This window comes from Stegodyphus dumicola, chromosome 2 (assembly GCF_044657685.1).
Source record: "Stegodyphus dumicola isolate Sdum_Otavi_A_Nest chromosome 2, ASM4465768v1".
NCBI lineage: Eukaryota > Metazoa > Arthropoda > Arachnida > Araneae > Eresidae > Stegodyphus > Stegodyphus dumicola.
This window is the reverse complement of record NC_140769.1, coordinates 35,915,992-36,037,887: the sequence shown is the minus strand read 5'-3', so window position 1 is coordinate 36,037,887 and position 121,896 is coordinate 35,915,992. Positions and strand designations below refer to the sequence as shown.

The window sequence follows — 121,896 nt, the reverse complement described above, 5'->3', positions numbered from 1 at the left end:
CAAAAGGTCTTTTATGTAACATTTAAAGAAATTTAGGTTTAAGTCAAAGAAGAATGAGTTTCGTACAATTTGTTCTTGAGTTCTGAAATAATTCTGACTTATAAACAATCATTTAAAGCTAAAGAAGGCTAAAAATTTAAGATTTGGCTTTTTTATTTCTGTCAAAAATATAAATATTTTATCTTTAGCCAATCATGAGTCAGTTTTTAGGCGAATTTTCACTTGAACAGTTCGTAATATATTTTTTTATTTCACATAGCATCTATTAAAATAAACGTTCTTTTGATATTTGAATTATTAATTGCTTTTCTAGTATTTACGTTGACAATAATAAAGCTGAATACTATATAATAGCGTTAAAGCTTTGCTATTGTTTGAGTCGATAGAAATAGCATTGAGTCACGCAAAACCTTCAAATATTCATAACTAATAAAATAAAGTGACCTTAAAGGGAAATGATGGCGTGAATTTACACATAATTATGCAAGACATCTTTTTTAAAGCAAAATAAAAAATTCCATTTCTGAAGTTCCTGTGTCTTTAAAATATCAAATGGAAAGTATTACCTATAAAAATGATTAAAAAAAAAAAAGAGCTGAGAAAGAAATTTATTTTGCATTAAGGTTCTTTAGCCAGCTATAGTTCTGCTTTGTAAAGTTCCAAAATTGCTCTATTAAAGTATGCATGCAATAAACTCGATAGCGATGAAAAAAAAAAAAAAACTGATGTGGACACCACATAACTTCCCTGTACGGTCTATTAAATTAAACGCATTTTTTCCTGCACTTCATTTAAACTTATTTCATTAGAGATATATTTCTCCTTTAATTAATTTAGTTATCACTCCGCAGCAAGGTAAAAATGCATAAAAAATCAAAATATCTTCATTAAAAACTGTAAAAGGGGGGGGAACGAAAAACGAATGCAGTTAAAAACAACAAAAAATGCAATGTTTGCAATCAAAATTAGAATTTCTACTTAAAAACAAATTATTCGGCCATTGGGGAGACAAAAGTTTTCGTGCATAACGTTGAAAGCCTCACTGGGTAAAAAGATACTGAATCTGGTGCACCAACTTACTTCACTTTTCTACTAAGAGTTTCAAATGTGAACAAATGTTGGTCTCATTAGGCCTAACGCCCTTTAAACTTTTAAACTGCTGATAATTTTACGACTATTGCATGCAAATCAATTAAAGGCATAAAAACCTTAACTGGAATATAAGAACAACATAACTCAATCACTTTTAAGGCAAAAACACACAATTTGCCAACATATAAGAATAAAAATGCAGAGTTCACTAAACCGGCTAAGGGGGTAGGTATATATATATATATAAAGTATATACAGGGTGATTCTATAGTATATACAGGGTGATTCTAAATTGCTTTTACAAATTATGAGGAGTGATAACACTCATTCATATGAGCAATAATTACGATAGAACATACGGTTGCATTCCACTCTGAGAGGCAGAAAACAGGAATATTAGAGTTCCAACCTGGACTTAAACAGTATTGGAAGAGCGAATGAACTGGCAATCTGTTTAGTGTAAAAATCACAGGGAGGGCACAAAACCGAAAACTTGGCGTTCAAGTGTTAATTCGAGCTCAGACTTTGACGGCAAACACTCAAATGCACATCTTTGGTTCGCAAGCTCTCAATCTCGCAAACGATTGCAAAAAGTTAATTATCTAATGAAAGGCTGAATATTATCAACTAACTCCAACTGAATGTAGGTTTGATTACACGCATTTTTTCAAGGTAGCAGTTTTTTCCTCTTCACCATTTTCTATCCTATTCTGTTAGTTACTGTGCTGCGTTCATTCTACTTGAAGCGCCCTTCTATGGGACACGAAGTTTTGACTAAAGAATGGTACTGACAGTTGGAATACAGCATGAACTTTTCTTTCTAATCTCGGCATACAGCGGAATTTGGAGTTAGTTGATAATATTCAGCCCTTGATTGGATAATTAACTTGTTGCAATCGCTTGTGAGATTGAGACCTTGTGAACCAAAGATGTGAATTTGAGTGTTTGCCATCAAAGTCTTAGCTCGAATTAACACTCGAACGCTAAATTTTCTGTTTTATCCGTTTTGTGCACTCTCTGTGAGTTTTTCACTAAACTCATTGCGCAACTTTTGGTCTCGTTCATTCGCTTTCCCAACACTGTTGTAAGTTCAGGTTGGAATTCTACTATTCCTCTTTTCTGCCTCTCAGAGTGGAATGCGACCTTATTTTCTATGGTCATTATTGCTCATATGGTTGAGTACTATCATCCCTTTTAATTTGTAAAAACAGTTTAGAATCACCCTGTATATTTCACTGTGAATTTAGAATGTGTGTGTACGTTTGGTGCAGAAAGTTGCACAATAGTGGGGAGCTGCACAACTAAGTGTTACAGCAATCCATATATAAAATTTCAACGGTCCATACATAGCTAATCTTTTTTCAGTTATGCGAGATGTACGTATAGACGTCAAGGAAAAAATCTCTTCTTCTGAATCCAGTTTAATATCCTTTTTGGCAAGAAACAGTCCTTTGTTCTGTCCGTACATAGAGATGTCACGCAAAAACATCGTTCAAATGGTTTCAAGAGCGACTGAAATGGATATTTTCGTTGAAATATTATATATGAAGTTTTTCATGATTACAGTATTTCCTTACTTCGTACAAGGGAGTAGAAAAGTACTGAAGAATTTTGAGGCTTTTCATCTTTTCACTGTATTTTGCTTGCACCTCGTTGAATATTTGGAGTCGTATAGATTTCTTTTCAGGAATAAAGTATTGGCCAGAAATGTCTTTCTTATTAAAATATTGTGCTTGTACCATTTAATTACTTTGAAAAATATCTAAACAAAGTCTCATTATTTCTGCTAGTTGTCCCATTCATCTGAGGTGTGACAGGACAACATTAGAATGTGCTATTTCAAAACAGCGAAATTTTGATTTAAAGATTGTCTTCGGACTTAAAATGTAGTTCGTAGTAAACGTAATTGGCAGAAAATATTTTATAGGTACAGGAATTTGGGATGCAACTGTAAAATATTTTCATTCCAGAGGGTTGAGAATCGTAACTAGTTGATTAAATGTAGCTTAAAATTTTTTCACATATGGTTTTACCACAAACATTTAGATATAAGGTTGCTTAATAGCTTTTTCAAGTACATTAAATATTTATTTCTTAAATCAGTGGTCTCAAACTCACATTGTATACAGGCCGAATTCACAATCTGAAAACTCTGAGGGGCCAGTTATCTCTTTCTTGTTTTTTTCAGTAAAATGAAAAAAATTTCTAACAAAGTACAAAAAATATCTTAAATAAATTTAAAATTTAGTTTGCTAAATATTTATCATAGCATACCAATAATAACGCAAAAAATAATACAAATTTATCTTTATTTTGCATCTGAAATCTGAAGTATGGTATTGTAAAAAATTTTTGTTGGTCACAATTTGTAATTCAGGTATACTGATAGCTAAATATTGTTACGTTTCTTTAAAAATTTCTTTGTATTTTCGGTACGGGGTTCGTGGATTTGGAGTGAATAACGACGACACTTAATAAAGTAACAAAACACACTTTATTGGCCAGTACTATTCAAGACAGCTCCAAAAACATTTTTCCATGCGTCAAAAAACTACTATAAACACGCTGGAACAATCAGCGACATAGCCTTCAGGCTATCAGGCTACGGAACTCCACGTACTCTCGAGACTCTCCACGCTACACCTCGCGATGCACTTGACGATACACTAGAGTACAGCTCCCGACTCCTTGGTTCAATCGTTCTTCAACACACTCTAAGATAAAACTCGATGCATTAACTCGCGATACACTAAAAGGCTCTCTCGATGCACTCGACGACCAACTCGGCACTAGACTTCGAGACACTCGCTCACTGACCAAATACCAACTTGTTAGACGAGACGCTAACTCCGCAAGGACTGACTCTCCACGCATCAGCAGGGTTTATATAGCTTTTGGCTTGTGTTCGAGAACAATCTGTGCTAAACCAGTAAGAATTCGTTCCAGAAGGTTCTCCATCCGTCCATAGTATATCGCCAATTTTGTCGCCAAATGTGGCAACCCTGCCTTCCCTTGCCTTTTTATGGCAACCGTAAACCTGCTTTGCGGGCAAGCTATCTTACCGCACCTGGACATTTCATAACAATATTAAATTTTTAGACTAATTTTTTGATAATACTAACATGTTTAATTAATCACTAAATAATTTAATTTAATTTAAACTAAAAATATACACATAATGAAAACTTTAGAAACAAGTTTTTAGACAAAATTTACGAAGTAAAACAAAACTTCAGAATAAATAATAACAACATAGTTTCTTTCTCTTAATTCATAAATTTTTATTGGACGCATGAGTACAAACACATATTTACATGTAAATAAGCCTCTTTATTTCTAACTATAGTTTGGCACGTGATGACGTTTCGATTTTCTGATAAAGTTTGTAACTTTGTAGAGAAATTACTAGAAATTATCATCATGACGGATTACATATGTTCACCGGCCAATCGAGGTCTTTTCTTATTAATTTTAAACTATGTAAAGAATCTGTTCACATACAAAAGTATTCCCATACAAAGTAATTATTTTTACAGCAAAAAATCGTGACTGATTTATTTTTTGACAGTGCAGTTAAAAGTTAATCAAATCCGTATCTTCTCATATTTGAGTAAGACTTCTATCACACTAGAAATTAATTAGCTCCATTTATACATTTCTGCTTCTTTATTCATGTTCATTTTTAATGAAAAGGGAAATAATACAAACTCGTATAATTAAAATCTTGAAATCTCTGCCACACCTTTGTTCCGGTTTGAATAGACAGTTCTCTTTGATGCAACTGAAATGTTGCTGATGAAGTATTAAAAGTAGATTCAAGATTAGATTAACTTGTTTAGTAGTATTCTAATAAATTCCATTTCAAACTAGACCTAATGCTAATTTACATATAAATACTGCTGAACCACACGTGTAGAAATTTAGATGCGGCATTTAGATTTATTGTAGAACTTTGTTAGATACGCCACGCCATTATTGTCTGTTGAAACATTTTGGTACATCCTTGTAAGCGAAGAAGGAGTATTAAGAACAAAATGATTATTCAACGAGTATTTCGAAGGAAAAATAAGTATCAAGATTTTGATTTTATTGAATAGCTGGATATACATCTGTAAAGGTAAAAATATTTATTTTCTCTATTTCCAATGGAGCTAGAAAAGCTGAAAAAATTAAGGGTTAGTTAAAAAAGCCCAGTTACAAAGCTTATCAGTAAAATAGATAAGAATATGCAAGAAAAAAAAGTCAGTAAGTAATTTAAAGACATTATTAAATCAGTTGAACTCTAAAATTGAATATGTGAAATTAACTGATAATTTTATACTGAAGGAAACAGATTTAAAGAATTTTGATGCGGAAATTAATTCCTTAAAAGAGTATCATGATAACCTATTAGAATACAAGAGTAATCTAATTGTTAAAATAAACGAATTATCAGAAAGTACTAGAGATAGTAGAAAATGTGTTTTGTTCGAAGTACAAAAACTTCACCTACGAAATTATCTAAGTTGACTATAAATATAATTTTTGGTCATTCAAGCAACTGGAAAAAATTTTCAAGTCAGTAGGAAGCAGCTATCCATAAAAAATAACTTATAATCGAAAGTAAAATAAATGCAATTATTTAAAGTCATTATTAGGCGGGGTAGCGTATTATGCTGTTTCCGGACTTCCGCTTACAAAATAAGAATTACGATTCAGCTATAGAATTATTAACTAACAGGTTTGGAAGAAAAGATTTGGTAATAAATGCTCACATGAATAAACTATTAAATATTTCCCCTGTTATAAATGTACGGAATATAGAGAATCTTAGGAAACTATATGATGAGTGTGAAATTCAAATTAGATGCTTATAGTCAAGAATGTGATATCAGAAACTCACGAGAGCTTACTTTGTCCAATACTACAAACTTGGAATGTTAAAGAATGAATGCAATTTATTCGTAAAGAAATCGAAAGGTAATTTTGCTTTTCATTTCCTCTTGACCCATTTCAATCTTCTCTTGAACAGCATTCTCTCTTCTTTAACGGAATCTTGACCAGTTTCCATTTTCTTTAATAGTTTTCATCACTTTTTTAATGTATTCTTGGGCTTCTTTCATCTGTTTTTTTAATAAAATTTTGGTTCGCTTTAATCTCTTGGCCCCTTCTATTTTTTTCTTGGAATTCAGAAAAAACAGTCATTGCTCTTGTCACCGGCATTCAACCTCCCCTTTCTGACATCCACAATTGTTGCTTACGTACTTGTTCGTAATAGATTGAATGCACACAGAGCCGATGACAGCAAGTAAAAATTAATTTTAGCAGAAGAAACACTTCACAGTTCTAGAACTTTCTACAAAAATAGTCGTACAGCTCTTCACAGTATTACAGAGTGCAATTAGTAGCTACACTTCAAATTTCTAAAAGCGTTAAGCACAACGCAATGCAAAGCACATCTAAACGATGAAGCTGTCACTGATATCTCAATACTTCGAACTAACAAAGTGATTCCAATTTCGGTCTTATAGAGTTTTCTCCTGGCCGCCATGAAATATCTACTACTTCTCGAAGATAAGAGGGCTAGATATGGTTACAGTTACACAGAAGGTCATTAAAGTTATTCAATTACAATACCCATTGCATTTGCACAGGGACCGGACCAAAGTGTTACCAAATGGTCGCCAAATATGGCAATTTTTCGCCATTTATCGACAAATCTTTGGCAAAAATTAATCACCCCAAACCATCGGCAGCCTGGCGATATCTAGCCGCTTTAGCGAGGTGCCATTTGCTCAATGTTAAATAGACTTGCATCTTTTTCTTACTTTTTCGCTAAAGTTTCGCTTCTTTAGGTTTTTCATGTTAGATTATACGAAAAAAGTACTACAGTTTTACATATAATTTCACTAATATTATTTACAGATATAAAATTCGTAGCAATATTTTAACAAACTAAACGGTTCTGAGTATTATGAAATAAAAACCGTGGATGAGAAAAAATATTAAAAAATATTAACGTGTAAAAACAACGTTTTTATGACCTAAACTTCAGCATAGAATAGAGGCATGATATAAAGTATTTCTCCCGCCTTGCTAACGTGCCTTCTTGGTGTAGTAGTTCTGCACGCTGGGCAGGTATTCCAGAGGTCCGTGGTTCGATTCCCGGCCAAGGCAGTTGCTAATTTTTCATCTTGCCTGCTTTAAAAAATACCTAATGTCTCTACAATATAAAGGAAGAAAAATTTGTGAAATATGTAATAAAAACAGTAGATCTATTTCTTTACAACTCGAAACAAGTCTGATAAAAGTAAAGCTGTGTTGGCAAATTTTCCGTTTAATGGAGATATTCAGATTAGTTAATTAAGAAACGAAATTTTCCGCAATACATTGCTTCAAACCTGTAATGATATGCCCATTCTTTGATAAGGGTAATTTAGAAGCAGTTTGGATTCTATAAGACAATGGTTCGATGAGAAGTTTTATAATTTGGGACATATCAGAAGGATATAAATTACCTGTTATTCGAAAAGAGACCTTGACGATTTAGTTTAGTTTACGAGTATGCTGCAACCCTCCCGGCCGATAATAATCGGCCTCGTGGTTAACGCAGCACACCCGACGCAGACAAACAAAAATAGAGTTAAAAGATAAAACAAAAGATTAAAACAAAGATTGTGTATCTTTAAAAATACACTCATGCAATACAAAATAAGGAAAATCATAAGCATAATCGGTTAGAAAACAAAAAATAGTAAGACGACACATAGCTCATTCACCCAACACATGAACTCGTAAACAAAAGAAAAACTAAGATATTTAATGTCCTAGTCCTATGATGGTCTTGTTTTCACTCACAATTCTCATAATTTCTGTTGCATAGTTATTCGAGAATCTTCTTTTTTCAATTACATTCTGTTCATTTATTTTTCCAAATCTCGTCCTCACACTTTCGGTCAGTTTACATTCTTCCATAAAATGAGCTGCATTTCCGTACTTCCCACAAGCCAAGCATTGATCATTTCCCTGGAGATTAAAACGTTTTAAATAGGCCGGGAATCTACCATGATCCGTGATAACTTGAATAGTATCTATATTATTAAATAGATCCATTTTTCTTTTTATGGTCAAAATCCTCAAGTAAACCATTCCATTCAAGAGCCCATTTCTCAATTATGCTTGCTTTCATTTATCTCAAGGTAATTCTTCTGGAATCATTAATATTGTCATAAATATCACCCTCTGCCAGGACTGCCTCTTTAAGTAGCATATCCGACCTCTCATTCCCGGTAACACTAATATGTGCCTTGACCCAATGAAAAAATATACCATTTTTCTCTCTTATTTTTTTATAAATGATTTTTATATCCAAAAGAAGTCTATTGCTTGGTTCCGGATTCGCCAAGCCTTGTAGGGCCTAGAGGGCATCAGAATAAATATGTATTGTAAAATAATGTTTCAAATTTTTATAACTCCCCCGCAGTGCCTCTCTAACTGCAACCGCTTTAGCTTGATACACTGATTTATTTCCTTCTAATCGTATTTTTCTATTATAGTTTTTGATTCTGTAATAAAATATAACAAAAGCACAATCAGTTCCATCTTCATATCCGGAGGCATCAGTGTATATATATGAATCATGCCAGTGTTCATATAATCTTTATCGTACGGTATACACTTAAAATCGTTTGGATGTATATGAATAAAATCTTTAAAATTAAAAGATATTTTATTAAAATTTAAAACATCACTATTTTCACATGTTAAAATCTTTTTAAAACCATAGCTGAGTAAAAAGTTTTCGTAATAAAAGTTATAAAAATTTGAGAGTGGCGGAATGCCAGAAAGTAAGCAAATAACTTCTGTAGAAACAGTACGGAAAGCTCTTGTGTTTGCAAGAGGCCAGCTCCTTTGCAATGAATCCAGTTTAGTTCTCAGTCTAATCAATTCCTCTGCCCGGCAGCCCCACAGGCCAATACCATGTAAAATTTTCGGCCTAATAACATTTAAATAAATATCTCAAAGGGTGATGCTTTTTAGTTTTAAAGTTTGTGAATCAAAGGTACTTCTATAATATTTAAAAATTTTCTCTATATCTCTGTGAATCGCCTTAAAATGTGCAGTAAAAGTCAGCTTTTCATCAAAATCACTCCAAGATATTTAGACTTTTAAAATTAATCTTTATACAATTAAATTTCAACTTTGGTTTTCTAGTAGCCTTACCCTCCGCTAGGAAAAAAAATAGCATTTATTTTTTCATTGTTAAACTCTATATTTTTTTCTCTACTCCAGTTCATAAAATTTTCCTCTAAAAAGGTTTTTCGGGTTTCTCTAAAGAGTCATCATAGACAATAGCCAAAATATCATGTGCAAAGCAGAATAATTCAACACCGGCCATATTAATAAGAATTTTATTGACAATGAGGCTCCAAAACAGGGGTGCGCTGCAGGAGTCTTAAGGACATCCTCTTTCAATATCATAAACAAGATGAACAGAATCATTTTTATTTTTGAAAACAATCTTCCTATTTTTTTAGATAATTTTTAATAATTTCAAATAGTTGTTTTGTGATCCCTATTTTCTTCAGTTTAAATAGCAGGGACGGCCAAATAATTGAGTGAAACGCCCCACGGATATCGAAAGAGATCAGGGCAACATGATGTCTTTGCTTCTTATCTTTCAAATGAAATAAAACGTTATATCCCCTCAAGACCTGTAGGCTGCCTCAACGTGGCGAGGGGGTGGCACTGAGTGGAATAGGCGAAGTACGTCGGGAGTGTATACTCCTGGTAGGGCCACCCAAGGCGTGAAGGCTATTCCACTGTACCCAGCTAAAGCCTACAGGCATCTGAGCTCAGTCCTCTACCATTGGTGCTCAAGTCTCACGACTAACAGAGGCTGCCCTTTTCCTCCACCATGAAGCTTTCTAACGTAATCCATACTGCATCGCTCGTCACGCAGGTTCAAAAGGGGGGCGTTCGAGGTTTAGGAAGAGGACCTCGTCCTAAAAATAATCTACAGTCTCCTAGACTACGAGCTCTTAAAATAATCCAAAGTAATGTTAATGGTATTTCAACATTGGCAGCGAAATCTAAACTTGACCAAATATTGGAGTTGGCTGAAGACCAGGGAGCTCAAATTATCGCTCTACAGGAAACTAAATTGATAGAGAATTCTCAACTAAACGTTAAGAGATACAACATCATCCGTTTAGACAGACATGAGAAAGGAGGCGGTGGCCTCGTTTTCCTTATTAGAGATATTAAATATATTTCCAAAAGCTATAATGCACCCACTGGTTCAGATTTAGAGTTGCAAGGCATCACTGTTATGTGGAGAGGTGACCCACTAGACATCTTCAATTTATATCACCCTCCCAAAATTGGTAATCTGCCTGGAGTCTTTGATAATCTTTTATCTGGAAATACTCTACTTCTGGATGACTTAAATGCTAAGCATGCAGCGTGGGGATGTTCTTCCCGAAATTAGAGAGGAATTGATCTTCTTCATTCTATAGATGACTCAGGTTTCATGATATCCTTCATGATGGTACTCCAACGCACTCTTCATACATCTATAACACGTCTGAAGCTCTTGATTTTTCCATAGTAAGTCCCACTATCTTTCCAATTTGCACCTGGACAATTATTAAGAACATTGGAGTAACCATTCTCCAATTTTAATTGAAATAAAGAAGAAAAAGTGTACTTTCCTCAATCGTAAAAAATATTGGAATTTTGTTAAGGCAGACTGGAAGGCCTTTGGTGATCTCTTTGACACACTGGCTGAACCTGGCATTCACTCAAGTGACCTTGATACTAACTGGATTACTTTCAAACACATGCTCTTCAAGGCAGCTAAAAGAACTATATCTAGAGGGAAGGTAAAGCTCTTTAATCCCTACTTTACTCATAATTCGCCGGCATTGCTGCCTTTGATCCGGAAGAGAGAGAACCTGCGACTCGAATTGAAAAACAATAATACAGAGCAAAACAGAGCAGAGATGAACAAAGTCAATGCAGAAATAAAACGAATCTATGTGCTGCTCAAGAGCAAAAAGTGAATGGATACACGTGAGGGACTTGATGCTAGATCATCTGACACGAAAGTGTGGAAATTGATAAAAAATATTAGCAGTGAACAACCTCAGATAAAGAGATGTAATACTATTTTAGATACGGATGGCAACATCCCTATAGATGACAAAGCTGCGGCTGGTCTTCTCGGGGCACATTACCAGCAGATAAGTGAGCTGGCATTTACAGAGGTTGATAAGAAAGTGGCAAAAAGGTCTAGAGATCTTGCACATGGATATCGTAGTGCTGTCTATGGCAATCCCCTTTTCTTTAAATCCTTCTCCATGCATGAATTGGAGATGGCACTCGAGGATCTTGACTTGACCAAAACTCTTGGACCTGATGGCATCCATGGCCAGATGATTGGGCATCTTGGCATTCATGCAAGAAAGAAATTTCTGAATATAGTGAATCAATCTTGAGTTTGGACGCTTTCCTAAAGAGTGGAAAAGAGCCACAATCATACCTGTTGAGAAACGTGGCCAAACCGATGGATCTCCTGGGAGCTTCAGACCCATGGCTCTAACCAGCATTGCATGTACAGTCATGGAAAAAATTATTATGGGGCCGTTGCTCTTCCACTTGGATACACATGACCTCCTACCAAAAGCACAATACGGTTTCAGAAGAGGCCATAGCACCACTGATCAACTGGTTTATCTCAGCCAGAAGATTAGAGATGCCCAAAACAAGCGACGTACCAATCATACTGTGGCTGCTTTTCTAGATTTATCAAAGGCATTTGACCGTGTCTGGAAACATAAACTAATTATTAAACTTTACGAAGATTTTGACATCAGGGGTAAAGCCTTAACCTGTATCGCAGATTTGAGAAATAGACTGATAAAAGTAAAGATTAATTCCACTATGTCAAACACCTTTAAACTGAGCCAAGGCGTCCCCAGGGTTCTGTGTTGAGCCCAATTCTTTTCTGTCTGTCGAGAGGCTGGTATTGAGAAGATTATATCAAGGAGATGTGAGGTTGGGCTATTTGCGGATGATATCACCCTTTGGAGCTCTGGCCCAGATGTGAGTTCAACTGAGACGAATATAAATCTTATCCTTGAAGAAGTGTGGAAATTCTCGAAAGACCAAAAATTGAGTTTTAATCCAACTAATTCTATTGTTAGTTTTTTACCACCAATAGGAAGTTTTATAATTATCATCCAAATGTTTTTATGAATAACTTGTCTCTTACGTATGACAAACATCCCAAATATTTGGCTTCGTTCTCGATCCAGAGATAGAGATTCTATCTCGATCCAGAGATTCTAGTAACAAACATGTGGATGCACTGGCTTTAGGGGCAGAAAATTTTAAAGTATATATCGGGACATTTTAAAGTATATATCGGGACGTGATTGGAGCCGATGCTTGCACTTTGAGAACTACTTATTCAGCTATCATATGACCTATTTTGGAATACGGTTTCCCCGTTTACTGTTGTGCCTCTTCTACCAAATTGGAAAGAGTCCAATATAGTGCTTCTCGTATTATAACTGGCTTACACAACAGTTGCCCGAATAAAATTGCGTTATATGAAACAGACCTTCAACCCCTTAGCCTAAGAAGAAATGCTGGCCTTGCAAAATATTATAATAAACTTTCCTGCAACACTGGAGTAATAACCAAAGACTTCAGAAAAATAGCCCACTTAGTCAAATTGAGTATGCTGGTATAATTGACAATAATGTTGAGCAGCATTTCTTGAAACAATGTTTGGATCCGTCTGAGGGACTCGCTAGAGTCGAGTTTCGAGATATTTCGGCTCTGTTCCGACAATCTGCCTTAGAAACTATACACGCAATTCCCGCTGATGCTACCCTTATTTATACTGATGGGAGTAAAAGTGAGGACTCTCGTTCTGGTAATGGAGTTGTCATTAAATGCACAAATGGAAATATTATTAAAATAAAGAAAAGAAATTCTGACTGTAGTTTGTTTTTTAAGAGTGAGCTTATAGCCATCGAAGAGGGACTAATCGCTGTTTCGTCCTTTACAGATCTTAAGGCAGTATGACTTTTGTCTGACAGTCGTAGCGCCATCCAATATCTTTCAAACTGGCGAAGAGTTGGTGATAGGGCCGGAATTGCAATTCTTAGCAAGCTTAAGCAGGTCGTGTCACTCCGTGAAGTCCACATTCAATGGGTTCCTTCCCATGTTAACATATGGGGGAATGAAATGGCAGACATTCTGGCGAAGGAGGGATCTGAAGAACCATTACCAGTTATCAATTCATTGACATATCTTGAACTGTATTCCGTTAGAAGATATGCAGACAGGCAAATTTGGCTCGTTCCTCCGAATCATCCACGGTATCAAACTGATTGTCCTGGAAGATTTCTTGCTATTGATTGCGATAACTGTGTTCAGACAACACTATCCCGATTCTTCAGTGGACACATTCTTCAGTGGACAGTTATTTTGAGAGAGGTCTCAAGATGCATCCAATTTGTTCTAAATGTCACAAAGCACCGACATCACCGCCACATATCCTTGAGTGCCTGGAGTTGTCTCTTGAGGACCTTTACAAGTCTCCTAAGCTTGTTTTTGATTTTATGAAGGTGAATGGACTCGTGGACCTTGTCCAGTATATTCCTAGACATGGAGATTAGTAACTACAACAAAACGTTATATAAGACCAAATCCGTAGACTTGCCTCGTTGAAAGCCATATTGCTTGTAACTAATAGAGTTTATTTCTCTCAATTTGTATTGAATTCCATTTTTAATTAGTTTGTCATAAATTTTTGCATACGTCTTTAAGAGGCAAATAGGTCTATATTCTCCATTACCTTTTGGAATGAGTATCATTTGACCAATTTTCCAAGCATCTGGAAAAATACGCAAATAAAGACATCTATGATATAAAATAAAATGAAATGAAGGAAACTCCTCAAATAATTTCTTAATAAGCCAAACCCCGTCCTTTCCAATCTGGAGGCAGAATGGACTCTTAAACACTTAATCGTATAAGAAATTTCTTTATAGGTGAAAGCATCTTTAATTTTGTCATCATCTTCCATATTGACCTCCCCGCGATATTTAAATCACTATCCTGCTTTCCATATAGAATGACTTCTTCCACAAGTTTCCTATAAATTTCCTCCACAGAGGCGACTCCCACTTTCTGTGACTATTTCAAAATCATTTGACTTCTTAACCTTCCTTTTGTAATCCGATAATAATTATCACAATACTCTTTATTTAGTAGAAAGATCATATTTCTATAACTTCTTTTAGTGTTTTTAATTTTCTTTTTTCTTTTTCTTTTTTTTTTCTTTTTTTTATAGGGCCAAATTTCTTTAGTATTCAATTTTTCTCTTCAATCTAACATTATCATTGATCTTGCTAACCTGGGAACTCTTCCTTAGTGCACAAATAATCCTCCTTTGCTTCTTAAGTCTTGAGTCCCCCAACTAGTAATTTGTCATTGTGTTTTCTTACATTTTACTTTTAGATACTTATCCATATTATCGATTAATAATTCTTCCAGTCGAGAAACACACTCATTAATTTCCATTGATGTCTCACACTTAATACACAATACTATTTTCATAGTATTCAATGCTTTTACCAATATTACGAAGCATATGTTTGACTTTTTTTAACGGTATTTGCCTTTGGGGTTAACCAGGGAACATGACGAACTTAGAATATTGTGAAAGTTAAAATTGAAAATAGAAATGAACCCTCCCTAAACGTAGAAATGAAGACTTTGACCTTATTTGCCTTTGGGGTTAACCAGGAAACTGGACGAACTGAGAATGTTGTGAAAGTTAAAATCGAAAACAGAAATGAACCCTCCCTAAAGATAGAAATTTAAGCTTTAGAAACTAACCAAATATGCGCAACTAATTTACTCTTTCCTAATATATCATCTTCCAAAATTAACAAAGAATTAAGAGGATTATAAGTAACTGATTCTTCTAAATGCAATGACAAAAATATTGCTATTCTGATCGCTGCAGATTACTATCATGAAGCAATAATAGGTAGAAATAAACGTTTTAAAACCAAACTTAAGCTTCCGAAACAATATTTGGATTGTTTCGATGTGGAAATTTCAAAAACGACTATCAATATACTCTATTATCTATTAAAAAATACTCTATTATAAAGGATTATTTTACAGAACGCCATTACATTTGAGAATATTACGAAGTTAACTGACAAAGGCTGCCCGCAAGTGTCATAAAGCGCTCCTGTGTATTGGAACCTCATCGCAAATAATTTGTTAAAAAAGAATTTAAATGAAAATATAAAGCGTTTGGCCTATGCCGGTGATTTCCTGTTTCTAATTAAAGGAAAATCCTATGCCGATGATTTTCTGGTTTTCATTAAAGGAAAATATTTGGAAACTATAAAAAAACTCTTTATGGAACTGTACCCAAAATTGGAGGGCTGGGAGACCAATGAAGGTTTGAGACGTAATATAAATACAACTAAAACGATTATTTATCAATACAAATACAAGGTCACACTACAAGAAATCTTCAGTTAAAATTCAAATATTTAGGCGGTATAATCGACAACCATTTCAATTTTATATCACATTTTAAGAAAATTAATTGGAAGACTGAAAGAATTTTGTCTAGCTAGAGAAAGGTATTTGAAGACACATGTTGTCGATTAGATATACCGCCCTAAGGATTATGTATGAAACTGTCTTCATTCCAGTAATTATGTAGTGTATAGGTGGTATATGAAATTTTCAAGCCATACAGGTCGGGAAAAAACTTCAAAATTATAGTATTAGAACCATAAACAATCTTAAAAAAATCTAATAAAATTATTTCTTCTTGAGCAGACCGACCTAAAAACAAAACAAACAGATACAATCCAACATATGAAACAATAATAACAAATGAAACTTTGATACCAAAAATAAAAAATAATAAGATAAAAAGCAGACTTTGTTCTTAAATCTGTAACACTAGAATAACAACTTAAAATTAAAACTATTTTAATTTGATATCCCCGGTAGCATAAGATTGGTGGTAACATAACATGTGCTGAGTAATGAAATTAGATCAATAACGAATTTTAAACTGACTTATAATATAAAAATAATTAGAAAAGGCTTCTAATTTGGGCATTTAGCATGGTTTAGTAACAATAATAATTTGAAAAGGGAAAACATCGGATTACCTGGATTATAAATCCAAATGGAATTAAAATCGTTAACCGCCAAAAAACTGAGCTCAAGGTATGTTTCAGTTAGTTTGAGTTCAAGAAACGGGAAAATCTAATGTGCTTAGTATTAAAATTAATTCAATTTTAAATTTCAGTGGTCACAATGCAAAAATATTTTTGAAGGAATTATAATAAATTTTGTAAGAATAAATAAATTCTAAGAAGTTAAAAAATAATCGTAGTGATTAAAAGAAGTGTGCTGTATTAAAAATATGATGAAGGTAGGCCAGTGCCTAGTAATCGTGAGCTAGAGGTAACCTGAAAGATAAAAAAAAGGCAGAAAACGAAATAAGTTGTGAAATATTACAGAATATAGAATTCACTCAAAAGAGTTTTCTTGAAGTTTGGAACTTGAGGTAGGTCCATTTGATTAATAAAAGAGATAAATAATTATTAGACATTCAAATCAAAATTAAACTAATGTTAGAATTTTGACAAGAATGCCTAATTCAACTGTGATAACAACATCCAGACTCTGTCGCCGTAATAGTTTAGGTGTAGTCTATGATGAGAAACTGCAGTTGGAGGGTGAAAGTAATTTTTAGATTTATAACTGTAGCTTAACCAGTTGTGTTTTGATGAAATTATGTGGGATTTTGTTATCTTTTAACAGTTTAATTAGCAAACTAAGCTGTTTTGTAAAATTATTGCTATTATTATAAATAGTTTTCATTTTTTTGTTTCATTAGTAGGAGTATCAGCAAAAAATTTTTTCTCGATATATTGGATTTGCAACTAATTAGTTTGTTTTGAAACTGAAAAGTCTTCTTTTATCAAGTAAGGAGACTGCTGTGATTGTAAATTTGTAGATCAAGATTTGTTGGTGCTTCGGTGACACGTTTATTAATTTTATTAAGTTTGTAAGGATTATGTTAATTTTATTAACAGTTAAATTTTAAGTTAAAGTTCCTTTCCTGTCAGATTCTTAACTTCAACTTACTACTTCCGGCCAGAACGTAGTTTTAGAAGCACTCTGAATACATAATGAGGAAGAGCGGTATTTAACCGCGAAGTTCTACTTGCTGAGTGAGAGAGAATCATAGTTTCTGATTTGTGCGCGTCTGCATTTTTGCTACTCTCTCTCAAAGCTGTTATTACGCTCGGCCTTACTAAGGCCCTTTATAGCTTCGCAGTCATCTCGTGTTTAAGGGGTCAACTGGATTAAAACTTTGATAGCTTCGGCTATATCTCTTTCCTAATATATCCTTCCTTTAGTTTCCTTTAGTTTAAATTAGTTTTAAACTAATTTAACCCTTCCTTTAGTTTAAATTAGTTTTAGTTTACTTCTTAGCCTCTTAAGTTCAAGAGCAGGTGTCGGCTTTTATTGTACACTTCATGTCGGAATTCTGTTAAATCTTATTTGAATAATAAAGGGTTATTTACCCTTTCATCTTGTTGTTTCTTGTCACACGAACTTCAGCGATTATTCGCTTAGTGTTCTTAAGATTCTTCACGTTCCACAATAACTTAGCATTTACAAAGTGAGGAACATTACAAGTTAAAGCAAAAGAGGGAAGTAAAAATCAAACGATCACTGGCTCTTCGCTTGCTTACCAAGAACTTTACTCCAACAAAAGATCTAAACAGAATATAATATAGCGTATTCCACCTACGCACCAATGGTACACAGGAACATCCCCTGGCTCCCTGCCGTAAATCAAATGTGACCGTGTCTCCCAGACTGCTCTGGCTAGACTAACAAGTGACCACTATAAATGTCTTTCCTTTGATAGTGGCAGAAAAACCCCCGCTTGTAAGAAATGCTGTGAGCATTCAGCTTCACCGGATCACATACTGGGTTGTATCGGACTTTCTAAGGGGGACTTAACATCCGATCCCGTCACTGTTATTGATTTTTTGGTGGTCAACAACCTTCTGGAATTGATCTGACATATGAGAGATCTTTCGAGGATAAGCAACAACATTAAGTTAAAGACATTTTATTAAGGCATATGCAAATATATGTTCATCTGACTAAATTTGAAAGTATTTGCCCAAGTCTTTAGTACTCCAGAAAACTATGCAAATTTCATCGTTAGTAAAAGTAGCTTCCAGAGAATGTTTAAAATTCAGACAAGCAACATGTTGTTCAAGTTAAAACAAAGTAACTGATAATGGTAGTTGCGTGTTTAGCGTCATTTTAGCGTCATCAACAGGTCATCAACATGTTTATGTTAATCTTTTCGTTTCAAGTCTTTTGTTACAATTACTGTAATTGATGTACATCATGTGTGGTTGCATCAACTCCTCGTCCTAAAACCATAAAATTCCCCACTTGGGGGAATTCTCTAGTTCAAGATCTTTGTTTCAGTTCATAAATCCTTAACTGTTAAATAGTATTTTGCTTAATTTTCCCCCTTTTCTTAAGATATAACGTAAATATGCTTAAAGCGATAGTGGCTTAAAGCGTTTAAGTTCATGAGTGCGTGTTCAAGTCTTTGGCATGCTAACGCCTTGTTAACGGAAAATACTGAATATAATTTGGCCTTGACGTAGAAGAAGGAAATATTAAAAAATATCACTGAGCTAAAATTCATTTTTCAAATAATTACAGTATTTAAATGTAGGGGGGTTGATTTGTTTAGGATTTTCCTTTTGTTAATTTAATTGTTGTGGCAATGATTGCTATCTCCACAATATGTTTGTTACGAAGTCACTTTAGAATACGAGGAAGAAGGATGAGCTTTGATTTAATACTTTAACGTCATATTTTATGAGAAACGTCAGAAATTACTAATTATAAAATTTTTGTGCGTACTGGAATTTGAAAACCAGTTTATGTTAATACTTTAAAAAGGCTCTGTAATGCTTCCATTTTTCACCAGCAACCATGTTTGAATCATTCGTTTTATTCGCAGTAATCATCATCGCATTGTGTTATTTGTACAGATGTTTCAAAAACTTATTTTATTTTCCGAAAGAATTAGAGAAGATTCCAACACAATATATCTCGTTGCTGTCGTACCTAAAACACATAAAGCAGTTCAATTTAGCAGGCACTCATCCTTTGTCCGGTAAGTAATATTTTTAGATAATGATAACGAAAGATTCAGTAGTAATTGTTCTTGCCTGAATTTACAGACTGACTTTTTTTAATGCTTAATTAAAATAGATGCTTATTGAATATTCTGTATTAGATCGTCTTGTAGTAAATATTATGCTGCGCTAAACTTATTTTTGTTTATATGTTCAATGTTATTATACATACTGTAAACTCAGTTTTTTTTTCACATCTTTCTCAAATTGCAATTACGATTTCAGTGAGAAAATGAATGTTATTCATGTTTTTTTATGTTAGCTATGCTAAATTGTTCCCAAATAAACGCGTTGGGCATTCTCTAGTACGAAAGAATTAACAAAAATGTAAACACCAATTAAATTATCAGCTCATAACTAAATAACGGCAATTGCTTTGCGGAATGTTTTACTACGTATGTAATGTATGTAAAGTTTTACTACGATTTGCTTCCACCTTACTGACAATTTTAAACGTTTCCATGAGGTAATCCAAAGTTGTTTAAGCTTGACCATCATTTACATCAAGCTTAAAAATCTAATATTTAAATAAAAAAAATTATCAAGGCATAAACATTCAAACTTAGTCCATTTATGTAGGTTCTGTGCAAATGTTATAGCTGATAAAATGTCGATGATTTTCCCCACCATATATTTTCTCTTGTTAGATATCATTAGCTGACTATCGTATAAATTACTACTTTACCAATAGGCACACGTACCCTTGCTTCCATTCACATGAAAACTATCGTATGCCATACAGGGTGGTCATAAATTATTTAAAATATTGCAGTGGTAAATAATAAGAGCGCATCCACATACCTGGAAATTTCCAGTCAACATCTAGCCGGCCCACCAGCGGCCGAGCGGTAAAGTCGCTGAACACTGGTAGTTCGGTCCGAGGTTCGAATCCCACGAACGAGCTGGCTGCATGGGCATTTTCATGGTTTTCCCCATTTGTGTATACGAGCCAGTTTTCCTTAGAAAGTCCTCCATGAAGGCATTCCTCCCCTTAGGTAGATAGGCATCGAGGCTTTGCCGTAATCACACACACACAATATCCAGTCTCTCATCATATGTAAGTGAGCCTACTGAGCGTTATAGTTCTAATGATTTCCGTAACCAATTATCAAGTTCATCAGTGTGTAATTACTTTATACACTGATGAATTATATATGCTGATGATATATACTATATACACTTTTATACACTATTGATTTAATTATAATGTCTGAAATGCTGAAGAACACATGATGAAGGACTGGATACCGACTGGAATGTTGTACATGTGAAAATAAGAGCTCCAACTACGGTGTTCTGAAATTTGGTATAAATATGCATACGTAATAAATTCTGTTGATAATTTAAGATTCTTTATTGCATGTATAGGATGACTCAGATGCGTAGATATATAAGACGCATAACGAAAAAGAAAAACTTAAGAGATGGCCGTAGGTTCAATACATACTATTATTTCTTGATGACTAATTTTTGGGACACATACTCTTCTTTATCATCGCCAAAAATTATAACTAGTTACATATTTAGACAATAAATGAGCAGCAAGTGTTAGCACAGCAAAAGGAAAGCGGGAAAGTAAGTGCGAATTTTGGCAAAGCTATAAAGTTGGTCTTTGTTGAAATTTTGATATGTTTTTGAATAAAAAATATCTAAAATGCTATTTTTACATAATGGTACAATGCGAATTAATGCAGAGCAGTCGTAATAGTGTAAGACCATATTTCTTTTATTGTAGTTAAACAATTTGTGCATTAAATGGCATATTAATTGTGCCTGTACCAGTACGTAATATTTACATTTTTGTGTTAGGAAGAAAGCAACAAGCAGGAGTGTAGCTAGGCCGTGGTATAGAAAGCAAATGCATAGTTATTCAATATGGTAGCTCAGTTTAAAAGAAAGGTTTCGCTTCTCGAAATTTTTAATTCCGTATTAGCTACGTCATCATCGTTATGTAAAAGTCATTTGATATTGATTAATTTAGAAATAGTCCAGCAGTTACTATTTTTAAAACAGAGAGGCCAAACACCTTACCCATACATAAATACGTAAGATATAACAAAATACGATGACTGCTTTAAGAAACGATTGGCGAACTCAAAATTAACTATTCTAAATTTTGTGTTCTCCCCCTAAATTCATCTGTTCTCCCAAATTTGAGACCTTTCCATGTTACATAACGCTGCTTGAAATATGAAACTAAAACCCAAAATTAACCAATCACAGATTAGCTGTATTATGCATCTAGCTACTAACTGCGTAGTCTTCCTCTTTTTCGCCTGCCTGCTTCGTTCAGCCTCTGCTAGCTAATCGCCATTATTTGAAATGTTATTGCATATTTAAAATTATGGGGTGCGTTAAGCACCCCTAATCTTTTACCGGTTAGGAAGATATGTGCTAAGAAATTCGTCATCATAAATAAGTGATGTTTAACTATCAAGCTGGCTCTGCTTCTTCTAAAATTCCATCGGGTCATCCCACTACGCCGCAATTTCCAATCATGTATGCAGTTAAAATACTACATATATATAGCATCACAATTTTTTTTTATTAAAAGCTTAATTATTCGAAGTATTTTCCCGCAATATACTGCTGAAAATTGATTAATATAGACAAAAAATAAGAAATTTAGAACCTATTTTACACAGAGACCACACAAAACGTGTGTGTATATATGTATATATATATTTATATAAATACAATCGAAATAGAAATTTAAAAGCTAATAAGTAATGTGACGTAAGACCTATTTGGTCTTAAAAAGTTTTTGCGCAAAATGCTGCAAAAATATGAAATAATAGGAAGAAATATTGTAGCGAACTTGCTATAAAGTTACCAGGAGCTGTAGCTCCATGAAATAGTTCAACGCAGTATTACTAAAATATTAACAAAGAAGAAATTTAAAAAAAAAATATTAACATGGAAAAAAGAAAAAACAGCTTACACGCGAAATAAAACTGTTTAAAATCAATGTTGGAAAACATGTGAATGCACGAAAAAACTAATCTGATCGTTGTGACACGTGAAAAGTTAATACATATAAAAATAGATCGACGGAACATGTTAAAACAAAATAAAATTAAAAAATAATTAAAACATAAATTGCAAAAATTATAATTAAAACACAAATTGCAAAATTACAAAAATTATAAAAATTACAAAGCGGAAAATGGTAAATTAGCCCAATCGGACCCTGAACTAGGCTTTTCAAGGGGAAAATAGTTGAATGTCGAACTAGGCCAAATACCATTACGCGTTTCGCCGAAACAGACCATTGAAGCTCTTGTTTGACGAAAAACATTTAAAAAAAAAATATGAATTGTCCTGAAAAAATCTTTTTGGAGCTTCAATCTCTGTTCCTTTTCCCGACGCGTCCGCAGAAAAACACATTAAGGTGTAAGAAATGCAACTCCGAGCAATACAAAATTAAAATCAAAATAAAATAAATAGCGGTCTGCTATTAGTCAAAAATTCCAATAACGTACGGGCTGGTCCTGCTAGCTTAAAGAAGAATAAAACCTTTATAAAGATTATGGTACTGAAATCAAATTAATATGAAATTAAACACTCAAGAAAACAAACGTCGTGGGTCTTACTAGGACCATGAAAAAGATTTTAAGAAACACATAAAACAAAAGAAACTAAAAAAACAGACATGGGGCGGTGCCGACCTCTGGATCGCGAAACAGATTTGAAAAAGGCGCAAATCCCCTCCGTGTCCTACCAACCATCCCTCTCGTCGTGTGACGTAAGTGGGTGAAACAATGCCATTCCGTATCGGCCAATGCGCTTAGATTGTAATTTTGGCGGGAACTCTTATCCCCCTTTTGCTAGAGAGGGTTTGAGAGACACGAAAAGACATGGAAAGAACTCAAAATGGCGTCAGTCAAGTTGTTAGAAGAACAAAACTGCTTCAAAAAAGTGAAAATGGCAAAGTCAGCTAAGATTACTTATCTTGGACACTAAAGAAAGAGTAAAATGGAAAAAAGTCATTGGTTAATAAAAGTCGTCATTCTTCAAGCTAGAGGGCGATCAAGCTATTATGAAAAATGAAAAGGCCCGATTTGTTAATTATAGTAGAATTTGGCCATCTAAGTAATTCAAAACTATTAAAACAATAGTATTAAAGTATAGTGCCAAAATCTTTGGAGGAAAGAAAATGTAGTGACAAGAATAATCTGTACATTTTTACAATTTTTACATTAGATTATCTGAATCAGCCATCCACTTTATACCGTTCCATTGGGCTTTAAGTATAAAATTTCATTATCCAAAACAAATTATCTAAAAATTGGTAAGGCTAATGCCAGCTTTTTTTAAAGTATTTTTAATTATTTAATGAGGAATCTGATTATTTTTCAAAATTGCGACGAAGTAAAGTATTTCTTCTTGTAAGTGTTCTGTAGCATTACATATTCTTTTTATTCTAAGTAGCTGTGAAAAAATTGTGTTAATGATGATTCTTTTGAAAATATTAGAATTCCAGTTGGTTAACTTTAGTGTAGAAAAAGTGAATTCTCTCCTCTTATCGTAAACTTTAATAAAATTGTAATCAATAATATTTAGGTCAAGGTAGACTACATTATTTTGCACCGTATTTGTATTATTGAGTTTTAAGCAAGTTGGGTATATATTAAACTGGAATAAATATATGTATATGTATAAGATATCAAAATGCGATGAAAAATCTATTACCAAACTAAACTTAAACGGTCCTTTAAATTCTTAGTTTTAATTGTACATATCCCCTCTTCACAGATTTCCGCAATCATGTCCTGCTATATTCGCTTCTGTGGCAATAATATCAAAACCGTAAATGTTTTTTAATAGGCACGAGTAGAGTGCCAAGTGAATTGTGGTCACAAAATGGGAATTTAAATAAATAAAAGGAATTTAATCCTGCTCGACTGCATCTTCAAAAATGGATGAATGCTTTAAGCATCTAGTATCTACGCAATTAGTATTTCTACGCATCTACGTCTCAGTGTTCTTATTTCAATGCCTCCAAAAGTGTTCTGTGATTACAATCTTCAGGCAGTGCTAATTATGAAAAATTCTCACGAGTTTGTTAAGCTATGTTCACAGTGAATCCCGGGAAAAGTCCTGTTTCATCGGAAATTTTAGTGCAAGTTTGTACCGCATTCACGATCAAATCATTCATGTCGTTTCATCCAACCACAGTTTCATTACATATATATACATTATATATAATTTAATTACTAAGGGATTATTTAGTACATTATCTCTTATGATAAAAGTAATTAAAATTCTATTGAAATAAACTAACTTATAAGCTTATTTAAAATATGAATCTTGAAAAATCTTTAAATGGAAGCATCAAAAATGAAATAAGAATAAATGAAAATGGAAACTAATTTTAACTATACCTTTTTAAAACTTTGGTTTTTCAATTTTTTCTTAATTCATTTTTGATGTTTCCATTTTTAATTTTTTCAAGATTCCTTATTACTTCCTTGTACGAAGTAAAGGAAGTATTGTAATCACGAAAAATTCGGAGTACCATATTTGAACCGCTATCGAATGCAATTTAAAGATGTTTTTACGATACATCTGTACGCAAGGACATAATAAAGGACTCCAAACGAATTATAAAAAGAAAACGAATTATAAAATTGACTTAAAATGGATTCAGAAGAGATTTTTTTTTCGTGGCGTCTGTGCGTACTTATGTATCTCGCATAACTCAAAAACGAATATCCTCAGAACGTTGAAATTTTGTATATAGGACTGCTATAGCATGCAGTTCTGCAACTCCCTTTTTAGTAGCAGTTGGTGGTCCCAAAAGTATATATATATACATATATAGCCACTCTGTTACTCGGCTCCGTCAACTCAGTATTGATATTTATATATTGGTAAATTGGGCATTTTTTGCTTTAAAAAATGATTACATTATGTTGTTCTTATCTTGCGGTTAAGGTTTTTATGCCTTTAGTTAACCTGCATGTTACAGTTGTAAAATTATCAACAATTTAAAAGCTGTTTAAGTGCGGGTAAGCCTAATTTTTTTAATATTGCAGCCATGTTTGTTTACATTTGAAACTTACCAGAATACACACACTTGATTGCGGAAAGACGTCTGGCCAAGAGGAAATCACAAGCAAAAGTGGCGCATCAGTTCATAGAAAGAAGGGCAGGAGACAAAAGTTTCAGCTTTTTAGTTTTAGTTTACAATTTGGTGGTTGTTCAAGAGGAATCTGCGTTAAGGGTTACGTAAGATCGCATGATTAATTTGAATGACGCAGTTTAGACTTAAGTGCTATTTTTAGGGCAGATAAATGAAGTTCCCAAATAAGATAAAAAATACAAGAGGTTATAGCGAATTAAATTTAGAAATTTGCTTTCATATTTTTTATTTTACATGTATAAATGTATTTATATTAAATATATATTATATACATATATAAATGTATATATATATATTGTATTTATGTATTGTGTATATATATATATATATACGAGGGCTGTTCAGAAAGTATCGAGAATGAATTTATTATGCAAATTATGCTCATGACGAACAATTCCATCTGAATCGAAAAACACAAGCAACATGACTTTGATCTGGCTTCGCACTTGCCGTGCTTTCTTTGGCCAAGGAGACCCGGGGCTTTTCCATTGTGACGATTGCTGCTTTGTTTCGGGATCGTATCCGTAAATCCACGACTCATCACCATTGATGATGAGCTTTATGAACTCCGGATCGTTGCTTGTACTTTGAAACAAATCAGATGAGATTGCCAGTCGTTGGAATTGCTGATCCTCAGTGAGGAGACGCGGCACAAGCTTTGCAGACACTCGGCGCATGTTCAAGTCCTTTCTCAAAATTTCATCACATGATCCTATGGAAACGCCACACTCCTGTGCAATTTCTCGGACTGTTAAACGACGATCAGAGCGCACCACAGCCTGCACTTGTGCAATCTTGTCCTCATTGCGAGAGGTGGATGGGGGTCCAGAACGGGGATCACTGTGATACAGATTTGCTGCTCCGTGTTTTCAGACATTTTCTGTTTTCGACGAACGTATGCAAACACTGTGCATGATGCGCACAGTCCCACCGCTAGGGGTTTTCTGGAATAAATAGAATAAATTCAGCCTCGATACTTTCTGAACAGCCCTCGTTTATATATGTACACACACACACACACACATATATATATATATATGTGTGTGTGTGTGGGATATTTACCAAATTATATATATCTGTTAAAACAACTTTGAGCTGCTACGTAATTAGATTTAAAATATAATTAACTTCATACTTTAAACTTTACTATTTATTTATTTATGAGAACTTTTAACTCGCTGCTTATAAATGAATAAAATTATCATTACAGTAATTTAATAATAATACTTTGAAGATGACATAGCTAATTATTTTATTATTTTCGGTTTGTATACAATTTGTGATCTAATCATGTTTCATTGTCTTTTAAGATATTACTAACTGCACGTCATTTTTACTTTCATTTACAGCTTCTGTGTATGATGTTTTAGTTTTATCATAGTTGGAGGAAAAAAATCTTGAAAGCTCAAAAAATTTATTGATTTAAATTCTCAAGGTTATTACCAATATGGTGCTTGATTTCGAATTAGAGTGCATATAATTATTTTTCAAAATTTCTGCCCTGTTTTCTGCTCTTTCAGCTTATGGTTAAATTATTATACTGGAAATAAAATGTTTTGTAAATTTCGCAGAAACAGTTGCAGATGAAGCAATGAATGAAAGATGAAGAGTTGCAGATAAAACAATGAGTTTCGCAGATGAAACAATGCAATATTACATAACATTTTATCGAACAAATGCAATGTAATATTGCATAACATTTATGGAACTCAGTTAATGCGTTAAGTGTTATGCAACATTTCATTTTTTAGCAAGCAGGTCAGTGAACGTTAGAAAAATATAGTCATTAGAATCTACGTATCTTTAAACTGCTGGACACTGAAATATGTATTAGTATGCCCGACTTTCTGAACTTTGTTTACAATGGCTGTTGCATTTAAATGAAGCACTGTCTTTCCCGGACTTAGTACAGTAACGGCTAAGATATTCATGATTTTGATTTTGTTACATCGTCGATTGATTTTGTAAAGCTTCTTTTAGTTAGTGCTAATTGGAAGCTATATGATATTCATAGAAAAACGGAAGAATTCATTTAACGTTTTTAGTTTTCAATTTAGATGCAAGAAAAATTGTAATTCTTGACATGTTACAGAAAACTTAATTTCGAATTTTAAAATACTCGTTTTTCAAATAATCTAGGTGTTCTTTGTTTTTTCTATTCTATGTTGGCCGAGAAGGAAGGAATTAAATGCATATGGTTCGGGTTCAAACCTATGATCTTCGTCTTCAAAGCGGAATACGTTAAAGCAAGTTGTTTTTATTACTATATTTTTTTTGCTTGAGTTTAAAGAAAAAGATTATTTTGAGAGATTCTCTTGTACAAAATTAATATAATTAAGACACACATATATATGGTGTATTGAAAGTAACGATTAAATGTGATTCAAACATGTAAGAATTTGATTCTAAACGGTTTTCTACGAATATATACTTCACAGGATATGTTAAATAATCCTGAAGATAATGTACCGCCTTGGGAAAAGTATTTTCTACTGAAGCCGCAAATGGGAGATGGACTTCTTCTAAGGTATGTTTAGCAAAATTTTATAATAAAAATATTTTGGAAAATTAATCACCTCCTTTTCAAGGATTCTAAGTAGTAAGTTTAGAATTTCCGATACACAGTTCCGCGTCCGCTGGAGATAAAAATGCTTTTTCCCCCGCCGTAGAGAGTTGCCATTGCTCGCTTTTAAGTCTACTCAAAAATTCGTTAAAGTTTTACAAAATATGAAATCGATAATAAAACAAATTCCAAATTTCAAATTTAGTGTTCCACATGCCCATATTCGTAGGAGGATTACGTCATTCAAAATTCGATGCCTCTATGTACCGTTGTTTTATCACAATGCGAGAAATAGACATACATTTATGCAGAGTTTTCATTATTTAATTTCTTCAAATATAATGCAAGACTCTAACATTTGGTGGCAACAGTTTGAAAAGTGAAATGGACATTTATAGCGATTCAACGCTAAAATCGCAAAACGAAAACAATAGTCCTTCAGGGACAAAGCCCCTTTGGACTAAAAAAAATATATATATATATATAATATATATATATGTTAGTGATTTATTGCCAATTATTTTACCAATATGAGAAGAAAAGCAGATTTTAGCTTATTCCAATTTAAAATAATAATAACAAACTGAATTAGCATGGTACTATTAACAATACAGTATTAACTACACTATTAACAATACAGTTTATATATATATATATATGAAAGGGTCAGAAAATAAAAGTATATATGACTATAAACTTTTGCTAAGTGTAAAAAAAATCTCTTATTGAAAAAACAGAGTATGTGGTTAACTATGCACTGTAATCTTAATATAGTTCCTACGTAGATAATTAAAAATTTCTAGAGAAAAAGAAATGCTTAAAGTCAAGACAGGATATGCCTGATTAAAAATGCTCCATGAAGATCAATAAAAATATCTTAAATAGAATTGAATTTTGAGAACTCTTAGGCAAAACGAATAGAACTCTGCGAGTGCCAGAAAGCTAAATCAGCATAAAATGTAAAATGTAAATGCAGCAGTACGCCAAATGCCATAAAATGAATACAAAGCCAAATATTCATAAACAATTAACATTAGTAAACTATTGAAATTGTACAAATATTCAAATAGAGTAAGTAGCAAATAATTTTCACCTGAAACTCACTGAAATGTATAATAAAGTTTATATTTGAAATATATAGAATAATTTGCTGTTACATAAATATACTCTTTGAAATTTATGTTGGCAATAAACACAAATATGTAGAAAAAGTTCTAAGACATTAAAATAATGATTATCTCACTGTATAAACTAGCCTTTCATGCAGTCTTATATAAATAAAACCTACAATATCGAAATATCATATCATTCCAATATCTCAACGCAAAAAAATTTAATTCTTAACTCCCTTGGTTATGCACGGAATTCCAACTTAATGAATGAGTATTGTCACACTCGTATAAAAGCATTTATAAAAATTTTTTGACCGAAGTGTTAAATCCTAAAGAATCTGCAAGAGAAAAGACACCTTTAAACAACACTTGGAATATTGTCTCTATAGCATCAAACAAAATTCACATGATGCAATAATCCATTCATATAATGCATTATGTATAAAACTTAAACGCTATCCTGTATGAAAGTGTACGATATAGTGCCAGCAGTAACATATTATATCTGTATTCAATAATAAAAGTCTAATTTTTAACTCCTGTCTTTAAGCAATTTTTGTATAAAAGTTATCTCCTTAAGTATATATGGATAAAGTTTCATTAATGTACGAGGAATCATAAGTAATTTTCAAATATTAATTAACAGTACGTACATGAGAAGATCAAATTCTCATAGAAAACTATAACTATTATTCCCACAGTTGCGTTTAATGCAATTATGATGTTAAAATACTAATTTTATCACATACTATACTTATCACATAATTTATGAATTAAATAGGTTAAAAAATTTCGATTGGCTTCTAAAGATTTCGATTTCTTTCGAAAATTTATACATATTTAAACAATTGCTGTACTCAGATGAACTGTAATGTAATGAAATTCTTCAAAGGCCATCAAATAACCGTGATACCAGAGTAATTTTGTCTTATGTGTAGGAAATAGTCTTAGAATCGTTACTGTCGATTGCATGCAGCCGAAAACGTCCAGCATGGTTATTTAATCATGTTACAGAACCTACTGGATAATTTCATAATCAGTTTGAAGAGTGGTCAGCATGGTGATCGCCGCAAACACTGCAGCAAAAAAATTGCTCAAGAACACCTTGCGGAGAAAACAACATAAGGCAAAAACGTTGTCGTAAAAAACATCGTGGGAGAAGAAAAAGCAAGGGAAAAATATCGCAGCCTTAAAACTTCGTAATATAGTACTTCGTTATTGAAAATAAAGAGGTTAAAAACATCCCAGTTTTGAAACATCGTTGTCGAAAATATTGTGATAAAAAAATAAAGCACCTACAAATCATCGCATGACGATAACTTAGTAGAAATGTGCTTTTCAGGGTTTGAAAGCTCTAAATGTATATTCGCATAATGATTTGTGAGCCCAAGAAAGAATAAGGAATATTTTTATCTCTATATTTCCTGTTTTTGAGGTAATTAGCAATCTTTTGCTAAAAAAGCAAAAAGGAAGCTTAAGGATTAAAAAAGAGAAAATGAAAAGGAATTTAAGGCTACGTGAAGCAGTTAATAAAGTTTTAAATTTATGCACTTACTATTAAAGGTTACAGAGTCTCGAATTCTACTGTACATCAACAATGAGCTCTAAAAGATTGTATGAGGAATTATCACTCGGTGTTAAGTACAACAGAAAGTCAGAAGGAGGTAAAGAGCCATTTATTCCCTCAATATGATTTCACAGATGGCTCCACTTGGGATGACATAAAGCCAGTACTTCTGGCTTAACTCACAACACGTAACAATGCACTTAAACCATAATAAATTTAGCCTAATGTCTTACAGGGTAACTTAACGAGTAGGAAGGCTGTGACTCGTAAAAGTCGGCGGACACAAGCTTATTGGTTAGAAACACTCAACGCCACAGCAATATAATCGCTAATAATTCAAACCAGTAATGTGGTCTTCCAGCAGCCAGCCATAACACGTCCTCTCTAACTGAACTCACCTACCGAAACCTCCCCTTAAATAGCACTTCTTTCTACCTCATTTGAATGCACGCGCGCTAGCTTATTAATATTCTGGCAAGAAAACGATAATGAAAACGAGACTGAAAGGAAATTAGCTAAAATAAATCTCCACACCTTTCCCTGCGAGAATTTAATAGGCCCTTGACGATCCCTTTAAAAAAGTTAAATTCTCACTATCTAAAATTTTCAGAGCAAATGTCTTACAATAACATGAGGTTTTAAGTATAAAAAAGTGTGTTTACAAAGGAGCTGGATTCTTCTTTACATGGTACAACTATTCAGGAGTTCACATCCTTGCAGAAAAGACTTCAGAAAAAAATATTCTAGAACCATGAAACATTCCATTTAAATTTATCTAGATTTTTCATTCCACACATTTATATTTATTCCACAATTTAAATCGCTTCCCCTATTCATCGCCAGAAAAATTGGAGTGTAATACCGAGACAGTGTCTTTTGAATGCGTGCCGAAAACATTACCAGCTGACCGACAATCTACTTATTAGCAGTATTTGACTTACTAGACCTCAAAGACACCCTATTTTTAAAACTACACCTAATGTGCTGCTAACAAGATCGTGATTTAAAATTGAGCGATAACTGGAGAGCCTAACTTAACTCATGGAAACAGCTAGCTTTTCTTTTAGCTTATTTTTTCTCAGTTTTGCTAGCTTGTTTATAAACATATCACTCATACAATACAATTGAATTCTTATAGCTATGCAAATCTTACTTTAGTTAAATATATATATTTGCGGATACTTTTCACGTGACAAACATAAGATACAATACACTGAGTAAAATATTTACAATAGAATTCAGCTTGCTTTTACATCGAGATTCACGAGTTGCTTTGAAATTTTTAGCATTTTCATTCACGTTTCCTGGTAACTGTCCTTAAGACCAAAATCGCATTCTTGTTTTTGAAGTAGCTTGTAGACACATTAGGTATTTTGGAAGCAGGAATAATGAAAAATGACCAACGCCATCGCTGGGAATCGAACAGCGACAGCGAGCGTCTAGAATACGTGCCCAGCGCGCAGACCACTACACCACGAAGGCACGCTAAGAAGCCGGAAGAACCTTATATACTCCCCCTTTTAAAGGGCGACTGGGGTTTTAGGGGACCCAATCGCCAAATCCTGGGGTGTGGAGAATCATCATCCACCATTCTTTTAGTTAGGGCGTCACTGTAGAGACATTATGTATTTTGGAAGTAGGACATGTGAAATAGGAGCAATGCCTTCGCCGGGACTCGAATTCCGAATCTCTGGAATACACGTCCAGCGTGCAGACCACTACACCACGAAGGCACGCTAAGAAGGCGGGAGAAATGCCTTATAAGCTTTAAAATGAACACAGATAATTACAATTTTAATACCCGAGGCTTTTTGCTCTTTAAATGAACTAAAATAACCTCACTTCAGGTTAAACTCAAAAGAATTTATTATCTAGTCCTTTTGGATATAAAATAAAACTGAACCTTACTAAAGTAAAAATAAAATTGCAATTATCTCTTTGATCTTTCAAACTTTCTCATTCTTCTTGTCATGAAGTCAATTCAGGTAGGGTAGGACTTTATTTGTATAACTCGAAACCATTGGCAGCGCTGGTTCTCCCCTTCCTCCGGAGACTTTTGGCTTCTTGGGACGTTTCCGGAATCTCGGCATTTCTTTAATGATGTTGAGAGCTTTCAGACGGCTCAGCTGGTAGCTTCACTGGCGTAGTTTAAACACTCCAGAACGTTGGAATTTCCTTGGACTTGAGATGTTTTCGGGCTGGCCGCTTTCTCCTTATCCGTCTCGACGTCGGTTCTTTCCATGCGTCAGGTCCACTGCTGAAATTTTCTTTAGTTTTCGCGTAATTTGGCTCTCCTTTGGTAGTTCGCGTTGCCCCCCTGGATTCATTGCGTCTTTGCTTTTGGCTTTTCTTCTTCCTGTTTGCTTCCTAGGTTTCTTTACCTGTTCCTCTATATTCGCAGTTGCCTTTCTTTTTGTAGAAGGCAATTTTACTTCTGTTCGCCGTCGCTGCTCCTCGTGGCATTCGCGTTACCCATTTGAGTTTTTTATAAATCTTAAAACTTTCCATTTTAGTTCAATCATAATGTGGTTTAATTTGGTCCGCAATTGCCACATAATATGGTCCATTACTCGTTCTTCGCCTGCTGATGATAGACAATACTTGATTTTAAGAACTTGATCTCCCACTTTATTATATACTTTAATTCCCTTAATGAATTTTTAACTACTTCATCTGTTAAATTTTGGATGTCTTTTATCTGGAATTCCAGAGCTCTCTTTCGTACAAAAAATGATTTGTCCAACGGGGTAATTAACCTTCTGCTTGAAAATAGCTCGGCTGGAGTTTTCCTCGTTCTATCATTCTTCGCTGTTCGTAATGCATACGCTTAGTCATTGATCCCGCTATCCCAGTGCTTGCGGTAGTTTTTCACATAGCAATATATGATTTTTACTATGTTCTTGTTCTCTCACTCCGCTATGTTTGATTGCCGCCGATACCGTACCACTTTGAGGTGGCATATGCCAAGTCCTGCGCATTTCTCTTCAAATACTTGACTAACCAATTGCTTTCCATTATCGGAAACTAATTTTAACGGAATTCCGTATTTTAAGACACATTTATTTAAAAACGAATCTGCAACTATTTTAGCCGAGGTTCTTTGCAGGGGGACCTATTTCAACCCATTTAGAGAAATGGTCTGCGACAGCAAGTAGATACCAAATTTTATTTATTTCGCTGAGGGGAAATAAGCATAACAAGTCGATACCAACTAATTCGGTAGGGAATGCTGCTTTTATATTTTTAAGTACCTGGCCGGGCTCTAATTAACATCGCTATTTACTGAAAAGTATGGCACGACCTGACATACATTCCTAAGAACTTTTGTCCTGCGGAAAATACACCGCTTAACAAACTCGTTGCACCTTTTTTTTTAATCCCAGGTGGCCAGACATGGGCGAATCGTATGATTCATTTAGAATACTTAATGTCGCTGGAATAACCGCTGGTATAAGTTCAGATTTTGATTTGAAGAGTTTGAATAAAATAAAATAAAATTATCATTCACTTCTTAGTTTTCGGCTCTATTTCGTATTGGGGTAAAGTCCGAGTGTTCAAAATGATCTGGATCCTTTTAGAAATAAATATTTATAAACTCGGGATCCCTTTTCGATTCTTAGATAATTGTTTCGCGCGAATCGCGTATTTTCGACGTCTATCATTCTTCGCACAGCGAATTTTTTAGCAAGTAATAATCAAAGAGACTATACAATTTTAACGTTATATGGACAAGCGCTTTGTACAGAAGCTCTTTATTATGTCGGAGCAAAAAAATTCTTCAGTTGCAATTGCCCGAATGTACAATGAAAGTGCTCATGCCCGATTTAAGTGCAGGGTTATGACGAATAATGTGCGGAAAATTAAGGCTCTTGAGGCAATAGAACACAAAGCTTCGCGAATCCATCGGCTTATGTATATTAAATTTAAGAATAGAATGCTTCAATTCGCACGCTTAAAAATTGTGCTCATTTGGTTTTGAATGAAATGATTTACGTGTTTTGCTATGGAAATATTCAGACATTTCACTTAAACACTACTCTTTCATGCTAGATATTACAATTATCTCTAAGTTATACTGTAAGTTTTAATTTATTATATGGTAATAGATCATAATTATGTAATCTATAATTATGATTTCAAGCAAAGAATTTTGTTGTAATTTTTAATTTTTTTTTTCTCAGCAAAGGCAAAAGTTGGCGTAAAAAGCGCAGTTTACTCACTCCAGCTTTCCATACCAAAATTCTCCAGAAGAATTACATGGAAAAATTTAACAAAGGTGCTGATTTATTAGTTGACAAAATAAAGGAATGTGTGAACAATCCCTGGGTTGACCTCGAACCGTTGTTCGGGCAATATTCTTTATATGTTATATGTGGTAAGTGTATGATATGCCTTCATAAAATTTTATTGTCGTTGTGACTTTTCTCACTTGTCTGACAGCAACATCAAAACAAGCCAGCGAAATTCACCGTGGCAAGGAGTGGAAAATTGCTCTTGTCATTGGCAAGAGCTTTGACCACCATACAAGGTCAAATTATACTTGAAAGTACGACTTTGCTAAATTCCGCCTCCAATTTTGATAAGGAGCATTCCGATGGGGGGATGGATTCGGGGTCTCCCATACCTCTTCTCCATGGAGTTAAGAATGAAAGGAGGGGCCAACTCCGCACTACGAGTGAAGCACTACTCCGAGGCTTCGGTCTCCAGATGGGGGTATTTTTTGTTTACATCCAAAAGCCCCCTTGACAGCGCTTTGATAGTATTTCGACACACGACATTTCCATACAACTCGAAAACGGGACATTTCCGCATAAAAGAAACATTCATTGTGTGGTGGCAATTTGTATAGTTTTAGTATAGCAATATACTTGTATAGTATAGCAATTTGTATAGTTTAGAGACATTTAGGCGAATATCACATCTTGGTTATTTTTCGATAACTAACAACATCGATTTTGCTTATGAATTTGTTTTATAAAATTCTAAACTGTTGAATTACAAAAATATAGATTTTAGCAAAAATGCTATGCTTAAAGAATGAAAAATATCTTACGGTAATTTTAAAATTGTATACTTCTTTCGATACCCTTGATAGAGTATTCGCTACTTTTAATTTATGTTCCAAATACCAAAATGTTTTAAATAAAATAAATTTTTTGTCATCCACATATTATTGTAACAAGTACGTTTTAAAAATTTTTTGAGGAGAGGCTTAATAGTTACATTTTTGAAAAATTATGTACAGTTTTACACAAATGTGTGGAACAGAAGACAGATACATTTGCGAATTCGGAAGTACCATGTGCGATCAAGTTGATGATAAATTATTGTAAATTACTGTACTGTACTCGAAAAATTACTGTACTCGAAATTACTGTATTCGAAAAATAGAATGCACAGAAATTAAAGATTTGTACACGCCGAAAATGAAAGATATGAAATGTGTACGGGCATACGTATCAAATATATTAATGCATATGCTTGCAAAAAACATGTACCTGCCTTTAACAAAATACATAAATATTTATTAAATTATTTATAAATGTGTTTGAAATGAAGGATTTATTTATTCATAAACTGCTGTGAAAGTTACTATGAAGAAATCTGGTTATTAAATATATCTAAATTTATGTGGATTAAATAGTAATAATAAAAATAACAATCCTAAATATATAATAACCTTAACAAAAAATTGTAAACATAAATTGAAATTCTGTTGAAAAATACATTTATAAAACTATTTAAGCAAGAATTGTTCTTATTGGAAAGCAACCTGTTAAAAGGTGTTGTAAAGCAAAGTCTATGAGATGCGTAGCATTAATTATAAATTGACTCAGATTTCGATTTAAAAGATGCCTCAGAAGCTAAGAAATCATGTCATATTTGAAAAAGTATTTTAGGAAGAAGCTCTGTAAATTGAAAAGGAATAATGCCAATAAATTTTATCTTAATTTTTGTAATACTTAACCGAATTACCTTAAAATTTTTTTTCTAACGTAATTAACGAAAACTTGTGAAAATACTTCATTCAAATTAAACTGTTCTGAGCAAGATGTTCTGTGAAAAGTATAGCATTTAATTTCGTTCAGAATGAAATGCTGTTTAAAAATGTATTCTTTTCATATATTTAGGACTTTTAAATATTGTAGAAAAAGAAAATGTGTACATTTATATGTATATTTAAGACGCAATTACAAAATGTTTACATCTGATCGTGTCAAAATCCATTGATCTTAATGGTAAGTCACTGAAGGTTTTAGTCACCACGAAGGGATCGACAGTGCTTCAAAGCAACGTATGGGAAAAAACGTTTAGGGCCTGTCCTCTTACTTCTTACCTCCATGCTCTTCCCCTAGCACACAACTTCTCGAGAGGATTTTCAGCTCGCCACATATTTAGGGTGCCTCCATTTCGTCCAGCTACTATACATCATTCATGAGATCTCCGGACAAGCAAACATCCATGAGATCTCCGGAGTGAGAATGGGATCTCCAGAGAAACATCATCCATGACATCTCCTGTCTTATACAAACATCCATCAGATATCAGGAATCCGAGCCCGGGCCCTTCGGTACGGCAGTCAGCGTCGCTAACCACTGTCCAGGTTGGGTGGCTTCATGAAGTTTTGATTTAATTTAACAAATGTAAAAGCTAGAAACTTAATGCAAACATTATTCCCAGTTCTTAAGAAAATAAATATTTTACGGTAAATACCCAATTATCTCCTGCCTTTTCTAGGAATCTAGTGAGGAAAATTAAATTGTTTAAATGATACTTAATTGTAAGCAAAATTTTAATTCAGCATCTTAGTTGAAAGTGTTCCTTAATTCAAAAACTGAAAACATTCACATCAAACGGAAATTAAAATTTTTAGCCTTCATTTATTAAAAAATTCCAAGAAGCTTATTACAAACTCTATGTCTGACTTTTGAATATATGTTCATTAAGCACGTGGATGACCAGAGTAAAATATATATTTTATGTTTTAAATTACAAGTTATCAAAAAATTAAATTAAAATCTGTACAGATGTGCCAGACGCACTGGCCACCAAATTTGGCGATATTTTGTTTTGCATGGTAACTATGAGATCTATGAGATTTTGTTTTGCATGGTAACTATGAGATAACCATGGTAACTATGAGGTATCTGAGGTTTTTTCGTATGGCAACCCATTTAACCAATTTAGACGTTTCTGTATGTAAGTGATTTTTTTATTTAGTTGCATATCTCACTTCACGTGGATGTTATCGGGATGTATTTGCGCCAGTTTGATTGTTCTTTTATTGACTTATTTATTACGGCTGGAATGTAAGTGAAGGATGTTGTTTAGAGATATCAACCACATATTTTGGATGACATTAGATATTGATTTTCTGGTGTTATTAATGATGCATTTGTGCATGGCTTTTACATGATGATTAAGTTTTTAGTCCAAAGGAGCGTTAACCCAGAAGGGCTGTTAGCCTTAAAACGGGATTTTGTGTTGAATCACTAAAAAGTCTGAATCACTTTTCAAATTGTTGCTACCAAACAGTATCACCCTAAAGAAATTAAATAACGAAGATTTGGCCTGAATGTATGCATGTTTTTCTCACTGGGAAAAAACAACGGTAAATAGTGGCATCAAATTCTGAATAACGTAATTCTCCACCCGAATATGGACAGAAGGACACCTGGTCAGCCGAATTTAATGATTTCAAAGCGGCAGCATTGTTTGCATTGGGAAAAACATTTTTATCTCCAGCGCGCGAGACTGTCTGTATTTATCAGCTTAACCGGATTAGACACAAAGGTCTTTAATCTTTCAGGAGAGGTCTTGATCCAGGCTAACGCAATCGTTGAATTATTCCCACAGATAAATGTGGTTGAACTGGATTTGAAGAATTTGCCACAAGGCCGGCCAAGAGCAGCGCAACTGAAAGTTTTAGTCGTGCAATGGTTAGAGCTTTAATCGGACAAACTCTTGGTTTGCTGCATAGTAGACTTGTTTTCATAGTTACGCTTCTAGCCTTTGAAACGATATAAACTACCACACCGAAACACTTTTCGGATGCATCGCAGAATCCATGAAGATTAATAATGATGGATTCAGGTATAAGAATGACTCTATGAATTTGGTAATTTATTGATTTCTGGTAGCTCCTTTAGAAATTTTAACCAAACCTTTAACTCACTTGATGGAATGGGATCGTTCCAGTTGAGTTTATTCTTCCACATTTTCTTGAAGAAATATTTTGGCCTTAGTAATAACTGGACCGACAAGACCCAACGGGTCGAAGAGTCACCTGATGATTGAAAGGACTTCACACTTTGTAAAATTAAACGGAAAACTGTTCAGATTCCTTAAAATTAAAGCAGCCTGACGAAGGTCGCCATAATAAACAAGAGTCTTAACTGTAGTCTAGGCTCTGATGAGAATATGTGTCCTTCGGTTTTACTGTCATTTAACAACTCGGGATGATTCGAAGCCTATTTATGTAACTCCATAGCTCTTGCAGCTAAGAGTTTTTTTTTTTTTTTTTTTTTTTTAACTCAGTCTGAAAGTTCTTAGCTTCTTCTAAGTTAAGACACAATAACACGCCGAATAAATACTAATTCAGAAGACAAACAACAAAAATCAGCGTTATATTTACAAAATTTCCACAGGACTAGTTTCGATGGTTTTACCGAACTACCATCCTCAGCTGCAAAACCGCAAATGAACAAGATAGAAAAAAATGATTAGATAAGATAAGAAAGCCTGGACAAGAATAAGCAAGTGGCGCCATCTGTTGGTGAAACCAGAACTAAAACATAATTTCTTTAAAGGCCGAAGGCAAATTTGGATTGGAATTAGGATCTTTAACTAGAACAGAAAGATTTTTATGAATGTGAAATGCCTCTAGAAAATCCAGTTCTCCAATGGAAGATGTTTTTTGAATAATTTTGGCAGCAGAAAAATTGAAAGTGTGATTTTCGGACCAACAATGTTGCGCAACAGAAGACTTCTGTGTTTCCTTTTTTCTAACATATGCCTCATGTTTCTTGACACGAAATTTTAAGGCTCTCTTAGTTTGGCCAATGTAAATTAAACCACACTGGCAAGGAATCCTATAAATACCCCAGGAATTCATATCCGGAATTGGGTCCTTAAGTATGGAACTCGGAATTTTATTGATGGGAGAATAAACAACCCGAAAGTTAAATTTCTGCAAAATATGTGCAACTTTATAGCTAATTGATGGAAAGAAGGGAATGACAACAGAATTTTTATAATCTCCTAAAACAAGAGTGTGCCTTTTAGTGTGTTGAGATGAGAATTTTTTAACTGCTTGATTAATAATGTTGGGTGAAAAGCCCCTGTCAATAGCTATTGCTTTTAAATAATTTAGTTCTTCATCAAGGGCTAGTTTGGAGGAGCAAACTTGAAGAGCATGGAAAACATAGGAATAAAATGAAGCTAACTTTTGTTTAGTCGGATGACATGATTTAAAGTGTGGTGGAAGGCAAACCAATGTAAATTAAAATTGGCCAATGTAAATTAAAATTTCTGCAAATATGTGCAACTTTATAGCTAATTGATGGAAAGAAGGGAATGACAACAGAATTTTTATAATCTCCTAAAACAAGAGTGTGCCTTTTAGTGTGTTGAGATGAGAATTTTTTAACTGCTTGATTAATAATGTTGGGTGAAAAGTTTAATTTACATTGGCCAAACTAAGAGAGCCTTACAATTTCGCGTCAAGGAACATGAGGCATATGTTAGAAAAAAGGAAACACAGAAGTCTTCTGTTGCGCAACATTGTTGGTCCGAAAATCACACTTTCAATTTTTCTGCTGCCAAAATTATTCAAAAAACATCTTCCATTGGAGAACTGGATTTTCTAGAGGCATTTCACATTCATAAAAATCTTTCTGTTCTAGTTAACGATCCTAATTCCAATCCAAATTTGCCTTCGGCCTTTAAAGAAATTATGTTTTAGTTCTGGTTTCACCAACAGATGGCGCCACTTGCTTATTCTTGTCCAGGCTTTATTATCTTATCTAATCATTTTTTCCTACCTTGCTCATTTGCGGTTTTGCAGCTAAGGATGGTGGTTCGGTAAAACCATCGAAACTAGTCCTGTGGAAATTTTGTAAATATAACGCTGATTTTTGTTGTTTGTCTTCTGAATTAGTTCTTCTAAGTTATTAGATCCCGATAAAATGTCATCAACGTATAAGTCGTTGATTAGTACATTCGATGATTGAGGAAATTTCCCTTGTTCATCTCCAGTTAATGCTGTCATTGTTCTAGATCCTAAAAAGGGAGCACATGATGTTCCATAATTTGCTGTTTTTAATCTGTATGTCTCCACGGAAGCAAAGAGATTCAGCGAAAATACTTCGAAAAGTACCACCATGAAAAAAATAGATGAAAGTGTAAATATGAAGTGTAAATAATGTAAATATCTTATACTTAAGTTACATCTATCCATTCATACGCATATAATCATCATATAACCAAGAAGAGCATTTTTAGGGGGTGTAGAGTAGCAGGTGTCCCCATGGCACACCCTGGGTAATGTTAAATCTGCTACGGTGTTCAGAATCTAGTGTTTTTTAATCGTAGGCAGGGGCGTAGCTAGAGTTTCCATCGCCCGGGGACAACTGAAGAATTTGTGCCTCTTTCTGTGTGCTAAGAATGGAAAACATTTCATTAAAAAATTTCGTAGTTTCAATTTGGCGCCCCTTGGATGCTGCGCCCGGGAACAGATGTCCACCCTTGCCCCACCCTAGGTACGCCACTGATCGTAGGCAAAATTTCTTACTCTTTTATGTGCTTTCCATGCTCGTTTCAGCACTCTTTTCGAAGCTCTATTTATTCAGTGTGCCCGCTTCGGGCACATCCACAGAAATAAAATGACAAGTGCTATCTTCACAAAAGTTTACCTGTGTACTACTCTAGGCCTGATTAAACTGCCTACATTTTCTTGTGTCGAAATTCCAACTTTAAAACGTAGAGTGCCGGAAAGGGTTAAACCACATAAAATTCAATTCAGCAGCAATATCACAAAATATTTAAAAACAGCATATTATTAGAATTTTCGATAGACAGTATCGCGTGCTGAGGATAAAACTGCTTTTTCCCGTACAGTGCTGCCATTGCTCGCATTGAGATTGTTGAGCTTGTGAATAAAAGATTCGTTAACGTTTTAACAGATATGAAATACATAATAAAAGAAATTCGAAATTCCAGTTTCAGGCGACCAGTTGCCCATGTTCGGGTGGAGGATTACGTTATTCAAAATTTGATGGTACCGTCGTTTTTTCAGAATGTGACAAACATAGATACATCCATTCAGATTTTTAATTATTTAATTTCTTTAAGTGTAATACAGTGTGAAAATATTTGGTGGCCACAGTTTAAAAAGTGATTCGCCGTTTATAGGGAAATGCTATAAAATGCCGTTTTGGGACAACTGGGTTACGGCTCCTTCGGGCTAAAAAATTGATCTTATTGGTATTAATGCCAAAACTTAAAAATCTTTGAAATTATCGAAGCTGTCGAAAGCATAAGTATGCGAGACGAGGATGTTGTTTGCTATTTCAATAAATTCTGTAACCGAATTATTCTATCACGGCAGTTTGAAACAAACAATTTAGCATATTTACTTTTAGAAAATCAAAGTTTAATTATTAGAAATACGAGTATAATAGAGGTATTTAAAATAAAGAACTTACAGTACAATAATAAACAGATGATTATTGTTATTTTCAGTAGAAAATAGTAAATTAAACCTAACATAAAATTTAGGAATACATTATGACGTCATAACCCTAATTCCACCCATTTATGACGTCGCTAAGCTCCGCCTCCTCAATTTTGTTTACATTTCGCACTTTACGCTTAACATGCGCACGAAAATTTGTTTTCTCGGGAAAAATGTTTGGCGATAACTTTTCGCCAACCTGGTGCGTCTGGCAGATCTTGAAATTCAACTGCTTTTATAAGCCTCCTATTTAGTCAGCCAGTAATCCAATATTCGTGCATCTCGAAGCTATTTCAAAGTAAGCGCCTATTTCTTAATAACTTAAAGAGCGCGTAGTACTTTTGGCCAAGGCTGTAAATATCATTAAGTTCTGAGAATTTCCTATTTCCTTCTCTAAGAATTAGACAGTTAGATAGAGATGATTACTTATATTTTCTTTTGCGTTTTTCAGTAAATTTTTATTATTAAACGCACAATTGCTTTCTTAATTATAAGCATTATTTCTTTGTTATTTGAAATGATCTGCAATTAAATTTTATTTGTTGGTTTTCCTCTTTACATGTAGATTAAAATTTCTTTTCTTGCTGCAGACGCAGCCTTTGGAATTAAAGAAAATGAAGAAGAAGCTGAAGAGCTGATGAAGTGCTGCCAAGAGTGAGTGCAAAGAATCCTTTCTTTAAAAATGGCACAAATCTGAAAAAATAAGCTGAGAACATACGTTCTTAGATCTAAATATTAGGGTATGGACTGTAGGGTTTATTGGATATGCAATGCTGTTTACAAAACGTAATTTTTTTATTTGAGCTTTAGCTAATAAATACGCTGAGAAAGTATGTTAACAGAAAGAATGCAAAAACGCAATTTAACTTTTATATTTTCAGAAATTTTTTAGAGTTAATAAAAATATTTGAAATTTTAATTTACTAAATATAAAATAATCTACTTAATACGCAAGGAACTATTACGTCTGTTTCGCAAGAAATGAATTTTTTTCAAATTTAACTATCTAAAAGTGAAGCTAAAGAAATGCGTGTATTTTGAAATCTTCGTTCTCGTATATTTAAATCTTTGTTCCTTATGATTGCTTTTCCCATGCCATTTGTTTAATCATAAGGTCACGCATATAGATTAAACATACTACTTATTGCAGGTTTCTTGCTTTTATAATTAAATAAATATTGAAGTCTAGGATTAAGAAATAATATCAAAGATGCATAACTATAGTATAGAAGGCTGATTAGTTGAATGAAAGTTTTTCGTAGAACAGCATTTTAACTTCTCAGAAAATTAATTTTAGAATTATCATGCAAGCAAACTTTATTCTTTTCTGTATGTAGGAATATTTGACATTTTTATCTGGGTTAAAATATTACCGATCATTTTTATACAGTTCAAATATTTAAAATATTTTTCTTCGGACTGCAGTTCGTTTTCTTTAAAGTCGTCGAAGAATCAAATAAAGAAACAAACAAAATTTAGAAATGAAATACTTCATAAGAATTTTTTCTAGCTTTGTAAAATCAAATACCTGTACCCTATTCAGTTAACATCTAATTTGATTAATATTTACAAATCTAACCTAAAATAATTAACCGAAGTGTAAATAAGAATTTATGTGGATAAAAAGATTCCAGTTATTTAGAAATAAAGATCCTTAATTATATTTAAAACTTAAGATTGTTCTTGAATGATTGAAAGATCGTGTTCTTGAGCACTGAGTTCCTTATGAGAAACACCACGTCCCTGATTTTTATTTTTAACTGAAATTACTTTGAACAGTGGTAATTTCTGTAATATTATAGCAAAAAGGCGATGATAGTAAGACTTTTCCAAAAATACTTATTTATAGAATATCATACGCTTTTAAATATTGTTAGAAAGTTTTAGATATAAACAAGACAGGTAGCAAACTCAGCTACCTATCTTGTTTATATGTATTATATCTTGGTAGTTTCAGCTACCTCATGGTTTTGGCATAAGAACAGAAAACAAAATTATTATTACCCTTCTGAGCGAGAATTGAAAAGCATAATTTCATGACAGAGATAATTTTAATATTTTATGGTAATTCCTGTTTCTTATTCTTAGCAGGTATTTATGTTAATTATAATCACAGTAACATATTTCTTAATGTGTAATATGTTTATGAGTCAGTTTCCCTTAGAATGTCCCCCACGAAGGCATCTTTCGTCTTTGGCAGATAGCCCTCGTACGATTTGCCGTAATCAGATAAACGAAACTAAAACAAACATATTGTTTACAAATTTTTTATATATGTTAATAACTTTAGTGAAATTATATGCGAATGAATCAAGGTATGCATTCATAGAGGGACAGAAACAGTAATTATGCTGCCCAAATTTTTGATGGAGGCAGTGATGCAAACTGTGCCGCCGCATAAAAGCTCAAATTTTTAGAGGACCCTTAGGTATCTTGCTAAATTAGACATACAAATTTAAACCTTATATTTAGGAGAACAAAGAAATTGACTGTGATTATTTCTCGTAATCGGACACTCGACCTCTCAATGATCTGTTTCACGTACTGAATTGATCATTACACTAAGAATGCCTTCACTCGTTACAAAGTTATTATTAAACAAACGATGTCCACGAATATTAAGAGAATTTTATTTAAAAATTGGTATTATGCTAAATTTTAAGCTGTTATTAAATTTCATATTCTCAATTTATTCAAAAATCAGGATGATAAATGTTCTTGGAGAGAGAAATGTACATTGAAAAAGTAAAATAGAAATATTTTATTTCATTTTTATATGAGTTGCTACCATAATTCTCCTCTTATAAATTATTTACCGACTTAAAAGCCAAACAAAAAAAATTACTGAAAGCACAATCATTCATGCCGCAGACTTCATTTTTCAAAATTTCTTGAGATTTTCTTTTCGTGAAATTTAATTATAAGCATTCAGACTGGTTTTCACTAAAATCATTCAGAATTGTCAAATAATTTCCCTGTTGTAAAGCTTCCGCATGTGGTTCTAAGAATTCCGCATTAAATCAAACTTAAGCAGTTAAGATACTGTTGATTTTTCCGATAATAATCCTATGTGTTACATCTGACTTCGAATCTAAGATTTTCTGAAGAACACAAAAACCTTGTCTAAAACTTAAAGGTTTATTTAACTGGAACTTCAACACTGATGAAAACTTAACATCACAAACAAAAACTTAACATCTTGGGTGGAAAACTTCAAAGTGCTTTAAAGTAACAGCTATGCCGGCACGGTGAAGAACACTTTCCCCTAAAAGACAGAATCCATCTAGCCCTTTCGGCGTATATCTCCATTCCGCTGAATTCAGACATCCGCTCCTACGTGTTTTGGACTTAAACGGCCACGCTGGAACTGGAATAGGACTGGATCAGGACCGGAACAGGACTGGAACAAGACGGGAACCGGAACAGGACTGGATCCGCAACAAGACGGGAACCGGAACAGGGCGGAAACCGGAATCTTTCATCCCCTGGTTTCTCCCCGGGCAGGTCTATTCTGGCTCGAACTAAAAGGAACTGCGGTGCCACTAAGGAAAGCACCTCCTTTTATTGCCGGCGGTTGCCGTTACTACAGGCGACTATGCAAATATTTAACATCCTTCCACCTAAGGGGGAAAAAAAAAAAAAAAAGTGAACTTTCACATCAAAGTAAAACAATGCAAAAGAGCCTAATATGCCAGTTTGTCCGGCGGAGTTACAGTTCTACCAGATCGTGTTACAGGCCTGACAGATTTATCATCTATGTTGAGTTTAAGTTCAGACAAAGAATCTTGTTTTTCATTCTGCAGCTTCACGAGTACATTATTTTGCGCTACCTCTAAAGGATACAGAGTTCGAACTGCTCTAAGCAAAATTCCATTTCGGGTCTTTACTCTTGCAAGTCGATTTATTCCATCAGGTCCTGGAAGTAGTTCTATGACACGACCAAGTTGCCAAAAAAGTCTTTTGTCACTACTACCGATCAAAACAATATCATCTAATTTAATAGTAACTTTCCTTTCAGCTCTTTTATGCGAAACCTTGAGAATCCCCAAATATTCTTTACGAAATCTATTTTTAAATGCTTCTCGTACAGTTTGAATATACTGAAATCTTCTTTGTAAATTACTTGATTTAATACCGTATTTTATATCCCGCAAACTACTAGTTCTAATTTCTTTTAAAAAGTCGGCAGGAGTTAAAGCTTTAAATTCAGGATCGGAAGGAATTACTGTCAACGGCCGGTCATTAAGAATCGCTTCACAGTCACACAGTATCGTGTACATTTCTTCATAATTTAAACAAGCATGTTTAAGAACTTTTTTAAGGACTTGCTTCATCATTCCGATCAGACGTTCCCACCAACCACCCCACCATGGAGCACCAGGGGGAATAAATTTCCATGTTATCCGCTCATTGGCTGCCTGCCGATTAATTTGTTCAAAATCTATTAATTTAAATGCATTTGAAGCTCCTACAAAATTAGTTCCATTATCACTGTACACAGTTGTGGGTTTACCTCTTCGTGACACGAACCGATGAAAAGCCTGAAGAAACACTTCTGTAGATAGAGAAGTCAGCAACTCCAAATGGACCGCTCTATAAACGGCGCATGTAAAAACACAGATCCATGCCTTTTCTTTGTTTCTCAACAATAAAGGACCACAAAGGTCTATACCCGTTACTTGAAATACTGCTGAATCATTTACTCGCTCTATTGTCGGTGGGGCTGATATGTGGTCAACAGGTGCAGCAGAATATCTCTTGCAAGTAATGCATTTACTCAAAACAGAACGCACCGTTCTTCTGCCAGATAACAACCAAAACCTTTCCCTTAAGGTATTCAGTATATATTGTACACCTGCATGTCCTTTCCTTTTATGTTCTTCCATAATTAAATTCCTAACTAATGGATGTTCTCCTGGTAATATTATAGGTGTTCTAAACTCTAACGTGTCATCTCTTCGAAACGCACCAGTTTTAATTCTTAGAATTCCCGCATCGTAAAATGGACTAAGAGTTCGTAAGCGTGCGTCTTCTATATCCTGAAACGATTCCGATTGAATCAAGCGAATAACAACCTTTTCTGCAAAATCAATTTCATCAACAGTGAGTTCACCTTTCCTTTTTTTCTTATTTCTGCAATTAAAGAAAAATCGTTGAATCCAACCAACAACTCTAACTGTTTTTCGATAGCTAGAAAATCGCTCACTCAAACTAAACCTTTCAGTAGACACTAGAGATGAAACCACTGCCTTTTTTTTTCTCGCTGGCTATTTCCGCTTCATCAGTTATAAATTCGGCACTCGGCCAATTTTCTTGCGATTTTAAAAGCCAGCTCGGACCCTCCCACCATTTTGACCGGGAGAGTTGGCGAACTGAACACCCTCTACTTGGAAGATCTGCAGGGTTAAGGTGACCAGGTATATGCCTCCAATCCTCCACACGTGTCAAAAGCCTTATTTCCTGTACTCTATTTTCTACAAATGTGCCCCATTGTTCTTCCCTTTTTATCCATGCAAGGACAGTAGTTGAATCTGTCCAGAAAAATATACTTCTGGCCTCAAAGTCTTTTAGAACGTCTGCAGCAAGACGAGATGCAATAGTTGCTGCTAACAATTCTAATCTTACAATAGTAGTTTCCTTTTTACCACAAGGGGAAACTCTAGACCTAGCCTGAAGCAACTGTACTTTAACTGATTCAGGTTCTTCTACACGAATAAAAACTACTGCCGCATACGCTGCTTGACTGGGGTCACAAAAACATTGATTGAACACTCTTTTGGCTGATATCGTATCCACCTTGGAATTTTAATGTTTTTCAAAAGAGAAATGTCTTTTACCCATTTCAAAAATTTACTTTTAATTTCGGTGTTAACTTCTTCGTCCCATTTTACTTTTGTTTCCCATGTACGCTGTAATAACATCTTAGGTAATATAAGGACTGGACATGTTATACCGATGGGATCAAATACTTTATGGGCTATTGCCAAAATACTTCTTTTCGTAACTTTCTCGAAACAAAGATTTTGTAAATTAGCAACATTTATTTGAAGAGTATCGCCTTGTCTTTCCCATAACAAACCTAATACATTCGCAATAGTTTCTGTTTCCAAACTACAGTCGGTATATTCCCAACCCCGTAATTCAAATTTTCGTTCTGCCATAACATCTGAAGATACTTTCATGAAGCGCTGTAATTCATCTTCACTTCCAACACTTGTTACACAGTTATCAACATAGAAACTATTCATTAATTTAACAATAATGTTGGAAGAATATTTTACATCTGCATCATTTTTCTCCAAAATTGAATTTAAGTGATATTGAATAACAGCTCCAAATAAAAATGGACTACTGGTTACACCAAATACGACTCGACAATGACGAAAATGCTTCAAGCCATCTTCACCCTTTATCCAAAGAAATCGGAGGAAGTTTCTGTCACTAGAATTCAGGCCAATTTGTAGAAAGGCCTTACGAATATCAGAAATCACCCCTATTTTTTCTTGGCGAAATCTATTTAAGATTGTAGGAATAAATGAAATAAGGTTTAGTCCCTTTTCAAGACAATCGTTGAGACTCGGAGAACCCTTTACTTTAGACGAAGCGTCAAATACTGGCCGTAACTTCGTAGTACTATGTTCCTTAACAACATGTCTATGTGGCAAATAATGATGGGGTAAATCTAATTCATTTACGGGTACTTCCTCTATTATGCCCTCTTTGAGCCATTCTTGGAATATATTTTCATACTCTTGGCGAAGATTATCGATTTCAAGTTGCCTAATCGTACCGTGCAACCTTTTAAGCGATAACTCAAAATTATCCGACAGGGGAGGGTGCCCTTCCAACCAAGGCAAAGACACTACAAAGCGGTCATCTTCTATTTTTACAGTATCAAGAAAATGTTGCCTGGTAGCCTCACACAATTCCAATTTAGTCTTTTGTTCGGATGGGCCCGTAATACCAAGCGAGTCGAGGGCCCATAAATCAGAAATACAAGCCTCATTATTCAACATTGATGTAACTAAGAATGTTGAACCTTCATTATTCAACTCCCCGGTTTTTCCCATAACCGTCCATCCTAACTTTGTTTCAATAGCTACAAGACCGTTTGAAATTTGTTTACGATTCCCCGTTAATAATCGTCCTGCAACATCGGCTCCTATTAAAATTTCTATAGGTCCTTCTAAACGATCTGTTAAACTTATTCCACAGTCAGCAAGCTCTTTAAACCATATTCCTTGTCCAATAGAAGGTATACTATTACAAATAACAGGCTGACTTAACGCATCAAAATTACAACTGTACGAGCCAGACGTACTAGATAAATGAATTTTGTAAACTTTATGTTCACACAAACTGGTCGTTGTACCGCCAAATAATGCGTGGCTAAGGTATTCCTTTACCGTATACCTATAACCCATATCTTGAGCTGCGCTTTGTAGAATATATGACCTTTGAGAACCAGTATCAATTATAGCTCGAGCCGAACGAGATTTTTTATCTCCTTTAATTATTACTCTTATTGTGTGCAGCAAAACTTTAGGAGTCCTTGAAGAAATGTTGGCGAGTGTTTCAGCCTGATTTGGAGGCTGTTCCGTTGCCCTTGTCTCACTTATTTGTGAATGGCCCTTACATAGAAAAATATGATGCCTTTTGCCGCATGTAAAACAAACTGTTTTTAATCTACACCTCCTGACAGAATGTCCAGATTTCAGACACAGATAACAAGAGCGTGTCCTTTGGACCAAAACTTCTCTTTCCGACAACGATAAGTTACGCGCCTGAAAACATTCCGCAGAACCATGATTTATACTGGAACAAAATATGCAGCCTTTTCTAGCTTCATTAGAAGTAAACAGTTCAGCTGCCGTCGGTTTTAAGCGAGGTTCTCTTATCTTTAAACCCGAATTCCCTTTCTTATTACCGTGAGCCAATCGATCGAAAACATTGAAAGATTTAGCTCTAAAGAAATTCTTTCCTCACTTTCAACTTCACCGCGCAAGAAACATAAAAGGCGCTCAAGGTCAGATTCCCTTTCTCTTAACTCGGCGTTTTCGCCGGTTAAACTTTCTGATCCTTTACGCGAAAACCTAAGTCTCTCCCACGTCTTTAAGACTTCATTCGGCAATGCTGATTCTACCAATGGATATAATATCGCGCAATATTTGCCTCTATTTATTCCTAATATCTCCAAGGCTCTTAGATTAGATTCCAGTTCATCGTATAGTTTCCGCAAAGAGTGTGTACCTTGTTTTTGAATAACAAGGGTTAGCAAATCACGAATATAAATCTCCGTTAGTAATTCTTTGTTACCAAAACGTGTTTGCAATGCTTCGATTGCGCTCTTGTAACTATCGCCAGTTGGCGGAAAGCTTTTAACTATTTCCTCTTTTAGGAATTTTCCTCTTTATTTGCAGGAGAATTCTTCTCCATAGCCTGTGCTAAATAAGCAAATTTATCATTATTATCTAATGTAGGATCTTTATCAATCTTTTGGAATTGCCCCCAAAATCCTAGCCATTTCTTCACGTTGCCGTCAAAGATAGGCAATTTAATCTTCGGATAATGTAACATTTTATTCTGAACAAAGGATGGATCAATTAAAGTTACATTCGGGGTTCCAGAAGTAAGATCTTTTACTTTACTTTCCAGAAGTCTCCACCTATCAAAATACATTGTCAAATTCATTACAAGCTTTACTGAATAGTCTTCTATATTGAGTTCTTGCTAATTTTAAAGCTTCCATGATTCAAAAATAAAAAAGTCGCTTACCTTGCAGACAATATCCTGTCGCTTGATGCCAAAATGTTGATTTTTCCGATAATAATCCTATGTGTTATATCTGACTTCGAATCTAAGATTTTCTGAAGAACACAAAAACCTTGTCTAAAACTTAAAGGTTTATTTAACTGGAACTTCAACACTGATGAAAACTTAACATCACAAACAAAAACTTAACATCTTGGGTGGAAAACTTCAAAGTGCTTTAAAGTAACAGCTATGCCGGCACGGTGAAGAACACTTTCCCCTAAAAGACAGAATCCATCTAGCCCTTTCGGCGTATATCTCCATTCCGCTGAATTCAGACATCCGCTCCTACGTGTTTTGGACTTAAACGGCCACGCTGGAACTGGAATAGGACTGGATCAGGACCGGAACAGGACTGGAACAAGACGGGAACCGGAACAGGACTGGATCCGCAACAAGACGGGAACCGGAACAGGGCGGAAACCGGAATCTTTCATCCCCTGGCTTCTCCCTGGGCAGGTCTATTCTGGCTCGAACTAAAAGGAACTGCAGTGCCACTAAGGAAAGCACCTCCTTTTATTGCCGGCGGTTGCCGTTACTACAGGCGACTATGCAAATATTTAACAGATATTCTTTATAATCTATAATTAAATGCATTAAATTTTTCTGGTAAATAATGTATATTCATTTTTTACCATGCTCTTGAAATTAACTAGAGAATTTGTTGGAAGTAAAAGAGCCATTATTTATTGATGAAAAAGGATTTTTTTAAATAATAATTTTGTCAATAAAATTTTGTCAAAAGGAGCAAATAAAATACATTAAAAATATTTTATGCAACAAGCTTTGACATATAGTTCTTACTTAATTAAAATTATCTTGACGAAAGGAGAAAGTGGAATGTGTTGGCGGTATAATTTTGAATGCGTGAATGAAGATAGTTAAAGACTATCCTGCACCAGATGCGTTTCAAGGAAAACATGCGAATATGGTAATAATGTAGTACAAAATTTGAATTAAAAGTTCCTAAATATATACGTATAATTGGAAGCCTAAGCACGGAAGTATTCAGAAGCAATTCAGTTTTAAATAACTCTATGATTGTGGGACCTTACCTCATAAGTGCTCGTTAAGGATAGGTTAAATATTTTCCAATACGTGATCACCCTTTCGAATAATGCTCACAGGTAAACCTTCTCTTCTCTGACACCGGTTTCCCAGAAACTCATATATTTTCTGAAAGCTTATGTCACAAGTAGAAAAACTGTTAAATCTTAAGGGCAGAGAGACAAGCATTTAGGAGCTATAGGGCCCACAAAGTATTAGAAAAGTGTTGGAAATATGACATCAAAGGTTGTTAAAATGCTCGTTTCACGTATTTTTATGAACTAATAATATAGTAAGAAGGTAGGGATCTCATTATAAAGAAAGAAACAACTCGTTGAAACGTTGGGATGTTGAAAATGTGGCTTATTATTGACTTCAAACAAAATCTATTACAAGAGACAATAAATGTGCAATTCATCAAATAAACAGTGAGACTGGCAGAAAGACAGTTCACAATGGACACATTTTACAAAAGCGATAGCCTCGCACTTTGCACACTCATCATTTCTCAATGAATTGAAGCGATAATCCATTGGTACTATCCACATTTCAGGTTCGTCGTCCAAGTATCTGCCCTTATAAAAAGCATATTTAATCAAGTTCTTAAAACGAAGAGTTGATATAGTGAAAAGGACTGCAGGGTCAGAAAACTATCGCGATGCCAAACGTGCTCCTGCTGTCTCGATAATGATTGTGTCCGTTATGTAACGAACAAAAGATTTGTAGTGTCCGGAAATATGAATATCCAAAGGCTGGATCTTTCCCGTAAATCCTTTAGGTACCAGTTTCCTTTTGTAGGACTTTACCATCAGGTACTTCGGAAGCAGACAATGCATGAACATACAAAAAATGGGGACTTCATTACTGAAATATGTCCATCTATACACACTTCAATGATGCTTTGTGGGTTCTATAGCTCCTAACGCTTGTCCCTCTGTCCCTAAGACTTCGCAAGTTTTCTACTCTTGATATAAGCTTTCAGAAAATATATGGGTTTCCGGAAAACCGGTACCAAAGGAGAGAAGATTTACTTATCAGATTCAAGGGATAACTGATTTCTCATGTATATTTTAATATGCCAGCATTCGTTAATAAAGTTAAGAGGTTATTTCAAAAGCAAGAAATTCTAGGCACAAAACATTTGGGACTTAAAACATGTTCTAGGTCCGTTCGACCATTTACATACGAAGAGAGTACGTCGCAAAAGAATGTTTTAACTTCGTGAATTTTGAACGAAAATGTGTAATTTTGTATTTGATGACCTAAAGAGTGATGAATATTTTATCAAATAGAAATTTTGATTGAAAGTAGAAAATGCTTATGAAATGTTTACTTTATTACTTACACAAGCCTACCACCTAATGTTGTAAAGTTGTTTTTGAAAAATTATCTACTATCTAAATAAGCCTCAAGAGACATATTTCAAATGCCTTTTTATTAGGCAGCAAACAAAAGTAAATAAATAATTTTCTTTCAAATCTTGGACAAAACTTTCTAATGAATGGGAATCTGATGATCAATCTGTTTAAAAGCTATTAGTTTCAAGAAAATTCCATAGAAATGTATTATATAAAGACAGCTTTATTTATACTGTATATTTGAAGAACAAATATGTTTCCAGCGATCGAATCCAGGATGTATCTAAGAATTTTCAATAACTTGACTTGCTTAGTCAATTCTTCCTACATTAGTAATGGTCTATAAATTAAATGAATTGAACAAGAAATGCATAAAAATGTTTAATTTTTATCTGCTGTATTTTTAATTTCATTCAAACTTGCACTAATATTGTGCACTAGTATTGTGCACTAAAGCTAACTGGTCTCAAAAAAGGAATGCTCAGGATTTAATAAATAATTTTGTAGATGCCAGATTAAGAAGACACAAATTTAAATAACTTCGAAAATTGTTTAAAAACTTAATGATGACTTCTTATTCATTTTATGAACCGCATTACTTAACTATAGAATAACATTAATTAACCGAAAATTAGGGAAGTTGAAAAAAGAAAAGTAGGAACCGAGAGAAAATAAAAGAAGAAGACCGTTATCATATTTTTTATACAAATTATGCATAATAATAAAAAGTATGTATTTAAATGAATAATTATGCATACCTTTTCTTAATTTTGATGAGGTCAACCTGCATTTGTCAAAATTACGATCCTGCATTTACGAATGACTTGAGAGATTATCTTATTGAAAGTAAATTTAACATCTTTTTTTTCTATTTATTTGTTAGTTGCTATGAATTTCTAAGATTTAATCATGAATTTTATAAGCAAATACTATTTTGATACTCATACATTATTCATACATTTCAGAATATTTAAAATTAGTACCCTTCGCATCTTAAAACCGTGGACATACAACAGCACAATATTCGGCTTATTTCCTATGGGAAGAAAACTTAAAAAAGCCACAGATGCTTTCCACGGCTTCAATAAAAAGGTAACGCCAAATTTTTTAAAACAAAAAAATTATTTTTCCATTTAGTTTCGGAAGTATAATTTATAAAATATTATCATCGAACTTCTAGCAGACATGGTAGTCGTTATTACAAGCGAGAAAGTAACGCAAACCAAATTAAAAAAATATTTTTAAAATGTCTATATATCTATATCTAAATCTATCTCTATATCTATCTGGATACACTGTGTCCACCAGTCTTTTATTTTTGTAATCGTTGGTCGTAGACATATCCTTTAAATTACAGAAAGTACTAAATGGTGAAACATTCGAAAGATTCCTGTTTTCGTATTTTTAAATTAAAAGTAAATTTTGTATGAAATATGAAATCTACCTTTTAAATACGTTCCTCGGAACTCTATAATTATGTTTGGGAAAATTTTGTATTCGTTTTGAAAAATTAAAGCTTACTCTCATATGGCAAAAATTCATAATTGACTATATTTAGTTTTTGACAAGTGCTAATAAAAGTTAGTAAAATTTGCATCTTCAAAACTTTGAATAAGGTTTATATAACATTGAACATTAAGTATCTCCCTACTCTTTAATGTTATTTTATTTTAAATTAAAACAGATGAATAGAAGGCACAGCTGGTGCTTACAAATCAGACAGCATTTATGTCGAGAATTAAAAGTAGAAATTCAGTATAAAACTAAATCTAAATACGAGTAGATAACAGCCAAAAAACACGCAGAGTAATTTAAACGCAACTACGCAAAGGTGGCTCATACAGCTTCACCAAGTGAAATACTATCGGTAATTATTATGCACGGCCAAAGAAGGGAACTCTTAGCTTAGAATAGAGCACCTAGCAACGTGGTCTTGAATAGGCAGAATGCGCTCTGTCTAAACACTTTCCTTTCCTTTTTTCCACTATTGCCGTGCGTAGCTTGCAGATAGCAAGCTGTATACCGGCTTTCATGAATTAATAAGTACATACTTATAAGCATGTGGAACAATAGTGAGAAAAGGAAAGGAAATGATGAATGTTTCATCATTTAGGAAAGTGTTTAGACAGAGCGCATTCTGCCTATTGAAGATCACGTTGCTAGGTGCCTCAAGCCTTCACTTAAGTACACGCGAGTTAATCTGCATTTTGGCGGGAATACGGAAAGAGAGAAGTAGCAGATGTGGAGCAATTCATAATGACAGCGATGAAGCTGTACACTCCGAAGTTAATCTCCCCCTCACCCCCGCTAACTGTAATTGGACTTGATCCAAAAAGAAGGAGAAACATTCTCTCTTTGTATGACTCACTTCTCGCGTTATGCAGTGGACATTAAACAATGCTTGTAATTATGGCTAGATATTTTTTCTTTTTATACCTAATAAATGTGTTATTTTGTGTGCTAATAATATTGATCGTATTCCTTACATCCGAAGCTTGGATTACACTTTATTAAGGTAAGAACTTTAATTCTGTTTTATTCATCTGCTCGTCTCGATTTAGCGAAGTTGTAATAGTAAACAAAAATGAACCACGCGTACCTTCAACAAAAGATTACGAGACCGTGCGTATGTTTACTTCAACTAAACGCATGAAATATATCGAGATAAGCTATCAAGGATAAAAAATGCAAAAAGATACTCTGCCATAAATTACCGCTGGATAATCCGAAAACGGAAAAGCCAAGCCTGTCTTCAAAAGCGAAACAAAACTGCATAGTTGTGTACTGCGCATTCGAAATACAGAAGCAGAAATAGCTGCGAAAATAAATATTCGATCATGAAACTAAACAATAACAACTATCAAATATGGAAATACAAATTTGAAATCATCCTGAAAAAGGAAAATTTATGGGATTTAATCGCTGATGATACACCAAAAGAAATAAACGCCGAATGGACAAAACGAGATGAACAAGCCCAAGCTACCATCAGTTTACTCGTAGAAGACAACCAAATCGTACACAAGCAGAAAACAAATACAAACTCGAAGAGCATGTCAACAAAATGTTCGAAATCGTAGACGAACTGGGAGGAGTCGGTGAAGAAATAAAGGACAGTCAAATTTGAAGCGCTTTTACTAAGCGGCTTACAAAAAGCTACGAAAATCTTATTACAGCTTTAGAAGCATGCCCAGAAGAAGAACTAACGTTGGAATACGTAAAAACGAAACTCATCGACGAATGCCTGAGAAGAAAAAAAGGCACGCGAACAGAAGAAACAACTGCCTTCAAAACGAATTTTAACACAAAATTCAAGCATTTCAATCAACGAAGATGCAATTATTGCAAAAAAATAAGACACTTAGAAAAAGAATGCATATTCTTAAATAACTACAAAGAAAAAGACAAAAACGAAAGTAACTAATTTTTCGAGAATGAAAAGCAAACGAATAAAGGAAATTATGGAAATAAACAGAAAACGAAAGTTGCAGTAAACGAGGATAAACATGAAGATGAAAATAAAAATAAGAATCTTGAGAAGACTGAGAATTACACGTTCGAAGTCATCAGAGAAAGAAAATTTCAAAACTCAAACTGCTCAGTTGACTCAGGTGCTACTTGTCATATGACCGATAACAAACTTTTTCACTAAATTAGATAGAAGCAAAACTGAGCAAATAAAAATTGCTAATGGTACTCAGATGAAGTCCGAAGGTATCGGAGAAGGATACTTATACTGTACAGATGACGAAGATAACGAAACAGAAGTGAGACTCGTAGATGTTCTGTACGTTCTTGACCTAGAAGGAGGAAAGAAGCCAAAAGTCTTAAGAACAGACAATGAAGGAGAATATACAAGCAAAGAGATTGAAGACTATCTAAAGGAAGAGGGAATCGAACATCGAACCTCCGTAGCATATTCACCGCAGCAGAACGGTAGAGCAGAAAGAAAAAATCGATACTCAATGGAAATGACAAGATGCCTGCTACTCGATTCAGAACTTAAAAGAGAATTTTAAGTTTAAGGGGTGAAGCCGTAATGACAGCCACCTATCTACAAAACAGGCTACCATCAAGATCAGTTGAAAAAACACCGTACGAGCTATGGAATAATAATAAGCCGAACCTAAGCCATATTAGAGTTTTCGGAAGCACAGCTTATTGCCTAGTTCCAAAGCAGAAAAGAAGCAAACTAGACGAAAGAGCAGTAAAAGGAATTCTTGTTGGATATAGTGACCGTACTAAAGGATATAGAATTTACATGCCACATGCAAACAACGTCGTGATCAGAAGAAGCGTAATATTCGATGAAAACAAAAAAGAAGAAATGCCTCGTAAATTAAATGATCAGCATGAGGAAATAGAATGGCCTTTTAAAGAAAATAAATTGACAGAACCATGTCCAAATGCTACAACAGAGGAAGGAATTGAAACAGAAGAAATTCCCCTATTACCGAGAAGATCCCAGAGAACGACTAAAGGAATCCCACCAAACAGATTCTCATACATGGCTAAGAATGAAGAAATCAAAGTTCCTAAAGACTGGCAAGAACTGCAAACTTTTCCTACCAAAGAAAAGGAACTGTGGTTAAAATAGACGAAAGAAGAAATGGAAGAACTGAAGAGAAACAAAACATGGGAACAAGTCGATATTCCAAAAGGAATGAAAGCAATTGGAAACAAATGGACATTTAAAACACAATCACAATCCGACGCTTCAGGAAATATTATCAGATATAAAGCTCATTTAGTAGCTAAAGGATATTGCCAAGAATTTGGGCACGACTACGACGAAACATTCGCACCAGTCGTAAAGTATACCACAATAAGGACTATCTTGGCAATAGGGGGCAGCTCAAAAGAAGATGCACGTAAATCACTTCGATGTAAAAACAGCTTTTCTATATGGAGATCTGAAAGAAGATATAGTATATATGAAGCTACCAGAAGGTTACATATCTGCTTCAGAAGCAAATAAAGTCTGTAAACTGAAAAGTATCTACGGACTAAAACAGGCAGCCAGAAACTGGAATCAGAATGTAGCTGAAATCCTACGCAAACAAGGATACGTTCAAGGAAAGGCTGATCCATGTTCTTTTACACTAATCAAGAAGAATGCAAGAACTTACATAATCGTATACGTTGATGACTTATTAGTCGCGAGCGACAAGCGTGAATCAATTAAAGAAGTTGAACGAATTTTCAAAGAATATTTCGACATTCGAAATCTTGAAGAAGTATCTACATATCTAGGAATTGAAATTGAAAGAGAAAAAGACCGAAGCTTTAAACTTCATCAAGCTAACAAGATTAGGAGTATGATCGAAAAATTCGACGGAGAGTCACCAAAGAAACTAAGCTATACACCCATGACTACGAATTTTACGAAGAACCAAAACAACCAGGATGACGTTTTTCACGATAATCGGAAATATAGGGAAGCAGTGGGAGCACTTTTATATTTAGCAACAGTATCAAGATCTGACATAGCAAATTCTGTTGGAATACTTAGAATATCCATCAACATCGTAGTATCGAATAAGTAGAAAATCCATCAACATCGGACTGGAACGGTATCATTAAAATTATACGATATTTGAGAGCTACAATTAATTACAAATTACATCTAAAATCCAATGGTGCACCAGTCATCAAAGCTTACAGTGACGCTGATTGGGCACGAGATACCTCTGACAGAAAATCCACATCCGGATATATATTTCAAATAGGAAACAGTACGGTATCATGGGGAAGCAAGAAACAAAATTGTGTCGCCCTACCTTCGACAGAAGCCGAATACGTCGCTCTAGCCTTAACCTTACAGGAGCTATAATGAATTAGACAACTGGATGGAAGATTTAGGTTTCGCTCAACAGGTAACAAGCTAACATCGTATTCGAGGACAATATATCATGCATAAATCTTTCCAGAAAATAAAAAGGAAGCAGTTACACCAAACACATCGATGTGAAATATCACTACGTATGTGATCTACAAAATCAAGGAATTGTTAAATTACAACTCTGCAGCAATAAAATGATGTATGCAGACATGTTCACAGCAAAAAAGTTCAAAACATAAAATTAGTTGTTAAAGAAATTAAATAAACTCTACAAAGTTTTTCAAAGCTCAAGCTTTACGCTCTAGAGCAGCGTTTCTTAAACCTTTTTCAGTCGTGACGCCTTTTTATCACTGAGAATTTTTCTCAACCCCCAGGACGCCATAATGTTTACAGAAATTTTGTGGGACCCCATAAGTATTGCGCAAATCCGACGCATGCGTGAGTGAAACTGTCAATTTTTTCACTCGTACTGTAATATACTATTGCAGGTTTAGGTCATTAACATTAATTTCGAATTTTAAAACATAGAGCAATGTGAAAATTTTAAATAACTAACAGACGAAATGACAGCGTCACGTGCAAAGCAAGGAAAATGAACGTTTATATTATAAAAAGAATGCATCGAAACGTTTTTGTTATTTTCTTTGTCTGGATTTTCTTATCTTTATTTATTTTCAGATACATTGTGTAAAATTATTTGGTAATTGTAAAATTATTGTAATAAGTTAAAGGAATCAAAACTGCTAAAATTTTTGGCGACCCCCTTGGGGGTCGCGACCCACAGCTTAAGAAACCCTGCTCTAGAGGACTTAATGTAATGTTACATATTACCAATGTAGTATTCATAGGACAAATTGCACTAGTGAAAGCGCGAAGAAATATGGAATCCTTTCAAGTGTGTTTTCACGAGGAAGGAGAGAATTTTCAATATTTATTATAAAGCTTAAAATGATTTAATAAACAATTGTTATCATGCTCTTTTTCTAATGTATAACTACAAAAGTGTTACACGAATCACTTAAAACAAAAGTCTGACACTCGCTTATGAGAAAATAAACATACCGATCCTGATAAGAATTTTAACACAAATTTACAGGTGCTTCACCAAAAGCTGGAATCTATGTTGGCAGAGAGGAGAAATAATTCTAAATTAGAAGAAGCAAATGAAAACAGCAGTCCCAGAAGGAAAGGAGATACCTTCGTAGAATATGTTCTGGAATGTTGTCTAAATGACCCGACATTCACACTACAAGATGCACAAGATGAGATCAACACTTTTATCGTTGCAGTAAGTAGGATTTCGATTAATCTATACTTAAAACTGAAGAAAACCAGTAATAACCATAACGCATTCGTACTATTAAAATTTAAGAAGAGTTTTAGAGAAATTGCTTTTAGTCTATGAAATGTATTTTAACCTATTCAACGTATTGTAAATGTATTCATTTAATAATTAAACATTTCGCATTTAATTATTAAGTGACTTGGGTACACTGCGCGAAAAAAACAAGTAAAATTAAATGAAGAAAAATGGGACAGCTCTTTCATTCCCTTTTTATGGGGCCGACTGACGAATTGAATTTGCGTTTTCCATGTCTCGAAAGCACGTCTTAAGATATATATTAGATTTATATATAGCCCTGTTCTAACATAGGTATTCTGACGCAAAATCGGACTTTTTAGGAGAAGATTTACCGAAATGACATGCATTTTTCTGCATATTTCGATTCTACGACTCAAATTATGCCTAAATATAAGATTTTGTAAAATTTGGTGAGTAACTTACCAAGTAATCTAAATTTGTTTCAGTTTGCGTCAAGAATAATTCGCTAAGGGTAATTCTTAATTTATGATAACTAATTTTCCTTCCCTTTTCGTTATTCGCGAGCAAGAAACGGTGCATCATGCATTCTACGAAATAATTTTAACAAAGTGTATAAGTCACATTTGGCGTTATTATCGCTTAAAGCAAATACCCCAAATTTTAGATATATACAGGATGTTTTAGCACAGCTGTTGCAAACATTCAGAGAAGAAAGAGTGCAGCTACGATGGAAAATCCTATAGCAATGCATGATCGGAAACACTTTCCTAGTACCATAATGACGACACAAGACACAAGAAAGGAAGTCCACGTAGAGAGAAGTTGTTTATAATGCTTAGCTAAAATGTTGGGATATTTATTTGTCGCCCTAAGCGTCTGACAGGTGTAAAACTATCCCATATTTTTTCAGTAAGTTTTGTCACAGTTGTTTGACGACGTACACATACCCGCTGCTATGCGTTCTACCATATGGTTTCAGCCTGATGACCCTTACATTACAGCCTTGATGTAAAGCTCTATCTGAATAACTTATCCTCAATATTTTAACATTGGACTGGCAGGGTTGGTCCCATGCATTGGCTGGCAAGATAGCCAGACCTCACTTGCATTCGCTGCTTCCTCTGGTGTACGTCAAGACACTGATGTACGAAACCCCGTTAACAGTGCTCAGGAACTTGTTGCACGAATCGTGGCAGCTACTGGGGAAGTCAGGGACATTCCCGACATTTTCCACAACATCAGATCTTCCATACGCTGATGATGTAAAGCCTGCATCACGGTACGGGATCGTAATTTTGAACACCTTTGATGACGATCGTTGTCTGTTTTTGTTCTTTTCTCTCTCTTTTTTTCTGATGCACTGAGCATAATAAATATATTTTCTCATCCTGTTTGTGTCCTTCCTATTTTGATCCACAAATAATCCATTCCATCCTTTACCAACACCAAATATCCTTGCTGTAGCACAATTTTCATTTTCCTTCGCAAAATGAATGGGTTTACATTTGAAAACAGCACTGTGCTCGTTTCTTTTATTTCATTTCATGTACGCACAAGTTTCTTTCATTTCATGTACGCACACGTTTCATGTGGCAAACCGAACAAGTACAATTCAATATTTAGTTTATGGAAAACTCGCTAGTTACATAAGAAAACAGATACGTAATTCTCTGAAGATAAATATTTTCTGTGTCTTAACAAAATGTTATGTGTTTATGTTATGTAATTTATTCCTTGGGAATAAATTACAAGATTCCTTGGGGATGCTTTCAATTATTCCTTGGGAATACTTGAAAGGGAAGATTTTCTTATGCCTACTGCTCAGCAGGACTTAATAGCGAGTAAAGCAGTAAAGGAGAGTCAAGCGAGGCGATTGGCTCAATTTATCAAGCTAAATGTTATGGCTTGTAGGGAGGTTTTGTATTTATTAACAGGTTACCTAATTATTTTGCCTTTATTTTCATTTCTAGTTTCGTCGGTTCTCACCAGTATTCACAGCTCATGTTATTGCTTATTCCACAGTTTTTAAAATATTGAAAAGTTTTGGATGATTTTTTTTAGGGAACAAAGTTTTTGACTTCCTTTACACCATTTAAATTCTTAAGATTTTGCAACGGGAAGTTGAATAATTTATTTATTAGGATAATTAGTATTTGTATTAAGGGATATTGCTTATTTCATTGCAGTTTTGTTTATATATAATACATTTTTATTGAAATTTGTGGGTTTTGTTTTTTTGATAAAGTTGTTCTGCATACGCAGTTTTTAAATTTAATGTTTGATGTTCCCTTTAGGAATTTATCCGGCACATTTAAAAGCCAGACGAAGGCTGGTTGCATAACAGCTAGTTTTAAATAAACATATGTTTCAAATTATACAAATCTAGTTTCCAAATGTTGTAAATATCATTGAGTCCATTGACAGATTTCTTCGCAGAATGGCATGAATTTACTTTGGATGCGCTACAAAATTCCGCATAATTTATAAAAGAAATATTGTTTTCATTGTTTGGTGATTTATCCTCATTTAGAGAGCTCTTTTACTGCGAAGAAAATTCTATTCATGATCCATCAATGAAAACAGATTATTTGAAAGTTTACTGTTTTTTAATTAAGAATGTTTATTTAGATTATAAAATGCTATTTACCTCTAAATAACTAAGATATAGGAAAAAAAAAAACTGATTTAAAGTAAAAGTAGTACAATATGTGAATAAAGCTTTCAGACTCACTAATTCAGTGTTATTTTTTCTACCATTTCGGTTAAGATTTCGATTAAGTGGCCTTTTATTATAAACGGTTTCCTTTCGAATTAGTATTATAATATATTACATTTGAAATTTAGCAGAAAAACCTAACTGTTTTTCTGCTTTATAGGGACACGCAACTACCGCTGTCACGCTGAATTGGTCGACTTATTTGTTAGGTTTATATCCTGAAGTTCAAGAAAAAGTTGTTCAAGAGTTGAATGACATATTTGGAGATGACATTCACAGAGATGTTACATGCGATGACCTGAAAAACATGAAATACTTAGACAAAGTTCTCAAAGTATGTTTCATGCAACTTATTTTTTCATATTGTCATGTATCATTATTAATTAATGATAATAATAATAAATATTTAATGTAGACTATACTACTGACTTTTGTCAGTTATTGGTTAAAGAGTTTACGATACAGGAAAAACGATTCGTTGAAAACTTCTTGTAAGTTATTACTTTTTATTTTTCATACAGAATAGCGTGAAAGAAAACATATGATCCCATATATCTTCTTTCATATAAATAATTCTTTTATCTTAATTTACAAGCAGGTTAATTATTAAATTAAGAGGAAAGAGCCGAAGAGGAAATATGGCTGACTGAGAGAATCTGACTTAGTGCTTTATCTGTTGCTCCTTCCTTTTGCTAGATTTTGGGTAATCTGTAGGTTTAATAAAATCGGAGGGATTTGAAAAGTGCTGAGAGATACGTTTTTATTGTTTAGTTGGTGAATAATATTTGCGGGTGCCAACCTAGATTCCCTTAGGTTTTAATCTTCTGATATAATTATAAGCACAGATAAATTAATTTTGAAGAGCAGTCAAATAGTATATCTGATTGCCAGCACATTTACTTTTTTTAAAAATTTTAGAATTTGTATATTTAGTAGTTATTTTGACACATTTTCTGCTTGTTATCATTAATTTAAGCGTAGAAATTTAGTGGGTTTTTTTTTTATTATTGCTTATTTACTTGATATGATAATTTGCAAAACATAGCGAAGTTGACTGAAGTGCGAAAACGCTTTTTTAAGTAGAAAAATAGTATCTTTATCTTTGATATCACACTAGGCACTTGCTTCAGGTTAACAAACGCGAGGGGGGGGATGCAAATTAGCGACAAAAGTCGTAAATACCTTTTCAAAAAAGAAATTAAGATCGTTAACTTTCAGTCTAGCAACGCATTGGTAAACACAGTTCTAAAATATGATATTTAAGCAGTATAAAGTGTACAGTATCCCAAACACTGAGTTTCATTACTGCCGCTATATAGCAGTCGCTTAATTTCCTTAATCACTTTTCGCAATCAAATACATCCACCAGCGACCTACCAGTAAGATCGCTAACATTGTGAATTCCGCCTAGGTTCAGATGTCATGCTTGGGCGTGTTTCGTAGTTTTCTTCACCTGTAAAGCCTACCAGCTGGGCTGAGCGGTAAAGTTGTTGATTACTGGTAGTTAGGTAAGAGGTACGAATCCCGCTGGTTCCATAGGCATTTTCATGGTTTTACCGATGTGTAAGGTGTATGCGAGTCAGCTTCTCTTAAAAAATCCTCTACGAAGGCATCCCTCATCTTGGGCAGACTTAAGCTTTGCCATAATCAAATACATCACACACCGTCTTCACCTGTAAAGGAATATGAGCAAATTTCCCTTACATTCTCTGTGAAAGTATTCTTTTCCTTGAAAAGAGAGCCCCTGGGCTTTGCTACGATGTAATCCTAAAATCTGCTTAATCATGCATTTAATTTGGCTATTGCTTTTCGATTTTTATTTTACTAATATTAAACCAAAAACAATAATTTGTATAATTTGAAACATATGTTTATTTAAATCTTATATACTTACGCAATTTTATGTTTTTGGTTTTAATAACCAAAAACATAAAATTGCGTAAGTATATAAGATCTAGCCTTTTTAGGCCACATAAACTAATCTAGATCCTACAAATGAACATGGCAAATTTTCGCACAGGCGTGCGGCACAGAAGAAGGTTGAAAATAACCCCTTTATTAATTCCATCTAAGAGTAGAAACCACGATTTTCATGCTTTACAATAACACTGAGAACTTGCGGTGGAACTTAAACGTTATAATATAAATCAATTTAAGTCTAAATAGAATAGAGCTGGATTAGCATGTTAAGTTACGGCTACCTTAGGTTGACTCCAACCAACCTAACAAACGTGATAATAATCCGAAATGGCCAAGGGGCATATTAGCGTAACAACAAGATCAGCAACGAAATGTGCACTGGCTAGCGGAAACACGCTCTGAAAAAGCTCCAGTTAAAATACTTACTTCACTCAACTCTAAATTTAAATTCTCGTAAGGAAAGGCGAGGGGAAGTTGAGGAGTTCAGGAAAGATAACAAAAATTTGAATAATATGTTAATTTTAAGTAAAGGAAACCCTACAAGTATGAATTAACTGGTTCACATGACGACTTTCTATTACGAATATGTTATGCAGTTGCATACGACTGAAAGCAAACTGTAATTATATCAGTTTATTGCTCCTTTTTACTTCCTTGTACGACGTAAAGGAAGTATTATAATATCGAAAAATTTCGGGTATCCTGTTTCAAAGAAAATATTGATTTCGACCGCTCTCGAATCCATTTGAACGATGCTTTTGCGTGGTATCTGTACATACGGACACAATAAAGGACTTTTCCCTTCAAAACGGATTGAAAAATGGATTCAGAAGAGATTTGTGTTTGTCACATCTGTACGTACATACGTATGTATGTATCTCGCGTAACTCAAAAACGATTAGCCGTGGAAGCGAAAATTTGTACATGTTACTGCTAAATTATCCAATTCTGCACCTCCCATTTTTATTGCAATCGGTTGCTCGAAACGCATGTATATATACACATTAATGCTTATGAAAAATGTAACACCATGAAGTAATTGTAGGAAATGAATGAAATTTGTACTGATAGTGGTACAAATAACATCTTTTCTGTTAGGCAAATAGCCCTCTTGTGTTTTGCCATGATTAATAATAATCCCGCCTAATAGTAATCATATAAATTAAACTATACCTTGCCCCTTCTCCAGACTTCAAGTCCAAATCAAACGTATTAAGTCTAAGTATCTGTCGTTCCCATCTCGCAAAATAATCCTGTATCTTTTCTGAACACATTTTGTCAAGTGTCATGTTATTTGGCATTATTAGTGTCTATCGGCGACTATTGAAAGTCAGCACAGGTTTAGTTTGGTTTATTAATTATGGCAAAGCACACTAGTGCTATCTGCCTAAGGGGAGGGACGCCTTCGTGGAGGACTTTCTAATGGAAACTGGTTCGTATACACGTAGGGTCAGCACAGAGTAAGGTGAAACTCTCAAGTTAGACGTATTTTGAGGAATTTAATTAAACCAAGTTAAAATAAAAATTTTTCTTTCTTCTCTTTTAATATATATGATCCAGCTACATTAATAAATGCACTAAAGATCCTCCTGACAGTAATTCTTTCCCTTTAAAATATTGATTTTATTAATTATACATTACAAACATAATGAAATGACATATTCTATTTCAGGAAGTAATGAGAATTTATCCTGCAGCTCCATTAATTGCAATAAACTATAAAGAAAATAAAAAAATTGGTAAGTAATTTATAGCTACATACTTATTTTAGTGATGTGTCTCACTGATTTCCAGACGTGATAGATTAAACAAATTAAGTTATGATCAACAGCATTTCTACAGTAAAGAAAACGCAAAAAAGTAATGATAAAAATTTTAACGTAAATTTTGCAGAGATAGATCTTGCAGGCATTGTTAAGGCAGGGATTAAATGTGGAAAAACGTTGTGTTTAAATTAGTTTAAAAATCAATTTAAGCTTACTGTAAACACATTTACAGTTTGAGTTTCTGCTTGATAATAATTATTTGAAGTTCGGGAATGTATTTTCCAAAACGTGTATGATCATAGGAAAAGCAAATAAAATTTAAAAAAAAATTAGAATACGTTTGGCTGTCAAATAGTAATAGCTCTATAGCTTTTGATTTATTATTTTTTCATTAGATAGCGGACCTTATTAAATTTTTTTCCTCTGTCGAAACTAATAAGTTCATTGTATGACAGTACTACTTATAAAATGCTATATATTGTAACTTATTTTGCATTACTATGTTTCCCATTAATTAAATAACTATGCTTATCTTTACTTTTAATTTTGCTTTTGTAAAATTGTTTCATATTTATAAAAACTTAAGAAACTATTATAAAAAATTATTCTTGGAAAGAACTTTGTTTATTTCTTCAAGGTTTTAAAAGATGAAATGCAAATTTAAGACATACGATCATGATGACTGATATTAAGGCAAAAACACAGAATGAATATATGTTTGTGGAAGAACAGAAATATAATTTCAATTCGCAAACAAATTTGATGGATTTTAGTTATTGTAAAAGCTTTCAAGAAATCTCATTCACCAACTTAAAAGTTTTATGGAGATTTTATCATCTTTCTTAATGAAAGCAGTTTTAAAGCAGTACAGACTCTAACAGTATGATTTCCATTCCTCTTCTTTCACTAATTTTACTTACTTTCAGTTAAAACAACTGTCCAAAGAACAGACGCATCTTTTCCCGTAAGTTCTTCATACCAATGAGTTTTACCAAATGAAAGTGCCGGATTTAATATGCCCATAAAAATTCTGAGGATCCTTTAATTTGAAAAACAAGTTATTTTATGTTTTGGGTATGTACTGTCACTTCTCTTTCCGTTTTTCTAATAGAATGCAAATTTAGTTCGCGTGTGTTTAAGTGAGGGTTTTGAGATTGTTAAGACAAAGTGTAATCTGTCACTCGTGGCCACGTTGCTATTTTAGATAAAGAGTTTCTGTTTTCGGATTTGCGTTATAATTGCTGATAGTTACTAGTTGAACTTCACGCCGGTGACGCTCTGAGCCAACTTCGCTTTAAATTGCTCTTTGTAGTCTTTGGTTACTATTTTATTTAAATTTAGCTTTACATTTGACTTATTGATTTTAGCTCTCGCCATAAATACTGACGGAGTTGAGCACCAAGGCTGCCTTCTGTTCAACTTAATTAGTTTTAAATAAAGGGTCGTTTACTCTCAAGTTCCTACGGTACATAGCGACAAGTCACTTAAGGTCAACAAAGAGTTTAACTGGATGTTAGCCAAGAGAGTTAAACTTTACAAAATACATTATTTTTAGAAAATGAATGCATTTTTACATGTTTACAACAGGGAAATGTTCCTATTGAAGAATACTGAACTGATTTGACCTGACATGACTGTCATTTTATCACTGGCACTTCATTTCGGAGCTTCGTAGCAGCTTAGTCAACTAGGAACTACATAAAGGAATAGGAAGTTTTGATTGTGAAGATTCATTGCGAGAGTAGTGAATGTTATACGCAGACCTTTAAGAAATCTCGTGCAATCACGTGACGTGAAAACGCACCTAATGGAACGCAGAATCGCAGATTGATGAAGAAAGTTGATGACACAGGTTCAAAAGCAGACACTAAATCATCATGTTATTCAGCCAGTTAGTTGAAAGCATCACTATTATGCAAGATAGTGGTACTGGAAAGCCTAAGAACTCCAGAGTGAAAGAGTAAAATAAAAGAATTTAAATAGGAACGTGTTATTAATCAACTTGATAGGCAGATATGCGAGTAAGTGATTGCGAATTATATCGAAAGAGACTTGTGCTGTAAAATAAGTTGTGGAAGACATATGCGAAACATCATTTTTGAACATTTACCCTTATCAGAATCTAAAAGTTTCTTTCACATTCCAAAATTAAAATATTTTACTGGGCATGTTGAATCGATGCTTTTATTGGGATCTGCTTTATCTTGGTTCGTGCGGAACTTTGTTTTGTATCGAAACTATTTTAATGCGAAAGAAAACACTTTACATACTGAAACCTGTTTTCTGAGCATTTATAGCCAGCAATTGTTTCCCTTTTGAAAAAAATCTCTAATTGTTTTTCATGATGGAAAATGTTAATTTACTTTATATTTTTTTATAATACGCTATGCCTGTTGGCAGCAATTTCTAGATTATGTACTAATTTAAGTCAGCTGTACTGATAATTCTAAGTATTTGTCAGCTACTATAAGCTCAGGAGTAGAAGTTAAAATAAAGGCCAAAAGTTAAGATTTCGGCACATTTTGAAAGCTAAAAGGATTTAGGCGTTTGTTTATGTATTAAATTAGGTAGTTAATTATTCGAACGATTTCATTTTCTCATTATTCAGGGAATTATGTCGTTCCAAAAGACACTTTATGCCTTCTTTGCCTCTACAAGCTACACAGAGATGAAAAATATTTTCCAAATCCTGAGGAGTTCGACCCTGAGAGATTTTCACCTGAGAATTGCAAAGCGAGGCATCCACATTCCTACATACCTTTTTCTGTGGGTCAAAGAACATGCATAGGTAAGCAAACTATTCTGTGTTTCTTAATGTAAATTATTTTGGGCAATTAGCAGTCAAATATACTTGTTTGCAAAAGTTAAGCAACGTTTCTAATTTTGGCTGAAATTTCTCAAAATATCAACTGGGAGCAATGATATTCATACTAGAGAGGCCCAAGCAAACCAAAGAGCCTTAGTAAGGTATGCGACTTCCCGTAACTGTAATGGTTGCATTGCGCCGTCTGCCGATACGTAACACCAGCTTATAAAAGAGTTTTTGGAGCAAAAGTTCCCTTTTCTTCAAGAAATATATGTTTTAGTTGTCTGCTGTTCTTCTGAGGGTATGATCGTGCCTCCAGGTGTCTTCCTAAACATCCCACACTTGTTCAGTGGAATATAAATCAGGAGAACAAAAAAGTGAATCAATTCTGTGAATGGTTTCACTTCCGGAGAGCTCCTCAACTGCATGAGTCTTCTGTGGCCGCACATTGTCATCCATAGAAACAAAGCTGGAATCAATGGCCCCCCGGAAAAGATGCACGTGGGAAAGGATAACATTTCATTATAGTAATGATACCCTGTAAGTGAACCTCTATCGAAAATGTGGAGCTCCGACCGTCAGTTCATCACGATGCCTTCACAAACAGGCACACCAGCATGATCTTGGTGGCTTCTTTCCCTGTTGTTACTGAGATGGAAGCATATCTCTATCTATCTCTTCATATAAAATAGCAGCAACAATCGTTTATCAGAGAGAAACGACTCTTATCGGTGAAAAGCACGTGCCTCCATTGATGAAACGCCTTTGTGTTCTCAACATCACTGTAAATGGTGGCAGCGATGAGCTACCAGAGTTCAGGACCACATGCAAACAGGCCACCTTTATAAAGTCGTTTGCACAGAAGAAACCGGGCATCTGTCGTCCGGTTCCCGTGTGCAGTCGCTGAGTAATGTTACCTGCTGTCGTCTGGTTTCGATCTCGTTTTGCCTACAGGGCGATATATCGGTCATCAGTCCCTGTTGTTTTCCGGGCCAACCACCATTAACCTTTTTTTATAGCTGTACCTGTCGTTTTCAAGAATTTCCAACCTCGTGAAAGAGAACTTTTATCAGTTCCAAACTCATGGCGACTGCGGACTTCCTCAAAACTACGCCCCTCCTCAGACTTGCCAATAGGTGTCTTGATGTTTTCTTATAGTCATTCTGCCTACTGCAAATTACAATTTCACTTTAACTATCAGAAGAATGTCTGGAAATGTGCTTTTTCTTTTTCTTTTTTTTTTTTTTTAGCTGCATTGCACTACCAGCGCCAACTCCTCGCATTTTGCATGCCCTGACGTACCATAGTGCTGATATTTGCACACTGAATTACTTTTCTGCTGAATTGGTTTTTCAGTACTGATCGGTTACTCCAGGTAGTGTTACTTTAATGATCGCATAAGAAAATTTATTTCATATCATTTGCCACTTCTATCATTCTAAATTTGTCATTTTACATTCTATACCTTTAAATTCTATAGCATTTGATTCTTATAGTCTAAGGCTAATCCTAACTGCGTAAATTAAAATAAGTGTTTCAAGCATTAAAATCAAGTATATGAAGAATTCAAATAAAAAGTGATAGTTTCTTTTTAAAAATGTATAGTTACTATTTGAAAAAGTTTTTATTCTATACTTTTTAAAATTTTCAATAAACTTAAATTTTTCAAATTTAATTGGTATACTTTTCGAGTTGTTTAGACCGAAATCTGAAAATTTTATAATTGCAATTACTTTTTAATTTTTTATTATATATTACAGTTTTATTTATAAAGTCCAGTAATTTGAAGCACAAAAAACTATTCAATAAATCAAACAAAAACATCCAATTAATCTTTTAATGTGAGTAATACTTGATCGTTACCCATATGAGTAAGGAAGAGCTTCTCTAGGAGGGTTAAAATGTCTATAGTCATTTTTTTCACATCGAAGATCATAATTTTTACCTTTAATTAGATCTTTCACAAAATTATATTAATGGCTATATGTTTAGGTCTCCTACTGCCCCTTTCCCTGTTTGAAATTTTGATGCAGCTTTAATTAGTCTCATAAAAATTGCAAATAATTTCATCTTCATATAAAGGTTGCAAAAATCTTTTAAGCCAAACTGCCACCTTCGCTGTTTTAATAAGAGCTATATATTGCGCTTTAGTCGATGAAAAGCCACACACGGTTGGTTTCTGCAATTCCAAGTAAAAATACTGGCTTAATATCCAAAAAAATATCCGGAGTTAAATTTCCTATCAGTAAGGTCACTTTCCCAATATGTACCCACATAGTACAGTCGAAGGTTGGTTTTCTTTTCGTTTACATTTTCTAGATGCAATTTAAGATCTTTAGTTTATTTCAAGTATCCGAAGTCTTATACTTCGGCACAGTTGTCTTCGATAGGTTTCGACACACTTCTGGCTAAGATGGAAACACAATACTATTTTGGCTGGTTGGAGTTCTCTCGAGAGGTTGTGGGTGGAGAAGTGAGGTGAGAGACCTGCACCTGTAGGAATTTTAATGGTCAGAAGTGTACTGTTTTGCTCTTCAACATCTACTTTGAACGATTTTTAAATTGTGTAGGGTGTTCATAAGCTGTTGCAACAAAATAAAAGGAATGGTATTACACATGAATACTTATAATGGAATTTAGTATCGCATTAAACTCGAGTGTTAAAAACAATCGAGTTCAGTGATGAGAACAAATTCAATGATGAGATGTCATGCAGGGAATAAGTGCTTCCGTGCATGACATCTCATCACTGAATAACAGTAAGGCAGAAAACTGTGCATTATTAGTTGTCATTTAGAACATGGAACTCACAAACTCTAACTGCATTTTTAAAGAATAAACATTCTATATTCGAAGGGGTGCGTGGATACTTGATGTACAACATTCCCCAATACCACACACAAATGGTGGATAACATCACTTTATGCGTAAGGAGCTGCTAGAAATCTCTACAAGATGCGCTCTTTTCTTTCCGTTATCCACACGCTTTGCTTACGTCTCCTGTTCCTCTTTGAGACAGCAAATGTGCTGGTTTATACCAGTACTAATGAATATAGAATGACATGGAGATCGCATCGGAGATCGCTAACGCTAAACTCACGCTGCTTCGTGTCTATTCTGATTTACTTGACCACACATTAGATGCATACATCCAATTACTAATGCGCGTAATTAGCATGACCTTAACAAGACCATTTTAGCTATGTTATCACAGTGAATAACCTGAAGAATTTAGGATGAAATGTGTTTAAAGAACAACGTTAGCTTAAGCGGGCTTTCTCGAGACCCTAGGGAACACAGTCAGCTGCAAATGACGAAGATTCTTCTTTCTCTGGAAACATATACACAAATACTTGATGGCGATATTCTGGGGATGTACTATTTCTCCAGCAGGACAGAAATGACGTAAAAAGTGACTTATATATATATATATTTATATATATGTATGTGTATATACCTAAGGAGGGTAAATGTGTGCGTCTCCTTCTTTGAATGAATACCAAAACTTTTCAACACTTTCTTAACGTTTTTCTTTTATCTTTCTTGATTAAAGTACATTATATTCTTTAAATCCCTGTGTGATTTTACTATGTTAATGTATAACATTTTCTCTTTATTTCTTTCAGGTTACCAGTTCGCTTTAATGGAAGTAAAAGTAATTTTAAGTAAACTATTACAGAAGTTTAAATTCACTTCTTTGGATCCAAGAAATCGATCACAAGAAATGTTCGCAGTAGTATTGATGAACTCAACACCTTTGCGTATTTGTGTGGAGCAGAGGATTGTAGCCCGAGAATCTGATTATTAGTGGAGCTTAGAATAAATTGTTTCATATTAATTGAATTTTCTTTTGTGCAACATATTTCTGTAATAATAATTATTTAAGTAATTGAGGAAAAATAAAGAATGAAATATTTTAACGGAATTTTTTGAATGAGTTTCTCCAGTCAGATTGGAAAAGTTAGTTAATCCAACTGGTTACGTACAGCAAGACAAGCCATTGTTAAACATAAGATAATAGATTACTCATATTCTTTCAAAATGCTTCATTGAAGGGTTAGAATTTAGTAAGGAGTAACCAATAAACTCGAAAAATTTATGATAAAAGTTATCTAATATAATCCATGAGATAGAAACATTGAAAGTGAAATTTATCTGACTGGAATACAAGTACCAGTCATCCAGGGTTCAATGTTAAACTACCGTTGCCAAAAATGTAGTAGTTATACGAAGTTGTAGGATCAGATGATATACCCATGTTTGCAGATAATTGAAAAACCTTACTAAAATAATGTATACTGTACCTTGTACACTGATGGTTCAAACATCTACGCCAGTAAATTAAGGTACTACATGATGGAATATTCTCGTTTTTTTTACTTAACTTCTCAAGTGCTGCGATTTGACTTTTGTATTCCCTGTGGCACCTACCTTTTCTCTGCCTACGACAGATATTGTTTCAGATCTTACATATTTCTTTTGTATCTTTTCTACTGCTATCTGGGAATATTCAAGAGCCTTTGCCAACTTAGAGATAGTGCGCACCATTCTGAAGTCCACAATCTACGAGCGGTCAAATAGCGATAAGCGGTGTATGTTCCAGATCTGACAACCTACAATGTAATAGAATTGGACTTTTTTAATAACATAACCACCTTTTAATTGCAACTATTTCTGAAAAGATGTTAACTGACTGACTAACTGAGTAACTTCAAATTGTAGAAACCAAATTCTTTAGTAAAGCTGCACCATCAGAAATCACCTGTTGAGTCGCTAGAAGCATCAAATATATCTACGCCTGTTGTTTCGGCAACTAGAAGTTACGGCTAGTATTCTGGGACTTCACTTTAATTCTGACCTAATTTAAAACTAGTTCTCAAGAGCTTATTCTCAGCTTACCAAATCGAATTTTAAACAGATGCTCAACTTTTCATATCTACTTTTAAGCTGATTGTCAATTTTTTAAATTAATGGAGAAACTAAGATCTCCATCACGTTTTTGATTTATAACAATGTTACTGTGAAGTACCGAAATTGGGGAATGTCGACCTTCTCCGGTGAATGACCAACTACGTCTTTGAAAGACTGAATATTTGGTTATATTCATATACATTCCCACCATCACCGGTGTATGTCAAGCAGCATACATATGCTAGGGTACAGGCTGAAACCAGAAACCGCAAAGACAGAAAGAGACGTTGTAAAAGCCCGGGATTGTTGTGCAATTCAATATGTCATAACGGTTTAAGTTGTCGCAGTAAATAAGACTGTATAATGTCAATCACATACTAAGTTTTCTATTGCTTAGTAAGTTTATTATTGATGTTATTTTCTTTTCTCATTTAGAATGTACTATTCGTTCTAAGTTCAGCAGTTTATTTACATGTGCTGTTACTCAAGTTTTCTCCAATGATATACATCATAATATGCTTTAATAATAAAATATGGTTTAAAAACGCAATAGAAATATTTTTATTCAACATTCACCTTCAGTACACGTAGGTCGACACTGAGGTAAGTAGATGGTAGGTAAGTGAGAAATAGGGATATTTAGCAATATTATTATTTTGTCGGTAATGTCGACATTCATATAGCCGCTTGATGCATATCCAAAATATCTATTAAGTCGACATTCTTCAGATTTCGGTCTATTACAGTAACAACAGCATATTTAGACAATTTTCTTTAACAACATAAATTAAAGACATAATGGAGAAGTTATAGATCTTTTGATTTTACAGTGGCTTAAAAACGTAGTGGGGATGGAACGCATGTTTGCTTTTGATGTTATTTGCAGTAACTACGGAGAAAACGGTAATATTCCAAATACACATTAACTATGGAGAAACTACGAAGAAAAGGGTAATATTTAAATATTTATTAATGAAGTTTAATTTAAATATATTTATTATTGGCGAGAAGAATGCACAAGATTCATAGATTCATATAATATACTTTACTTATATTTTCAAATTTTTCAACAACATAAGAATCTGAAATCTACACTAATTATATGTATGCGATAATTAGTGTAGATTTCAGATGTATGCTACACTAATTATGTGTATTAAGTTATTCTACACTAATTATGTGTATGCGAGAAAATTTAAACACCTGATCAAAGAAATATCCACAATGGAACGCGGATCTATGCGATGAAATGCCCTCTTATGTATAAAACAAAGGACAGGCTCTTACTTGCAGCTTCTGATTTGTTTTATACACAAGAGTGCAAATTGCTCATGAGGAAGAACAAGCAGCAATATCCTTTTAAGAAATTATATTTTGTTGAGTGGTAGACGACACTTAAAAGAGCAATGATCGGATGCTCAGGCTGCGTATTTGAAGGTACAGAGTGAATTCTTTTCAATAATTTTTTCTATAGCTTCAATAAGCCAGCCTGCTATAAGCTATTTCATGATGAGGTCTCATTCATAGAGTTCATTTGAAGAAGGGTGGTTTCTTTTGCTTATATCTCGTATTCAAAATATACATTCGTCACAACTGAAATGTTCAAGATAATCTATTTCAAAACACAAATAGATAGCCACAAGGTTCTTCAGCACAGAATTCAAAAGACTGTGCAACAGAAAGAGGAAAAACCTTTACCATTGTACTGAATTCCGTATTATCGCCGTTATGTAGGATTAAAAAAGAATTTTATGAGCCATAAAATAGAGGTAAAACTCCCATCATCGGTTCAGCGGTGAAAGACCTGGTAGATCCACCTGGGCTAAAATCTTGGAAAACAGTAAGCTACACGGACATTTTTTTGAGTTTCTTTTATGCTCAAAGTGATTACGAGTCAGATCCCCTTAAAAAGTTCTCCATGAATTATTTCTTCTGTTGGGCAAATAATTCGCGAGTGCATCGCCGTAATCCAAGTTAAAGAAACAATTTGAAATTTTTAATGGAATTTTAATTTAATTTTAATTTTAATTAATTTCTGCTATGAATCTCCCATAGAGGGCTCTATACTAGACCTAAACTGAGTGCAGAATACTTATGAGTTTTAGGAGAAGTATTGAAGAAGTTGCTGATTCCTTGGATTTGGCGGAAAGTGAAGTTAAGATTTGTTTTTCATTTTATTATGTTCTGATATCTGAATTGTTTTGAAATAATTTTAATTAAGATACTTGAAAAAGGAACGTAGTGCAGTTAGGTAAACTTATTTAATTAACGAAACTGAAATTTTTTTGTTAAAGATTCCAGCAAGATCGTAACAAGTCACATAAATACTTTAAAAACTTTAAGTATTCGAGTTTAAAAACAGATAATGAATTTAATGTTAGAGATTAAATAAAAACCAAAACTCTTTAGGATGTTAATGATTTAGAAAATGAAATTATTGTGTATGTCGTGGAAAGGAAAAAAAACTGAAAAAAAGTAATCAAGGTTTTTGTGTGTTTATTAAGAATTCAGTTTGGGAGTTTATGTAAAACTAAACGCCATGTATAACGTGAATACGAGTGAGTTTTCTGTAAGAATTTCTCCACGAACATTTCCCTTTCTTTAGGCACATAGCAGTCGTCTGCTTGACCATATTCAAATACCGTATTTACTCTTTATTTGCCCATTTTTGTACTAATTTTATCGTACTCAAATCGAAAGGGTAAAATTATGTTTATAATTTAATTCTCGAAATAGGCGGTTGCAGAAAGAACATAAATGAAAGGTAATCATGGTTAAACAGCTGGGAAATCTCATAATATTATTTATTTAAAAGAAACCTAAATTCCGATAAGAATACCTAATAATATCCATGAGCAGTGCTTTATTACTATGCTTATTCGAATAAAAGTATGTATATTTTATAATATAATATATCTGTTCTGGCTCATGATACGGATGCGAACTGTTGGAATTTAAATGATAAAAGTGAAATTTTTGTAGTCATTTGTTATGTCAAAATGAAGAATAACTCCGAAGAAGAAGTTTACTTTGCGGTGACTGACACTAATGGCAGTTATCATACTAACTAGAATAGGAAAGTACTTTGGAGAATTATTTAAGGAATATACTCGTATGTTTGTCTTTTGGACAGATTCGTTAGTTGTTCTGTACTGGATTACGGGCTTCGATAAACAGCTGAACATGTTTGCTGACAGCAGAAATAGTTGAAATTCAAGCAAAATCAGATCCTAAATTTTGCAATCACTGCAGAAGAAGTGATAATTCTTCTGTTAACCATTAGATGGTGATTTGCTTTCTGTTACCTGGAAACAGAAAGCCAATTTTACTCTAAGCATTGAATGAAAGATGCGTCTTAAGAGATTACAGAAATTGAAGAGCAAAGGAATACCGTGATTAAGAACCGCACGTTTTAGTGATTGCTGTTTGAATATCATTCTTGGTTAAAGTGTTTGCGTGCCACTACTTGGTGTTTTAGATTTACTGTTGATTTTAGGAAATCTTCAAAAAAGAACAACAAAGCAAACAAAGCTAAATTTAACTCGCGCTTTAACCAAGACCATGCATAAATACAAGAAGTCTGTGTTGAAATCGAAGAACTCAGTGAAGAAAAAGGAAAAGGACATTGAATCCGGGCAATACACATTCATTCATAGACGATGAGGATATTAAAGGGACTTAGAAACGCATGGAATGTAAAATATTCAGTCACTCTTGACTGCTATAGTGCAGAAGTCATTGTACGATATTAGCATCTTAATACAGTGCAATACAAATGTTCATTCAGCAATAAAACAGAGTTAAGGGATTAATGATGCATAAGGAGCTATTCGGAAGGTCATTTGGAAGTGCGTAATATCACACAGAGCACAGAGTTGATCTGTCACATCGAGAGAATAACATACAGTTTATGGACAAGTTTGAAGCAAGTTTGGTACCTGTACATTCACTTAGATACATTACCTCGTACATTAGGTATCCCCGGCTATTAATTTACGTGCCAATTTTGAGTGAGAACACCATAGGGGTGGCATTCCCAGGGTCTCCAAGATCTTTTCTCCTACCGCTGGAGAGAATTTACGGCTCGTCGTGTATTTTGACTGCCCCGTTGCAGAACTGTATGTTTACATACATCCATACCTTCTTCGGGATCCGAAACCGCGCCCATCAGTATAGCAGTCAGCGCCACTAATTAGCACTTATAGTTTCACTGACTCAAACTGATAGATAAATTGAGGCGCTACCTTCTTCAAAACATTACAAAAATTAATTACAATTTTATTCTTCAAAACATTAAAACAAAATGTTTTTCACTGAAACATTTTTATGTTTGGTTGAATTTTTCACTATTTTTATAGCTGGAATGAATTCCGCTTTCAAGATGTGATATCCTTTTGGCATCTTTTGGCATCTAAGTGCAGAAGAACAACCTAACCAGTTGTCTTTAAATCTCTTTTCCATTTTAAGAAGACCCACCAACAGCCGAGGAATAAATATCGCTGGAAACTGATAATTGAACCAAGGTTTAGATTCCTATGACCGGTTTAATTCCAGTGGGAGTCTTCGTACTTTTCGCCACGTTTAAAGTAAAGCTGTTTCCTTTAAAACGACATTCACAACGGCATCCTTTTCGTTAGGCAGGCAGTCCTCGAGATTCTAGTGCCTTCCTGTTGCTGCGATTCCTTTGCCCTAGTCAATTAACCTAACCTAACAAGACAATAATTTACTCCCTTAGCCGAAATTCTAAATAGACCTACAGAAGTGCCTTCAATCATAGATGAAAGATAATGCGAGGATACAGACCTTATTTTGAATAATCTTGTAAAGCAGATAAAGGGAAGTGGAAATAAAAGGAAACTATTATGGGTATTGAAATTTCATAAAGAGCCGTATTTAGCAGAAAGGAAAAACAAAAGAAGTGAAAATTCTGCGACGCATAACTGAGAGGTATGTGAAGCATAAATGAAATCAGGTTATATTACTTTGTTACATCTTTGACAAGGTGCACTAGACGTATATTTGAATGATGTGTCACTATAATTTTTTTTTCCATTAAAAGGGAAATAAAAAAAAAAAAAAAAAAAGAAAGAAAATCTGAAAGCTTTAAGATTTTATATTACGCCCAAAAGGGCGTTTTTTTTAACGTGTTGTGTATTACCTTTATTTACTAAATATCATGATCTGCGCACTTAAACCACATGAAATTCAATTCAACAGCACTATCACAAAAATTTAAAAAGAGCATATTTTTAGAATTTCCGATACACAGTCTCGCTCGTTGGAGATAAAAAAATGCTTCTTTTTCCGTACAGTGTTGCCATTGCTCGCTTTGAAATCATTGAGTTTGTTAATCAAAAATTCGTTAAAGGTTTACAAAATCTGAAACAGATAATAAAACAAATTCGAAATTCAAACTTCGGGCTTCTAAATGCCCATGTTCGGTTGGCGGACTACGTTATTCAAAATTTTATGGCTTTAGGTATCGTTGTGTTTTCACAATGGGAGAAAAACATTCATGCAGATTCTTCATTATTTAGTTTCTTTGAATATAATACATAGGGATAATATATGGTGGCAACAGTTTGAAAAGTGAACTTATGCCGAAAGTGAAACGACGCAAAATGCTGTTTTGAGACTAATATTTTTTTTGGTCTCATGTCCGTCTGGGCTAAGAATGTTACCCTTTTGTTTCTTTCAACGCATAATTCAAGGAATTTCTGTTTCACGACCATGTTCTAATAAGATAGCATGATATCTGATGCCACCTTATTACTATATTCTCCTACCGCCTGACTGAGCCAATTTCGAAAACGTATTTACATTTTGTTGTCATACAAGGAAAATTATTTTCACTTGAAAATCCCAGTTGTTTTAATAAGTCCTTGACTTCTTATATGCCAAGTGTATATAATATTTCAACTACTTAACTCCTAGCAGCTTAGAAATCGGGCATTGTATTACCAACATTTTTCGTGTTAAACCTTAAAGGTATAATTTTAAGCACAATAGCGTTTTTCTCGTCTATCACGCATACTAAAATCTCATATGAGAAAACATTTTTTAGAACACAATTAAAGGAGACGTACAGTAAGAATGTACGGAAAATCCGAAGGAAAATTTTAAAGCGTTATTACATAAGAGGGAATGTTTATGTGGGATTTTGGTAGTGATTGTTTCAAAATGTTTCCTTTTAAAATTTACACAAAGTTGCTTTTACTTAGTCTTTCACATGCAAATATTTGAAAATAGTGTACTTAAAGCAAGGAAAAAGGGACTCTAATAAATGTTACCAGTAAATCAATATTGAGAAAAATAATTATGAATTACTGAGTATGCCATTTTTTCTATACAATAATTATATATATATAATAATTGAAAAGCCTGCTCTAAAGTCTCACCTCTGGCTATTTTATCATGCTTAACTTTAAATTTTCGGTTTTGTTTGCTGTAGCTAATACAGTTGTATTATTCGCTCTGTATCAGTGTTTCAAATAGTATTTATATTACTTTCTAAAATAATTGTTGGACTGGTTCCAGTTACATATTTCGTTACTTGGTCACCTATGATACATGAAAATGTTAGTGCAGAAAGTGATCCTTCTCTGCACCGCAAGAGAAACATTTTATCCACACGTTCTGCATAAATTAAGTGCAGAAAGTGGGTTTATATTTTTAAATGCAGAACGTGGGTTTATATTTTTTTCAAATTAATTAATTCTGACATGTAAAATAACTTCAAGAGCTGTTATTTGTGATTCTTTTGAATATTTCTTAGTAAAAAATAGTTTATAATTGTGGAAATCATACCGTCCAATGCTGAATGAGAATTGCCCGTTATGACGTCATCAGTATAGCTTCACCCAGCGCAGTAAGAATCATCCCAGACAGCGCTGAGACCTGGTCGAGAGTGGATGGCAGACGTGAGCAGACGGCTCACACGTCTTCAAGAGTTTATAAAAGGACTGTTGGTGCATCATTATGTTAATCCTGCATACCGTTAACTTCATCTTTATATACTTTTCTTTATATACTTTTATTTCTTTCTATTAAATAAACCATTTAAATATTACTTCGTGCTCTCATGCTGTGAATCAAGTCAAATTCTACAAAAAAATATGGCGACCAACCGTGCGGCCTCGAATTCCAAAATGTGCGAGTACTAGAACTGTGCTTTGAACTGTGAACTGAGTGAACTGTTGTCACAAGTTATTCGATTTATTGGATTACTCGTATAAAGTGTGGATTACCCAATTGACGACGATCATCTGTCGGGTGAGTACAAAACTTTCTTTCCAATATGAAGTTAGTAGAAATTCCAGAATTGGAAGCAGCTTTAAAGAACAGTAAAAGTTCTGAAATCAAAAGTTTGCATAAGCTTATTTTTAATACTGATGGAGATCGAAATAACCGGAAAAGATTACGTGAATTTTCTGGCTTTATATTTAAACCAGATTCTGAAGAATTTAATAAGAAAATAGATGCAGTGCAGAATAGTTTTACTTTGAATGAGTTAATTAAAATTTGCAATGTACTGTGCATAAATTCAGAAGGTTTAAAGACGGAAGTCGTAACCCGAATTGTCTCTTACCTATGTGATTTATCTGTATTATTTGAAAATATTTTGCATGAAGAAAATAGTGATATTGAAGATGAAACTATTAATAAAATTTCTGAAGTAATGCTTGATGATAATCAAAGAGACAATCCTGGTTTTAATGAGTCTCAAGTAAACAACAGTATGCAGCTTCCAATTCAAGATCATTTTAAACCTCATCTTAGTTTTTCTGATATTGAAAGTATTGTTAATCCTTTTTCTGGTAATACATATGAAAATGTTGATAAATGGATTGATGAATTTGAAGATGTTATAAATTCTTTAAAATTGAGTGATTTGCATAAATTAGTTTTTGCTAAAAGATCATTAAAAGGTAAAGCGAAACTATTTATTCAGAGTGAACCTAAAGTTAATGATTGGTGTAAGTTAAAAAAGCTTTTGAAATCTGAATATGGTAAAGCTTTTAATTCTGCTGAGTTGCATGAAATGTTATGTAAACGTAAATTAATGCCTAATGAATCTTTAGATGAGTATTTTTTGAAAATGAAAGAAATGTGTTCGCGAGGTAACATTGAAGATGCTTCATTAATTAAATATGTTATTGATGGTATTCCCGATTCTGTGGTTAGGAAAACTATATTATATGGTTGCGAAACAATATCTGAATTTAAACAAAGGCTTAAAATTTATGATAAAATGAGATCGGACAATGATAAGTTTAAAAATCCGAAACCGAAAGTAGACACTCAAGTTAAAGATAGAAGTAAGCTTTCGTCATCAAACCGAAATCAATCTAACGTTAATAAGGTCAAATGTTTTAATTGCCAGGAATTTGGGCATTATTCAAAGCATTGTGTAAACAAATCAAAGGGTGTAAAATGTATAAAATGTAAGAAGTTCGGGCATTATTCAACGAACTGTCCAGAGCAGACTCCCGAAACACATCAAGCAGCTTTATTACAACGAATTTGTGACAAGGATAGAATTATGAAGACTGTAGAGATAAATAATCATTTAGTTGATAGTTTAGTTGACACTGGTTCAGATGTAACGATATAAGTAACGAATAACTGAGTCATATCGAAATTCTAACGTTCGTTGCGTTATGGGAAATTTGAATATTGCTGTCTCATTGAAGAATGTTTATGATCCTTCGCGATCGTCTGGCGTCTCTGTTAATGTAAACAAAAGTCCCGAAAGCGGAAGTAGCTCGACGTTTAATTACCTTTCACATCTGGTGAATGCTATTTCTGTCAACGAGATTGATTTATCTCATATTTCAAATGCAGAACATAAAGAAAGACTGTGTAATTTAATTAATTCTTACCAGCCTCGGAAAAATAGACAATCTGACTTCAAGATGCAAATAAATTTATGCGATGATATTCCTGTCTGTCAAAATAGAAGATACATGTCTTTCGCGGAACAAAAAATTGTTGACGATCAAATTAAGGAATGGTTAAAAGAGGGCATAATAAAGCCTAGCAATTCTAATTATTCGGCGCCTATTGTTTTGTGTAACAAGCGTAATAATTCGAAACGTTTATGTATAGATTATCGGAAATTGAATAAGAAGATTATTAAAGACAAATTTCCACTGCCTTTAATTTCGGAAGTACTTGATCGCTTAGAACAGTCAAAAGTCTTCACGACACTAGATTTGAGAAATGGCTTTTTCCATGTAGACATAGACGAAAATTGCACCAAATATACCGCATTTGTAACACATAATGGTATCTACGAATTTCTTAAAGCTCCTTTTGGTTTATGTATTAGTCCAAATGTTTTTCAAAGGTACATTTATTCAGTATTTCGTGACTTGTTAAATGAAGGTGTGCTAATTATTTATATGGATGATATAGTTATACCGGCTAATAATGAAGTTGAATGTTTAGACAAATTAGAAAGAGTATTCAAAACTGCTTCGGAGTATGGATTACAAATAAATTTCAAAAAGTGCCAATTCTTAAAACGTAAAATTGAATTTTTGGGACATGTAATTGAAAACGGAACTATTCGACCATCACCTTCCAAAACTGTTGCTGTTCGAAACTTTCCACAACCGCGTAACTGTAAACAACTACAAAGCTTTTTAGGACTAACGGGATATTTTCGTAAATTCATTCCTCAGTATGCTAAAATAGCTAAACCTCTTAGTGACTTACTTGGAAAAGGTATTGGTTTTAAGTTCGATTCCGAACAACAGGAAGCTTTTTGCAGATTAAAAGAAATTCTCTCTCAGGCACCTGTTCTACACATATTTAGGCAAGGATATCCATTAGAACTTCATACTGATGCTAATAGTCAAGGCTTTGGTGCGGTATTACTCCAATTGTCTGATGATGGTAATTATCACCCAATCCAGTATATGAGTAAGAAGACTTCACCGCAGCAAGAGAAACTCTGTAGTTACGAATTAAAAGCCCTTGCAGTAATAGAAGCTCTGAAGAAATTTCGAAACTATTTGTTAGGGACTAAATTCAAAATTGTAACTGATTGTAGTGCTTTTCAGAAAACTTTAGATAAGAAAGATTTATCTCCTAAAATTGCAAGATGGGCAATGTTTATTGAAGAATTCGATTACGAAATTGTACATCGTTCAGGAAGCCAAATGAAACATGCTGATGCTTTAAGTAGAAATGCTTTAATTTTAACATCATACACATCCGATGTAACTGAGAAGATTCGGTTAGTACAACAACAGAATGAAGATGAACATGTGAAATTAATCAAGAATTTAGTTGAGAAGGGAGAAGAAAATGGATTCTTCGTGAGAAATGATATTTTGTACAAATTTGAAAATGGTAAAGATCTTCTAGTAGTGCCAGAATCCTTACAGAATGAAATCATACAGAAGGTACATAAAAAAGGTCACTTTGCTGTAGATAAAACTGTGAATGCTGTAGAGCAAGAATTCTATATTCCCAGACTGAAATGTAAAGTTGAAAAAGTAATTGCTAACTGTATAGAATGTATACTGTACAACAAGAAGCAAGGAAAATCAGAAGGATTTCTTCATCCTGTACCAAAAGAAAACGTTCCTTTGAGTACGTATCATATCGACTTTATTGGACCTCTTCCATCGACGAACAAGAGATATCAACACATTCTAACTGTTGTCGACGCTTTTACGAAATTTACTTGGTTCTATCCAGTGAAATCACCAACTACGCAAGAAGTTATTTCAAAATTGAAGCAACAACAGACTGTATTTGGAAATCCAGCCAGAATCATTTCAGATCGAGGTAGTGCCTTTGCATCGAAAGAATTTTTAGCTTATTGTACTGAAGAAGGAATAGAACATATCAAAATTACTACCGGTATTCCAAGAGGTAACGGACAAATTGAGCGAATTCATAGAATTTTGATTCCTGTTTTGTCAAAATTATCACATGAAGATTCAACGAAATGGTTTAAATATGTTTCAGATGTTCAGAGAATAATCAACAGTACAACTACGAGAAGTACAAAATATTCACCGTTTGAGCTTCTCATAGGCACGAAAATGAAGAATAAAGAAGATTTGAGAATTAGTGAGATATTGAATGAAGAATATCTAAAACAATTGATGCAAGAACGTGATGAAATGAGAGAAAATGCGAAAAACAACATTTTGAAGATACAAGAAGAGAATCGAAAACAATTCAACAAGAAACGTAAGAAACCGAAACTATACAAGATTGGCGACTTGGTAGCCATTCAGAGAACTCAATATGGGACTGGTTTGAAACTACGACCTAAGTTTCATGGACCGTATAAAATCATAGCTGTTCGATTAAATGACAGATATGAAGTCGAGAAAGTAGGATGCCATGAAGGACCAAATTTGACATCTACTGCGGCTGACCATATGAAGCCATGGTCAAATTGATTTGATGTGTGTATCAGCTCAAAACCTAAGGACCTGATACTCTTTTTTCTTTTTCTTTTTTTTTTTATTATCTTTGCAGGTACATGATAGTGATGTCTATTCAACAGACATCGAGGACGATGCCTCTTCAGGCTGGCCGAAGCTGTGGAAATCATACCGTCCAATGCTGAATGAGAATTGCCCGTTATGACGTCATCAGTATAGCTTCACCCAGCGCAGTAAGAATCATCCCAGACAGCGCTGAGACCTGGTCGAGAGTGGATGGCAGACGTGAGCAGACGGCTCACACGTCTTCAAGAGTTTATAAAAGGACTGTTGGTGCATCATTATGTTAATCCTGCATACCGTTAACTTCATCTTTATATACTTTTCTTTATGTACTTTTATTTCTTTCTATTAAATAAACCATTTAAATATTACTTCGTGCTCTCATGCTGTGAATCAAGTCAAATTCTACATAATTGTTATGGGACGATACATGCTAATCATTGGTAAACCCATTGCTTAAACATGGTTTTCTTCAGAGTATCAGTACAGTTCTTACAGTACGTACTAAGTACTAGTACAGCTCTACAGTTCTACACTATAGTACAGCTCTGAGTTACAGTACAGAACAGTTCTACAGTTGCTACTAGTACAGTTCAACAGTTACTGTAGTACAGTTCTAAAGTTACAGTACTAGTGCAGTTAGTTCATTACTGTCTTAGTACAGTCTGTTCAGTACTCTCTTAGTACAGTTCTTAAAGTTTATAATCTATCCTCTAAGTCCAAAACTGCCCCATGGACAGCAATTGCTTAACTCCTTCTGCTATATATATCTCCTTTTTGTTTTCAGCATTAGATACATATGCAACGTCTTTTAACATTGGACGTTTTCTCAGAATTCTTAAAATCGCCCCATCTATAACCGTGAATGAAACATTGCAAAATAAATCTTATGCGGACTTCAGGTTCTTGAAAGGGCATATTTAGTCTCTTTTCATTCTAAAATTACCGCTGATGAACTATGAAAAAGATGCTAAAACGACCACGTCTAAGAGCGGTCATTTCATAACGTTTCAGCGACGTCAACAAATTGCTAAGGTGCAACGGCAAATATATTGCGTCTTCGCAACGTTGTAAAGACGTCGTAAAAGTTACCACCACCACTTTGCAACCTTTAAGACCAGTTTGCAACGTCGTTACGACGTTGCCGTGTTACTTGGTATAAGTATCTATATAAAACGACTCTTCAGTATTTCTGCTTTACCAATCAAAACATGAGAATTATAGGAAGGAAACAGAAGTAGAAAGGTACTATTTAACCCTTCAAATACCATACAGCAACGCCTTATGCTGGTTAGCCGACTATTTCTTCCATCATACAAATCTCAAATAACCTCCGCCTCCTCCGGATAATTTAATATGTACAAAGCTTTTTTTTTTTTTTTTTTTTTTTTTTTTTTTTTTTTTATATCAGATGTTACAGCAATGACGAAGGTTTTAAATTCCATGAAAACCTGATGAATCTTCAAAGTCAAATTTTGTCCCTTATCTCGAAAACTATTAAGAAAGTCTCCCTTCTCATCTTTCGCTGTAGCACTGAAAGCAGTTCTGAGTTTTGTTATCAAAGTAATACCTTCGGAAACCGCACGATGTGTTAAATAATGCCCATAGCTACTTTCCTCGTGCTTAGGAATTTTTCTGTAATGTTCCGATTTAGTTATTTTGTAGAGTCATTAGGTTAATTGGAAGCAGGAAAGATGAAAAATATGGAACCGCCTTCGCTGGAAATCGATCCACGGACCTCTGAAATACCGGCTCAGTGTGCTGACCACTACACCACGACGGCACGCTAGGGAAGTGGGAGAAATACCTTATAACTTCTTGACAACCTTATCGTATTCTTCATACCTAATGGTTCACTTTTAACGCGTAGAAACTTTAAATAGTAATTTTTTAGCTTCTTTTTTGTAGCTGAGGGTTACCCTCCTTGAAAAGCAGTTGATCTTCCTATCTGCCTTTTCAACTTATCTTCATAATTTTCCTTAAAAGATTTTAGTACTTCGTATTTTAGATATATATTTAAGATCCAAAGTATGTAAATCAAAATGAACCCCGTAACTCCCCTCCTCTATTCTAAAAATAGTAACTTTTTGGACTCCGTCATTTTTATATCAATTCATCTTGCATCTTGCATGTAACACTGATGACGTAACTGGTTCGGAGCCTGGATTCACAATTTCGAGAATTAAATCCTCTCTAACCTAAACCGAAACCTCCTGTTGGTGGGACTTCTTGTTAAATAATTGTGGACTTTTTAGCTTGAGCTCTCCTGGACTCAAGATTCTACTTCACTCCGTTTGCTTGGTCGCTATTATCTACTACTAACTACGTTATTATCTAAAATGTGATACTCTATATAAAATTGTGGGGTGCATATTGCGCCCATGATCATCTGTATCCAGCAGTAAAAGTGATATTCAATTCGGCCACGTCTCTCTATAAGTCTTTCCTTCAAGTGTCATCTTTCTAACTATGTAGTAAAGTCTTCCCAGGATATAACGCAGAGAACCATTCTCAGTCTGTTGTAGCTTACTCCAAGCCGTCATATTACATATATGCTATTTTGTTTTCAAGTCCACTGTATCTTATAGTATCTTATTCAACTGTATCTTGTTTCTATAGTCTGTATTTTCCATAAATCTGCAATTCAGTACCATTCAGTATGTAACTGCATTTATTATGAAGGAATTATGAACTGTTCCGCACTGGCCCATCACAGTACAATCCAACCTATAAAGCAGACAATCATTTCCTAAATTAGAGTAGACACAAGTCGATAATCTTCCATGGTCGTATGCTTGAATCCAGAAATAGAATAATCCCGGGAACAAGAATCTATAACAAAAACATAACATTTATTAAACTTAACAATAATAACGAAGCGTAAAATAAAAGGAACAAAAGGTGTGGTGGTCCCTAGCTTTGTGCGACCCATAGTAAAGCCAATGCTGGGCTTTATAGAACAGTAGCAATACAGCCGTAACTGGCTTGGCTATTTGTAATAATCGCAAACAGCTTAACCATGCAGCCTGTAATTAGCTGCAACGAGAAATCTAAAACCGCTCCCAAGTCGCACTTCACTATAAAGTACAACTCCCAAGCGGCGCTCCACCCACAGCTCCCACCCCCATGAACGAGTCAAAGAGAATCTTGATCTATAGACGCGCGCGCTTACCCGGGACAATTCCGAGAAACGAGATTCTAGTAGCACGGCTTTAAGCGGCAGGCTTCCGAGAAATGTTTCGTATAGCTAGGAGGAACGTGTCCCGGCTACGAGCAACATTTTAGATTTTTTCCCAAAATGTTCCGGCCGGAGACGTGTTCCTCGAACGTTCAACCAATCAGACGAAAGGTCAGCTTCTGAAGGATCACGGGTAACTTTCAATATGGCGGTGGCTGTGATTGTGAAATCGTGGACTGTGGAAATAGAAGCCAATTTAATTGAAGAAGTTAAGAAAAAACCATATTTATGGGACATAAAACACCCATATTACACGAAAAAAAACCTAAAAAAAGTTGGCTATGACGAAATAGCAGAAAATATGAAAGAAAGATGGCCGGAGTATGCAAGAAACTTTCAGTACGGTAAGTCAAAAATTTATATATTTTTATATGTATATATTGCTGTTTTGTTGTAATATAACTACCTGAGTCATTTTAAAAATGTTTATGTATTCATTAAATATATAATTGTGGAAATTTCAGCGTCGATAATATTTTACGACGTTCTTGCATTTCGCATTTGTTTACCAATTGTTCGTCGCCAAAAGTTCGCCATATTTGGCGTATTTCGTGCTGATCGTGTATTATCACTGTTATATAATAGAATTTTATTTCTTAAATTTAAGTTGAATAATTTTTTTAAATCCGTTTGTATATGCGCGGCTTTTCTTCTAATTACTTATGTTTTAAATTGTTTGTATTTGCATAATCAGTGACACATTTTAAACAGCATAAAATATGCATAAAAAAAGAAAAGCATAGTTTGTAATAATGAGAATACTAATTAAATTTTTCTATGATTTTTATGTTATTAATGAAATACTTTTGGGATTATAAATACATTAAAAACTATACTTTTATTGTAAATGCTACATGTTGCAACATTGGACATTTTTGGATTTATTATTATTATGCATGATGAAAAACATTTGTATATACATTCATTAATATAAATCTTATTCAGTACATTGATACTAATAAATATATCAACAACTTCTAAAGCATCGCATCTCTTTATCTGTATGTAAATATATGACTTATTAGATGTGTATATATATGTATGTATGAATACAAAAATGAACATTGCCAAAAAGTTTATGTGCAAGTTACTTCTAATTCATATAACGATCATGTAATTGGCAGCAACTGTAGTCATCAGTTCTTTGCAAATTATTATGGATATGTAATAATCAGTTGAAAAATAAATTTTGAGCATTTGAGTACTAAGTGTACACATTTTGTTCGTGGGTGAATTCATAATTATATAATATGTATGATCTATGTAATATAAACATGACTAATGAATAATAAGAAATGTTACTTAAAACAAACAGTGCACAACTGATTATCACCTTCCTGTGTGTTTACATAATGGATTGTACTTGCCAATTATGTTCTATATTCACGGGCCTACCAGTGGCCGAAATATCGTTGAACACTGGTAGTTTTGCCTGAGGTTAGAATGCCACGAACAGGCTGGCTACATGGGCTTTTTCTTGGCTTTTCCCATTTGTTACTGGTATATGAACCAGTTTTAAAAAATCTTCTACAGAGGGATCTCTTCTGTTTGGCAGATATCCCTTGAGACTTTGCCATAATCACATAAAACAAACTCATGATGTGCACCTCCTAATTTCTAGAGTTGGTATAATTAATGTGTTTTAGGTATATTACCGAGTGTTCTATGGGACAGTAAAGAACTCAAACATGTTTGATTGCTCATGTATTCATATGCTTTATTTAATCTTAATTTTGCTAAATAGTATCTGCTGGCTGTGAGGATGTAAATATCAGCCATATAGATTTTTTTTTTTATCATAGATGGTTTTTTTTTTTTTTTGTTTGTTTGTTTCAATGGACAGAACAGTAATTATGAACCATAAAGTTAGTCAGAAAATGCTTTCACCAGGTCACAAATTTTCCAGTGAGCCATCACATTTTCATTGGAATGCAGATATCAGAAAATACACATAAGTAATGTCTGATAAATAGACTTATCCAGCACACGTTTTAAACTGGTCTTAGTGTATGCAGAATTTGGCTATTACTGATGTAATTGATTGCTATAACCAAGTGTGTTTATCTGTTACTTGAACATTATTCTTTTCATTAAATAAATAATGCATAAATTAGTAAGGAACACTGATGTAAAGAGTTTATAAGATCTTCCTCTGCTTTGGCTACATAAACTCTACTAGATCCTACTAAGAAACCTGATGACTTCTCGCACAGGCGTGAAATAATACTAGCACAGAAGAAGGGTGAAAATAACCCTTTATTATCTTCAGCTATAAAAAATAGCGTGTACTTCATGCTTTGCAATAAGACCGACAACTAGCGGTGGAACTTCAGAATCGTTATACAATAAATTCAAGTGTGAAAGTAGTGCTGGACTAGCACTTAAGACTAACTAGGTTGACTTGACAACCTACCTGGCATTATAATTATTTAAATGGCCAAAAAAGCGTAACAGCAAGGACAGAAACGTAACATGCGCTGGCTAGCAACAACACATTCTGAATAAACTCCAAGAGTCACCCGTTGCAATACTCGTTTCACTTAACTTTTTATTAGTATCCTGGTGATGAAATGCGAAAGGAAGTTGACGAGTTCAGGAAAGATAACAAAAATTTGATTAATTTGTTAATTGAACTAAGGGAAACCCTATAATTTAGAGTACTAAATTTAATTGCATAATTATATCTGAATTCTGTTTTATTTACATAATATGTACACAACGCATGAACAACCTTGATAACCATTTCTTAATTTCTTTGTATGATGTATCAAATTAAAAAAGACAAGAAAAACTGAGCATTTGTTTTACATGCAGATTGATTTCTCAGGTTAACAGTAAAAACTGAAGTCTTCCAAAGATTATCTGTTTTGAATTTTAGTTAAGAAATGTATGTATGTTTATGTATGCTTATTGCGTATCTTAAATTTATAGACTTGATGCTTGCAAAATTCAAAAATCTGAGAAGCCAGTATAGGAGGGAGCGGAAAAGAATGCTCACGTTTAAAAGTGGCAGTGGAGGACAGGGTTTCGTTCCCAAATGGGAGCATTTCCAACGCCTGTCCTTCTTGGATGATGGCATGGTGGCAGAAGACAGTTGCTCCAATTTGGACAATTCTTTCTCCTCAAATATCATATATGATGATGTAATTGAGGTAAGTGTTTAATATTGTTGCATGCATATGGGTTCATAATAAACTGAATTCACAAGTCCGATGAAAAGTGAATAAAACTTCAAAGCAAAAGATAAATTTCGAGATATCTATTAAATGAATGTGTTCATGCATTTTTAATTTTTCGACATAGCTTTTTCTTCAAATAAGTCTCGTCCTGCATTGCACGGGGATATAAAACAATTTTAATTAATTCTACTAAAATAGTTAAATGAATGCAAAAACCGTAACGGTTTAATCCTAGTATCCGGTGCACACGGGATTTGGCTACTTTTGGCGACTTTATGATGAGCAGTAAAAACTGGACATACACGATGAGTAGTAAACGGGTCATTCAAAGAATATATATCGTCGTATACATAGATCTACTCATCATATACATAGTATATACTATGGTTATAAATACCCCGTGTACTTCATTCAATCATTCAGTGTATAGTATATACATAGAACGTTGTTTGGGTCATTTTTGGTGTTGGCGATAATTTTCAAAATCGCGCCAAGGCTGCACCGTATACTAGGATTTTACCACCGTAACAATATATTATCATTGATTTCTAGCACTGGATTTTTAAATACAATTTCAAGTAAATAAAGTAATTGAAATAATTTTGGTAATTTAAATATGCTTATATGCAATGATTGTATAGGTTTAAAAGTAAAATTACAGCATTCTTGTTAATATCTAGAATTATTGTTGTATGTTGTAACCACAGTGGCAGATAGATCATGGACTACAATAATCTTGTTTTTGCACTGTGTGTTATGTAAACACACAGTTAATGTTATTCTGATAGAGATAATTTACTTTTTTGTTGTATGACACAGTTTGATGTTGATGACACAGATTTTGAGGGTGCGCAGATAAGTATGACTGCATCAAGCAGTAAGCATAAGTATGACTCCCCATTTTCATTTCTGTCTTTTCAAACGCACAAAATTCAACTCTCGCAAATTACCTGCAGTAACACTTATAACTAACTTCATAAATTCAGTAATGCCTGTGATATCTGGCGACTGTTTGGCGATCAACAGAGCATGCTTGGCGCAGGTAGTCGTTCTCCGAAAAGGGTTAATGTATTTATTAAGAGTTGCATGTTAGCCTCGGAAGAGGAAGGTAGTAGATTGTACTATGCGGTAGGAGCGACTGCTCTGAGTAACTATTATATTATGCTTTGAATTATATATTTTAATAAATGTTTGTTTTGTCTTGCTAAATGGTGCCTTATTAAACCACGAAGTCATCACAACACGCTCTCTTACGAGAAAACCAGAGAGGTTAGAAGCTTAGAGCGTTGAAAACGGAAGAGGCGTAAAGTTAAGCCTAACTAACGAAAGAAGTGTTCATTTGCAAAAGGGAGTAAAAACGTGAGAATTATTTAATCGAGAGTTTGAAAGGCTTGATTCTAAAGGAAAATAGAAGAAAATGTTCAAAAACGCATTTCGTGAAAGAAATTCTGATTACTACAGTGGAGAATAGAAAAAGAAAAGAAGAAATGGAAAGAATGCAAATGGAAGAAGAAAGAATAAGAACAGAAAGAGAACACGAAATAGAATTAGCGAAGATTCGAGCAACTCAAAATGAAGGAAGTAGAAGTTCTTTAATGCTAAACACAGAACGAGAAACCGAAATTTCCCTGGACAAGCTGATCAAAGGAGTAGAAACACTGACTATACCAGTACCGAAGAGAGCAGAAGAATGGAATATATTTTTCGATTCTATCGAAAGAGCATTTAAGCACAAGAAGGTTCCCGAAGAATACAAATCAGAAATATTATTGAAATTAATTGGAGAAAAAGCTTCAAATGTTCTTGTTTATATAAAGGAGGAAGATCTGCAAAATTACGAAAAAGTGAAAACTCTTGTTCTGAAGGAATACCAAACTACTCCTCAAACCTGTTTAGAAAACTTCAGAAGAACTAAACGTTATTCCGGCGAAACGCATATCCAGTTCGCTTCAATACTAACAGCTACATGGGACTATTACTGCAAGTCAAGAGAAGTAAAGGATTTCGAAACACTCAAGGAGTTAATTATTTCGGATAAATTATTCCAAGCATTAGATGAAGAAATAGCTGCACACGTCGCAATACGCCAAGGAAATAAATGGCTGAAGCCTCAAGAATTAGCTACAGAATGTGATATTTATTTCACGGCCAAAGGAAAATCTTTCCATGAAGTTCGAAATGGAATTAAGCGATCACCGAGATTACTGGATACAACATGTGCACAAGACAAATATATTCCGCCACCCATGAGAAAAGAATATCCAAAACACGAAAGATCTCACGCGAGAAGAAAAGAATGTTATATTTGTGGAAATTATCAACACATCGCAAGAGATTGCCCAGACAAAAGAAGAAAGAACGAAACTGCAGTAAATAAGAAGGGAAAGGATGATTCCAAAACTCAAAAAAATTCAAACAGAACATCAAAAGAAGAAGCCATCGTAGCTAAAGTAGACTCATCCCATCTACAATCCGAATTCGCAGAACGCATCGTTCAACCACTGCAAAAAGTAGATATTTTTATTAACTCTGAGAAAATCGAAGCTATCGTAGACTCTGGAACGCAGATAACGATCGTACATTCATCGCTCATTCCAAATTTAGAGGAGAGAGAAGGAGGTAAAATATTGTTAACACCTGCTTTCGGACAACCAATTGAAGCAAAAGTTTGCCGTGTACCTATTTACCATAAAGATCATGGAAGCAATATATTTAATTTTGTGGATACATTAATTGCAGTGACTGATAAGCTAAATGTGCCTTGCCTAATAACTCCAGAAATATACAAACTGTTGATTAATCCTGCGGCAGAAGAACCAAACGCAGAAAGAAATAATTACGGAAGCGAAAACGCTCGAAGTTTATTCGCCAATGCACAGTCAAACGACAGCGTCGATTCCCCTCCCCCCGCTAACGCTTATGGAGGAGAAAAACCATGGAGGTAGGAAGTAAGAAGGAGTCGCCCTAAACAAGTTTCTCCGTACCCTGCTCTGAAGCACCGGCGATCCCTACGTGGTGACCAAAACATTGGGTCATTTACCATTGAGTTCTATGGGATTTGACGCGTTCGGGTGTAAATATTTTGTAATTACGTCGCAAATATACATGTAAATGTATATATTTTCTTTTTCTACAACACTTAAGAGTCCTAAGTATGTGAAAACAACATATTTTTAAACAACATTTCATTCTGAACGGAATTAAATGCTATACTTTTCACAGGACAGTTTTCTCAGAATGGTTTAATTTGAATGAAATATTTTCACAAGTTTTCGTTAATTACATTAGAAAAAAAAATTAAGGTAATTCGGTTTTATTCGGTTAAGGTACAAAAATTAAGATCAAAGTTTATTGTATTATTAATATTAAAATTATGCATTATTTCTTTTCTATTTATAGAGCTTCTTCCTAAAATACTTTCTTAAATATGACATGATTTTTTGGCTTCTTTTAAATCGAAAAATGTAAGTCAATTTATAATTAATGCTCTATTCGGTTCATTTTAAATTAGAGAATTATTAGGAATTAAATAGTATTTGACTTTCTCCGAACATTTCTGAAAGGGAATAAAATAAGTTTTTTTTTTTTTTTTAAGTATTATTTAAAACTTGTAACTGAGTTATTATAAAATGTAAAGTGAATAATTCTTTTAATTATACTTATCAGATTTTTTTTTTTACCCTTCATTTCAACAATACATATTCCAAAACTCTTTATTACGTTCTTAAGTGCGCATCTCATAGCATTTGCTTTACAATACCTTTTAACAGATTGCTTTCCAATACGAACAATTCTTGCTTAAATAGTTTTATAACGTATTTGTCAACAGGATTTCAATTTATGTTTACAATTCAATATTAAGGTTATTATATATTTAGATAACATTTATAATCATTATAAATTAGATACATTTAATCATTGGATTTCTTCACAATACTTTCACAGTTGTTTATAAGTGAATAAATTCTTCATTTCAAATACATTTATAAATAATTTAATGAATATTTAAGTATTTTGTCAAAGGCAGATACATGCTTTTTGCAAGCACATGCATAAATACCCATACATATTTCCTATTTATCATTTCCGGCATGTGCAAATCTTTAATTTCTGTGCATTCACTATATTTTTCGTGTAAAGTAATTTACACTAATTTAGCATAGACCAGAAAGTTTTACATAAAAAATATATATGAATATAATTTGAGTGAAAATTATAAGTATTATTTTTAATACCCACGCAAAGGTCAGTTTTTCTTCAAAATTCCTCCACAATGGCATCTCTCTCTTTAGATAGATAGCCCTTGCATGCGTTACTCTATTTAATAAAAACTTAATCTGACCTATGTGCCTAATTACAAATATTTTAACATACATAATTTTATATTTACATTTAGCCATCAAGTTTCAAACTTTTCAAATCTTCTAGAAAATAAATTTTGGCAGATCTCTTTTAGCAATTTTCTTAAAATCTATATTTTTGTAGTGCAACAGCTTAGAATTTTATAAAACAAATTCATAATCAAAATCGCTGTTGTTAGTTATCGAAAAATAACCAAGATGTGATTTTTGCGTAAATGTCAGTAAACTATACAAATTGCTATTATCCATTACACTATGAATGTTTCTTTCATGCCAGAGTGTCCCTTTTTCGATTTCTATGGAACTGTCGTGTGTCGAAATACTATCAGAATCTTGTCAAGCGAGCTTCTGAATGTAAACAAACAACACCCCGTCTGGTGACCCAAGCTTCAAAGCAGTGCTTCACTTCTAGCGCGGAATGGCCCCTCCTCCCTTTCTTACCTCCATGAGAAAAACGAAGAGGAGGAAGGGGAGAAGGCGAGTGTTTATGTAAACACAGACTTATCGTCTGCTGAACGCCTTCGCGAAGAGCAAGCTAACTGTCCGTCGCTGAGAGAAGCATGGAAGCTAGCAATAGAAAAAAAAAGGAAATATTTATTTATTGATCATCTTTTACATCACCAAGAAAAAATATTAGGACAGACTGTTTTTCAGTTAGTGCTTCCGCTTAGTAGAAGAGCACAAGTGTTGGAATTAGCACATAGTTCCATTTTCGGTGCACATCTTGGAATAAGAAAAACAAAGGAGCGAATACGATATTCATTTTATTGGCATGGATTAGCACAAGATGTCGAAACCTTTTGTAAAACGTGCAAAGATTGTCAGTTGAAAAGCCCAGAAAAGCGATCTGACAAGATTCCCATCACACCGGTCAGAAGGCCAGGATTACCTTTCGAAACAGTTAATATCGACGTTATTGGGCCTATTGAACCTGCCTCTGCTGGGAAACATAAATGTGTGTTATGTCTGGTAGATCAACATTCCCGATGGCCAGAAGCCATTCCACTGAGAAGTTTGACAGCAAAAGCCACTTGCGACGCGCTTTTGGAGATTTTCATGAGAACAGGAATCCCTAATACAATAGCTAGTGACAACGGAAGTAACTTTGTTTCAAAATTAACTAAAGAATTCCAGAAAAGACTAGGTTCTCACCCTAGGTTCTCTACACCTGCTTACCTGCTTCAAATGGATTAGTAGAAAGATGGAACAAGTCCTTCAAGCAAATGTTACATCATGTCATCAGGACTGATCCTTCGAATTGGGATAAGCACATCCCATACCTGCTCTTTGCATACAGAGAAGTACCAAACTGCACCACGGGTGTTTGGCGATCAACAGAGCATGCTTGGCGCAGGTAGTCCTTCTCCGAAAAGGGTTAATGTATTTATTAAGAGTTGCATGTTAGCCTCGGAAGAGGAAGGTAGTAGATTGTACTATGCGGTAGGAGCGACGTACTGCTCTGAGTAACTATTATATTATGCTTTGAATTATATATTTTAATAAATGTTTGTTTCGTCTTGCTAAATGGTGCCTTATTAAACCCCGAAGTCATCACAATGCCTTGATCCAGAGGTTGAAGAGGACTAACTTCCTATAATCATACACATCACTTGCCGGCACCAAATTTTTTTTATGTTAACTGTGTGTTCGCCTTAAGAAAGTTTGTGTTATGGTGGTTTACTTTATTTGCATTATCATTTTCTATTTAGTTATAATACGTGTATATTCCTACACATGATTGCAACAAAATATGGTCTTTTACTTCTGATTAGAGACAGACTGTTATTACTTTTGGCTAAGGCCCTCTTAAAGCATTGCAATGATAGAGTCTAGTTAACCAAGGGCTATACATTTTGTTGTTACGCGAGATCCTGCTTCAAGGTTCAGCCTTAAATTGTTTTAGTAGTTTATTTATGTGAATGTATTGCTAGATTTTTAAAAGCAGATGGAAACTAATATTTAATATTCCTTTCAGGTGGAAGAATGTACAGAGCTGCCCTCTCCTGCCACTAGCGAAAATTTTATTTCTAGGCTGCCACTTCTAGATGTAAGTGAGCCCTCTTCTTCTCCTTCAACAAGCCAGCTGAAGCCAGTTGAAAGGAAGAAGCGCAAAAAGGGGGAGGACAGTGACATACAGGACTTCCTATCCACTGCTTCTGCTGCACTTTTAAAAGTGCAGGAAACAGAAAATAATACAGAAATTCTGTTTGGGAAGTATGTCGCTTCCTCCCTTTTAGATATTTCCGATTTGCGGAAAAGAGAAGAACTGAAAATAAAAATACAAAATTTGATTTTTGAAGAAAAATTTTCATAGCCGACTTTTTTTTTAAAATATTTTTTTTGTGTAATTTGAAATATGGTTTTTTTCTTTGTAAAATAAAATTGGCTTCTATTTCTGATTTATGCTATTCTGTAAATTTATTTTGCACATAATAATTAAATGTTCATTTAAACATTTTATTATTTTATTTAAACATTATTATAATACACATTACATTAATAGAAAAATGTGCGTCCAGTGAGAATTTTATTGCATTTCATGTTTTTATTTTTAGGAATATAAAATATTCATGATCACTAATAATATTTGATAAGCATTTCGATTAGATATTTTAAATTCAATTAACAGCAAAATCTGAAATCTTGTTCAGTCTCACTTTCTGTTAGAATAAATTTTATATTTTTATACAGGGTTCGTACAGTCCTTTAAGTTTTTTGGAATTGATTTTTGGTCCTTAAAAGTCCTTAATTTTGGCCAAAATTGGCAGAAGGTCCTGAATTTTAATCATCTGAAATTTCTCTCTATGGTACTAATGACTCCATGGTAGTAACACGCAGTTTCTTACATTTTGGAGAACATCTGGAAGAACAATGAAAACATATAGTTGAATGTTTTTTTTTCTGATTCTAGAATCGCTTTCTTAACATTTTTATCTTCCCTTTATTTTCTCTACTTTTCACTAGATACAAGCATGGAAAATATCAAAAGTACTTCTAATCTTATCATATGGACAGGCATTATAGAAATAATTTTTTTTATTAATAAAGAAATTGAAAGCTGAAAATTCACAAGATTCATCAAATATGTCTTAATGCATGAATGTTCGTATTAATTACTAAAGAAATAAAATTAGCAGCTTTTTGAATACACTCTAAATGCATTTAGTCTTTTAGAATAACAGAAGTCTAATTAAATCCCAAAAATTTAAAGTGAAAAAGAAACGTGTTGAAAAACGAAACTAAATATGTAAAGAGAAAGAAAATTATTCTTCAAAGATGTGTACAGTTATTATTATGTAAATTACGCGTTAAACCTTTATCATTGTCACAAGGTAAAAAACAAAAATATAAAAATTCATATGAAACTTATTCTTGCATCTAGTGAAACTTAATGCAAAACAACTTATCACCGCTAATGCTTTAGTGGCTTAATAGAACCTTAAAATATATTAACTGAGTTACAACCTCTGGAATTCTACACAAAGCTACAACACTAACAGAGTCAGACAGAGGTCAGCTAACTTTCAAAACTTCTTTCAGGTTTGTTCTGATCAGCAGGTCTCTCTATAGGCGAGAAGGAGCAGTGATAACAGCCAGTCTTTTGTTATGAATCATGCTGATTATGATTTTAATGCTAATTTTAACTTATGGTGCTTGACATAAAATCTACTTACTATTAATTAAACCTCTAGACTGAGCAAGTATGTGACAAAATGAGACATAAAAAAAAAAAAAAAAAAAAAAAAGCTAACTGTTAGTAAAACGTAACTAAAATGTCACTTATATTCTTTCAGATATGTGCAGTTATTATGTGTAAAATATTTAATGCTACTTGATAAATTTCATAAAATTAATTTCATTCTCAAAATATTAATAATTATGTTAATTAAGTTATGTTTAATAATAATGCATCATATTCACGTTCAGGCATAGATATAATATTTTTAATTTAATTTATTCAGTTCCCATTTGCTCATAGGTCCTTAATTTGTTTCATTAATGGTCCTTAAAAGTACTTAATTTCCTTGTGTAGAAATGTGTACATATCCTGTTATATGTGTATTGTTATTTACTACATAAGAAATGACCATTCAGAGTTATTTATTTTACTAGGTTACATTTTTGGCATGAATATTAGTATAATGTAACAAATATTATATAACTGCTAATAATGTAAGCAGTTACAGTGTAACAATACTGTAATAATACTTTTGGAATATTTTTATGACAAACAGAATCTAATTTTAGGTAACTCAATCTTAACTGGATATATAACTCGAAAGATTCTTTGTTATACACATGTTATGTTTTAGAACTCCTTTTGTTATACCAAATGATGAAACAAACAATCAAAAAGGAGTTCTCAAAATTCAAAATATTCTGCTATTTGGATAAAGTATGAAATTTTACAAAGGGCACAAAAGTAATAGAAATCATTTGTATTTCATTCATATTGATTAGAGCAAAGCATTTGTTATACACGTGTTAAGTAATCACCAAATGATGAAACAAACAATCAAAAAGGAGTTCTCAAAATTCCAAAATATTCTGCTATTTGGATAAAGTATGAAATTTTACAAAGGGCACAAAAGTAATAGAAATCATTTGTATTTCATTCATATTGATTAGAGCAAAGCATTTGTTATACACATGTTAAGTAATCACCAAATGATGAAACAAACAATCAAAAAGGAGTTCTCAAAATTCAAAATATTCTGCTATTTGGATAAAGTATGAAATTTAACAAAGACAGGAAAGAAATAGAAATCATTTGTATTGGGAATTTAAAGAAAAAAATTTAGTAAGTAGCCTTTATGAAATATTGCAAAGAATCGGAGTAAAAAAATATATAATTTAAAAGTAATAATTAATGCAATAAACACATTTCATTTTGCCAAGGTACAGAGCCAACAGTATTAAAATACTCACAAAATATGTTTTGTATGTACTTGGCTTGTTGAGTTCCTCGGTGACTCACTGTTGGAAGTGAAGCAAGTGCATTTTGTGCATTATGCCAATCACCAAGGTTCAAACATTTCTTTGCCACATCCTCTTCATCTATACTGTACTTGGGAGTATAAACAGCTGAGGATGTGGATCTTAAAAAATTGTGCAGACAACAAGTAGCCATCACAAAATGTTTGGCATTTTGAGGGGAAGACAGTATTTTTGACTTGTACAACTGAAATCTTGCAGCCAGAATACCAAAGGCATTTTCAGATACTCTTCTGGCTCTCGACAAACGGTAATTAAAAATTCTTTTATGGTGATTTAATTTTTGCCCAGGGTAAGGTTTCATTATATTTGGGCAAAGAAGAAGTGCATCATCAGCAACAATTACATATGGTACTTTAACTTCACTGTAAGGTAATTGATCTGCCTCAGGAATATTTAAGGTATTATCATCAATAGCCTTTTTTAGCATACTTTTTGCCCAAACACCACCACCACTAATCCTCCCATTTGTACCGATGTCAACATACAAGAATTTCAGATCTGCATCTACAAGTGCTAGTAAAACAATACTGAAATCCCCTTTGTAATTATAATACAATGATCCAGATTTGGGAGGTGGACGAATTTTGACGTGCTTTCCATCCATTGCTCCGACGCACATAGGGAAATTCCACAATCTGTAGAAGTTTTTCTCTATTTCCAACCACTCTTTTGTAGTGTCTGGAACCTTTAGAAAAAGCGGCTGGAGAAATGCTGCAATAGCTTTGAAAACTTCTACAATTATACCAGAGATGGTATTTTGTGCTATTCGGAACTGGAATGATAAGGAGCTTTGTGTTTCTCCTTAGGGGAAAAAGTATTGTCATCAATGATAAATATCAAATATGGATACAAACTGTTGTATTATAAGCATAATATTTTTTCAATGACTTGTAGTTTTTTTATATATAACTTATGCTTCTGTTATAAGAAACTTGAATTATTTGCATGTGTCTTAAATTAATACCTGATAATTCTTTATAACAATACATTTATCGATTATTATAAAGCTAGGTATATATTTATATACATAATCAAACGAATGAAAGTCAGATACTCCTATTAAAATCCAATAAAGTAAAAATTAAAAATGCCAATGAAGAAAACTATGAATTACAATTTGAAAATTACATAAATTTCAATCTACAAAGTCATAATAGAATCTTAAATAGTCCTTCTCTCTTTTTATTTATATTATCATTATATATATATATATATATATATATATATATATATATATATATACAGTGAAATACGTTTAATGCAGAAACGCTTAACACAAAATAATACAATGGTCCTGACAAACTAATATGTATTTTTATGCATTTTTTTCTCTTTTTAACACGAAATGAAAATCACTTAACAGGAATAGATTTCTTTTCTGGGAATGAACAAAATACGGAAAACACCTGCCACGCAGGTGAGATTTAAGAGGGGTGCGAAACGAAAGAGAGGTGGTTTCATATGCTTCGTAGAAAGAAGGCTAACTTGGCTTTGAAATACTCTCAAAACAGCCTATGAAATGATACAATTTTGCTCATCTAAACTACTTTCACTCTCCACCCCTACAAACGCCACACAAAATCATATCCTGTGTCATCAGTTGGCTTTGGATTTTGGTAACAAGTACATCGCACTGTGTGTAAAAAATAAGTGAGTTTCGTTCAAGCCAAAAGAAACGGAGAAGAAGAACATTGGAACTAAACCAACACCTAATGAAATGTCTGAGAAAGTTTCTGTATTATAGCCCTGTCCTACTGTATCATCGGAAGATTTCATTGCAGTACATGATAATGTGTGTACAGACCCAATTATGGCTGAAAAAGACATTTCGGAAATGAGAAACATCATGAAAAGTAATGAACAGTTATTTAGACGCACAATCCAATGGTTAAATTAATAACTAAATGGACAACATCGAACAATTTGTTGACAGTTTGATGCTAATAAATACAATGCAAAGAAAAATATCAGATTATTTTCCAAAAAACTCAAGAAATGTTTTGTTTTTCAAAAAAATTGAAATTTTTGTATTAAATTAAATTCTTGCATATTTTTTTGTTTCATTCATATAAGTAACATGTTCTTAATTTTGTTGATTGTATGTTTTTTCCCCTCCCCAATATCCTTTAAAACGAAAAAATACTTCAGTGCCCTCAGTTTCGTGTTAAACAATTTACACTGTATATATATTAGCTGCTAGGTAACCAAATTACATGCAGATACAAAAATTAATTACCTGTTGCCAAAAATCGAAGAGTAACAGCTAATCTTTCTCCAGGAGGAATTGCTTCTTTGAATCGAGTATTACTTTTGGCAATTAGCGCTGAGATGCCATTCAGTAAAACTCAAATGCATTTGTATCCATGCGAATCCATCGTCGATATCCCTCGGAATCCTAAACATAAATGATAGCATTCTTAAACAACAAAATAAGATTTCATGAAAGCTGCTTATAATAAATAACTGCATTATTTAATTTTGCTAGTTGCTAATATTACCATGCACATGGAGTGGAAGCTTTACTTAAATTTTTAAAACATTAATATCCGGGATATTGATTAAAAGCTATTAAACATCTGTAACATTAAGTATTTGTATGTAAATATATGCCTTGAGATAATTAACTATTTTTATATTGGAATAATTAACTATATACATAATTTTAATTTTAAACTATAAACAAATTTGTACAATATCATGCCTTATAGGCGAAACTTATGTTAAAAACCCACACACACATACATATATTTAAATGCACATCAATAACTGAAAATTAAATAATAAGTTCCCATCGAACACAGAACTAAATAAAAAGCAAAACATACATTCCTAATTTCAAACAAGCTCTTAATTTTAATTCCTCTATTTTCTTACCATGTATATGTATATGAGCTTTATTTAATTCTAGATGTTATTTTCAACTTGTTTCGTACATTTATTACCTTCGTAATTTTTAAAGTACTCTAAATTTGAACTTGTTTATTACATTTTATATTTTCTAGTTTCCAACATACTCTAAAGTTTAACTCTGTTTTATAATTTTGGATTGTAATTACTCTTTTGATTTTACTATTTCAGCTAAATTAACATGCTTAAATTTCTTAAACATAGAGATGGATTTCAATTAAGCATTTTATTTTACAACCTTTAACTGTTATTCATATCCCATTCGTTAAACAGACCCTATTTAGTCCATATTTTATAGTACTATTTTAATTTACCAATTATACAATTTATCATTCTGTACTACGTTTACCGTGACTTAATATAAACAGGATTACATGTTTCTAACCATTGAAATTCGATATTTAATTCTGCTTAATAATAATATTTTAATTATGTAAACAGTACATGATTAGAATTCATTATAATCTTGATGCATATTAATACAAACGTTTTAAATTAGAATGCATAACATAAAGTTCACAATATTGAAATCTATTAAAACGTTTAACCAATTGTAAACTGAAATATAAGTTTGGAAAAGGATATTTATTGAAAAATATAAATAAAATATTCCTACCTCCAATGCTAACTCTCTCATCAAATTTTCGTACCATGCTAGCTGTTTCCTTCTTAAGAGCCATTTCCTTGACCAGGTACTTATCTTTGTAGGTTTTTTTTGCTTCGCTTTTATAATCGCCAGAGTGGAGATTAAAGTGATTAATTTAATAGCAATCACCTTTCTGTTATCTTCCATAACTTACAATACAGTTGAAAACGATGAAAGCGATACAAAAGAACACGAAGAAGGCGAAGAAGGTGAGCGATACAAAACAACACGAAGCAAACGTCACGTGAAAGGAAACGTCACTTTCGCCAATCTGAGCGATAACTGATTCTTGTTTGGCTTGCAGCCTGTTTACCAAGTGAAGATGGTAATCCTATTTCGCCAAAGGCCGTTTCTCAGAACTGTTGCTGCAAACGTTTTGTCCCGGCAGCAAACAGCATATGTGATAACAGCTTATAGGCAAGAGGATCAACTTGTTTATGGGCCACTAGAACACGGCGCAAGAAGTCCGAATTTCAGATACGCAGATAAACCCCCTCTAGTCTTGGATATAACTTCACTATTTTTCCCAATGGCCACCTAGCCAAGGAAGTTCCGTCTTTTAACAGAACGATGTCACCATCTTCCAGATTCGGCCGATCCCTTATCCATTTTGATTTAGACTGCAAGGTATGTAGGTATTCATAAAACATCTCCTCCTGAATCCCTGCTTTATTTTTGCAGCAGACTCCACCTGGAACGAAGGTCTTGACAGCTATATTCGATAACAGTACTGGTAACACCATAAATAGTTTCTCCTACAAAGAAATAAGAAGGAGTTAGTAAATCTGAACTTAATATGTTTGCAACCATCTCATCAAATGTGACCACAGTCTCTCATGTAACTCTTCTGAGATGAAATTTCACAGGTTTAATTCAACTTTCCTATATGCCACCGATATGTGGAGAGGTAAGAGGAATCGAATGCCACTGAACGGAAAAACTGTCCTAAAAAGCATTGAAAGCTTCGGGATTTCTCAGTTCCGTTAAAGTCGTTTCCACTTCAAGCAATTTTCTCTTTGCTCCAGCAAGGTCAGTATTTATCAATGAAATTGTGTTGCGGTACTCCTCGACGACCCTGCTCGTCACTAACGTTGAATGGTTCAGAATTCGAGCAAGCAAAAGAGGTTTTTTTCAGCCACCTATGTCCCTGCCATCAACAGACGATTTATTATGTGCTGGTTTGGGAAAACTCCATTAGAAGCAAGATTTGTCGGACTAAATTCCAAGTGATCGTAATTCTACTGAAACGGTGGCAAACAAAGAAACCTCCAAACACCAAGCGGCACTCCACTATCAAGTACAACTCCCATGCGGTATTCCACCAGTGAACAACATACCAGTAGTGTAATTTCGGCGATACTCGTTCTGAGTTTTAGGGCAATCAAAATATGTCCCCTATCAAATTCTCTTGGATCAACAGCCTTTCCCATCATTCGCAAAAGCAAAATCAAGAATGATTCCTCAAGAATTTCAAGAATGTTATCCAGCAGCAATTAAATATCATTCCCACTTAATTACGTGCTCTCTACGTCATACAGGTGAGTTCATTAAAATGTGGGATGGTCATGTTTTGGCTCGTCACTGTATATGTACTCATTGTGCAGAATTTTACCTGCTATGATGTCTTAAATGTTTCAAAACTGAAGGCCGTTTGCAGAGATTAGAAAACGAATAAACTTTTGTACTGTAATGTTTTGTAAAAGCTAGCAGAGCTTGATGCAATTAATAAAAATAAATTAAGAATGCAGATATTTTTTATATAGTTAATAGTTTAATTTTAATTTAAACACAAAAAATACGCAAATCATTTTACTTAATGAGAGTTTTATAATTTAGAAGTATTTCTCTGAATCAGAAATAACATTTGGGATGCTAAAGTGTGGTGCATGTATTTGCACTTTGCCATATTACTATAAAATAGATAGTAATATAACCGTAACCGCATACCGCAGACCTCTCTTTGATAGTAAAAATCAATGTAAATAAATAAAACAACTGCATATATTTCTTATATAGATATTGTTGGATACTTTTTTGTTTCGGGTTAGGATGATTAACACGATATGTTATTGCCACGTTAATTCTTTCATTAATATTGAAAAAAAATGTTGTTATATTACATTAAATCGAGACGTTCTATGCATTAATTTAAAGTGTCAAATGTTTTTTGTTTCCTGGTTTGGCAACAAAAAATTATTTACGAATTAGTTGTTGCTTGGAAAGAATGAACAGATTTTATTCATACTGAAATATTTTTACGAATTTGCTTTTCAGGTGTATACAGAATTTATATATTTTGTTTTGGCCGCAGATCGCTAGTAAGTCTTAAAATCTGCAAGATGTTTTATATTTGTTATTTAATTTATTTCTGTTTACAATCTATTATTGAAATACTTTCGCGTTCAGCTGAATGATTAATAGCTAGTAATAAGTACCTTATCTTTTATAGCGAAGGTTATTAAAGATACGAAGTTTATTGATTGCATCTTTTATATAATATGTCGCTGTAACGATTACTGAATTCTATTCGGCCGCTAAAAAAGCTGTCGCAAGGTGCATCGTTATTATTTCATTTCGTAAAACGAGAATTGGGACGCTGAAGTTATGAAGTGGTTAATTCCATTTTCCCTTGGTAAGAATTAACTTTTTTTCTTTATTACGATACATTGTTACAATAGATGACAAAATAAGAAGTTTATAGTTCCTAAAACAAATTATAACCCGGGCTGAGCAATATCTGAGTAATTAACCGTGTCTAAAATAACGCGAGAAGTGCATGAAAAGATCAAAAAAATCTTGAATATTTAGGAATTAATTCCATAATGAACAATATTATCTTTCATAACACACTTCAAAGAATCATTTTGTATTTCCGGTATTTCCTGTCTTGGCAAAAACAAAAGTTAAACTGAGTGAAATAAATACAACGTCAAATGATAAAAGTTTTTTTTCTTTATTAAATAAATGCACAAGTTTTTAAACTGTGGTAATTTACAATGAAATTATATAATAAGAGTTCTGACGTTTTCTCTTGGTTTTGCCATTTTGAGAGCAGCTCATTTAAAATATAAATTTTTGTGTTTTGCATCTTTTATTTCTGTGGAACTACTTTTTAAATTCGTAAGTCGGTCATCCTTGATTAATTTGAAAGACATTTCAGGTATAAAGCTAAAAACTGCATACAAAGATTCTTAGCCTGAAAGGACATTAGCCCAAATATGTTATTAGTCTCTCGAAATGGGATTTGGTGGCGTATCACTTTAAGTGTCTCAACCACTTTGCAGATTGTTGCCACGAAATATTATCGCCCTGTATTACTTTTAAAGAAATTAAATAATGAAGAATCTGCCTGAATGTATATATATTTCTCGCATTGTGAAAAGACGACTGTACATAGAAACATCAAATTCTGAGTCACGTAGACCTCCACCTTAACATGTGTACTTGGAAGGCCGAATTTGAATTTCGAATTTCATATTTCATATTTTAATTAAATCAACAAATTCAAAGGTATGAAACCGAGCATTGGGAACATTGCTCGGCATATAACTTTGTTATTTCCAGCGCACAAGACTGTACATCAGAAAGATATGCTGTTTTTAAATATTTTGTTATTTTGCTATTCAACTGCATTTTATTTAGCGTAAGTGCGAAGAACGGGATATTCAATTAATAAATTTAACACATGAAACCTTAATACTAAAAAGACAAAAGAAAAGTTTTGAAAGCCATCTTACTAAGAAAACTGTACATTGATATGATAAACTGAAAATATATTTAAAAAATAGAAAATATATGCCGCCACTTAACACTTCATTTGGAATTCTAAACACATGGTGCTTTTAAAATTTTTGCAATTTTGCTTTTGAATTGTATATGGTTTTTAAGTGCGAAGAAATTTATTCTTAATATTTAAAGATAGAAAGACAAAAAGAAATGGGCTAGCAGGAGTGATTGCAACAGAAGACTGATAAACTGCGAGCTCAGCGAGAGCGCAGGAAAACCTTAACAAACCTTTTTGGGTTACCGATAAATTCTGAGCCCTTTCAGACTTTTCTTTTTTTCCCATTTTTACTGCCTTGTACGAAGTAAAAAGGAAGTATTGTAATCGCGAAAATTTTTAGGCATCATATTTCAACGAAAATATTCATTTTGACCGCTATCGAATGCAATTTAACAATTTTTTTGCGTGACATCTGTACGTAAGGACAAAATAAAGAACTTGTTTTCCCTCCAAAAAATTATGAAACTGATTTAAAATGAATTCTGAAGATAATTTTTCGGGGCGTCTGTACATACGTACGTATCTCGCATAACTCAAAAACGAGTAGCCTCAGAACATTGAAATTTTGTATATATGACTGCTATAACATGTAGATGTGCACCTCGTATTTTGGTTGCAATCGACCTCACCAAACGTATATAACTATATATGTATCCACTCTGTTAACCGGCTCAGAGACTCAGTTTCTTTACGCTTATATGTTTGTAAGTTGTGCATTTTTTGCTTTAAAAATGATTGAATTACGTTGTTCTTATCTTCCGGTTCAGGTTTTTATGCCTTTAGTAAATGTGAATCTAATATTTGTAGAGGTATCAACAATTTAAAAGTTGTTTATGTGCAGCTAACCCTAATTAATTTTGCGGTGGCGGACATGTTTGTTTACATTTTAAACTTGACAAAATAGCGGATTTGTTGCCAATCTAGAGAAACTAAGCTTCGATACAACAAAGATAACGCCTTCTTTTATTATTGTGAATTAAATCATGTTTAATCCATTCTGGAATTTATTCGAGGAAATAAGTGTTTAAGATTTACTTCGTAATTTTTAATGTAGATATTTTCAGTTTTTATGTATTTTTGCCTTTGCGAGGCGAGAACTGAATTAATTGAATGAGAAATACTCAGTCCTCTGCGAAAAACTGTTTCTTTTTTGTTTTGTTTTCTTAATTTCTTTTATACATCGTTCTAGCTTTATTATAGTATTTGAACAGAGCATGTGGCAATGATTAGATAATTCTTCAAATGATATAAATTTATATGCATTCTGAGTTATAATATGAACGAAATGTAACGTTGTTAAGTGAACCTAGCGCCAGAGTGTCGCTATGGTAAACAAATACTAAAGTGAATTTTAAAGAGCACATTTATTCTATTGTGGTTTATACGCTATCGAAGAAGTAGATTGATTCAATCCAATAAGTTTAAATGAAATGCAAGAAAAAATGCCTATAATTTAATGTTCCGTACAGGGAAGTCATGTGGTGTACACATTAGATTTCTTTTAAATAATTTTCTTTTTTACTTTCGTACTTTTATTTCATTTTTTGTATTTATTTTTTATTTTCCAATTTTAATGGAATCTCTCCGATTATAATCTGTTAAACAACAATCTGAAGTTTTCATATTGAAAATTTTGTTTATATGCTGAAAGAATTTCAAACTTAAATTTCAAAACTAATGTAAATTAAGCGCATGAAGCATATACTTTGGCAACAAACAGCCAATTAAAACTGGAGAATAGCTATTATTTTTTAATAAGTAATATTAAATAAATTAGGTGTGTTCGATGAGCGGAATTATGCGCAGAACTGTTCACTTAAAAATCAAGAAATCTAAGCTAAAAGGATAGCTGTTCTGTTGTTTCTTTTATTGTTCCCCCCCCCAAGAGAACTACATGCTTTTGTGCTAGTAGGTTCAAAAACGTTCAAGCTTCAAAACTTTTTTTTGTTCTTAACATACGTTTTCATTTCTTTTCGGAAACAAAGAATATTTCAGAAAGAAAGTTGATTGCGACATTTAATTTCACCTCATTTACACGAGATACGCAATTATTACGAAAATGGTCACTGATATCTTCTGTTTTTTGAATTTTATGCCGAATGTTGTTTTAATTTAATTCCACCAATGGTATTTTCTCCCAGAAATGTACATAATAATAATGAATGCAATAGTATGCATGTGGGAATAAAACAAAAAAAGACTTTAACTAATCGTCTTCCAACAAGCGATAATACTGTATATTTTTTAAAGAATGCATTTATGAAACTGGCAATGATGAGAGTTCAGGATTCTAAAGATATAACGATCCACGTCGAACTCACATACAATTAACGTACATGTTATTTTTTATTTATGGACATCTTTCATCTTTCAATATGACGATACGATAGACCTAGTACCTCAGTTTTCTTCACAGAAATAACCGAAAATGAAAGAAAAAGAGTCCGATTTACTTGATGGTTAAAATTTGATGAGAGCAATCCAGTCTACAAATAATTTGCTTTATAATTATAAAGAACAGAATGAGTGCTCCCTGCTTTTCCTCTGTGTTAAAAAATAAACCTATTAAAGCATATGAGCTAATATTATATATGTTATTTATGAACACTAGAAATATCCCTAAACTAAGCTTGACATCTTGTTTCATTATTTCTGGTGATATTATTTTTATCTACATATACAGAAGAGTTGAATGGTATGGTTAAAGGAGGGTGAGTTGACTGCACATTTGCTGTAAGTGTCACTTGTTACGAAAATGATTTTTTCTCAAACCTCTTTAGAAGGCCTGAAACTGTGGTGTAGCTAGAAATTAATTTTGTTAGGTGTATGCCGTATTTTGCCATGAACGAAGTGTTTCCTTTAGCTTACAATTATCATTTTGAAAAATTAAAGACTACGCTATATCAATCTTACTTCTTTAAAGCTGTTTAAGAACTGAGGTAATTTTTATCAAGTTGTAAAAATTACAGAAATAAATAATATTTAAGAAAAATAATAAAGATACTCTGAAAAAAATTCCTACTTATCAAAACCAGTGGAATCCAACATCATTGAAAAAATTATAAAAATCGTTTAATAATTGAAAAACGGTCACAGTTTAAAAAATTATTAAAAAGTAGCGAGTATAATGAAAGGAAAAATTCTGTACATATTAGTTTTAACAAAATTACATTTATTATCCGTTACGTTTTTGCAAAATACTTAAGACCTGTTCTTTGCTTGCAAATATACACTGCTCAGAACAATTACGGTATATTATGACTTCGGAAATAAATTAAATAAATAAAAATAAGAAAATGTTTAGGTGACTGATGTATGAAGTATTGGTGATGTAAGATATGAGAAAAGAAAAGAAACAACGAACAAGGAATAATCATGTTTTATTGACGATATTTGTCAGTAAACAAAAAGTGCACAATTTATGCATATTATACCATATAACAAAAATGTGTTCTCGAATACAAATGAGTTTCAATAAAGGGTAGAAGGGGCCCCTGATCGAAAACAGTATCGCACACCTACCAGGCGTGGAATTAATGAGGGACTGCTGAATTGTTTCTGGAGGTGATAAGCGACTAAAACCCTCCTCCCTAGAATGTCCCAAAATATATTCTATTGGGTTCATATCTGGGAACATGGTGGCCGATCCATTCGAAGGATTCCTTCGTCGAAAAGGAAATTGTTCACTGAACACGATGTGGCCTGGCATTACCATCCGTGAGAATGAATTCCTCCCCGATTGCTGCAGCGTAAAGAAATACAATAGGTCTCAGGATTTCATCCTTATATGCAAGTCGGTGCGGCCATTGACAGAAATACTGGCCCAGACCATAACTACGCCTCCTCCATACTAGACACTTTCATACACAAATGCAGGAGTATTCCGTGTACCAGCTTCTCTGCAGATAAGAATCCGCCTGTTACCAGGTTGTACACTAAAGCGAGACTCGTGTGTGAAGATAATGTTGCTCCACTCATTTCATCTCCACCTGAGACGCTCATTTGCCCCGCCTTCTGCCGGCAGCACAGTGGTCCTGTGTCAACGAAACACAAACCTTTAGATCTGCGAGCATACAATCCCACATGGTAGAATCGGGTTCGAATAGTTTGAGTAGGATTTATGGTACCGGTAACCCTCTTAAGGTTCTGTAAACCATTAAAATCTAACGTTTTCTTAAAATTCTTGTCATAATGCTAATTAGTTTACGGAAAATGTGTTAGCAGACCGGATAAAATTGCTTCGGGGATCACATGCGGCTCACAGGCCACCAGTTAGACCAATCAGTTTAAGCACAAATAGCACGCAAAATAACCCGTCGTGAAATACTTGAATTTTGGTTATACGGGGTTACTTAAAGCTATGGTGTGTACTAAATCACCCAAAAGAAGACACCATTCCACAGCATCCACTGATGATTTCTACACAAATATTGCTTTCTTGCTGTCTATAATTTCTTAGTACGTCTTAAAATAATACTTGATAATAATGATTGCAACATTCAGCATTAATTCTGAGATAATTTATGATCTGCTAAAGGGGAAACGTCATCGAGTGGAAAAATTAATATTAGAAACTTAACACTGTAAGGTATATTTTATTTTATAATAGTTGTTTTAATTTCGATGTGCTTTCCTATCGATTCTTGTTTCCTCTTACAACTCCCTACCAGAATGGGATTTTTAGAATCGCTTTGAGTGCAAATGAGTTAGAATAGTAATTAAGGAGGGTTCAACATACTTCGTCAAAGAGAGCTTGGAATCCTGAGTAGCGCGTGTTTGCCTTCGGACTAAATCTCTCTAGAGGCTGTTACGCTCTGCCATATACGTATTATGTGCCTATTGAAATTCACCGGCTAGTTTAAATTAAGGGCCAACTACGTTAGATTTGTGTTAGCTTCGGCTAAGTCTTTTTTAATTAGTTCTAATGTAGTTCTTATTTCTTATTTTGAGTTCAAGCCCGAATGGAGGCTTTGACAACACAATAAGTATTTTGAGAAACAGTCAGATTAATAAATGCATTCTTGCGCTGATTATGTTACATTTATTTAAACAGTCAATGAAGAAAAAATATTTTGAATGGCTAATTGATTTTTGGATCTGTTTTATATAAATTTAATTTATTTATTTCAGCATTCTTTGGAGTTGTATTCTGTGAAGAAGACGTATGTCTTACTTCAAAATTTCAACAATGCCTAATGCTCCCAAGTTTGTTTGGCCAAGACAGCCATCCTTGCAAGTGAGTATTTGGAGAGTGAACTTTTTTTTAATATAGATGTAAAATAGAGCTTTTCAAATATGTCCCAACAGTTTTGAACAAAAACTTCATTTTATTTTTATACTTTAAATTAATACTACATCTAATGACCCTATTTATCCGGCAAATATGCACTTGGCTAATCTTTGTTCTCTTATTAAAGTAATAACTACAAAAGTTATGTATTATTTTTATAATTTGATTAATATTACATCTAATGGTGCTATCTGTATGATGCGTCATCACAGGTTATACTAGTAATAAATTTTCAAAAATTTCATGCCTTTTGTTAAACGGACAAATTAGTTGTGTTATCATACAATTGCTTAAGAAAATAAATTAGTAAAAATAATGAAAGAAGTTAGCATACTCAGAAGTTTAATTAAAATAAGGGCTGAATATGGAATTTACTGGAACGTTTGCAATCGGTCCTTGCAAAGAAGGTGCCACAACTTTCAAGTATTAATTTTTTTTTGAAAAAGTGTACATATGATGTATAATCATTAGGTTTGTTTGAAGCAGGAGAAGTGAGAAATGAACAATATCCTCAGCAGGACTCGCTGGACCTCTCGAATACAAGTTGAGTATGCTTCCAATTAGACCACGAAGGTATGCCGAAAGGAGGGGGAAATTAACTTATTTAGAAAGATATCTTTTACTGATGTACATAAACTGAATGAAGTACATAGATGAAATCACAATAAAAGATATCAAAACAGTTATATGTTTTACACCAGCTGCATTTCGCGATTTGCATCGAATTACAAATTTCTAGATTGTCAGTACCTGTAGATGGTGTTACAAATATTACAAATACTTCCACGTATTCTTGCCGCTAGCTGATGAAAGAACTGCTGATTGCTTATAATAGCTTGTATTGTTTCGTTGAAACAACTGATATGAAAGATATTAAATTATTACATCAGAATATTTCCTAAAAACGTTTTTTCAAATTTGAAATTCATGTATGTCAAGAAGTTGAATTAGAGATGCAGTTTTTAGAGAAAATATTAGGATGGTGGATATTTTTGTCTGAGAGATGACTTTCAATAAAATATTGATTTTTGACAGAAAATCAGGTGTCTAGAAGAAGTAACGTTGAATTTGGAGTATTCTCCGGAGAGAAATGTTTTCAATTTTCTACACATTTTTCTTCTTTAGAAGCAATAATGTAAATATCATTATCTGTCCGAAATGTTCTTTTCCGTTTCTTCATCTACAAAATATTTTGTTCGTTCAAGAAATGCAATAAACAAAGGAGATAAAAATTTTACGTTTTTACTGATAGTAGACATAATCGTATACGAATAGGTTATTTAATGGAGATTTTAATTTAAACCTTCAATTTTTTTTGGTCCTAAATAATCAGATGTCCGTCTTGAATGAATTTTCATATTACTAGACTAACCTATGCTAATTATCTGATAATCAGTTAGTTACAAATTTTCCATGACAATGTTTACAACATTCAAAGCAGAATTTTGCTAAATATTATTATTCAGCGATATGATATCCTGAAATTTTCTTAGTTATCTTTCTGCGTACAATGTGATATTTACATTTAAATTTGCAAAGCTATAATTTCAGGATGCATGAAACATATAAAGCTGTGCAGATTTAAAGTGTGCACAGCGTTTCAAATTAGAATCATGCATTTTGATTCATTGTCTTCTGGCACCCTGAAATCTTAAGTCGTAATACTGTTATCTCTTGATGCGATGAAATGCAGACCATATTTCTGTCTCTTCCTGTATAATTGCGGGAGAATACAGTAATTAATTATCAAAAACTTTGAAAACGGCTTCAGTATTTAAAATGCCAATTTCCAGATTGTTTTCTAATGGTACTTTATGTACAGATTAGATACTGATGTATGAAACCTTTTTGAGACATCTTTCCCAGCTACTTCATCCTTATGTAATTATCTCGAAAAATATAATTTTAAGTTGTTATCTGTCATGATCTGAAACTTGAGCTGTGCGATATCTTATATTGAACATATGAAAACAATAATTCAAGTGTCAAAAACTCTAGAAACTGAACTGTATTCATCACTAGCTGAAGTACCCGGCACTGCTCAGGATTTATGTAATTTGAAGAGATTTCATTTAGAGGTATGGAGGTACGTTTTTCGAATTATTCGCGAAAAGCTGATAGACAGCGTATTTAAATTCTGCTCTAAAAATTCTACGAAGGTCTAGAAAGTTCTACACTCTTTTAAAGAGATAATTAACATCGCGCCATTTAACGGTTTTACTAAGAACTGATACATGCTTTATTATCGGTTATGGCTTTTTGGGAGAAAATAACTATCCACTTTGGTTGATTTCTCCACCGTTTTCGAATTATTCACGAACACTAATGAGAATCACACCTAAATTCTGCTTTAAAGACCTTTCATTCTTCTGGAAAGTTTTACACTCTTCTCAATAGTAAACGAACATGGTACAATCTAGCAGTTTTAGTAAGAACTGATAGTGGGAACGCAACAATAGCGAAGTGAAACTATGGTTGGGAGACAGGATTTTAAAATTGAAGCTATGTAGAAATATTAATATTTATTTTTGTAAAAAACAATTAAGAATTCCTCCCTTAGCATATATGACTTCCACTGCTAAAGAGTAAACAATAACGGCAACGTGAACCTAAAATAGGCAATGTATACACAGATGGGTGACGTGAATGTACCGTTATAATATAAACGCAGAGTGTGAGCCCTATGGATGTGGTTTTTCGAAATCTTGTGTAGACAGAGACGCTCCTCCTGTTTTGAAGATCAGATGTGCAAACTTTTTTCACGACTGCATTCGTTCTTCTCGAAGTGCTCACCAAACCACCTGATGGAACACATTAATAGCTTGCGACAACGCGTCCTACATTGAGGGAGCTCTCTCATACGCTGCAAAATGTTTGTGTTACAGATGGCGCCCTCACCTTCTTCCACTCCTAGTAGCCTCCCCATATGAAAAGATTCCGCTTAGACGATATTACACTTAAAATATTTTAATCTGAGCAGTGGCGAAACTTTTCTTTTAAATCGCAGTAATCGCTTTATTAAAGTCGAAAGGCATTTTGTTAAAAGAAAGGCATTCGAAAGGTATACTACGTTTTGACGAGTGGCAATAGACTTCTTTCCTATCGCCGAGTTTTCTGATTGAATTTTAATTATAAATACCTTATAATTTGCAGAAAAGCAACAGAAGCTTTTAAATCGCTGAGTTTTTAATTAAAAGTCCGTTAAATTACACTCTTTTGCAAAAAAATAAAAGCACCAAGAAGGACTTTTGCGATCGTGACGAAATTTGGTACGCAAAAACATATTAATCGAACATGCAAATGATCAAAGTTTCTAGTGCGCCTTGAACAGGAATTGCGATCATAGCGCATTTCTAGCGCGCGTTTCGCAAAGTATAAAACAAGTAACAGAGGTGGAAAATTTATCTCGCCCCTAACCGCCCTAACGGTATCATTGTCGGATATTCAACGCACTACCAGCCACGTCTATACCTCCCGTGATACCGTCCACCATATCACCATGCTTGTCTGAGGCGAGATTACGCTCACAGAAGCCTTTAAGACGTTTGCCTTTGACCCCACAACATCAGCGGAGTCGTCTGGAGTGGTGTCGCAGCCGATCATCATGGCTGCGATCAGACTGGCATCGTATTGTGTTCAGTGGTGAATCCCGCTTCACTCTTAAAGCAGATGACCGCCGTGTTTTGTCTGGAGAGAACGGGACCAGCGGTCCCAATCAGCCTTTGTTTTACAAAGGAATACAGCCATAACCCCTGGTGTGATGGTGTGGAGCGCTATTTTTTATGACAGCAGTTCATCTTTAATCATCCTCCGTGTATCTTTAACAGCTCAACGATATGTTGATACTATTCTGCGGCCGGTTGCATTACATGCTAGGCCGCCAGATTCGGGCACTACAAAATATCGCAGATCTGGAGCGACAACTGATGAATGCCTGGCAGAATGTGTCGCAGGATGACATTAGGAACTTCTACCGCTCTCTGCTTCGACGAGTTCAAGCATGCATTGCCGCCAGGGCTATTCGACCAACTACTAATTTGAACACTTAATGGGTGATTGTGAGCCGTGAATTGGTACTATGAGCTTGATTTTTTAATCATTTTATTATCTGTGTATGAGCTATACAAATATTCAGTTTCATCAAAAACAACCGCTTCCTTCATGGTGCTTCGAGTTTTTTGCAAAAGAGTGTACATTCATATGAAAACTGCAGATCCTATTGGTTGTTTTTCGAGAAATCTGAAGTAGACAGTGATCTTTCTCTTGTTGTGAAGGTCGAGTGTGCCAAATTTAATTAAAATCCGAATAAAACTGTAGATTTCTCTGAAAGACAAACGTACCATCACACTTCTTTATTTATGCAGAAGATTGCACTCCATATACGAAATATATTTTAACTAACTGTAAGGTTTTTTCAGAGTGGCCCGTATAGTAGTGGAATGTGTTCAAACTGCAGAAAAAGCATGTCAAAGAAAGGAGGATCCAAATTTAAAGGAATTCATTTCTGTTCTCGAGGATATCTGTAAAGAAGGTTCGGCAAATAATAAAAGTAAGCGTTTTGTACTTTTTTATAATTTAAAAAATATAATTTTGTTTTTTGCAGAAATCGAAATTTTAAATAAAATTAAAGGAAAAGCAAATTTATATCAAAAGCGTAACACATAGTCTTAGAATGTAGGGCATAACGGTTTTTATTAGTTACAATAATGTATTTTATTCTTTTGTACTTTATATTAGTACTATGTTATACAAGTAAGGAATAAAATAAGGGTTAAAAGTTTAAGAAATGTATTTATTGCTTTTAAACCACTTAGTAAGCTATTACAGAATGATTATATCCGAAAGAAAAATTAAAAATATTATTACTTTTCTGAATGGCAGCATTATGAGAAGTGATTATGCACGAGGTATTTGATAGATAAGATAAATAAAAAGCCTAGTATTTCAAACATTTGCAAAACGTGCGAAGTTTTTGTCATTGTTCGAAACAATCGTAAGTTTCTAAATCCGATGATATAACCCTGTAATGAAACATACGCACAGTGGCGGACTAAAATTTCGAAATAAGCCTTTAAGGCTAATTCTACTGAAAATTATGTATTAGTGTTACGTCTAAGGTTGTTTCTCTTTACATGTGCACTAAGCTTCAACTCACAAGTTTCTCTTTTATGCATGGGAACCACTTTGTTGTTCTATGGAAGCAAAATTCAGCCAAGGGAGAGTTGATGTTCTGTATGTTTGGATAAATTTGATTAAAAGAAGGAGTCTTATAATTAACTGCAAATTTACACGAAACAAGAGAATTAGCATCACTTCAGTTGCAGGGAATTTTGTAATAGTTATTTTTAATTTTGAAACCCTTTCCTTTAAATTCTTGTTTCCCATCTACAACTCTCTGCTAGAATGAGTTTTCAGCATCGCGTCTATGTAAATGAAGTAGAACTAGTACTTGATGGGAAGTTAGTCACATCCGTAGAAGAGCTCAGAAGTTCTCAGTACAGCGAGTTCTGCCGCCGAGGTCAATACGTAAATATTAGTAGTCTCTGTTGAGGTTTAATTATGCTCCAACTCGGTTATTTATTTCTGTGCTGCTTCGGCTAAGTTTCTGAAGCTTTACTGTAACCCTCAAAGGAGCCACATCTTAAGTAAAGGCACAGGTGGAGGTTCTTTACTGTAACCCCGAGAAGGGCCATCTGTATTATTATTCTGTGAGTGGGATAAAAGGGTATTTTAACCCTTCCCTGGACTTTGTAGTTATAAGAGTATTTATAGTCGCTAAACTCTTTCCCAAGATCCTAGTTACCAAGGCCACTATTTTAACTAGAACTTTATACAGTTATCGATTAAATTGCAGATTCGGATTGCTACTGACATCAGCTGAGTTATCGATTAGATTATCTATTACTACACTACTGACTTATGTTCAATTATCGATTCGCATGAGTTGAATACTTATGCAGGATTGAAATGAAACTATATTATATACTCCAAATACTTTAGGCTGCTTCCGTACAATGATATTTTAGCTAAAATTTTAGAGTGCTTCAGTTAAAATATAAGTTGTGTTTTAATATTCCCGCAAAACATTATATTGTGCTTTTCTTTGCGAGCTTTCGATAATTACCTTAACGCAGCAGAAAACTAGGTAACTAGATTTAGTACGAAAATGTTCTTTTATGGATCTATGACAGCAATTACAAAACTTAATTTTAATAAAGACAGACTTTGTAGTTCGGGTTCCAAACAATTCTGCTCTGATTGTTTGTTGCTCTTGTGACGTATTTCACAATAATGTCAGAACGAGCCCACGAAATTCATCCTGGCAAGGAGTGCAAGATTGCGCCTGTCATTGGCAATAGCCTCGAGCACCATACAAGTGACAGTACGACTTTGCTCAGTCCCCCCCCCCCATTTTGAGGAAGTATATTCGAGGGGGGGTTCGAGAGTCTCCCACCCCTCTTTCCCTGCCACCAATTTTTTTGAGAGAATTTTCTGCTCGATGCATATTTAGAGTTCCCCCACGCAGTACAGACAATATACGTTTACAAACATCCATGCCTCCTTTGGGATTCAAGCCGGACCCTTCGGTACGGCCGTCTGTGTCGCTAACCACTATACTGGTTGGGAGGGGGCAAATAATTCTACCACTGTTTCATAATTTTGACACAGTAGTCGATTTATACAATTACATTAAGTTAAGTAATATATTAACATATTGTAATAACAAATCACATTTTTTCCCACTTTAGCATTGTATTTACGGTAATCATATTAAGACCGTTTATTGGCTCAAACGGATTCGAATAGTGGACCGCGAAAAATGAAGTGGATTAACATAGCTGCATGACTTGAATGCCAAAGAGTATATTGGGTATAAAATGAAGTGCCAGAAGTGAAAGAGTATTAAAGCTATGATTAAAAATTAAAATCCTTTCAAGTTTTCCGTACTAATAAAATGTGTATGAAAAAGACTGAATGCATTTAATTCGGTGTGATAACTTTTACTTCACCACGTTTA

The 121,896-nt window shown here is 33.8% G+C and overlaps 3 protein-coding genes across 5 annotated transcripts in view; all 3 read left to right on the top strand.

Moving 5' to 3' along the window:
• Positions 1 to 19,078: 19,078 nt before the first annotated feature.
• Positions 19,079 to 74,014, top strand: LOC118191192 (cytochrome P450 4C1-like). 3 transcript variants are annotated; one of them, XM_085810568.1, is made up of 11 exons: positions 19,091 to 19,357; positions 27,664 to 27,770; positions 27,963 to 28,051; positions 34,948 to 35,141; positions 43,091 to 43,154; positions 54,682 to 54,808; positions 60,655 to 60,846; positions 63,759 to 63,932; positions 67,191 to 67,257; positions 69,893 to 70,072; positions 73,717 to 74,014. In XM_085810568.1, the coding sequence occupies exons 1-11, from the start codon at positions 19,174 to 19,176 to the stop codon at positions 73,896 to 73,898; spliced, it is 1,560 nt and encodes a 519-aa protein (XP_085666694.1). In that variant the 5' UTR covers positions 19,091 to 19,173; the 3' UTR covers positions 73,899 to 74,014. The 3 variants fall into 3 exon arrangements, with proteins under 3 accessions (XP_085666695.1, XP_085666694.1, XP_035217883.1); XM_085810569.1 differs by lacking the exon at positions 63,759 to 63,932 and having other exon boundaries at positions 19,079 to 19,357; XM_035361992.2 differs by lacking the exon at positions 27,664 to 27,770 and having other exon boundaries at positions 19,259 to 19,357.
• Positions 74,015 to 89,688: 15,674 nt separating this feature from the next.
• Positions 89,689 to 99,567, top strand: LOC118191189 (uncharacterized). The gene is made up of 3 exons (XM_035361990.2): positions 89,689 to 90,057; positions 92,645 to 92,865; positions 99,229 to 99,567. The coding sequence occupies exons 1-3, from the start codon at positions 89,859 to 89,861 to the stop codon at positions 99,565 to 99,567; spliced, it is 759 nt and encodes a 252-aa protein (XP_035217881.2). The 5' UTR covers positions 89,689 to 89,858.
• An 8,696-nt stretch (positions 99,568 to 108,263) lies between these two features.
• Positions 108,264 to 121,896, top strand: part of LOC118191194 (uncharacterized) — a 22,912-nt gene continuing 9,279 nt past the window's right edge. The window contains exons 1-3 of the mRNA XM_035361995.2: positions 108,264 to 108,436; positions 114,719 to 114,824; positions 119,297 to 119,427. Coding sequence (XP_035217886.1) covers positions 108,409 to 108,436; positions 114,719 to 114,824; positions 119,297 to 119,427 — 265 coding nt within the window. The 5' untranslated portion in view covers positions 108,264 to 108,408. The remainder of the gene's footprint in view (positions 108,437 to 114,718; positions 114,825 to 119,296; positions 119,428 to 121,896) is intronic.

What these genes read in the sequence shown, in the direction of transcription:
- LOC118191192 (XM_085810568.1), top strand. Translation starts at nt 19,174, where the DNA reads ATGTTTGAATCATTCGTTTTATTCGCAGTAATCATCATCGCATTGTGT. An exon ending in ACTTAGACAAAGTTCTCAAA is followed by an intron (nt 63,933 to 67,190) that starts GTATGTTTCATG and finishes ATTCTATTTCAG; the next exon opens with GAAGTAATGAGAATTTATCC. An exon ending in TAAAGAAAATAAAAAAATTG is followed by an intron (nt 67,258 to 69,892) that starts GTAAGTAATTTA and finishes CTCATTATTCAG; the next exon opens with GGAATTATGTCGTTCCAAAA.
- LOC118191189 (XM_035361990.2), top strand. Translation starts at nt 89,859, where the DNA reads ATGGCGGTGGCTGTGATTGTGAAATCGTGGACTGTGGAAATAGAAGCC. An exon ending in TGCAAGAAACTTTCAGTACG is followed by an intron (nt 90,058 to 92,644) that starts GTAAGTCAAAAA and finishes TTAAATTTATAG; the next exon opens with ACTTGATGCTTGCAAAATTC. An exon ending in TATATGATGATGTAATTGAG is followed by an intron (nt 92,866 to 99,228) that starts GTAAGTGTTTAA and finishes TATTCCTTTCAG; the next exon opens with GTGGAAGAATGTACAGAGCT.